General features: G+C 43.6%; 2 protein-coding genes across 6 annotated transcripts; one reads left to right on the top strand and one right to left on the bottom strand.

Moving 5' to 3' along the window:
- The first annotated feature begins 45,447 nt into the window (after window positions 1-45,447).
- On the top strand, window positions 45,448-48,158 carry LOC147638680 (RGG repeats nuclear RNA binding protein A-like). Its single transcript, XM_086798637.1, has 7 exons — window positions 45,448-45,922; window positions 46,343-46,715; window positions 46,809-46,877; window positions 47,003-47,129; window positions 47,225-47,380; window positions 47,492-47,548; window positions 47,661-48,158. The coding sequence occupies exons 1-7, from the start codon at window positions 45,742-45,744 to the stop codon at window positions 47,865-47,867; spliced, it is 1,170 nt and encodes a 389-aa protein (XP_086654763.1). The 5' UTR covers window positions 45,448-45,741; the 3' UTR covers window positions 47,868-48,158.
- A 26,299-nt stretch (window positions 48,159-74,457) lies between these two features.
- LOC147638679 (uncharacterized) lies at window positions 74,458-128,063 on the bottom strand. 5 transcript variants are annotated; one of them, XM_086798631.1, is made up of 4 exons: window positions 127,760-128,063; window positions 127,574-127,630; window positions 75,362-75,382; window positions 74,458-75,120 (listed from the first exon to the last, which is right to left on the bottom strand). In XM_086798631.1, the coding sequence occupies exons 1-4, from the start codon at window positions 127,941-127,943 to the stop codon at window positions 74,810-74,812; spliced, it is 573 nt and encodes a 190-aa protein (XP_086654757.1). In that variant the 5' UTR covers window positions 127,944-128,063; the 3' UTR covers window positions 74,458-74,809. The 5 variants fall into 5 exon arrangements, with proteins under 5 accessions (XP_086654757.1, XP_086654758.1, XP_086654759.1 ...); XM_086798632.1 differs by having other exon boundaries at window positions 74,458-75,111; window positions 127,760-128,061; XM_086798633.1 differs by lacking the exon at window positions 127,574-127,630 and having other exon boundaries at window positions 127,760-128,060.
- Window positions 128,064-144,179: the final 16,116 nt, after the last annotated feature.

The raw sequence follows: 144,179 nt of genomic DNA, 5'->3' as shown, positions 1-144,179 counted from the left end.
TGATTGCAATCTTGCTATTTGCTTTCAGACAATCTGTAAAGTCCTGTTACATTGAGCATACACTAGATCTTTCTCCTTCAGGCTTGATTGCAGTCTTGTTAATTCTTTTGGCCCTTCATTCAAGTATATTTACAAATAATTTAGGGCTCCCTATGCCCATTCCATGTCAAAATATTATGGGAAGGCAAAAGTGGAGAGCTCTCATAGTAGCTATAATTGTTTTCCTGGGGCTACTTTATCCCATTTGTTTCTAGCTCGTTTCCTATTTGTGAGCTACTGGCCACTTCTTTCTATATCCTCGTTTTTGCTTTGGACGTCTTGCTCCTTTTTGTGACCTTTTTTCATTTGCCGAATGAGAAGTCTCTCTTCTTTCCTTGCGGCTCGAGGATGTATCTTCTTTCCTTGCATGCTCGAGGATGTATCTTCACGAATTGCGGAGGTAGGAGTAGTGAACCCCCCTCTAGAGTCTACTCATCCAATCCTCTTTTCTCCTCCAATGCTACCCCTTTAGCTCCTTAGTGCCTTCAAATAACCATTGATTTTTGTCTTATGTTCAACTGTGCCTTGAGGTTATTGTAAAGAACTTCAGCCAAGGCCACTCTTGTCCCAGCCTCTGCAATCTTTAATAGTCCATAGCTCCTCCTAGACATGTTTTACAGCTTGAGTTTAAGGGATATCATTTCTATAATGAATGTCATCCTCTTTTGCATGTTCTTATCTATTGCCAATGATTTTATATTCTTTGGCTCTGCCCTCAAGCGGTCCAAATTGTTCTATGAGATCTTTGTCATTTGTAAACTTCACCTCTACTTTGCCTGAACATCTCTGCTACATACAGCGATGAAAATTTCTTCTTCTCTTCTAAGGACAATGTGATAGTGTTGGTCTTGAGCTCCTCACATTAACCTTGAAGTTTTGTTGTAGCTCATCCCCATGGAAGCCCTCTGAACTTCTTCAAGCCCAGCTTTTCCAGCCAATCTGCATGTCTATCAACCTCTTTGTACAAGGTTAATGTGAGGCTTTTGTACTCCATCACTCTATCGGTACAGCGAAAGGTAGGAGAGATAGAGCAAGGAAGTTTTTTTTTGCAAAGGAGCGTTTTGCAAAACAAATAGTAGAATGGAAAGGAAAAGGGCACTTCACTCAAATTAGCTAACTAGGGGCTGTTGGCTTTATGCACGCTTCCCGGTGATACCATAACTACTGACTCCTTCCATGATTCTTTATGCCATACCAATTAATGGGTGCATTAGTGCCTATTAGACATATTATGAGGGATATCATTATTGAGTAGGAGTGTGACGAGACTAATGTAACCTTCTTCTTTTTGCCTTCTTGCATGCTCCTACTTCTCCTGATTTTTTTTTGACTCCCATGCTACTTCCATAACGACTCGTTCTTAACTCATCTTACATGCTGAAGTCATGCACACTACTACTAAATCTGAACTCTCATCATAATCAATTTCTAACTTTTTTCCTTTTTCTTCTGAGTGATCCAGCTCCCTTTCTACCACTTTTGGAAGCCTACCCACAATAGGGTTTGAATCTATACCCATTCAGGAGTTTAGATAGTTGTACACCATCTAGACTTATCAATTCAAATGTCTTAGTTCCAAGTTTCCTTGAGATTTGGTATGGGCCTATCCACCTCATCTTGAGCTTGCTTATATGTGGTCCCATTGTGGAGGAGAAAAGCAACAACGACGTCCCCTTCCTCAAATATCTTGAACTTTGTGCTCCTATCCACTTACATATTTCTCCTCTTCTAGATAACCTTTGTTGTCCATGCATGTTGAACATCCTCTTTTCATCAAGCTTTAAGAGTTTCTCTATTCTTTATACTTCTAATTCTTCCAAGGTCAGGCTTAGCACACTAGAAACTCCATGGGTAACACAACTTCCAACCCATACACCATGCTAAATGGTGTGAATCCTATGTTATTCTTGTAAGCTATCCTAAATAGCTATAGCGCTGAGATGAATGCAGCTTTGTGTCCCAATTTGTCATGTTTTCATTAACTATCTTAATCAAGATTCCTTTTAGGATCCAACTAGTGGACTTTGCCTGACCATTTTCTTGTGGGTAGTGACTTCTTTGTGAATTACCATGCGCTATTCTATGATCCTTTTAATCACTTCATTTAGGACATGCATTCCTTGGTTACTCACACCAGATTGATTAAGAATCCAAACAAAATTATCATTATTGTTTCATATAAGAGCTTAGCTATGGATGACTTTTGCAATCTCTCATTGCCTTTGTTTCTACCCATTGTTGGTGCAATAATTGGTGGCTCTATGAGAATGTATTTGTTGTTTGTTTTCCACATTGCTAGTTTGAACGGACCCACAAAGTCCAGCCCCTAATTCAAGAATGTCTCCAAGGGTAGTATTTGGTCATGTGGCATTCTATGTGGAAGCATTTGGCTGCCCTCAACCTTTGACATGTGTCGCATTCCCTTGCAAGTAAGTATGCATCCTTGAGTGTTGTTGACCACCATAGTCCTACCTGGAACACTTTTCTTCTTGTGATTTCTCCAAAAGTGTCCCCACCACTGATGCCCTTGGTGTGCTTCTCCTAGTATAGCATGCTACTCATGCTCCTGAACACATCTCCTTAGGATCTAGTCAATGCCCATCTTGTACAGCTGCTCTGTTGTCATCATGAATGACTTACTCTTGAGCATCAATTTCTTCCTCTGAGATTTTGACATCTCATCATGCTGGCTTCTAAACTCCTTAATCCTATGGTGTGCCTTTCATAGACAAATAACGAGCACACATACAAAATATATAATACATAGCTTTTAGGTGAACTTTGGCCATAGCCACACCCAAAGGAGCTAAAAATGATATGATGGTCGGCATCGATACCATAGAGGGTTATCTTTTTATTTTAATCTTTCAATTAATGAAGGTGATTAAGTGTTTATACATGTAGATCTCGAGGTATAAATTGAAATGAGTTTCTTTCAAGTTTGGAAATGGGAGAGGTAATCATATTCAATGTTCTATTAAAGTATTTCTCTATACCCATAGTTCTAAAAAGGATGCAAAAATAAGCCAAAAGGCTTCTAAGTTTTGTGACAAGGGAGGTAATCATATTCAATGCACTATTGAAGCAATTCTCTAAACCTAGAATTATAAAAATAATCCAAAAGGCTTCTGCATTTCATATTCAATGTACTATTGAAGCAATTCTCTAAACCTAAAATTGCTTCAATGCATTATTGAAGAAATCCTCTAAACCTAGAGTTATAAAAAGGATGCAAAAATAAGCCAAAAGGCTTCTTGACTTATCCAGCTAGATGACTACTTCTTAGTGGATGTCACTTTATGGTTGAATGTCATAAAATAAGGCAAAGCATAAGCATAAGGCTAAGACTTGGAAAGAATTCTAAAAGTTCATCCAAAAAAATTTCTCACCTTCTCATTTCAATGCTAAAGTAGGGCAACAAAGGGATACCTTGTGTTGAGTATAAACTCCTTAAGGAGAGTCATGAGCTCATTTTCTTCAACCAAAGTCAAGTCCTTAGCGATATAAACTGGTTTGGATTCCTCCCCCCTGGTCCCACAATATCAAATTCCTTAACTTCAAATGGGCCATCGTATGATGTGGACAGCCCATCTTCCTTAACCCTTTTTGCCGTCAATCGGACCACCTTTCTTTCGTCAACGATGTAGGTTTTGAAATGGTCTAGCACTGAAAGCAAGTCTAGTTTATCCTCATCCTCACTTTTTATTTTAGCCATAACTTTCTTGGCCTCTCGCTCAGCTTCTGCCAAAGCTTTCTTTCATTTTCGACGCCCAGCTTTCGTAAGCTTAAGTGTTTTTGGTTCTTGAAGGAGGATGACTTCTTTCTTATGTTTCCCTTCAAGTGATATCTAATTCAATTCCTCACCCTAATCCTTATAAAACTTTTTGTGTACCTTAGTGGATTTGAGGTATCTCAGCCACCACTGGGCATCCATGGGTTTTCTTCGTAGTAGGGCATTTCGTCGATCAATATATCATTTTTGCTTTCGCCATCTTCTAAGGCATTGGGTGCTCATCAAGTCCCTTCTATGCTAGAGACCGCCTCTTTTGGTTTCTCATCAATGGTTTGCCAATTGACCATATAGACAGAGGCAGTGGGAACAGTTCTAGATTCTACATATTTGGTTCCTCATAGGGTTGCATCGCATCTATGGTAGCTAACACATGCGTCCAATTTTCACTGAAATCTGGAGGAGGAAGTGGTGCATACATTTCCGTTTCCTCTTCCTCTTTGGAATTTTCCATCGTGGGTTGGCATATTTGTATGGATGTCATCCGCTCGGTTGTGACCAAATCATTACCAAACAGTTACCCTTCCATGAGGTGTGCTCTCCATGTTCTCATATCTATCTTTAAAATTTGTGAATCCCTACGCACATACACATGATCTAATTTCCAATCGTGCATCAATTTAGATTCCCTTATGAAGGGTTGCCCCAATATAACTCAAGGCACACTCAAAGGCTCCTTATTTTTACGATTTTGTAAGTTTTTTAAAAAGAAAGAAAAACAAAATACCACCCTGCTCGTTCACGTTTAACGATTCCAGTGTTGCAAACATCAAAATTAACTAGAAAAAATAGTGGAGCCCTCTTCCAAGACCACTCTACCACACAAATACACAACAAATATAACCAATTTCTCACGATGTTTCACTTCCACTCAAATTTTATCCATTCATTTCCTACACAATGCACTACCAGAATGCAAAGGCAATGATGAATCCTATGTAATGGGAGCTAAAACTCAAAGAGGATATGGAAGAAACAAAGGTGTTTCCTCGACAATGGCGCCAAAAATGTTATGGGCTACCACATCTCCAAGAGGGAACTCAATGCATTCACCTAAAGGAAGACAATAGAACACAACTGTCATAGGGCACTTACCAATGCTTCAAACTTGTGTCCATTGAGGCCTCCAAGCTCACTTGAGAAGCTCTAATCCTCCAAGCTCCACCTCCACGCTGTCACCGTAGAGTCGCTCGCACCATCACATAAGGCAATCACTCTCTCTCACTCTTCAACACAAGCATGCAACATACACGTCTAGAAGAGGCACAAGTGCTAGAATTCTCTCTCTCAAGACACAAATAAGAGCTCTCAATAGCACAAAGGGATGTTGCCATATATATAGGCAGTGATGTGTGTGAACACACTTAGGACGCCGGGGCACTTTTTCCCTCTTTAGGAGGTTTTTTTTCCCCTGGCTAGTATATACGCCCATCATTCTAGGGCTAACTTATCTTTTGTATATTGACACAATCTAATACATTTTGTGTTGTGTGCATTCTTGCTTCTTCTTCTCCAAGCTTTGTGTGCTTTCCTGCAACCCTAATTCCAACAATTGGTATCAGAGCAAGCATCGGCTCCTAGGGCTACGCTGTCGGCACCCTTCGACTCACGTTCTTCGATTGAGGTGAGCTTTCACGAGCACTTGCAGGTCCCTAAACTCTGCAAACTAGCCCGTTGGGCGTGCGTTCTCAGAAATCGCATCTAAGGTCGTTTCGGGCTCTGTTTTTGCATTTCAAGTTCTGCACAGGTGTTTTCGTCATTTTCTGCAAAAATTTTGACAGTGCAGTTTTCTGCAAAACAGGCATACGTGTTCTATTGTGGACCGTGCTACATAGCACGAGTTGTTTTCTGTTCAGTCTTTGCTTCATTACAGGTAGCTTTTGCATCAGTTTCAGTCAGTGGCCATGGCTGATAACAGCAATGATGTATTTCACATGTTGTCTGCTGATGACAAACTGGATAGAGACAGCAACTACCCACTTTGGGCATACATGATGCAGCATGTTTTGGTTGTAAAAGGAGTGTGGAACATTGTGCAGGGTATGGATGTACATCATGTTCTGTGGATGTAGGATCTATTGAGGATGTTGCAGGTTCTAGCAGCTCTACTGTTGCTATTTTACCCACTACTGAACAAGCTCGTTGGGATGGTAAAGATGCACAGTCTCATGCCTTGATTGCACTTTCTGTCAAACGTAACATCACCCCACATATTCGTTCAGCTAAAACAGCAAAACAGGCTTGGGATATTCTAGCTGGTTTGTATGCAGATCATAACGAGGCAAAAATCTCTTACCTGCGTAAAGAGCTAGAATCGAAGATTATGCAGGAAGATGATGACATGAATGTTTTTCTTGCTGAGATTAAAGATCTCAAGGAACAGTTGATTTCTGCAGGTGAGATTATTCCTGATCATTCTCTTGTGCAGAGACTGTTCTTGATGCTTTACCTGAGTCATATCAAACTTTTGCTTCCACACGTGGAGACTTGTTACTGAGGACAAACCTGATGTTGTCAAGTATGATAATTTAGTCAACAAGCTCTTGCAAGAAGTGCACTCCAGGCAAAACAAGGCTAGGCAGCGTGCAGTTGATCATGCATTTATTGCTACCCAGCAGAGAAGAAGTGGTAAGGCAGCCCCTTCCACTGTTTCTTCTCCTATTAATAGGTCTACAACTTCTTCTCCTTCCACAGGTAGCAACAATAAGTCTGAGAAGGCTCTTGATAAAGGCAAGAAAAAGATCAGGTGCAACTATTGTAAAAAGGCAAATGATCATGTCATTAATAATTGCCCTAAGCTAAAGGCTAAAGAGGCAAAGAAGAAAGAGTCAAATGTAGCCACAATAGCGGATGCTTCTACAAATGCAGATTCTGCAAATGTTGTGCAGAATACAGAATGGGCGTTTAGCTTGTATTGCCAGTATGACCCATCTGTACATGATGCATGTTTGGCAGTTTCTGTTGACTCTCATGTATGGTATTTTGACAGTGGTGCTACAAAGCACATTACCTCGCATCATGATATGTTCACTTGTCTTGAGGCTGTCCCTAATGGGAATACTGTCACATGTGCCAATAATGCTTCTTACCCAGTGAAGGGCATTGGTAAAATTATGCTTACTACTGCAAATGGCAGCGCTTTCACACTTTCAGATGCTTTGTATGTGCCAGGGATAAAGAAGAATCTATTGTCTATCTCTGCGCTTGCTAGACTTGGACTTGTAGTCAAATTTATGGATGACAGATGTACTGTTCATGATTTGACTTCTGGTGATACGATTATTGTATCTGGCACCTTGTTTTGTGGGTTGTATAGGCTCAATTCTTATGACAAGTGTATGGAAGATTCAGCAAATGCAGTTTCTGATGAAAAGGTAGTTTCAGATGCAAAACTATGGCATGCTCGTTTTGGTCATCTAAACTTTGCCAGTTTGCTGCGTTTGCATAAATTTGATATGGTTGCTTCATTGCCCCCTCTTGAGGCACCATTGAAACATGTTTGTGAAGGCTGTATTTTGGGCAAAATGCAGCGTTCTGCGTTTCCAAAGGATGGTTCTGTGCGGGCCACTCGCAAATTGCAACTTGTACATAGTGATGTATGTGGGCCTATGCAAACTCCTAAACACTTGTACTTCGTGACTTTCATTGATGATTACTCAAGGCATGCATGGGTATATCCACTGAAGGCAAAGTCCGAAGTGTTTTTGTGCTTCAAACAGTTTATGCTTATGGTTGAAAATGTATCCAATTGTACTGTGGGCACCCTCCGTTCTGATCGAGGGGGGGGGAGTACATGTCTAAAGAGTTTGATGCATTTTTGGCTAGTCGTGGGATAAAACACCAATGTACAGTGCCGTATACCCCTCAGCAAAATGGTGTTGCTGAGAGAAAAAACAGGTCAATTATGGAGATGGCACGATGTATGGTCAAGAGCCAAGCTTTGCCACATGCGTTTTGGCTTGAGGCTGTCATGTGTGCTGATGAACAGGTGTCCCACTAAGGCCTTGCAGTCTATTACTCCATACAAAGCTTGGCATGCTAGGAAGCCTTCTATTGGTCACTTGCATGTCTTTGGTTGCTTGGCCTATGCTTTAGTGCCTGTGCAACAACGCAGAAAATTGGATGATAAAGCTTGGCATGGCAGGAAGCCTTCTATTGGTCACTTGCATGTCTTTGGTTGCATGTCTTTGGTTGCTTGGCCTATGCTTTAGTGCCTGTGCAACAATGCAGAAAATTGGATGATAAGGCTGTCAAATACATTTTTGTTGGTTACAGTGCTGAGAGCTGTGTCTAGTATGTGTGAAGAGGAAGAACCTCTTTCATTTGATGAGGCACAAAAATCAGAAAATTGGTTAGCTGCAATGTAAAGTGAATATGATGCTATAATGAAGAATGGTACATGGTCTTTGTGTGATTTGCCTATTGGTAAAAAGGCCATTAGATGTAAGTGGGTTTTTAAGTTGAAACGAAAGCCAGATGGCATTGTTGGTCGCTATAAGGCTAGGCTTGTTGCAAAGGGTTATGCTGAAGAAAAGGGCATTGATTTTGATGAGACCTTTGCTCCCACTTGTCGTATGACTACCATTCATAGCATTTGTGCATTGGCAGCTCATAATGGTTGGAATGTACATCAATTGTACATAAAGACTGCGTTCTTGAATGGAGATTTGCATGAGGAGGTGTATGTATCGCAGTCTCGTGGTTTTGTTCAAAGAGGGCAGGAAAACAAAGTGTGCAGGTTGAAAAAGGCTTTATATGGTTTAAAGCAGGCTCCACGAGCTTGGTATGAAAAGATACATGCATATTTGACTGCACATGGTTTTCAGAATAGTCCAACAGAAAGCACTTTGTATGTTAAACGTGTGGATGATGTACATCTAATCATTGCTCTATATGTTGATGACATGCTTCTCACAGGACCAAATGAGAGTCATATTGCTAATTTTAAGGCTGATTTGAATGCCTCTTTTGAGATGTTAGATTTGGGGCATTTGCATCATTATTTGGGGATACAGTTTAAGCAGTGTGATGGAGGTATTGCTTTGTGTCAGACAAAGTATATTGAGACATTGTTGCGGAGATTTGGCCTTGAAGACTGCAAGCCTATTGCTACTCCAATGGAGACAGGTTTGAAGTTGATTCTTCATGATAATGGAGATCACTTTGATGCCACACTCTATTAGACAGCTCTTGGTTGCCTCATTTATGTATGCATTACGAGGCCGGACATTCAGTTTGCAGTCTCACAGGTGAGCAGGTTTATGCATAGCCCAGGGTCTCAGCATTGGAAGGCAGTTAAACGTATCTTTCACTACTTGAGTGGCACCATACATCTTGGGTTGTTTTATCCCAAGGGGGGATCATTGCCGCCAGATTTGCATGCTTTTTTGGACTCAGATTGGGCTGGTTGCTATGACACAAGAGTGTCCACAAGTGGTTTTTGTTTCATGCTCGGTAGCTCATACATATCTTGGTTGAGCAAGAAGCAACCTACTGTGGCCACTTCTAGTTGTGAAGTTGAGTACATGGCAGCTTTCACAGCTACGGTTGAGTGTGTGTGGCTCAGACGGCTTATGGCTGACTTGGGTGTTGGACAGGAGTCTGCCATCTCTATCTTCACTGACAGTCAGAGCGCATTGGCAGTTGCGAGAAACCCAGTTTTTCATGCTCGCACAAAGCACATTGAGGTGCATTATCACTATGTCAGGGAGAGACTCTCAGTAGTAGGAGAGATAAGCTTGGCCTATAAGCCAACACAGGACAACCTCGCCGATCTTTTCACTAAGGCACTTCCTCGTGAGAAGTTCGAAGCTTTCCGCAAAGCTTTGGGCTTGCTCCTCTTTGTGGATTGATCTATTTCGGGCATGGCACTCCCCTATACATGAGTGCCAGCTCTCGTTCACATCATCACTCCCAAGGGGATTTGTTGCCATATATATAGGCAGTGATGTGTGTGAACACACTTAGGACCACTGGGGCACTTTTTCCCTCTTTAGGAGGTTTTTTCCCCTGGCTTGTATATACGCCCAGGCTAACTTATCTTTTGTACATTGACACAATCTAATACATTTTGTGTTGTGTGCATTCTTGCTTCTTCTTCTCCAAGCTTTGTGTGCTTTCCTGTAACCCTAATTCCAACAAGGGATTGTGTCCATTTATGAGAAAATGCCTTATATACAATTGGCCCTTATTCACACTTTGCCTTGGGTGGTGGTCAATATCTCATAATGTACAATGCCTTTGCATGACACTTATTAATGTCTTCAAATGGAGGAGCATATTTATTAATCCAAAATGGGATTAACATATTCATCACCCACCAACAGCTTGAAGCCCACTTTTTTAATAGAAGGCTAGCCATATAAGGCTTGTATATACATGAGAGCCTATTTTGGGCACCCCATAAGTGTTAGGAAGTCGAGAAAATCCCTTTGTATACAAGTGACTTATCATAATGTGAAGGAGATAACATCTTCTATTGAACAAGTTTATCCCTTCTTCTCTAAATCTTTTCTCTTCTTGCTTGTGCTTGCTTGTATGCATGTGGTGATGGGAATTTGTTGTGTGATATTTACTAGTTGTGCATGCTGGCTTTCATCTAAGTAACTTGTAGATGCATGGATTAGGAGTAGGGATTGGCTCCAAGCTTACTAACTTAGCCATGGTCTATGGAAGGGCTATCGTGAAGGATTGAAGGAGGATTGAAGGCTCAAACTAGAGGGATTGACACATCTCGAGGATTTTCTCACTACTCTTCCTATAAAAACAAGGTACTTTTGTGCTTCAAGAAAGAGTTCAACAAAATAATGATTCCTAGCTTTAGAAGGCTCTATTGGAGGTGATCAAACCTCCCTCACAAGCACATGCTTTAAGCCTTATATTCTGACGTACAATTTAATAAGGGTTATTCACACCCGTTGAGGGTATTCACACCAACTAAGTCCAAAGTACCTAATAATGCATACATATTGAGGTTGAGAGACTTGCAAAAACAACTTGTAAGCAATGGGAGAAACAATGGAATTAAGAGAACTTGTGTCAATAGTCTTGAATGGATTAAAGGAAGGGGTTATGAGACAACCAAGCTCACTTAGAGGTGGTCAAAAATCCCTCTCCCAAGTATATGTGTAAGCCTTAAATTTTGACCTAGAATTTAATAAGGGTGTTCACACTAACTAACTCCAAAATACCCAATAATGCATACATATTGAGGTTGGAGAGACTTGTAAAATCAACTTGTAGAAATAGGAGAATAATGGATTTAAGAGAACTTGTGTTAATAGTCTTGAATGGATTAGAGGAAGGGATTATAACAACCATGTTCAAAGCATAGCAGTCTAACTAGAGAAACTAAATATTTATGAGATTCAAACCATCTTATCAACCAAAAACCAATGCATACAATTGATGAGAAGAAGGTCAAGTGAGCAAACCAATGCATACAATCAATGAGAGGAAGAGGTAGAGCTAAAGGAAGAGGTATATGGATTTCTTCTTATACCTTAAATCAACCCTAAAAGTTCACAACAATATCTCATCTTCACCTTATGGGAGCAATGGTGGAGGACAATTATGGAGAAATGACCCCGCTCATTCATTAAGGCTACAACCAAAGAGGAGGAGGTGGCTCACATGAAAGAGGCTACAAAAAAAGAGGAAGTGGTGGCTCACATGAAAGAGGCTACATAAAAAGAGGAGGTTTAAAAGTGTTATTCCTATTAAATTTGATTTTATGCATAAATAGATGCATAAAAGGATTTTCTTTTATATAAAAGTGTTATTCCCATTGACGTTGATTTTTATGCATAAATAGATGCATAAAGAATTTTTATATCAAAATTAGAATTCTCTTTAATTCTATGTTTAATAAATGAATAAGTAAATACTCTGAGAGAGAAATTTTTATCGTTTTATATTCACTCGGATTGTAGAGAGAAAATTCACAAAATCTATCAAAGTCAAAATATTCAAATAAATGATTAATTTATTTCTCATCAAAATTCGTGATTAATTTAGAAATCAGTTAAGTGAATATTCAATGAATGAAATTCAGTAAAATAGTAACTGAAATATCACCCCCCTTTTTGAGAAAGTTAGTTCAAAAAAAATCTTATCAGACTCGAACCCTGAATCAAACTATGACCAAGGCTAAACTCTTTTGTCAGTTTTGAGGAAAGAAGATGTGACCAGTTCAGGAAAATACTCTCAAATCTCCCACCAAATCTGAAACTAAGTTGAGACCCTTCGAATTGATCTGTGGATCAAGGTTACAGAATTTGAGGAATTCTATTATGAAATTCTGAAATTCGATCAAGAAGTTTTGGGATACTGATTTAAGATATACTCATTGTATTCAAAAGAAAATCAAACTGAAAACTTGCATAGAAACCCTGTTTTCTTAAAGGACTATCTTACGCCAGAATGCTGGAGGGAGCATTTGGTATGTGTTTTTCTAAGGGAAGTTCGGTTGCAACAGCTAGCGGCGGGGAGTGTTCAAAGGACAGCTCATGCGGCAAAGCCTGCCCAAAACCAGCCTCGATACGGTTAAAATGGTGCGCTTCCGGTACGATGGATGAGGGCCAACGAAGCGGTCCCTGAGTGAAGTGCCAGGACACCTAAGGAGGATCCTAGAGGGTTCTGACTAGGTGATGCATGGGCTCACGGTGCCTAGGACACCCATGCGTATGTCGTGGAAGATTGTATGATGGATAAATGATTATTGTAATCTGTTACTGGATCTCGTTGTTGACCAACTGGTCTCAACGGAGAGTCCAGAGTGATACTGTTTTTTTTTTAGAAACAAGGATTGGATGGAATTTTTGAGTTATGATATCTATAAACCATAATTGTTTGTCAATGGATTGTTTTATAAGTTAAAGTTTTAAAGAGGAGTGTGTGCGTATTTGTATTCGAAAGCAAAAGTTAAGAAAGGTATTCAATTATGGGTGGGTGAGTAATTGTCTGGTTCTACCGATTCCAGTGGTTGCTAACCCATGGCTGGAATCAGTGGAGTTTTAATAATAAATTTGAAAAATAGGAATACGCTTAGAACACGAGTAATTAAATAAAAATCTGAAGACTTCTCAAATGAATAGATCAACGATGTGCCTGATTTCAGTTAGGAAAAAAGCGTTGATTTCTTCAAAGGTGAAATCGTCCTCGTTTTTCGGGCAAGGGAAATTTTCCCGGTTTCGGTTTTGGAATGACCACCAGATTAGTTTCGTGTTCGGACATTCAAGGGCGAGGCCCCGAGTGGGAAACCCTGCCCCGTGCAAGAGGAAGTTACTTCCGTTGCTATCAATCGAGAATCCGGTGCACAGAGGGGTAGTGGGATCTCACATAGACCATTACTCATCTTAGCCAAGCACAACTCTCTAATAAGGACACTCAACCAATCAATGTAACCAATGCAATATAATGCCAACCACCGCTAATACATATACATGCACAAATCCTATCTCAATGCAGTGTTAACACCACTTGTACATTCACTTTCTCAATGCAAAATTATTTTAGAAATCATTCTCAAACCATGTACTCGTCCACATTGCACCCCATATGCTCATTTTCTCTATACATACACATATAGTTGCATCACACATTAGGCATCCATGCCTAAAATTGTTCTACCAATTTTCTATAAGGTCCAAATCAATCCCCTCTTGCAACAACTTGTAAATCAACTTCTCAAGAGCTTTCCAATACCATGTAGTAATAGTAGATGCTTTTACCAATCACAATGTATACATTCCAATTTGTTAAGTTTCGCCTACAACATAAGATTTAACTAAGCTTGTGTACATCACATACATCAACACTTCAACTAAATATTGTAGCAGGCATCCCAAATCTACACCCTTATCTTGTTCCATTCATAACTTAAGCTACAAAACTCCAAATCGGATGTTTTAGTAGTCTAAACACCTCTACATAAAATAAGATTTCTGTCTGTTATGGTATAGTCTGTTTCTACCTAGCATGGCAAAAGTTATTGTTGTTCAAGAAAACTATAACATCTTTCCTCATATGTTTGTAAATCAGTACATTTCATTTGCATACATTTTCATTGTTGCAAGCTTCAAAATGGAGAGCTTTAACTTTGCTTGATTTAGCTTCCAAATACCTGTAATCCACAAGGGAAGGGTTTTTTTAAATCACCTACTAGCCAAGATCTATGATTTGCTTCTAATTTCCACTCCTCCAACAGTGCTATACAGCTTCAATGGGTGACCTTCATAGCTTCAATCAACCACTTCGAGTTTAGGTTTTTCACTCAATGTGAGAGAAATCTATGCTCTGATGTGGTGTAGCATCGACACTTCTTACATCTGGATTTTCTATTTCCTTCACCGCTATACTAACTACTCATCTCGTCACCGCTATACCAAAGACAACATCTCTACTTACTTACATCTCACGAGCGGTATGGTTATAACATCTATAACTTTTTTGCTCCATAACATAACCAATAAAGATGCATTTCTCTACCTTTGGATCCAACTTCATTCTTACTTCATAAGGAACATGCACATATGCAATACACCCAAACACTTCCAAGTGAGACACATCTGGTCTTATGCCTGTAAGCTTTTGTTTAGGTGTCATACCATGAATAGTTTAGGCGGGTGTCATGTTCATAATATACATAGCAGTTGGTATTGCTTCTGCCCAAAAATAATGTGGCATATTCTTTTCATCCCATCAAGGCACGGGCCACTTCTGCAATGTGACTATTTTTTCTTTCAACAACACCATTCTATTGCAGAGTGTACCTCCATGTAAACTATCTCTTGATTCCATGCTTTCTCAGGAAATCCCTAAACTCATTGGAGAAATATCCCCCCCCCATCATCTGATCTCAGGCATTTTATTTACATGCCTTTTTCCTTCTCGACCAAGGGTTTAAATCTTTGAAAGTGAACAAACACCTCACTTTTTTTCTTCACGAACCAAACCCGCATTTTCCTAATGTGATCATCAATGAATGTAACATAATACCTGTAATCTACAATTGTTGCCATCTTGGCTGGTCCCCATACATCTAAATGTATAACATCTAATAGCCTGCACTGACATGCTTTTCATGTGGGAAAGCATGTTTGGCCTGCTTACCAAGCTGGCATGCTTCACATACTTTATGCACACCATCCACCTTAAACTTTGGCAAACCTACAACACTATTTTGGGCCTACATAGACTTCAGTCACTGTATATTCACATGACCAATGCGCTTGTGCCATATATCAATATCTATAATGACACTTTTTCCATGCACAAACATGGATGCCTTTGCCTCAAGCATGTTCACATACAAAATAAACATCCTACCATTTCTGCTACCATTTACAACCAAGTAACATTTATTTTTGAAGTTTTCCACAAAGCATCCTCGAGGATTAAATCTCACTTGCAGACCCTGCTTAATCTATCCAACAAAAACCAGGTTCTTTGTAATATTTGGAACATGAAGTACATCTACCAAGCGCTTCATTTTGCCATCCTTCATAGACAATGGCACTTTACCAACATGCACAATGGGATGCACAATATCATCACATGTTTCTACATAACCTAGTTTTTCCATTTCATGCATGTTTCTAAACCACTCACCACCATGACTGGTCATGTGGTTATTAGAGGGGCGCCAGAATCCACATACCATTTATCTTGAGATCTTGACACATGTTCTATTGTGGAACTGAGTATGTGATGCATCACAAACAACTGCTCACTTCTGTCATCATCACCACCCTATTTACTAGATGATACATAGTTGCCTTACTGTAACTTTACACTTTTAATCTCATTCTACTTTTTATAGCAGTCCTTTGCCATGTGCCATGGTTTGCCACAATAATATCACTCTATACTATTCACACTCTGATTTCTTTTCCAACCACCTCGGCCTTTCTATACTATAGCAGTCCTTTGCCATGTGCCATGGTTTGCCACAATAATATCACTCTATACTATTCACACTCTGATTTCTTTTCCAACCACCTCGGCCTTTCTATACTATAGCAGTCCTTTGCCATGTGCCATGGTTTGCCACAATAATATCACTCTATACTATTCACACTCTGATTTCTTTTCCAACCACCTCGGCCTCTTTGGCTCCCCCTGCCTCTAGACTAGCCTCTTCCACCTGTGTATGATTGCTTCTGCGAGTCATTGGACTATTATTGTCCAAAATTTGGGTTTCCTTGTCAGCCACCACCTTTGCCTTGATCACGACCTCTACCTCTTCCTCTACCTAAATTAGAGTAGAAGGCATGTTTTGATGTGTTCTTGTTTTGTGAAGAAGAGTCCTCACCTAGAGACTTTTCTTCTATGATCCAACATAGAGACCAAGTCTTGAAAGTTAGGAATTTTCTCTTTAACTACAATGGAGGTCTTGAATGGCTTGACCTCTTTGCCAAGCCCATTCAAACAAACACTCACCAAATCACCAATATCAATAATATATGTGCAAACACTGTCTGTACTCCCAAAGTGCACTATTGCACTACAATAACCAAATTTTGACTAGAGAAAAGTCTATCATCACCATAACTTCTCGAAACTACCAAAAATACCTTGCAGGGAATGAAACGGAGATCACAATGCACCCAAAACATGATTCTAGCCACAAAACTTCAGTATAAAGTTCTTTGTATCACACAGGCACCTCCAAGCCAACAAAGAAAACTCCTCAATCGGAGATGTGTAGCTCCCGGAGCTACTTTGGGGGTGTTGTACCTAAACCAAGAAGGGGAAGAGATGATGATGCTCTTACTCGTGTATAACTTCCTTACTTGCTTGCTTGTTCTTGCCTCTTGCTTACCCCCGTTTCTCTCACACAAACCGGGGCTCTGATACCATAAAGAGAATGTGGGGAAGAGAGAGAGAGAGAGAGAGAGAGAGAGAGAGAGAGAGAATGTGGGGAAGAGAGAGAGAGAGAGGGAGAGAGAGAGAGAGAGCTTGAGATCCTTGCAAGCAAACACACACACGAGAGTGCAAGACATAAGAGAGAGATGGATGGGGCTTAATTTTATTCTATCTTCTTCTCTTCTCTACAACCATATAACTAAAAGATAAGAGTACATACATAAAGAGTGCAAGATACAAGAGAGAGATGAATGGCTAAATTATATTCTATCTTCTTCTCTTCTCTATAACCATATAACTAAAAGATAAGAGTACATACATAAAGGGAAAGTAATCTCCTACAATAACATACAAATGGTTGGTCTATAACCCGACTATATGAGCTAGCAAAATAACTATGCCATAACTCTAGTACTCCAAAGTGACTGCCACACAACCTATCATCCACACTGGTAGCATATCAACCAAAATCTCACCAACCATGCCAGTGGCATAAGTGCGGAAGCTATCACCCAGGTGGGTCATCAATGTCCACCGTAACACAAGTTGAGCTCAATATCTCAATAGAAAGCAGGCACATTTTTTAGCCCAAGGGAAATTTTATTTTCTCCAAATTATACCATCAAGGCTCTTGATGTGGGCATTAGTGATTTTCCCTTGATACTTAATACCTAAATAATGTTACTAATACAAGAATTCAAGACAAGGGAATGAAGATCATGGAATTTTCCCTCCCATTAGTGAAAATTTAAAAAATTACTAGAGCACTAGTGTTGCACCCAGTGGCTCAACAGCAACAGTGCACAATCGGACCACTTCCCACATCGTGAGCACCACCTCGATACTGCATGTGTGAAGGTGGAGGGCTACAACCACTAGAATAGCCATTTCCAAGATCAAGAAGACAAAGCTTAAAAGGGTGGCTGATCACTACTACAAGGAGGTTGCACGCTGCTGCTAATAGCTCACAGTTAATAGTTGACAAACCAGTAGTGAGAAGTCAAACATGGTCATAGTCCTTAGGAAGTTATAGTTTATGTGTCAAGCAGTTGCTCTGTAATGATCCTATAGTGATACTGGAAGCAATCCAGTAAACAAAGAGAAATGTTGTCATTCATTATGTCTCTGTGTTACTCTTTGTGATGTGTGGAATAAGAGTGATGTGTCTCTATTTTAAGTGCTTCAGTTCCTTGCTTAGTCCTTCAATGCCTACCATCAAGATTTTAGCCTTGAATCTTGGACATAATTCCAACACTTGTCTTAGCAGAACCTGTCTACCAATAGCATTGATACTACATTGGTTTGCAACAACCAATCAACATTCTTCTTGCTTTCTTCCAAGTAGATTTCATTATTGTGCTCTGCATGTATCTTGTGCATATGTCCAGCTACTTTCAAGCGATTTGCAATGACTTCGCATGAGCCACCCTCCTTCTTCTTGCCTTGCCTTCTTTCTATTTCCTTAGTGGTTTGGATCCTCACCTTCTCCTGCTATTCCCAATCCACATCTGCCTTCTTGTGGGATTTGGGTGAGTCCTGATTATCCGTGAAGTGATTGCTACACCAAATTCATTTGATTTTTCCCTTATGAGACTGCCAAGATGTCTTGAACCTCCATCTGTATGTCATTCGCCTGCATCATATTGGCACTTGGTAAATTTTCTTTGAGTTCCATTAATTTTTCTTGTTTTTCTTCATCATGTTTTTTCTTCATGGCACATTCCGCCTTGGTGTGCCCAAGCTATTGAGAAGAGTAGCATTCCTTGGCTTCTTCTTCCTAAGTCATTTCCACGGCCTCTACTCCCATACCTTCCCATCCCTGGGTGTTTTCTTTTCGCTCCTTCCATACTGTTCACCATGGGAGCTCTATTTTTCAAGTTGTACATGCACTTCCATATACTATGAATGCACATGTTACAAATGGTACATGTTAGTGGCACTATGTTAGTGGCATTGTGCATTCCTCCTTGAGGTGCCCTTCCTGTTTGCTTTAAGAGCAGAACACATTTTTGTGGAATTCTCAGCTTTTACTCTTTTTCATCTCTTGCATCAGTTGCTTCACCTATAGAAGCACAAGTTCTTCGAGGCTCATTTGTGCCCTTACAGTTTTCTTCTTTTTGTGCTTCGTTTTCTTTACTACCATTGGAGTGTCCTGTGAGGTGTCGATTGAATCATCATCCTCAATTGACACTTTTCCTGGGCTTTCTCTTTTGTCTTCTTTTTTGACTTCTTTTTTCTACCATTTTGGCTAGCTCGACCAATTCCTTGAACTCCTCTTCAGTTTTTGCCTACTTTATGATGATTGTTGTTGCATGGATGTCCAGCTTAAGCTCTTGGACAAACCAATCTGCAATGATTTGCATTGAGGGTTGGGTTTGTTCCACCACTCTCTATCTCAATCTTAGCATTTTTGTTGCATATGCCTCTACATCCATGTCACCTATTCACAAGTCTAGAAATGGTTGTCTTGGTATCTTGACACCCACTCCATGGCTCTGTCTTTGAAGGTGTTCATGAAAGAATCTCTGCAGATTTCACTCAGCTCTGGTACTTCCACATCCCAAGGTCTGCCCACTTTACAGTATTGCTCAAACCTCCTTACATGCAGATCTGCATCTCCCCCTTTCTCTCCTGAGAACACCGAGAAATTTTTGGCTAATGATGCCATGGCTCCCTTGAACCTTTTCTAGGGGTTTTGTTATTGTGGTTGTTCTTCCTGGTTTTGTTGCTCCACCCTTCTTAGGCTTTCTAGACATGGACTGTGCACAGCTTTTAGCTCTTGGCACTCCTTTTCTTGGTCCAAATTATGCTTAAAGTCTAATGATGCCTCTTGCTCGTGTGGGGTTGTAGAATTTTTTGCACTATCTTCCTAATTAGAACGATGCGAGACACTCCCAGTTTTGCGAGCTTCCTAGAGGGTTTCTTGGAAGGCATTACTTTTCTCCATCCTCAAGTTCACAATCATGCAGAAGGCATGCTTGACTTCATTTTTGCTGGTTGGGTTGTGTGGTGGAAGGTTCTCCGCACTCACCTTCCCAGAAAAGCCCCTCCATGATATGGTTTCTCCGCATACTTATTTTAGGGATCTAATTCTAGGAAGATCTGTTATAGCAAAACCAAAACTTTCTCTTTCAGAGTTTCCTTTGCGTGAAGGTGTAGAATGCTACTCAGCACAACAAAGAAGCTAGTGACCAAGTGTATGCCAGCCAGATCCATGTTAGCAATGCGAATTCCCATGATGTTGGCATAAGTAACCGCATGAAGGAAAACTGTCACAACATTAAAATCCACATGCAACAGCAAGACAAGGAGGCAGCAAGCAAACTTTAATGCCTTTATGCCAGGATGACAAGGATGATACGAATCAGGAGTTAAATCACATTGAGAAGTGGGAGGTCAAAAATGACAATGCCCCAAAGAAAGGAAGGGAAAAGGAAAGAGCATCACAAAAAAGAGCACAAGGAACTAAAACACACATACTCACAACTTGCTTTCTTGCACATAGCTCTCTCACCAACTCACAACACTCTCTCAGAAGACAAAGCCATGTCGAAGGTCAGCAAGAGTCTAAGGCCACACAAGAGGCCAGAGAAAAGCCTTTGCATACCAATGATGATTCTCGACATAAGGAAAAAAGAACACCAGGAGTGGGCGAGGAAGTGCAGCTTTGAAAAGCTACTCGATCGCCACTGGGACGATCTAGAGGGGGGGAACTCATCAACTAGTTTCTTGAAACGAACACTGTACATGTGGAAGGGAAGGAACCTATCAAGATCTTGGAGCTCGGAGTGCACCATGCAAGTTAAGGATGTGGCAGATGAGACTAGGCAAGAGCAGTTTGTTTTCTTTTTATAGAATGTAATGTTTATGGGGAAACCAGAAGACATATCAAACAAGAACTACAAAGTGAAGGAGGAGATTCCCAAAACAAGCAACATGCATCAAGTTAAGGATGTGACAGATGAGACTAGGCAAGAGCAGTTTGTTTTCTTTTTATAGAATGTAATGTTTATGGGGAAACCAGAAGACATATCAAACAAGAACTACAAGCTATTGAAGGCAACAGAAGCAGGAGAAGAAATCAACTGGGCCACCATCTACAAGGAGAACTTGGCAAAAAGAGTGGCCACATGGTCCAAGGAAAAAACAGCACACCGTGGTGCATGTACACCTAAGGGCCATCGCAAACGCCGCCAGGTCTATGGATCTCAGGTCTACAGAATCCCACGCAGAATGACCACACTGTGAAGCTGGAGGATCCTCAAAACCCACCAGAGTGACCTTTAACTCTTTCGAAGATGACATGGATGATGAAGAAGAGTGGTAGAAAATTGCCCAAGGCCAGCAAGAAAGAAAGCTCAGAGTAGATGAAGAGCTATTGCCTGACCCAAACGAAGTAAAGAAGTAGAGAGAAGAAGAAGAAAGAAAAAGACAACTAGAAGAGAGATAGAAACAGGAAGCCACCCAATGGGCAGAAGTAGAAAAGAAGAAAAAGCTAGAAGAAGAGAAAAGGAAAAAGAAGGAAAAGAAAAGAGAAGAAAGGAGGAGGAAGAGAGAAAGAGGAAAAAAGAGAAATGACAGAAAAAGAAGAAGAAGCTCAAAAGGGGAAGCTATCCGTCGCCGCAGGGGCTAATTTGTCCATATCATTAGAACTATAGCTTTGGGTGGCAACCTTAGCACAGAAGATGCAAGAAGAACCAAGCCACAGCCCCAGACTACCCGGAGAACTGGAGGCACAACTTCCTACTTAGCAAATACACATGAATAAAGGGTTGATGATTGTGGCCTAGAGCATTCTCTCTCATGTCCTTGCTTCCGTTGAAGAATATGAGTGAAAGGCCCAGAACACCATTATTCAAATGTGCACTCGGAATCAGCAGCAACATGTACTGCTCAAGAATGTTGTGGCAAAAGCCAAGGACCTAGAGAGCAAAGCACATATAATGGCTTAGAATAACATGGAAATGCAGAACAAGCTCACTCTGGCGAAGAAGGCCTTGGTCCAGTAGAAAATAGCTGAGTGAAGGGAAAATCAAAGTCCTCACCAGCGAGAAAAATATGCTTAAAGCTCAAGTGGACATGCTTAGAGCAGAGCTAGCTAAAGCACAAAAGCCAGCCAAGGTCTGGGGGGGGCGACGCCATCCAAGGGCTAAAAGAACAAGTGTTAGAGAACACAACAGCATTAGCAATTGCCCAGACAGAGGTCCAAGCCCTAAAGACCCAAGAAGAAGAGGAGATCATGTGCCCTCCGCTTGATGCTAAAGCGGCAATCATAAAAACACTGAAGGCTAGACTGAGCAAGGTCTGGGACCAAGCCCTGGAAGCCCTACTAGAAATTCAGTAACAAATGGCTTGCAAGGCTCAAAAGGTTATCCATGACCTAGACAAAGATGATGACACAGACAAAGAGCAGTAGCAGCAACAAAAAGCAACAACAACAGCAACAATAGCCAGCAGAGCAGTCTGTAGGCTAGGGGTCCCCCAAACCAAGCACATCCTAAAAGGACAAGCAAGCGGAAGGTAAGGACTAGAATCTAGTGCTAGCCCTGAAGGGCACCGCTTGGAAGGAAACTCACTGGAAGAAGGAGACTAAAAAGCTGGCATAAAGAAATCATGAATTGCAGGATGCCAAACCCTCCCAGGAGTATGCAGCAGAGATCTTGAGAGAATCCATGGAGGACAGAGACAAGGCCAGGACACAAGCAGAGGAATACAAAGCAAAGCTTGAGAGGAGCACCAAGTTTGAAATTGACACAATCAATGAACTGAATGCGCTAGAATTAGAGATGCAATGCTATCTAGAGAATGAGGCTCAACTCGGAAGAGAAAGGCCTGGAGATTGGACAGAGTACAAGATGGCACTCCAAAAGAAAATAGAGGAGGCATGTCCAATGGCAAAAATGGTACAGCAGACCCAAAAGACCAAATTGCAGTGGCTTCTAGAGCTGCATGAAGCAAAAGAAGAGGCCACTAGGCTACAAGCAAAACTCACAATGGGGTGAAGGTTGATGTGGAATTAGCCACAGATAACCCGAAGATATTGTCGGCTGGTGTGCCAAGGAAAGAGTGTGAAGAGCTGCTGGGTGAGGTTTGGAAGCTACAGGATGTCAACCAAGCTCTAAACAAAGAAAATGTGCACCTAAAAGATAGGCTAGTAAATAGTTCAGCAGGCCCGTGGGCCAACACAGATAACCCCTTCTTTGAGGCCTCCCATGTCATGTTCTCAGAACTGTTAAAGCCTAATAAAGAACTACCAAAACATACTTTCAGAAACGGAGATAGAATAAGATTTATACTGACTAGGAAACCCCATCCTCTGTAGCATCCATGCTCTTAATACTTGTTCTCTCAGACTCTGGAGGGAAGGAAGATGCTGCCACACCAAGGATGCAACCACCAACCAGCGCACTGATGTCTGGAAGTGGGGCACCGGAGATCCAAATGCAGAAAAGACACAAAGCCCATTTCCATAACATCCAACAGAATATGAAGAAGCCGCACCAGTTGAGTGGAGGCCTATCCCCATGGCAGAATAGGAAATTCTATGGCAGACGCCACTCCAACTGGTGGTGAGAGTTTTGACCTGTAGACTCCACAAACCGACAACAGAGGTCTTGGGTGATTAGAAGAGCAGGCAACAAGGCTGAAGAGGATGCAGAAGCATGCTACTTACTTAGATAATGTATACATTCCAGAATGTACTCCTTCAAAAATGTTCATAAGGTTTAAAGATAAATTTGTCAAGGGAACAGGTTCCAGAGTAGATGCTCCAATACCGGGCATGACAAGCGTTGCGCCTAGTGGCTCAGTGGCAACAGAGTGCAGAGTCGAACCACTTTCCATGTCGATGAGCACCACCTCGGTACTACACATGTGTAGCATTATATGGTAGTGATGTGTGTGAACACACTTAGGACCGTCGGGGCACTTTTTCCCTCACTAGGAGGTTTTTTTCCCCATGTGTATGTACACCCTCTTATCTACTCATTTTGGGGTGTGTACTTATCTTTTGTATCTGGCACACATTTGTTCATTCTATTTTAGTGAGTTTTTGTGCTATCAAGCTTCTCTATCTTGTGTGTGTGCATTGTTACAACCCTAACCCTAATTCCAACAATTGGTATCAGAGCTAGCTTCCTTGATACTTGATCTAGTAGTCTGCCTCCCTCCACGACCCTTTTTTTTTGTCTCCGATTGAGATGCCCTCTTAGGAGAAGAAGGTATATAATGTAGTGTGTTGTATACAAAGTATATAGGTGTATATGAAGTATACAAAGTTTTCGGGGTCTGCGGTGCGATTCGAGCACATTTCGGGTGCATTTTGGACACCACAAGGTTTATGCAAACGTTCTAGAGAGGCGTCATTTTGGATTGGTTTTGCTCAATTTTGGGTGTTTGGGCTGTGTAGCGACAAAGATTTGGTGTGCAGCAGCATCTACAGTATCTTCAACAACATCGACCATCATACTTTTGCTAGTAACACTCTATTCTCTATTCTGTGTTCTTTCCATACACTTTGCAAGGTGATTCAGTTAGTTGGCAGCCATCCAGGGTTACATTCAGTGAATATTGAAAGTGTGTTGAAAGATTTTGCATTTGGTAGTAGAAAGTCATGGCTGGTAGTAGTGATGTATTCAACATGTTGTCTGCTGAGGACAAACTTGATGGGACTAACTACCCATTGTGGTCCTATATGATGAGGCATGTATTGGTTGCTAAAGGCCTTTGGAATGTGGTCAGTGGTAGTGAAACTTGTCCTGTTTTACAAGTACCAGTGCAACCAAGTGCTATAGGTACATTTGAAGTAGAATCTAATACAGATGTGGCTCCTGCACATGCACCACCAGTACCTCCCACTGCTGCTGCTCAAACGAGATGGGATGGAAGAGATGCACATGTACATGCATTGCTTGCACTTTCTATGAAGCGAAGCATTATTCCTCATATTCGGTCATGTAAGACTTTAAAACAGGCATGGGATGCACTTGTTGCATTATACCAGGTGTGCAATGAAGCATATGTTGCATATCTGCACAAACAGTTGGAGTCTGAGCACATGAATGAGGGAGACTCAATGGACAGCTTCTTGACCAAGATCAAAGATTTTAAGGAGCAGCTTGCTAGTGTGGATGAGATATATCCTGATAGTACATTGGTGTGCACAGTTCTCAATGCATTGCTGGATTCTTATTAGAGTTTTGCCTCTACCCTTAGACTCATGTGATGAAGGGAATCCAAATGTCCTTACATTTGATGAGCTAGCTTCAGTACTCTTGCAAGAAGAGCAGTCTAGGCAAAACAAATCTGTTATGCAAGTTGGTGATGACCAAGCTTTTATTGCCAATCAGAAAGGAAAAGGTAAAGCTTCTTCGCATGATGGCTATAAGCCAAAATCAAAATCCTCAAGAGGATGCAGAGAAAGAAGGTGATAAGCCTAAAAAGAAGGGCAAGTGTCACTATTGTAAGAAACCAAGGCACTACATAAATGAGTGCAAGAAAAGGCTAGAGAAGGAGAAAAAGAAAGAATCAGGCATGGTTGTGGCTGATGCATCTACACCAAGTGCACAGAAGAAGGAGTCTGCAAGTTTTGCTCAAGATGATTGGGCGCACCGAGTGTACATTGCTTGTATGGCCCTTCTATTTATGATGTATACATGTCAATGGCAGAATCAGATGCTTTGGTACTTTGACAATGGTGCTAGTAAGCACATTACTTCACAAAAAAATTATTCTCATCTCTGGAATCTATCCCAAGTGCAGGAACCGTCACATGTGCAAATGGTTCCTCATATCCTGTCAAAGGAGTTGGTAGAGTTGTGCTCACTGCTGCAAATGGGGGCGCATTTACTCTTTCTACAGTTTTATATGTGCCAGGCATTAAGAAGAACTTGCTGTCAGTTTCAGCCTTAGCCTTGTCAAGCTTGACGGTGAAATTTGTGGATGATGGCTATTCTATCATTGCCTCAAGTACCTTGTTTCATGGCCTATACAAGATGGATGTATTTGAGAAGTTGCAGCATGATGCTTGCTCAGTCTCTACGACTCGTGCTATGAGTGATGCATAATTATGGCATGCACGATTTGGCCATCTGAATTATGGCACTTTGTTACACCTTCAAAGGCATGATATGGTGTCTAAGTTGCCAAATCTTAAGAACCCTACTAGACATGTATGTGAGGGGTGTATTCTTGGTAAAATGCATCGGGAATCATTTCCAAAGGATGGATCTGTGAGAGCTATTAAGAAATTACAGCTTATACATAGTGTTGTATGTGGTCCTATGAGGACACCATATATTGGGAGATATCTCTATTTCGTCACTTTTTATTGATGATTACTCCAGATATAGCTAGGTGTATCCATTAAAGCAAAAGTCAGAGGTTTTTATGTGCTTTAGGCACTTCGTATCCATGGCTGAAAATGCATGTGAATGTAAAGTTGGCACCCTTTGTTCAAATTGAGGGGGGGAGGGGGGGAGTATATGTCCAAGGAGTTATGGTGTGGCTGAGAGGAAGAACAGGTGTCTCATGGGAGATGGCACGATGTATTGTGAAAGCCCAAGTCTTATCTCATGGTTTTTGGTTAGAGGCAACTATGTGCGCAAACTATGTGTAGAACAAATGCCCTACCAAGGCCTTGCAGTTTAAAACTCCTTATGAAGCTTGGCATGGCAAGAAGCCTTCTATGTTTTATTTGTGTGTTTTTGGTTATCTTGCTTATGCTCTTGTGCCTGAGCAACAACATAGTAAGCTTGACGATAAGGCAGTTAAATGCATATTTGTGGGATACAGTTCAAAAAGCAGGGATATAGACTCTACCATCTGGTCTCAAAGCAGATTTTGGTAAGTAGAGATGTTGTTTTTGTTGAAAACTCAGTTCATCCCATGCTTTCATGCAAAAAAATAGCAGAATGTATGCTCACAAGACATGTTTGATTCGCTCTTACCTTTGTTTAATGGAGAGAAGCCATATTTAGAGCAATTAAATGCTCAACCAAGTGCTGAAATTCAACCTTTGCAAGTGCAAAATCATCCTTTTGATGAGGCAATTATTGAGGATGTAGTGGATAAGAAGACAATAGCCATAGAAGAATCTAGGCGTATGCCAAAATGGCTTGTGCAGACATTGAGGGATAGCAAGTTGGCATCTCGTTTACCTAGCAAAACTCATGCAAGTTCTCATCATGCAGATTATTCTCATGTGGATCATGTTCTCATTTCTACTTTATGTAATGAGAGAAGGAACTTGTTTCCTTTGAGGAAGCACATGATGATAATCATTGGATGCATGTTATGCAGGATGAGTATAACTCTATACTCAAGAATGACACCTGGTATTTGACAGATCTACCTCATGGCAAGAAGGCCATTAGTACTAAGTGGGTTTATAAGTTAAAATGTAAAGCAAATGGTAGAATCGATCACTACAAGGCCAGATTTGTTGCAAAGGGGTATGCCCAGCAAAAGGGCATTGATTACGATAAGACCTTTGAACCCACATCTCGTATGACTACGATTAGGTGTCTCATTGCTTTGGCAGCACATCATGGGTGGAATGTACATCAGTTGGACATTAAGACTGCATTCTTAAATGGTGATTTACATGAGGAAGTGTATGTATCACAGCCTCCTGGTTTTGTTATGAAAGGAGAAGAGTCTAAAGTATGCAGATTGAAAAAGGCTCTTTATGGCCTTAAGCAAGCTCCTAGAGCATGGTATGAGAAGATTCATATATACTTGGTTGCAAATGATTTTTGCAACAATCCAACAAAGAGTACCCTCTGTGTGAAGTGTGTGAAGAGGAGTAAGGACATATTTTTGGTCATCATTCTATACGTTGATGACATGCTACTCATCACACAGGACCCGATATAGATCAGATTTTAGACTTTAAGGCTGATTTGTAGTCATCGTTTGAGATGTCAGATTTGGGGCCGTTGTATTACTATTTGGGGATTCGATTTATGCAGCACAATGATGGCATTGTTATGCTGTAGTCTAAATATATATCGAGGAATTAGTCATCTGTCCGGATATCCATGGGCAAGGCCCCGAGTGTGGGACCCTGCCCCGCGCAAGTCCACAAAGGGGAGCAAGCCCAAAGCTTTGCGGAAAGCTTCGAACTTCTCACGAGGAAGCGCCTTTGTGAAAAGATCGACGAGGTTGTCCTGTGTTGGCACATAGACCAAGCTAATCTCTCCTCTGCTGAGAGTCTCTCCCTAACATAGTGATAATGCACCTCAATGTGCTTTGTGCGAGCATGAAAAACTGGGTTTCTCGTAACTGCCAATGCGCTCTGACTGTCAGTGTAGATAGAGGTGGCAGACTCCTGTCCAACACCAAAGTCAGCCATAAGCTGTCTGAGCCACACACACTCAACCATAGCTGTGAAAGCTGCCCTGTACTCAGCTTCACAACTAGAAGTGGCCATAGTAGGTTGCTTCTTGCTCAACCAAGATATGCATGAGCTACCGAGCATGAAACAAAAACCACTTGTGGACACTCTTGTGTCATAGCAAACTAGCCCAATCTGAGTCCGAAAAAGCATGTAAATCTTGTGGCAACGATCCCCCCTTGGGATAAAACAACCCAAGATGTATGGTGCCACCCAAGTAGCGAAAGATACGTTTAACTGCCTTCCAATGCTGAGACCCTGGGCTATGCATAAACCTACTCACCTGTGAGACTGCAAACTAAACGTCTGGCCTCATAATGCATACATAAATGAGGCAACCAACAGCTGTCTGATAGAGTGTGACATCAAAGTGATCTCCAGCATCATGAAGACTCAACTTCAAACCTGTCTCCATTGGAGTACTAATAGGCTTGCAGTCTTCAAGGCCAAATCTCCGTAACAATGTCTCAATATACTTTGTCTGACACAAAGAAATACCTCCATCACACTGCTTAAATTGTAATTTTTCCCAAAATATAGCCTTCACAAACATGTTTCAATGGTGCCTCAAGAGGGGGCAATGAAGCAACCATATCAAATTTCTGCAAACGCAGCAAACTAGCAAAGTTCAAATGACCAAAACAAGCATGCCATAGTTTTGCATCTGAAACTGCCTTTTCATTAGAAACTGCATTTGCTGAATCTTCCACACACTTGTCATAAGAATTGAGCTTATACAGCCCACCCAACAAGGTGCCAGATACAATAATCATATCACCAGAAGTCAAATCATGAACAGTACATCTGTCATCCACAAATTTGACTACATGTCCAAGTCTGGCAAGCGCAGAGATAGACAATAGATTCTTCTTTATCCCTGGCACATACAAAGCATCTGAAAGTGTGAAAGCGCTACCATTTACAGCAGTAAGCATAATTTTACCAATGCCCATCTCACTGGGTAAGAAGCATTATTGGCACATGTGACAGTATTCCCATTAAGGACAGCCTCAAGACAAGTGAACATATCACGATGCGAGGTAATGTGCTTTGTAGCACCACTGTCAAAATACCATACATGAGAGTCAACAGAAACTGCCAAACATGCATCATGTACAGATGGGTCATACTGGCAATACATGCTAAACGCCCATTCTGTATCCTGCACAACATTTGCAGAATCTGCATTTGTAGAAGCATCCGCTATTGTGGCTGCATTTGACTCTTTCTTCTTTGCCTCTTTAGCCTTTAGCTTAGGGCCCTGTTTTGCCTGGACTGCGCTTCTTGCAAGAGCTTGTTGACTAAAGTATCGTACTTGACAACATCAGGTCTGTCCTCAGTAACAAGTCTCCACGTGGAAGCAAAAGTCTGATATGACTCAGGTAAAGCATCAAGAATAGTCTGCACAAGAGAATGATCGGAAATAATCTCACCTGCAGAAAATCAACTATTCCTTGAGATCTTTAATCTCAACAAGAAAAACATTCATGTCATCATCTTCCTGCATAATCTTCGATTCTAGCTCTTTACGCAGGTAAGAGATTTTTGCCTCGTTACGACCTGCATACAAACCTGTTATATGTACATTATGTGTGCTATGCTATATACACATTATGTGTGCATATACTAGGAGGCTAACCCACATTAGGCTTGTGAGCATGGGAGCATGGGAACAAGCTCTAGTGGAGCATGGGTTAGGACTAACCTTAAGGGTTAAGGTTAGGGTCAGGCATCCAAGGGTCACACATGAGGAATGGAAAGTCAAGAGTCACTTGAGGGCCCTCCTATATAATAGGGGCATGGGGCACACTCAAGGGGGCTTGGAGGTTTGGGCTCCATGAGGCCAAGGCTATGTTATGCTCTCTTGTGTAAAGGTTCATATCTACTCTTCTACCATTTCACACTATAGCTATATGCTATTGGATTGTGTTATACCTCTTGATGGTATGGGACATCAAGGTAGAGGTATGATGTATTTCATTCATTATTCATGTGTGCATCCCTTGGGCTCGGGGGTGGTTGGGTGGTTGAGTTTATGCCTGATTTATGCATGTTTATGCATAACAATTATCTAGAGAGATCTTAGGGTTTTAACAGTGGTATCAGAGCAATCTCTATTTAATTGTTGATTTTTTTTTAGTAAATTTTAATATTTACTAATAAAATGTTATCTTTTGTTGATTTGTGTTTATGAATTGCACGTGGATCATCGATATGGTGATTGGAACGTGTGTAACTACAATTCAATGGACGAATCGACGTTGCGGGGGAATACCGTGAGTTAATGCTATTTTTTTCTATTTTTTATGGTTAAAATCGAGCATTAATGGAATTTTTTACAAAAATACCAAAAAGTTTATGGTGTATATTTTTGTAGGATGGATTCCCTGAATTTCTAGATTTTTTAGAAATTTTTTCCTAATTTTTTAAGAATTTTTGAGCATTTTTATGATTAAAAATATATTTTTATACATTTTTACGAGTTTTTTCCGCGGGAATGCGATCAAATTTCTGTCAATTTGCTACTGAAATTCAGTAGGGGACAGCGTGTTGATGCATAAATTGCTCTCCCGTGTGCGTGGGGTCCTCTTCGCCTCTCAAATCTGATTTTTCTTTCTCTTTTCCGGGTGAAAAATCTCTTTAAAATGATTTTCAAGCATAAATCATAATTAATTATAATTATGATTAAAAGAAAGTTTAATTAAAAATTTTAATCAAAGATTAAGCTAATCTCTCTCTCATTAAGAGAGAGAGAGAGAGAAGAGATTGAGGAGAGATGGAAATGGAGAGGGGAGAAGAGAGATCTCATCTCTCTCTCACTCTCATTCACGCAGGCGACGGGAGGGGGGGGGGCTGCGCAGCAGCCGCCGGCGGAAAAACACCCCCCCCCCTAAAAAAATCAAAACCAAAGCTTAATAAAGCTTTTCTTTATTTTTTTTATTTTTTTTTTAAAAATAAGTTTTTTATTCCAAAAAAAAACTTTTTGAATTTATTTCAAAAAAAGCTTGGAAAAAGCCTAGAAATTTCTGAAAATTACTGGATTTGAGTAAAAAAACTCTGAAAATTCTCTGGAAATTTCTTATTGAAATTTTTTGGCTTTTCATCTTCCGGAAAACCTTTGGCTTTCCGTTTTTCCGAAACCTTTTGGCTTTCTGAATTCCGGAAAAACTTTTGACCTTCCGTATTCCGGAAACTTTTGACCTTTCACATTCCGATTTTTTTTGTCTTTTCATTTTCCCAAAACTTTTGGCTTTCCGTATTCCGGGAAAACCGTTGGAATTCCGAAATTTTTTGACCGTTCGTATTCTAAATGCGTTCGGGGTTGATTAAAAATTTCAAAAAATTCTTGAAAATTAGTGGAAAATTAGACAAAGGTTATTTTAAATTTCGGAAAAATGTGAGGTTGGTGTTTGGCATGTGGTGTGTCCATTCGGACGCCCGTGACCATTCAAATTCCTTTAAAATTATATTTTTTGATCCAAAAAATTAGAAAAATCCATTAAAATTGAAAATTTTCATTGGATTTGAGAATTGTCGAGCGGAATTGGAAATTTCGTGAACGATGGGATTCTCAGGGAAAATTAGGAATATTCTAGATATTATATTTGGAAATCCTAAAAATTGGTATTTTTAAAATATCAATGGTATTTTGGCAAATTAAATTGCTTAAAATTTTCTAGAAAAATATAGGTTTGGAATGCCATGAGATAGGTTTGGTGGAATTCAAAATTATTATATTTTGAGGCCCTATAAATTAGGGAAAATTTGGAAAAATTTATGATAATTCTTTTTCTCGAGAATTTAATATTTTCGAGGGTTATTTAATGTTGAAGTACGTTTTCTCGTGCTGACATTAGGTAGATGCGTGTTATTCGCATATTATTAATACGATTATACCTCGTATTAATGGATATTTATGTTTGGATTAATTCTAAACAATATATTCATGATTTTTTACCATTGTTTAGCCATTCTTTTTGGACATGTTCCTTAATTTCTTTTGATGGCTATAATTTTCGTTCAAAGTGTGTTTCACCTTTGACACTTTTCCATGATAATTTATTTTGCACTTATTTAAGTGTGACTTGTGCTTAATTTCTTAAGCCTCTATCATGGGTTAGTTGATCGGTTTATTTTGGTGGACTTCTATTGGATATTTTCCAAGTTTTATATGGACTCATCAGGTTCTGCCTAGATCACTTGTGTCTAGGGATTTTTTATTGAGTGTTACACACATGTGTTTCACTTTCTTAATTTGGAGTTTTATTTGAACAACACAATGTTCATATACTCCGGATTGATGAGTTGGCCACCAATTTTAATGCTTCTTTTGGCATGATTTATGTCCATTAGATGGTATGCATTGTTTTTTATGATCAACTATGGTTTTTTATGGATTAGAGGAGCTTCTATGCTTTTATCCATGGTTTTATAAGGATCTTTTGATCTTTTGAATAATTATATATGCTTTGAAGGTAGCATTTGCCTTCGTTTTTTGCACATAATTTTGGAGTATATTTCTTATACTCTTGTATATATTCCAACTCGGATACCTAGTTGCTTATATATCTAGGTGAGTTATTTTTCTACCCTAACTTTATTGTGTTTTGGGTAGTTATCATTAGAAAGGCACCAATAATTCAATTTCTTTTCTGATGATGTACTCAGAAGGAGTTATTCCTTGATGTAGTCTCAAGTATATAGAGACAGGTTTAGTATGTGAAAGTCTGGATAAGGCCATCTTATTCCTTTTATACAGGATTTTATTCATATTTCCTAGACGGCATACTAGGGAGTTTCAAATTGTTAAGGTATGTATGCGTGGTATCATGGTGGTATGGGACGCTAGTGATCCCTCACATATATTATCTTATGGGATAATTTGGGCTCAAGATTGTTGCTTTGCTTACATCACTTAGCATGTTGATCTCAACATTCAAAGACAATCTTATTTTCTAAATTCACTAGAAGTTATAGTGTGGGCATTCTCTAGATAAACTTCTTTTATCTATAACCTGCATGTTTTGATGAGGAAAATCTCATTGGCATTCACTTGTTGAAATCTCTTTCTTTAGAGTTCAAACAAGTTTATCTTGTTGTGTTCGGATAAGGAAATTTGGATTCTTCCTTTGTTGGCATTTCTTTCTCTAGTTCCGTACTTTAGGTGATTTACACAATCAACCTGATAGGTTTACGGATGGACATATGTGACTCATCGAGACGTTGATGACTCTCTATGTTGATATGGGTAACTCGAGACGTCGATTATTCCATATGCAGATGTGGGTATGTCGGGGCGCCGATGAATCCCTGGTTTCTGCTGTTATAATGCCATGCTTTCCTACTTTATTCCGAAAGGTTTACAACGAAAAAGTTACTTTGAATGTGAATTGTTCTGATCATCCGCAGTAGTCTGATGGGCAAACAGAGTGTATGAATCAGATTATAGTGTATATGCTTTGTGCATATGTCTCTAGAAAATCATCATATTGGGAAATATCTTCCAATGATGGAATTTGCCTATAACAGTTCTAAATTTACGGCTATTATTTTTTAGTCCGTACATACTTATGTATGGGTATTAACCCAGGGCACCTATTGATGTCAGTCTTAAGGACATCGAGCTTGATGCATCGAGGGATTTCTTGCGAGATATGTAGGAAATCCTGACAGAAGCTCGGGATTCTATCAGGAGTGCTCATGATAGGGCACGGTTTTATGCTGATAGGAGACGCTCATCTCGGTCTTTTGAACCAGGAGCGTTGGTTTATTTTAATGTTCTTAAAGATTTTCAGACTTTGTCAATGGAAAAATGCTCGAATTTATCTCCTAGATATTGTGGTCCATTTCGAGTTATATATCGGATTGGCACGGTTGCGTATGAACTAAGACTACCTCCAATTGTTAGGGTTCATCCAGTCTTTCATATCGATAGATTGAAAGGGAAACTGGGAGGTGAGGATGACGCAGTCACTCCTTAAGAACTCGTTGAAGTCGATAAATTATCCGTTCCACATGAACCTGATAAGGTACTTGAATTCAAGGAAAGGAAACTTTGTAGTTGACTAATCCCTGAGGTTAAAATTAGGTGGAAAGATAGGGAAATTGAGAATTCGACTTGGGAGTCGGTTGAGATTGTTCAACGCAGTTCTCCTTCTTTTCATTGCAAGAGTGCAATGTTTTGAGAGAGGGGAAGTATGTTATATGTACATTATGTGTGCTATGCTATATACACATTATGTGTGCATATACTAGGAGGCTAACCCACATTAGGCTTGTGAGCATGGGAGCATGGGAACAAGCTCTAGTGGAGCATGGGTTAGGACTAACCTTAAGGGTTAAGGTTAGGGTCAGGCATCCAAGGGTCACACATGAGGAATGGAAAGTCAAGAGTCACTTGAGGGCCCTCCTATATAATAGGGGCATGGGGCACACTCAAGGGGGCTTGGAGGTTTGGGCTCCATGAGGCCAAGGCTATGTTATGCTCTCTTGTGTAGAGGTTCATATCTACTCTTCTACCATTTCACACTATAGCTATATGCTATTGGATTGTGTTATACCTCTTGATGGTATGGGACATCAAGGCAGAGGTATGATGTATTTCATTCATTATTCATGTGTGCATCCCTTGGGCTCGGGGGTGGTTGGGTGGTTGAGTTTATGCCTGGTTTATGCAGGTTTATGCATAACAGTTATCTAGAGAGATCTTAGGGTTTTAACAAAACCAGCTAGAATATCCCAAGCATGTTTTACTATTTTAGCTGAACGAATATGTGGGGTGATGTTACGTTTGACAGAAAGTGCAATCAAGGCATGAGCCTACGCATCTTTACCATCCCAACAACGAGCTTGTTCAAGCAGTGGGTAAAACAGCAGCAAAAAACAGTAGAGCTGCTAGAACCTGCAACATCCTCAACAGATCCTACATCCATCGAACCTGGACATACATCCATACCGTGCACAATGTTCCACACTCCTTTTGCAACCAAAACATGCTACATCATATATGCCCAAAGTGGGTAGTTGGTGTCTCCATCCAATTTGTCATCAGCAGACAACATGCGAAATACATCATTGCTGTTATCAGCCATGGCCACTGACTGAAACTGATGCAAAAGCTACCTGTAATGAAGCAAATACTGAACAGAGAACAACTCGTGCTATGTAGCATGGTCCACAATAGAATACGTATGCCTGTTTTGTAGAAAACTGAACTGTCGAAATTTCTGCAAAAATGGATGAAAACACCTGTGCAGAACTTGCAATGCAAAGACGGAGCCCGAAACGACCTCAGATGCGATTTCTGAGAACGCGATGCCCAACGGGCTCATTTGCAGAGTATAGGGACCTGCAAGCGCTCGTGAAAGCTTACCTCAATCGGAGAACGTGAGTCGGAGGGTGTCGACGGTGTAGCCCTGGGAGCTGATGCCTGCTCTGATACCAATTATTGGAATTAGGGTTGCAAGAAAGCACACAAAGCTTGGAGAAGAAGAAGCAAGAATGCACACAATACATAATGTATTAGATTGTGTCAATGTACAAAAGATAAGTTAGCCCTAGAATGATGGGCGTATATACAAGCCGGGGGAAAAAACCTCCTAAAGAGGGAAAAAGTGCCCCGGCGGTCCTAAGTGTGTTCACACACGTCACTGCCTATATATATGGCAACAACCCATTCGCAAAGCTCCTTTATGGTGATAACAAAGGAGGCAAGGTTGAGGACCCTAGCTCTCCACAAGAGAGGGTTACTCCACCAAGAGTGGGTAGAGGTGCAATCCGGTAAGACCCTTGCATCCTCCTCTCCTTTTCCCTACCTTGCAAGGCTCAAGTGTTCTCAAATTGGTGAACATCTTCAGCGCCACACCGGGGAAGCACCTTTGCTTAGGACTCCCTTGCTATACTTTGTATTTGGAGTATTGCCATAGCCCAGTTGGAGTGCAAATCCACCGATTTAACTCTTGTTTGTCATTGCTTTTTGGTTTATTTTGTTACCATGGTGCAATGGATAATGGAGAAACCCTTGGGACTTGAGTTGCTTAGGACTCCCTTACTATACTTTGTATTTGGAGTATTGCCATAGCCCAGTTGGAGTGCAAATCCACCGATTTAACTCTTGTTTGTCATTGCTTTTTGGTTTATTTTGTTACCATGGTGCAATGGATAATGGAGCAACCCTTGGGACTTGAGTTATATGATTACAAGTAAGTATTCTACTATATTTCCTTTTATTTAGTCTATCTTTTTGTATTTGTAAACTTTTAAGTTTTTGTGCATTTTAGGAGTTAATCTCACCATTAATCTCTATTTAAAAAAATATCAAGTTGTATTGTGTATATCATTAGATCGGTAGGGAAAGCTAAAGCATTTCATCAAATCAAAAATCCAAAAACATGAAACATTAAGGAGAAATTAGATAGTAAAATTTGGATTTTTGACTAAAACATAGAAAACAGCTCTTTGGTTTACCTACGTTATGCTCGAATGGGCTTGCATATACATGTTCATTGTTGGATGAGGTTGCACACTCACACACACACACACACACGCACACACACACACACACACACACACACACAGTCACACACGAGCTCAGAGAGCAAGAGAGACAAAGCTAAAGCATTTCATCAAATCAAAAATCCAAAAACATGAAACATTAAGGAGAAATTAGATAGTAAAATTTGGATTTTTGACTAAAACATAGAAAATAGCTCTTTGGTTTACCTACGTTATGCTCGAATGGGCTTGCATATACATGTTCATTGTTGGATGAGGTTGCACACTCACACACACACACACGCACGCGCACACACACACACACACACACAGAGTCACACACGAGCTCAGAGAGCGAGAGAGACAAAGCTACGATAGCTGGAAGTACTCAAAAATCACATGATTGTGTGGAGTACAAAGTTCTAATAGCCCTAGCCCTAGGGCTGATGTGGCTAACACACAAGAGTGTGTTTGCACGAGAAAAAAACCTTGCCAACATAGGGTAAAAAGTGTCCATGTGTATGGCTATTCACACGAAGGACTTCTAAGGCTAACAAACCCCCCTAAAGTGAATGGTGTGAACGTGTACAAGTGTAGCAGACTACCCTGGTAGAGGTAATAAGTTCAAAGCCTTGCAAAAAGCCTCAAATGTTTCCCTAGAAAGGAACTTGATAAACCCATCTGCCACATTAGCCTATGTAGAAACATAAGTCAAGGTAATCTCTCCTGCATGGAGCCTTTCCCTGAAATAATGATAATGCATATCAATGTGCTTTGTCTGCACATGAAATACCAGATTCCACACGACTACTAATGTGCACTGACTATCAATGAAAATGGTGGTAGAAGATGGTTGTCTAGCACCAAGATCTGCTAATAGACGGTGGAGCCATACACACTCCATAATAGCTGTGAATGCTACCCTGTACTCAACTTCACAACTTGAAGTGGCCATTGTTGGTTCTTGCTGAGCCATGAAATACATGAACTGCCAAGAAGGAAACAGTTACCCCACTGGTTGACACCCTGGTGTCATAACATCCTACCCAATCAATTTCAATGTAGGCGGACAAGCATAAAGAAGACGCATTGTTAAAACAATGCAAATTCCTAAGTGCCTTGAAGATAACAAAAGACACGTTTCACTGCTTACCAATGCCGAGTGCTAGGGCAATGCATAAATCTACTTAACTATGACACTGCATATTGAATATGAAGACAGGTAGTGCATAAATGATAAGGCATCCGATAGTTTAAGGGGCAACATTAAAAGCTTCTTTGAGATAGCAGGATGCCTGCCTTAATTTGTATAAACTAGATACCCAAAAAGTAATGTAAAAAGCTCCATGTCTGTAACATTAAATACATGCTATACGTCACAAGCAAATCAATGTCTATTGAATATGTTAATTGTCAACAGAGCAGCACAATAGAAGAAGGTTGAACAAGGGCTGTATCAGCTAAAAGAGATGTAAGTCCAGAGGCAATGTGTGGCCCACTATACTGACAGCAACAGGTAATCACAAATTGTTGCAATATCTTCAATTAATGCATCACCCATGGCATCTTGATCCAAGCATGGTTGATCTAGAGCAATATGGGAAATTTGGGGTGCTGAATTTGCGAAAGCAGTGGAAGACTTATTTGGAGCCAAGGAGGCTCAACGGATTCAACACCCGGATTCAACACCGATACCAAATAATGGTATGAAGATGTAAGCAATTTCCAATCACAAGACATAGGCTATCAAGGATTACTGAATGTCAATACATCAATAAAGGAACCTTAGTTAATGGTCAAGCCGACAAGATGGAATCAGCAAATGAAAATGGGCTGATATAACAAACTGTCAAGTGGGGGTAGCAAGGCATACAACCAGCCACACCACCATGAGAGTATAAGGCAACCTCTCAGTATGGCAAAATAAAAGAGATGTGTAATCCCACACAAATTAATGTAAAGAAACGCTGAATTATGCATAGTGACAAGGCAACCAAGCTGAAGACAATGTAATAGTTTGACTCCATTAGCATCCATGTAAATGAGCTGCAAAGAGGAGGTGGGAAAGAAAGTAATACATCTCAACAAAAGTAAACATCACTGCATAGAGGTATGTCTCTAAGACATAGCACAACTGAGAGGTCAAATGCATAAGTGACCATAGACATCACTAACAGCAATACACAACATGTGTCCGCCCTCAAATGCAACAATCATAAAGACAACTCGGGTGAAAAGTGCTATAAAGCATAATCAGCTGAGGATGGATCATTACTAGGATCAATGTCAAGCATAGTACTAACTGCTATTAATCCTGATTTAGAGTATCAATCAGCATCTGATAATGTCAGACAAGAAGCAAGAAAATCACTGCATGTGACTATTAAAGCATAGCCATCATGTGCAAAATCGGCTTCCTTTGCATTATCAATTGTGGTGGCAGCAAGAGCTTGCTGCTTCTTCTTCTTCTGCTGCTCATCACTATTTCCACTTTAGGCATTCCTCAAGGACATTATTAGGTTTCCAACAATAGCTGCATCTCTTCTTCTCATATTTGTTATCTTTGGGCTCATAAGAATCTGAATGGGCAAGTGCTTTACCCTTAGGTTTAGCACGAGAAGGAGCCCCAGATTTTCCTTTGCCATAATGGGAGGTAGCAAAAGCCTAATCGAAAGAAGCATGTTGTTCCGATTGGAACGAGACTACTCTTCTTGTATAACAAGAGAGCTACCAACTCATCAAATGTGTACAAATCTATATTCCACTTCATCAGAAGGCGGAGTGGTAGCAAATCCCTAATAGGATTCAGGCAAGCCATTGAAAACTACAGAGACAAGCAAATTGTCAGGTATGACCTCATCAATATTGATCAACTGCTCTCTTAAAATCCTTAACACGGGTCATAAATGCATCCATAGATTCACCCTCAGTCAGATCCTCCAAGTCAAGCTTTTTTTGTATATAGGAAACTCGAACTTCATTATAGATTTGATACAGAGGCAAGTATATCCCATGCACCTTTAGAGGAAGTAAATGAATGAATATGAGGTATGACGCCATTTGCAGGAGAGAGCAATCAAGGCATGTTCCTGCACATCTTTAGTTGTTCATCTCAGTTGTTCAGCTATAAAAGGAATAGGTTCAAGTTGTACACTTCCACTAGAACCAGACTCACTAGTTCTAATAGTGGATCCACCTGACATACTAACAACAACAGATGTAGGTCTAGTAGGCCGTAAGTGAGCACCAGATACATACACCCACAATTTCTTTGCCACACCAGTACATGCCTCATCATATATGCCCGCATGGGATAGTTGGTGCCATCCAACTTATCATCAATGGGTGGACAACATGCCAAACAAATTACTAGTGTTTTTGGACATTTTACAGCACAAAGGAATGTGAAAATTGAAGATATCTAACACAAGCAATAGCTGTAAGTGACTCACAGTACCTCAATGTCTGCTCAATGCGTATGCAAACTCACCAAATACGAACTTTGCAGGTCGGAAGCTATAGGCAAAATCGATGGACACAGAATATGCATGTGGGAATTTGCCGACATGGAATCATTAGGTCAAAACTTGATGTGGCATTACAGGTCAACAAGTTAAAAGTTGACGTGGCATCAATAAGTCAGCAGGTTGGAAGCTCACGTGGCATCAGCAGGTCAACAGGTCGAAAGCTGGTCAGTAGGTCAAAAGTTAACATGGCATCAACAAGTCAAATGTTGACATGGAATCATCATGTCGAAAGCTAAAGGCGGAGTCATCAGGTTAGAATCAATTGATAGATGAACGGATGTGAAACCAGCTAAAGGATAGGCGTTGAACTAGCTATGGATGAATGCTGAACCAATTGTTGATGGATGGGTGTGGAATTAACTGTTAACGAGAGAGAAATCTAAATCTGACTTAATCAGCTGGACGGAAGCTAAAACCAAATGCCGAATCCCGAAGGCCATATGCGAAATGCCGAATACTGAATGGGTAAACTCGGCTAAGAAAGTAAACTCGGCCAAGGAAGTCACTTGCGTGTCTTTGGTTGCTTGGCCTATGCTTTAGTGTCTGTGCAACAGCGTAGAAAATTGGATGATAAGGCTGTCAAACGCATTTTTGTTGGTTACAGTGCTGAGAGCAAGGGTTACAGATTGTATTATCCACAGTCAGAGCGTATCTTGATTAGTCGAGATGTTGTTTTTGTGGAAGATGCTGTGCAGCCTTTGTTATCATGTACCAAAGAGACAGGTGTGAGCTCACGGGATGTATTTGATACGCTGTTGCCTCTATTTACAAGTGGGAATTCAAATGTAAGTCCTAATGAGGCAAATATTTAGCCTATGCAAATTTCAAACGACATCATAGATCAGCCTATTTTTGATGCAAATTTACAGGATGTAATTCATGAGGATAGGGCTGAAAATGAGAAGGCTAGAGGTATGCCTAAATGGCTAGTGCAAACCTTGCGTGATACTAAAATAGATGCACCTATGTCTAGTCATACTCGTTCAGGTTTTCAGCATGCCTCTTATGCATCAGATTGTTATGCTTTGGATGTGTCTAGTATGTGTGAAGAGGAAGAACCTCTTTCATTTGATGAGGCACAAAAATCAGGAAATTGATTGGCTGCAATGCAAAGTGAATATGATGCTATAATGAAGAATGGTACATGGTCTTTGTGTGATTTGCCTATTGGTAAGAAGGCCATTGGATTTAAGTGGATTTTTAAGTTGAAACGAAAGCTAGATGGCAGTGTTGATCACTATAAGGCTAGACTTGTTGCAAAGGGTTATGCTCAAGAAAAGGACATTGATTTTGATGAGACCTTTGCTCCCACTTGTCGTATGACTACTATTCGTAGTATTTGTGCATTGGCAGCTCATAATGGTTGGAATGTACATCAGTTGGACATAAAGACTGCGTTCTTGAATGGAGATTTGCATGAGGAGGTGTATGTATCGCAACCTCGTGGTTTTGTTCAAAGAGGGCAAGAAAACAAAGTGTGCATGTTGAAAAAGGCTTTGTATGGTTTAAAGCAAGCTCCACGAGCTTGGTATGAAAAGATACATGCATATTTGACTGCACATGGTTTTCAGAATAGTCCAATAGAAAGCACTTTGTATGTTAAATGTGTGGATGATGTACATCTAATCATTGCTCTCTATGTCGATGACATGCTGCTCACAGGACCAAATGAAAGTCATATTGCTGATTTTAAGGCTGATTTGAATGCCTCTTTTGAGATGTCAGATTTGGGACATTTTCATCATTATTTGGGGATATAATTTAACCAGTGTGATGGAGGTATTGCTTTGTGTCAGACAAAGTATATTGAGACATTGTTGCGGAGATTTGGCCTTGAAGACTGCAAGCCTATTGCTACTCCAATGGAGACAGGTTTGAAGTTGAGTCTTCATGATGCTGGAGATCACTTTGATGTCACACTCTATCAGACAGCTATTGGTTGCCTCATTTATGTATGCATTACGAGGCCGGACATTCAGTTTGCAGTCTCACAGGTGAGCAGGTTTATGCATAGCCCAGGGTCTCAGCATTGGAAGACAGTTAAACGCATCTTTCGCTACTTGAGTGGCACCAACATCTTGGGTTGTTTTATCCCAAGGGGGGATCGTTGCCGCCAGATTTACATGCTTTTTCGGACTCAGATTGGGCTGGTTGCTATGACACAAGAGTGTCCACAAGTGGTTTTTGTTTCATGCTCGGTAGCTCATGCATATCTTGGTTGAGCAAGAAGCAACTTATTGTGGCCACTTCTAGTTGTAAAGCTGAGTACAGGGCAGCTTTCACAGCTACGGTTGAGTGTGTGTGGCTCAGACTACTTATGGGGCTGACTTGGGTGTTGGCTGCCACCTCTATCTACACTGACAGGCAGAGCACATTGGCAGTTGCGAAAAACCCAGTTTTTCATGCTCGCACAAAGCACATTGAGGTGCATTATCACTATGTCAGGGAGAGACTCTCAGCAAGAGAGATCAGCTTGGCCTATGTGCCAACACAGGACAACCTCGCCGATCTTTTCACAAAGGCACTTCCTCATGAGAAGTTCGAAGCTTTCCGCAAAGCTTTGGGCTTGCTCCCCTTTGTGGACTGATCTATTTCGGGCATGGCACTTCCCTATACATGAGTGCCAGCTCTAGTTCACACCATCACTGCCAGGGGGGATTTGTTGCCATATATATAGGCAGTGATGTGTGTGAACACACTTAGGACTGCCGGGGCACTTTTTCCCTCTTTAGGAGGTTTTTTCCCCGGCTTGTATATACGCCCATCATTCTAGGGCTAACTTATCTTTTGTACATTGACACAATCTAATACATTGTGTGTTGTGTGCATTCTTGCTTCTTCTTCTCCAAGCTTGGTGTGCTTTCTTGCAACCCTAATTCCAACATTCAGCATGGTAGGTGAAAACCTAGTCCAATGGCATGGCCCATCACCTAGATTGCTAATGATTAGAATACCACTAATTAAGGCACTCCATTAGTCTCCAAAAAAAAAACATGTACAAGAGATGCACACATGCGTTTCATCTATGCATACACGTTCTCATCTGCGTATGCATGTTCTCATATATGCATGCACGTTTCATCTACGCATGCATGTTCTCATATATGTATGCATGTTCTCATATATGCATACACGTTTCATCTACGCATGCATGTTCTCATCTACACATGCACGTTCTAATCTATGCATGCATGCATGTTCTCATCTACGCAAGCACGTTTCCACGCCTCTTTTGCATGACCCCATATATATCATTCCGTAGGGCCAAGGAAGTACCGAGAAGTACGAGGTGCACAGTTCTCACCGCAATTGAAAGATTCTCCCAAGCCATCTTAAACTCTCAAGGCCGCCTCTCGAACTTTCAAGCCACCTTTTCCTCTATGATCCAAAACCTTGCTGGGCACATTCACTTCATGGTGTGACAAAAGGAGCAAGTGGATGTGGCCTCTAGCAAGCACTCCTCCTGGTTCATGACAACATTACCCAGCTGGAAATTCAAAAGAACACTGCATCGCACTCAATGATAGGCACTCCTCTTGGCACACGCCAACATTGCCCGGTTGGAAACTCTTAAGAACACCACCATCGCACTCAATGATATGCACTCCTCCTAGCACATGCCAACATTGCACGGCTGGAAACTCATAAGAACACCACCATCGCACTCAATGATAGGTTGCAAGTGTAGGCCCTTGAAGCCGAATCCAGGATCAGTCATTTGCAAGAGCTAGAGGTACTATACATAGAAGTCGAGGGAGCCATGATCGCTAGAGTGCAAACATAGGAGGAACTCACCCAGGCTACCGCTGCACTCCTAAAGACTCTCCAGAAGACCAAGACCACGGCACACCAAAGGCAACAGCTCGTGGACTAGGTCCACCACCAGATGTTCGGGCAGATGTCATTGTAATACAAAGATTTCTGGAGGGCCATCAAAGCAAAGGACCAAACCATTGCTCAACTAGAACAACACATTACAGAGATGAAATCTAGGCCCCCACAAGAGCAAGGGTCGCCTCTGAAATAGAGAGGAAGGTCGAGAGCCTGCTGGATGTGGCTACTACTAATCCAGCTTAACCTCCTCCAACACAACATCTTTATCTCAACGAGGAGATTCCCACCTCCACCTTTTGCACAATCTTCTCCAAAGTCCTATACGCTTCCCACACCACCCTCAACCATCATGCTCAGCATCATGGATGAGCAATTGATGTGGCGACAACCCTACCTTCTCTAGGCCAAGTATTGATGAGCAATTGATGTGGCGACAACCCTACCTTCTCTAGGCCAAGTATTGGAAGGAGTACTGCTATGCTCCTATAGGTACCTCAGGATCAACCCTATTTATTTTCCAATCAAACGCAGATGGGCATGGGACCTATTTGACCAAGAGCTAGACAAAAACCCAAAGTTGCAGTTCAATTTCCCATGGATACCTCCACCTCAACCACCCCTCCTTCTGTATGAAGAGTGGATACTTCGCACAATGTACAAGTTCATCCAAGATTATGATGCAATGCTTGACCATGACATGGTCATTACCATTCACTTTTTTTTGGCTCATTATGCTTTTAATGGAGTTTCCAAAATGGCATACATTTGACAACGGTTAACAAGGCATGGCCTTTGACATCAACAAGGGTCCAACTCTTTGCCATATCCTTAGCTATTATAAGCGAGTAATGGATGTAGGACTAGCGCATGCTCACATTAGAAGATATGTTCGAAACTCACCTCAGCTAAAAGTAATGATGCCACACATTGAATACATTCACTTCAACTAAAAGTTGGATTAATTTTTGAAAATCCTTAATAAGGGCTCTGTCCTCATGATGGACTGCCCACTTTCCTTCTTTACGATCTGCTTAAACTTTGGCTAATTATGCAAGCTTCTGCTCTGCTTGAGTTGTTGCATTAGGGTCAATTCTCCATATCGTGGTGTCATTGAGTGCTTTTAACTATTTGAGAATCTAAATCTTCTCCTGTATGGTACGGTAAGTGAGTATTGCATGATGGCCTTACTGTGAAACTTTAGCGATTCCACTTCATCATTGGAAATCTTTAATAAGTGCTCTGTCCTCATGGTAGACAACCCACTTTCCTTCTTTATGAGTTGATCAAACTTTGGCTAATTCTGTAGGCTTCTATTCTGCTTGAGTTACATTGGGATTAGTTCTTGTGCGATCCATATCTTGGTGTTATTGAGTGCTTTTAACTATTTGAGAATTCCTCTATTGCATGGTAAGTGAGTATTTTGTTGTGAAAATTTGGTGTGATTCCACTTTTATCATTGGCAGAACTTTGGTAATTCATATATATATATATAGAGAGAGAGAGAGTGTGTCTATATATATAGAGAGAGAGAACCCATCACACCCAAGCCAATGCAAGAACAAGGGGGGAGAGAGTATGGATCCACCGTCTTTTGCAAGCGAAGTAAGGGTTTCAGCAGAGACGCTTCTCTGGCTATAGGCCATTATTTTCTTCCTCCGTTTCGCTGAAGACGAAGCCAGACTTCCATAGCGTTTTGGACCTACTTCGCTGCAGTACACTTACCTTCGTGGCCATGGCCACACTGTGCCCTTGGTGACCTCTGCCCCTGTGTGCAAGCCATCTTCTGTAATCCCCACATGGCGACTCAGAACTTTTTCGCTTTGCTCGGGGACGACGAGAACGATGACCCTACCGACCTAATTGCCCGGGTTGGAGCTGCGGCCCCTGTCCTTGCTGCTGTTAAGGATTCAAAGAAGCAGCAGCAGCAGGCGCCGCCCGCCAAGCTTCCCACCAAACCTCCCCCGCCCGCCCAAGCTGGTAAGCCGAAAACTTTGACATCTCGATCTGCGTCGGATTCTGATCTGCAAACGTTATGTGAGGTTTTGATCATGATTCTTCCGTTAGGGTTTTCCTTTTTTTTCAGGTCTTGCTGAAAGTGTTACACAGGGGTTTCTGCAGACCGCTCTGATTAGGGTTTTGATTAGTCTGCCGGAAGCCCTTGGAAAGTCTTTTATTGTTAGCTGAAAGTTGCCCCTGGTCTTTTAGCTATGTTGGTATTCCTGTGTACTGTCGGTGATTAAATGTGTGCTGCTTTCCAGTCATTGTGAGAGTGCATTTGCAGGAGTCAATTTTTTCTTTTACTCAGCTTTCGCTTATCGTTAAAGCCTACTCTTTTGTTGATTTGCTATGGTGGATGTTATGTCCTTGCCCACCTGCGGCTTCTGGATCCTGATGTAGTGAGGGAAGCGCATGCTGATGGTGGGAGAGGCCGTGGAGGCCGTGGTCGAGGTAGGGGAAACTATGGAAATCGTGACAGGGGTGTTGAAGGGGGCTACAACCAGCCAGGTCGGGAGGGAGGGCTTCCAGGGGATCGTGGGGGCTATAATGATCGGAATTATAGAAACGGTGGTGACTACAGAGGAGGCAGAGGAGGCTACATGGGTGGTGGTCCCGCCATGAACGGAGATGTCTCTGCTCCAAGAGATGATGGGGAGGGCAGGTATGATGGCGGTCGTGGGCGTGGACGTGGGAGAGGGCGTGGTTACCTTGCAGATGGGGAAGAGCATCCTGGATGGCGTTTTTATGATCGCAAAAGTGGCTCGGGACGCGGGTATGTATTTGAACCTATTGTTTTGTTGTGGTTTCTGCGTTCAGATCGTGCACTGTTTGAGGTTGAGACTCTGTGGCCTTTTGCAATGCCTAGGAATGAGGTCAAGCGTGATGGTGCTGGTCGAGGGAACTGGGGTGTTGTGCTGGACCAGAGTGCCGTGCCGTATGTGACATAATGCCAACTGTTTTCTCTTTGGTAGATTAAGCTGGAACTGATGGTGCTGAATGTGAATGGCTTTAATGGCTTGCATCTTGTATGATATTGGGACATGCAATGTCAAATGGCAGAGAGGTTGTGGAAGCAAGTGCGGCTGAGGAGGAAAAGCCTGCCGTCTCTGATTTTACTGAGAAGAAGCCTGAAGAGGAGGCACAAGCAATTTCTGAAGACAAGAAAGAGGCTGAGGAAGAGGATAAGGCTAGCAAACACAATCCATACTTGCTAGTAAATGTAATTGTCTGTCTGTCTTTATCTTGGAATCAGTAGTTTGACCTCTGGTTTCCTTTGTACAGGAGATGACCCTTGAGGAATATGAGAAAGTTCTGGTAGAGAGAAGAAAAGTGTTGCAAGGTTTGAAAGCTGAAGAGAGGAAGGTTGTAGTGGACAAGGACTTCAAGTCCATGCAATTGGTGGAGAAAAAGACGGATGAGGAGGTGTTTTTGAAACTGGTTTGTTACCCTCATGTTGCATGGATTGAAATTCTTAAAACACCTCGTCATCAGTTTTGGTCATTGCTTTTTTTTTTCTTTTTTTTTTTTTTTGGGTCGGGGGTTTTGTAGGGGTCTGATAAAGGCAAGAAAAAAGAGCTTCTGGATAAAGAGGAGAAAGCTAGAAAGGTATTGTGTGGTACTCCCTGCTTCTCAATTTGTTTAATGTCTTTTAGCACCTATCTGTGCTGTGAATTATGAGCAGAATGCTAATTAGCGAGCCTTATTCTGGCTTTTGAAGTCTGTGAGCATCAATGAATTCCTGAAACCTGCTGAAGGAGAGGGGGCTTATGGCCAATCTGGTAGACGGGGGCATGGTGCACGAGGTCGTGGTGATCGTGGAGGTTTCAGGGTCGGCTTTGGAGGTGGGTATAACAACTCCCGGGAAGCACTTTCGGCTCCCCGCATTGAGGATCCTGGTCAATTCCCCACACTGGGTGGGAAGTAGGGTTCCTTGCAATGGTGGAGACAAACCTTCTAATTGTTGTTTTAAGAATGAGTAGTCCTTGTCAGTCTCAATTGTAAGGGATGCTGTCACGGACGCCGTCACGTGGTTTTTGGTAGCTAGCTAACAGAGTTGAAACTGCTTTATAGTTTGTATTAACTTGCATTATTGTTCTCATACATGGTTTGTATCAGATAGACAGTGAGATTGGTGTTGGGATTCTTTTCTGATAAAAGAGGCTACAATCTTGCTGCAGTTTGATAAATGAGTTTAGAAATTCATTTCTTGGTTCTATATCTCTATGTGAATTTTACTTTTCTTGTATGAGTCATGGCCACCGTACTGAAGGGTGGCTACAGGAAGAGAGCAGTTTCATCATATGCAGTTTGTCTCTTTTTGCTGTTTAGAATACAGAAGGATCATTTTGGCTTTGCAAATGTTTCCAGTGTTGTGGGGGAGTCTCTGGTGTAGCCATCGTTTCTTTTTGTGGTAGTCTTTGCAACCTTTAAGTAGAGATTTGGTAGACAGTCCAGTATGTGCCCTTCGTGCCTCCATGGTGTCTAGTACTGTAGCATCATGTTGAAATGTTTCCAGTCTCAGAATCATGTCTTAAGAATTTGAGAGGAAGAGATGAATTTTCCTGGAGAGACCTTCATCTAGGCTGCCTTTTCACTCTGTCAAAGAAATAGGATCACAAAGCTGGCCAGGGATATCAATTTTAGAGGGCCTAGATGGTGAATTATGTGAGGTCCCAATTCTGAGGACCGGATCTTACCTTGAGGTTGAGCACAGTTGATTGGCTAGGGCTTCAGCTTCTAGAAAGTGGGTGTGGGAAGCAAACCCATGAGTGGAATTGGTAGGGGTTGGTCACCTCTCAACTATTGGAACTGCCCATTGGTTCAGTTCGAGCAGCAGAGGAATAAAATAATGCATCTAAAATCAACATGTGAGACTATCAATCTGGCATGTCCCATAGCACATCAAAATGCTTTGATAAAGGACTTAGCTCACATCTGTGATACTTGTAAACTGGTCATGACTCCTAATCCTAAAAATAAGAGCCGTTGAGACTGACTGTCATGTGCTTTCTTTACACAAGTCTTCCTTGTTTTTGTTTTCTAGGATTTTTAACTCTATTTTGGTTTGCTCTCGTCCCTTTATGTAAACTTATGTACACCCAGCACTGGCCTTCTCATGTACCGTACCACCAACAGTCGGAGAGGCAGTGATGATATGGTCAGGTTTCTCCCCTTCCTGCAGATAAAAGTAAAGAGGCTCTAATTATTGATCAAAGTGCCTGCTCTTTATTCAACTCAAGAATAAATAGCGATGGAACAAGAGTGCTCCCCTCTATAATATGTCCTCCCCGAATGAATCAGACGAACCACACTTGGAACAACTGACCAAAGACATTTGCCCTTCTTTCTTGATCTCTAAAAGATGTAAGTTATCTACGCTAGAATATCACGACTTACCTCTATACATGTGAGAAGGAACTCAACAGAAGTTTGCCGTACTTTGTCGAGTCGGCATTAATTGGCTACCAAAGTACATCTAGTATTTAAAGTCATGGAGTTTCCTGAGACACCTGCAGCTACTTGCAAAGAATCTATCCAATCAAAGTTACACATGAACTTGTAGGAGGATTCTCTTCCTCTAAGAAGGATATTCTATTACAACTTTAGACTCATGAGGCCAAAGGAAGTTTTAGAAGCAGAATAGCTGAAGCCTTTATATTATCATAGTAGATACAAAACATGCCACTTTCAATCCAGTGGAGAGGTAGCTACCAAAATAAACACAAAGTAATATAAATGATCCTCTTAAGGACACCTTTGCATCTCAACCACAATTGCATGCTTGGGTCCCAATACAAAGACCAACATCTTTGCAAGTAAACATGTGAGTTTCTTACGCCTATTAATGAAGTCCCTTAAAATCTACATTGATTATGTGCAAGTTAGGGTGGTTTTGGTCCTTGTAAGCGTGAATGATTCGTCCACAATCTTGAGGATTTGTTAGCTCAAAATGGAGTTGATTGGCTTTGAGAGAGTTAAATAGGGAAGAGGACTCAAGATTAGTTGAATTAAAATGGAACATATTTAGGGTAGTGTGAACATTAAGTAATTAGCGCCCTTACGGGTTCTAATTAATTAACGTGGCTCTAAGGTTTTAACCTTAGGGTTGTCTGCAAGAGCAGAGCAAACGCAACGAAAAACAAAAGGGATTTTTGTTGTCTCCTTACGGTTGGAGAGCAGGGCGTAGGATTTAAAAAAAAGACATGATGCTCTCTCTCTCTCTCTCTCTCTCTCTCTCTCTCTCTCTCTCTCTCTTTGTGCCCTGAGTGTAAATCGTGAGACGAAGCCCTTTTTATACGCTTCATTGAGGCGGTTATGGGAAGTTTTTGGAGCACGTTTTTTTTCCCTATTCGCTAAGGTTTTCGGCACCCTTTCCTCCTAAGGTTTCCGATTCGCTCGATCCTTCACCAACTAATTAATTGCCAAACAAATTTGGGGCCCATATTTACACCCAATTACTCTTTCCTTCCCCAGATTACTTGGTTTTTGAAAATTGATGTAGAGTGGGCACTAAAATTACATGCCAGATTCAAATCCAACAGGTGTGGGCGCTATGGTAGGGCTTTAGGTAGATTTCGGGGTGCCTCAATATGTGGCACCCCGTTGCTTGGTAGCCGGTCATCCTACTTTGGGACTTTTCTAAGTCCCAGTGCCATGTCCAAACACTGGTCCGTGCAAAATGGTGCGAACATATGTACAGACACGTCTAGACGTCACGTGTATAGACATGTGGGAGGTGGGATTCGAACCCAATACCTCCCTCATCCCAAGCACGTGCCTTACCAACTCCACTATGGCACAATCGTGACAAACCCATGTTTGCACATGTATACGACCCGATGTCTATACATAGGCGCCTACACCTATGGGCGGGTCGGCTACTGGTTGTGGACCTGGTCAAATGGGGTTCCACGTATTGAGGCACCCCAAAATCTACCTAAAATCCTATGGGAGCGACTAGCCGCCCTCGTTGCTTTGGCTGGTCTCAGCGTCAATTGCAGTAACTCCAGTAGATGAAGCTAAAAAAACAGCCCTACAATCTTTAACAAAACTGCCTACAATCATTACAATGCACATTGATTCCAGTCCCATTACTACTTAGTCTCCCATCGTAAACAAATACGTATAGCCACCACCAGTGTTTGCCTGCGTGTGCATAGGTTGTATGGCGTGCCTTGTACGTCTTACTTATGGGCCTCCGTTTATGCCAAAAAGTGCATTCATTGTTAAGAAAAACAAGTTGACCATTTCCAAATGGTCTCTTGTGGTTCACTAAAGCTTATAATTGGCTATCTATCTATCTATTACATATTAACCATGGACAACCAAGGCACAAGGAGAGGAGAGAAAAAATAAATCTTGGATTTCTAAAAAATAAGAGGAAAAAATCCTTTCGATTTGACTCTTCGTATTCCGGCTTCCATTCTTGATTTGACCTTTTGTATTCCGGTTTGCTTCTTAATGTCTTTTACATACCGCATCAACACGCGGGTTGAGTACCAATTACATATTAACCATGGATAACCAAGGCACAAGGAAAGGAGAGAAAAAAGAAATCCCGGATTTCTAAAAATAAGAGGAAAAAATCCCATCGATTTGACCCTTTGCATTCCGGCTTCCATTCCTGATTTGACCCTTTGTATTCTGGCTTCCATTCCTGTGTTTTGCTTCTTAATGTCTTTTACATACCACAACAATGCGCGGGTTGAGTACTAGTAAAAATGAAAGGAGAAAATCTACAAGAAGGTCTTTTAGTTATAGTGTAGCTCGAAAAACTTTACAAAAGCTAAGCAAACACACACTAAAAAATATGAAGATGCACGTTTAACCACTCGTTCAGAACATAATTGAGAGGATTCATTCTACAAGTAGAGCATAATCATAATTAACTGCCACTACGAGATTATAATTACCCTTGTGAGATTATAAGCTAACATTTACAAATCAATGAGAACTTTATTTGTTAATGATGATAGTTGTGAGATTAAGATGTAGTCATAAGAGTACTCGAAGGTTTAATTGACTCACAAAGGGTTAAGAAAATAAGCACCGGGATTGAGCTACTTATTCATGAGGTCGAACATTTTTGTTGGCTAAACCGATTGTATCTTTGATCTTTAAAGAGAGGAAGATAATTTGGAGCAACTAGAATGATCAATTGCTACATAGATGCTTATTAAAAAATTAGATCCTAAACTAGGCCCTAATCATTCATCATGCTTAGGGTCTTGAAATTTGTGGTGCCATTGAGGACAAGGTACGAGTAGAGGACCAAGATCAAGAGCATGCAACCACATCACACTTGGACATTATCCCACATGAGCATATTTGAGGTGTACCCTCCTCATATAAAAAGGGTCATTTTCAAGCAATGAAGATAAGAAAGCTCTCAAGTCTCTTTATGAGTATACAAGTCTCAATCTTGTAACTTGATTGTGCTCCAGTCTTAAGCTTAGTTAGCATAATATTTTCATCATCATGATGTTGTTAATTAGGCTACACCCACCATAGGATTAGTGTTTCTTAATCATAGTAATTAGGCTTAACCACATGTCTATTCTTAAGCTTAGTTAGCATAATATTTTCATCATCATGATGTTGTTAATTAGGCTACACCCACCATAGGATTAGTGTTTCTTAATCATAGTAATTAGGCTTAACCACACGATAGACATGTATGCTTGAGGGTCCATTTTTTTGACATGGTATTAGAGCCACCCCTCTCCTCATGAGCTTTTCCATTATCTTAGCCTCAGCCCAAATTAATCCCTTCTCACCACCACGAATCTCATGCTTATTAATCCTAATCTCAATTTTCAGCATCTTATCCAGAGCTTCCACTTGTGGTCAAAATTTTCTTAGCTTGATTCTCCATGCTCTCTTCACCATTGTCAAATTCCTCTTGGAGACATCTTGCTAACCTCATTTCTAGGCCACAACATCAAGCTTTTTATCCAATTTTGTGGAAAACGCTTGATTTTTGCTTTTTTCTGTTGATTGTTCTTTTGCTCCATTTGTCGCTTGTGGTCCTAATTGACTCAATCCCTTCTAGAGCTTGTTAGTACCTAGTACAAGGCCTACACAACCCAAATCTCAAGGCATTTATTACAGCACACGATTCGGGAGATGCAAAAGCCAATTGCTGCAAAAACGACACTAACTCGCGTGGTTTTTGGAGTTTTTGTGCTGGTTCTTCTACTTAGGACATTGGTACTTATCAAGGACAATAAACTTGTGTAAAATCCCCCTTCAATACTTTCTCACACATGCTCAATTTGATCCACCAAGTTTTACGGCTGCTAATTACTATTTTCAGCCTTTAGCACCATCATTAAAGGGTTAGTAGCAGAAATTGGCTTAAATGAAGGTTAAAATTAGATTCTTTGGTTCATATTAACCTTCCATGAGCATCAAAATTTATCATTTGGAATTTGAATTATAGGCTGAAAGGAGTTGATCATACTTTATCGCATTTTGACTACCAAATTGTATGCAGCTAGACATTGCCATAATGAAGCTCAAAAGCTCGATTGGTAATACCCTTGCAAATGGCATCTACTAACATTTCATCACTTGAGAAGTTCATTGGGGAAGGGTTTCCACACAAATGAAGTATCTTCTCATGCACTAGAAACTATGAAAATTAATTAAGAAAAATGCACTCACTAATCCAACTAAGGATTAGACTAAAAAAGATGAACATGCACTATCATTAATTGAATTGCACTTGGGCACTAGCCTTATTCATCACATTGATTTCAAAACCACGACAAAACAAGCATGGAATGAGTTAAATTTAATATTTGGTTCCAAGGCCAAAAATAAAAAAATTCATTTAAAAATCAAATTTTATGGCTTAAAGATGGAATTTCATGAGTCATTAGCACAATTTATAAGTAAAATGAAAAGTATCATGAATTAGTTGGATGGAATTGCAAAGATAGGTGAAAAGGATGCACTTGCCATACTTATAAAAAACATGTGAGAGGAATATAGTGCACTAGTGAAAAGGATGCACTTGCCATACTTATAAAAAACATGTGAGAGGAATATAGTGCACTAGTGAGACCACTCTAAAGAATTTACCTAAACCAAAATTTGAGGCTTGTATTTCATCACTACTTGAAGAAGGAAATCGGCTAAAGAATGGAATAAAAAGTACAACAAGGGAACAAACATTCTATACAAACAAAGGCATAAAACAATGCTACCACTGCAGAACAAAAGGGCACTTCAAAAGCGAATGCAGGCTCAAACACAAGCCCTGCAACAAACTCATGCACAAGGAAGAAGAATGCATACTAAAGAACCAGGAGACCAACTACGTGGAGGCTAGCAAAGAGAAGATCCTTAATGAGCATCTCTTCTAAACCAAAGCTACATCAATAAGCCTCACTACCTTAGCCCTTGATTGTAAAAGGTCACTGATGAGTAGACCTAGCCCTGCAGCAAACTCAGGCACAAGGAAGAAGAATGCATACTGAAGATCCACGAGGTCAACTACGTGGACACTAGAAAAGAGAAGATCCTTAAAGAGAATCTCTTCTAAACCAAAGCTACATCGAAAGCCTCACCACCTTAGCCCATGATTGTAAAAGTCACTGATGAGTAGACCTAGTTCTTTGTATTGTGTTTCCTTATCACACTTGGGCACTTGAGAGTAGCAATTTACGCACCTAGGAGGGGTGATGATATCTTGTAATACCACACTTGACCACCTTGAGTAGCATGTTGCACTAAGGGGAAGTGATGGATCTTTTGTAATTCATATCCAACCACCTTGCAATAGCCTATACCTCATGGCACCAAGGGGGGGTGTTGAAATTTGTGGTGAAATTGAGGGCAAGATATGAGTAGAGGACTAGGGTCAGCAGCATGCAGCCACATCACACTTGGACATTATCCCACATGAGTACATTTGTAAGAGGTGTACCCTCCTCATTAACAAGGATCATTTTCAAGCAATGAAGATAAGCAAGCTCTCAAGCCTCTTTATGAGTACAAGTCTCAATCTTGTAACCTAATTGTGCTTGAGTCTTAAGCTTAGTTAGCATAATCTTGTCATCATCATTATGTTGTTAATTAGGCTATACCCACCATAGAATTAGTGTTCCTTAATTATAATAATTAGGCTTAAGCACACCATAGCTATACATGCTTGAGGGTCCATTTTTATGACATAGAGACCAATCTAGAAAATAAAGATAGATGAATATTAATGAATTTTTAGGGACTAGTCTAAAAAATAAAGATAGATGAATATTAATGAATGAATGATTATTAATAAAAATATATAAATATTAGGTAGAAAATCATAAGATGCATGACCAGAGGCAACGCGTGTGACTATCTTAGCGGGGATCATAGTGGGGCTGCATCCTCTTCAAGTAACGCATCACCCATGGCATTAGAGCAACATGGGAAAGTTATGCTGCTGAATCTGACTGAATGGTAGCATAGAGAACTGATTCAGAGCCAAAACAGGCTCAATTGAGTCAACAAGAAACAGATAATGTGAGCACTGTGCACAATAACAAGAGATAAACTATCAAGGTCCACTAAATGCCAATATATCTTAAAAAAATAACCTTTATCAATGGACAAGCTGACAAGGTGGAATCAACAATGGAGTGGGGTGATATAACAAATCTGACAAGTGGGGGCAGCAAGGCATGCATCCAGCCAGACCAGAAGAGTAGGGTATATTTTTTTGGTGAGCATTTTTGAGCGAGTGCTTTTTGGTGTTTAGGCGAGCGGTTTCTCTCTCTACACTTGTAAGTGTCTATCAGCTCTCTATGGTCTCGAACATTACAACTCATGGTGACAGTAGAGGAGAGGAATGGATTAATACAAGAGCACTATACACATTGCAACTCATTTACAACTATCAATGCATATCAAGTTATAACTACCATTGCAACTCGTACAAAGTCACCATATTATGATCTTAAACTTCCATTTTATATTTCGTAGAAAACTTACAAGGCCACAACATTACATGGAAAACACCTACGACATGACACGATCATTTGTATTTCTTTACAAAGATACCATGACAGCATTTTGGGCCTCAACTATTATCTTCGTCTTTTCCGTCTACCCTGGCTTGCGAATGAAGGTGGAAACTTCAGCTCTTAGAGGATCCTCCTTTGCCTCTTTAATAATGCCGAAAGCTCTCCACATCCCAATGGCTGAAGCTGCTTTCACCTCTACCATGTTCTTGTTTGCAAGTTCTACCGCTTTTTTAGCTTCTTGTAGAGCTCATTTACTTCAGACGTTGTTGTCCATGCCTCCAAAACAGCATCCGATCTGGGTTCCTTTTCTTTGAGTTGCATGAAAGATTAAAGAGCTTTACTTAAGATGGTTGCAAACATTGTAGTATTGGAGGCATTACTAGATGAAGCAATAACCATAGAGTTCACAAGGACTCAATATGAAGATACAAGGGGAGAGTGGTATGGAATGTGTCTAGAAGAACATGGCAATCTATACTGTTTTTATAACTTCAAAAGGAATAAAAATTTGCTTTTTCGAGCACTAGAACTCTTATTTTTTTAAGCGTAACAAAAAATACTTTAATCACAATTTTTATTGTTTTAATGTCTCCATCATACGCTCTCTCTCTCTCTCTCTCTCTCTCTCTCTCTCTCTCTCTCTCTCTCTCTCTCTCTCTCTCTCGTGTTTTTGAGATCTCACTCCAATCCCATCATCTCTATCAAAAATCTAAGCCATGAAAGAAGCAAAAAACATGGCCATTGTCATAATATGAGTGAACAACAATAATTTCTAACCAATATATTTCAAACATTATAAGCTAATGAAATACATCAGTACAGACATCGGACTCCCTAGTGGAAGAAGGGAGGTGGTATGGGGTAGGGACCTCTACCAAATGGTGCAAGTGTGGGTGGAAAACGTGGCCTTGCAAAATTAGGCCGTGGTGCCCATGAGGGAACTACAAATGAAGCTACAGGGGATGTATGTGGCAAGACATGTCTATATTGGGGCTCCATTGGAACACGAGGCGGCCATGACGAAGCACTAGACTGTGTTGGGCTCATGGTGGGTACTAGGAGGACTGGATGATATGGTGCCCCCACGTCCACCTACTGTTCTCGTCGAACAATCTCACTAACCTAACCCTTGAAAAATCTGTTACCCAAATCATCGTGCACAACGGCAAGTGGTCCTAGACATGACCTAAGGCACACCTCATCTCTCTCCATGACGCTGATGCAATGTCATTGCAGTGTCCTGCATGCTCTAGCCATGGACCCTATACTAGCAAAGCAATCTAGGACAGCGTCCCCCCCGCGATCAGTGAACATCCCGCGTAACCACCTGCCATAGTAGAAGCCCACAATTATCATACGTACAAATGGACGACAATGTCTAAGACATTGATTATATAATGATTTCACTACTTGAATCGTGCACATGATTACCTTGTGAAAGGCTCGCTATGCTCAACAGTATATCGGATGGGATCCCCATTTGCATCCAGTTGGTATGGGGAGGTTTCCTCCTGTGCTTTCGGCTCCAAGAAGATATCATCGCCAACCTCAAAACCTCCGCAATCTGCAACTACCTCGTCTCCCCGCCTATCATACTTTGGACGTACTCTCACTGGGGTGCATGAAGATAGCAATGACCAAAGCAAAGACCTACTTGCACACACTAGTAAGTACTTTAGGGAGGAAAACCATTGAGCTTGACTTTCACAAAAACCAAAGAATCCTGCACTTACCTCTTCTTGGCCATCTTCGGACATGACATAGAGATATTGTGGGACGCGCAAGAACAAAGTCCTTCGCAATGTGAAGTTCCAAGCTCTTGCCTCCCGCACAACAATCCCCAAGTGCTCCGCATGTAGAGTGCACACTATAGTGCCATTGGCATGTAGGAACTCTGCAACAAGCACAAAAGCCGACTCCACAAGTATCTCCCGAAAAACATTCCACCAAGGAACCCTTGTGGAGACATGTATCTGTAGGAAAATCAGCCCACACCAAGCGCACACCTCCAAGGCTATCGAAGGCGTCCATGCCTCCCCACCTCGTCAAAGATCCCATGAATCGTTTTGTAATACTGCAAGATTTTTGGAACAACAAAGCATGTAAGAGGAGTGCAAACACTATAATGAACGATGAATGGAGAGAGTCACTCACTTTTGAGAGATTGTACCTGTGTTTTGGCTTTCCCATAAGCGCGAGACCAAGGTGATCAATGTTCGAGCTCAAAACTAAGTGCAGGGGGTTCACCACAATGGGACGGTAGTCTACATTTACACAACACCAAATACATGTTATGAGCATTGATGAATAAATAATCTAATGAATGCTTTAACATGTTAAGTTTACTTACTAGATCCACATGAAGAAGGCTCTGTCGGATGATGAAATCTGTGCATCCCTCATAGCAAACTCGCCCCAACGAGCCAATATGTCAAACAACCTACATTTCTTGCATTGTAAACAAGCATTAGGTTTCTAATAGCTTTTAAAAAAATGTAATGCATTAAGAGACCCAAAGATCTTACTCTTCATTTGAAACATGTGCTCGAGCAATCTTGGCTAGCTTCGGCGTAATGAATTTGCTAGCCTTTTCACCCCACACTTGGTATACGAGATCAATTTTTTAAAGAACTCTTTCCCAGAGTCGGGGTTGGCAATTTGTGCTAGCTCATGTCCCCTTTTGGTAAAGAGTGCCTCTGTCCCCTTTAGGGCATCCCTATAGTTTGTGTCGAACAATTCTGCATCCATCATGTATTCTATATTCCCTCGCTCAAGCAAGCTACTGATCTTGGCCTAGAACGTGGCATCAAATTTCGACTGCAATGCGTTTATATTTATTTCAGAAACATACTTCGAATTGAAAACATTAAGAAATATATTTCGAAATCAAAACATACTGCAATGTGCACACACCTTAAAAACTAATTGTGACAAGAGTGCCATGGGAAAATCACTTGGATCTGTTGGGTCCTCGATGCGTAAGCGCTTTCTAGGCCCATGCACAATCAACATCACTAAACTTTGACAACCATGATTGTGGATCGGCAAGACCCACGCGTTGCATCATAAATATATCATTTGTCATTGTGTTTGGCACATGAATGGTAGTGACCCTGGAAAATTTGCATGCATTATAAAAAAGGTAAAAGATGACATACACAATGTTTCTTCATTTCATATACACATTGTACAATGCACTTACTTGTTGATCATGCGCAGCACACCAACAAGAACTTCGCCTCCTCTTCCTCAAGGAACTGGACCACTCTACAATTCACCTTGGGAATCCTCTTTTTTTAACTCAATTGATATTCACCCGTTCTTACTAATCTTTGAGTTGATGGTTGCCATCCAAAACAACGAACATCTTGCCAACCATGTGTTTCTATCCTTCAGTCTCCTCCAATATCCTGTCAAATTCACTTGACAATGATAGATCGTGGCCGGCTGCACTTCAACGGTCGAATGGAATGGGGGATTTGCCTGGGAATCCCTTTGAGACAATGAATGGCGTTGTCGATTGGTACTTGCTCTCCTTGATGCTTTTGATCAGCTCCTCGATAGAATCCTTGCTCGTGCGGATTGCTAGGTTTGCAACAAAGAGGTGACAAAACGGCACTCTAGGAAGGCGGTTTTGGTTGTCGACCAAGTGGTCCTCCACCCTATTTGTCAAGATGTGTCGATCAACCACTTGGCCAAAAATCTCTTTCATAGACTCCTCTTCTTCTACAAACGTGGCACTACTAGTGGCCACACGATTGTCGGTGGGGCCGTTGAAGAACCAACTTCCATAGTCTCAACAATTGTGAGGTGTTTGTCACCTCGCTTGATGTGGCCACTTGTGATATGCCATCTTGTGAGAGAATGATCTAATCTTGTGATCCGATAAACCCTTTCGATTGCAAACGAGTCCATGGAGGCATTTTGTCTTGAATATGCATCCATATTACCATCAATACTTCTTAAATTAGTCTTTTATCATTCAACATGTGATGCAATTATCTTAAATTAGTATTTAAATATGTTTTTATTCCAATTACATGTGATGTTATTGGAATTGTTATGCTATCCATATGAAGTCTACCTAGAGAACTTTGATGATTGAGAACTCTTCCTTTGACGTTGAGGGCAAGTGAGGACCGTTATTTCTTGAGGGCATTCCAACCATTGAGGTCGCTTCCAACCATTGGGGTGCGCTTGTTGAGAGAGAAAAGACGTCTTTTTATGGTGGGAGAGAGAGATCTTGACTCTGTGGGAGGATTTGAGAGAGAGAGAGAGAGAGAGACGACGGCTATTGAGGGGTTAAGAGAGAGAGGGGTGTGAGGGAAAGAGGAAGGCAGGCGAGAGAAGATGATGCACACATGGGAAAATATGATGTGCATGTGAAAGACAAACCGTCTTGTACATGTCTAGATTTTACAAATAGAGATGCCAAGAAGAAGCCGTACCATGTATGCAAGCACTTGTACTTCATTTATTTACATGTGCTAAGCTTAAGCCAGAGTGAGAATATGTTCATCCACCAACCTATCCTATCTGACCTTGAGCTTTACAATGCCTTGTCTTGTAGAACAACATACCCTAATTTAGAAATTTGAATGCAAGGATAATAAGTTGAGCTTGACCTTTGTGGATGTCACCTCATTGTAGAGGGTTCTATTGTGCAATGTCTATATCCTTCAAATACATGCTCGCTCTTTCCCAAACAATTTCAAAATATGCATTTTTTATTGTGGTGCTGAAATTCAAGGAAAGAAACCTTTATAAATAACATTTTAAAAAATATAGTTTTTTATTTTGAGTGTTGAACCTCTCCCACTACTATAAATATAGTTTTTTATTTTGAGTGTTGAATCTCTCCCACTACTATAAATATAGAGGAAAGCTCCAAAGTAATTTGTTATACAGTATTGCCACCACCAAGCCTTGTTAGAAGAGTAAAACAACCTAAGCCCTCCATCTTTTTGTTTGTGATGGCCTCATCAAATGTTAGCATTAAAGTTATTGCTGCGCATATCGAGAGGGAGGCCACCAATGTGGAGATCAAGCAGAAGACCATAGATGGTGCACAAGCATGGAAAGGTCTCACATCCTTTCCACTTCTTGAAAATGATAAAAAATTTCTCAAGTTAAGGACAAAGTGGTGAGCTTAATTGCAATTTGGCAAGCCCATGGTTTTATTGATGAATCGTCTAAGCATGTCTTGCTAGAGGAAGTACAGAAGGGTACGAACACCGTTCGCTTACTTTGTGCCTACACCCTAGAGAACAAGCGAGGCCCATAGTAGTAAAAATGTTGGTTTTTGCATTTCTGTATTTGGAAGGTGTATGTGAATGAACTTGGTTTTATTTTCAGTTTGAACCAATAGCCCCAATGTAGAGGATGTGATGTTGGTTTTCGCATTTATGTATTTGGAAGGTGTACGTGAATGAACTTGGTTTTATTTTCAGTTTGAACCAATAACCCCAATGTAGAGGATGTGATGTTGACATGTGTTCACTCCTGTCGAAGTAATTATGTCATGTTTCTCTCTCTAACTTGCTTCGCTCCTCTCTCTTCATGGAGGGGGCTTGGAATTTCTGTAATTGGCAGATGTACATTAAAAAACAAGGTTTTATTCTCAGTTCAAACCAATAAGCTCAATTATAGGCCCTCTCTGTCTTGGGGGAGGGAGTAATCTTTTGGAATCCGCTCGCCCGATTCCCAAAAAGCACTCACTCGAAAATGCTCCAAAAAAATGTCCCACAAGAGTATAAGGCAACCTCTCAGCATGGTAATGTAAAAAAGGATGCATAATCCCACATAGATTGATGTAAAGAAACCCTAAATTATGCATAGTGATAAGGCAACCAAGCTGAATAATGTATCATTCTAACTCCATTAGCATCCATGTCAATGAGCTACAAGGGTGAGGCACCTCAAACAACGAGTTGGTTCAACATAAGTAATATATCTTAATAAGTAAACATCACTGCAAATAGGTATGTCTCCAAGACAGAGCACAACTCAGAGGTCAAGTGTATGAGTGACCATAGATATCACCATCAACAATACACATCATGTGTCCCCCTCAAATGAAAAAGCCATAAAGATCATTCTGCTGAGACAACTGCTATAAAGCATAATCAACTAAGGACAAATCAACACAAGGATCAATGTCAGGCATAGAACCAACTGACAATCCCAATTCAGAGTATGGATCATCTCCCCAGGATCAATGTAAGGCATAATAGCATCATGCAATTATGCATCAGATGAACCAACACAACTAACAATCCTGCATGTGACACGTATTCCCCTCTTTCATTGGTTCACAATCTCAGGAGCTTGTGTGGGAGCTACATAGGTGGGAACTCCTAAACCATAAGCTGACACTATAACTACATAAGAGAGGTGAAGTTAGGGTGACCAAGATGAGCGACACATAACCAAATCAGCAATTTACAGGTTGGGAGCTGCAGGCGAAATTGGTAGTCACAAAATCTTCAAGTTAAAATCTACTAACGTGGAGTCAGCAGGTTGCAAGTTGGCGTGGCATCGGCAGGTCACAAGATCTGATGCTGATATTGCAACAATAGATCGGAGTCGATAAATGTGCAATTTGACTCTATTGAAAGTAAACCCGATCAAAAAAATAAACCTGGTCAACTACTCAATGTGGACAAATGAAGACTAAAAGCTGAGATGCTGAAGCAGAGGCCACAATCAAATACTGAACGTTGATGGGGCTGAAAGAGCTGAATGCCAACTGCCAAGAGCTAAAAGCTCATTGTTGAATGCTCAAGCCGAATGGCTGAAATGCTAAAAGCCGAATGGCTGAAATGCTAAAAGCCTGAAGCTGAATGATTGAATGGCTGAGTGCGCTAAAGCTGAATAACGGAATGCCAAAGCCAGAGAGCCGCCAAACACTGAATGTCATAAGCCAAGCGCCACGAATACTCAAAGCTAAAGCCAAAATGGTTGAATAGCTAAATGCTGAAGTCAAACGCTTTAATGCAGAATGGTGAAGTCGAATGCTTTAATGCAGAATGCGTGAAGCTAAATGGCTGAATGAGGAAAGTCAAACACTAAACTACAGACCGGGCAAAACCATCTGATATAGCTAATGGATGAGGAAGTCCGATGCCGTGTGAGCTGAAAGTCAAAGATTCACCTGCCTCTGCTGATTGGAAAAAACCAACGGAAGCAACTGAATGGCTAATCCATGATCAAGTAAAATTGAAGATAAAGCTAACTGAATGTTTAAGTGCTGAGACTAAGAAAAGTCAAAGGCTGATCTACTAACCAACCCAAGCTAATAGACAATTTAATGGCTGACCAAGCAGAATCGACGGACATACAAGTCCAATGCATAATTGATGAACACAAAAGTCTAATGCCGAAAGGAGTGTTGAATGACTGACCAGACATAATCGACAAAATCAGGAGTCCAATGCCAAAAGATAAATGCTAAAACAACAAAACTCAATGGGTATAGAAATCCAATCCTGAAAGTTTCTGAATGCTTGAGCCCAGTGTAGTACTAGTGTGTGGGGTTGGCCAAAATGTATGGCATCATAAAGAAAAGAGTTGACCAGTGTACAGAGGAGGCATAAACTCTAGATCTTTGGAAAGTGAAGTGACGGTGAAGAAAAGTTAACCAATGTACAGAGGAGCCAAAAGAGCTTACCCAAGCTTGTGGTCGGTGAAGATGAATGGATGCCACAACGATGTAGATGTAAAACACCAACAATGTACACCAAGCGTCATCGCTTTAGAGACTAATGGCGAGGAGCTAATGGCTCCAAGTTCTAAAACCAACTTTGAAAAGCCAATAGGTGGCCATGCCAACAAGGAGAGTGTTAAGGCTAATGGCAGGAAGTCGAGGTGGGAAGAGGTGCGAATGTCGATGGCAGGTGCCGACAGTCAAATGCACGAATGTCGATGGTGACAAGTGCCTACGGTCAAATGCACATAGGCTCCAAAACCAAGACACTGAAACCAAGGCCATAAACCTTAGCTCTAATACCAATGTTGGATGAGAGAGAAGATTCTCTGCACAATAAAACAAACACACATGCACACACAGTGAGATAGACAGGCTCAGAGAGCGAGAGAGACAAATCTCGATGCTAGAAAGTACTCGATGATAATGATGATAAATGAGTGGAATACAAGAGCACTAATAGAAGCCCTAGCCCTAGGGATGATGTGGCTAACACACAAGAGTGGAATACAAGAGTACTAATAGAAGCCCTAGCCCTAGGGATGATGTGGCTAACACACGAGTGTGTTCACATGGGGAAAAAACTCTGCGAAGCACAAGGTAAAAAGTGCCTGTGTGTAGGGCTATTCACACCAGGGACTTCCAAGCTAACCAAGGTCACAGTGTGTTTGATTTTTTTTTCTTCATAAAATGGAGTACAATGGAAAAATTAGAGCATGAGGAGCTTTGGAGGCTACACCAAAAGTGGGAGCTACAAGTAAGTGGCCTAATCTTGCTCTTGATTCCATCATTTTTTATTTTTTCTTCAACTAGTTAAAAACTACATATTAGTTTAATCCCATAATTAATCTTAGGATTAATTAGGCATTCTATGTATGCATCATTGGGTAGCTTGGGACTAGCCTAAGCCATCCATAAAAAGAAAACCCAAAAAAAATCATATGGGGTGGGGGAATCAAGGAAAGACCAGAGAAAAATTGTGCACAGTTCAGTCTCAGCTTGCATCTCTAAGAAGTAAATGGTTGTTCACTTCACATAGGTAAGACTATACCTTCTTAAGGCATGCCCGTGTTGACTTCCTATGGTGGCAGAATCTTTCCAAATCTGGCATAAATGTGAGTAATGTGCATTAAAAAGGCTATAAATGTGCATTAAAATGGCATAAAAGTGGTATAGCTAAATTGTTAGGGGAATATTTACAGGCAACTGTTAGAAGATACACCATTTTTGCGTAGTTAAGATACCTGCCCAATGTCTGTGAGTGTACATTTGTACCATCACATACATACGTATGTTCCTTTTAATATTATTTTAAGAGTGGTTACGGTTCATGTAATCCATTTTTACTCAAAACCACGCTAAGCGCTTCATGTAAAATATATATGGGATGATTGAGCTTACAACATGTGTAGCGTCGGCCATGAGCAATAAGCCTAGGTGTACATAGAGCTAGAGAACCAATTTTGGGCCCCCAATTGTTAAATGGGCGGCCAATCATTGTAAAAAGAGAGCTAATGTATAAGTGACTTATGAAATATGAAAAGGATATACAATCCCATTATCACAATTGACTTTTGTGCTCCATTCCTCTTACTCTCTTGTGGCTATGGTGGTGAGCTTGTGTGTAAGCATGCTTGCTTACTTGGTTGTATCTTTGTGCATGTACGTGATGCCCCTTGAGCTTACCTCTTCTTCTTCTTCTTCTTCATGCTCTCTCTCTCTCTCTCTCTCTCTCTCTCTCTCTCTCTCTCTCTCTCTCTTGCACACATAAAGACATTGAGTAGGAGTTAAGATCTCCATAGCTCCTTCTCTCATTGCTCCCTACCTATCTCAAGGAAAGCTCCGCTTAGGTGACACAAGTGGTGGTGGAGTGAGCCCCTAGTGGCTTCACATATCGAGGAGTTGACCAAACCAACCCTTGCATTGTCTCTTTTCTCTTCTCTTCTCTTGTTCCTCTCTCATGCAAGAAAGTATGCTCATCTTGGTGAACAATTTTCTCCTGTAAACAATCGATTGTAGCTACATGGAAAACATCATCTAGTGTTGTCCTCTTTTTTGAATTCCCTATTATGCCCAGCACTTTGGGATGCCTCTTTATCTCCTCTTCTTAGTTGGAGCATCAACACATTCATCAATGAACTGAGCATCCATATCATTGGAATTCTCTTCAACAAGGACCGTTGAACCATCCTTAAATGTAAGTCTTTTAATAGGCCACCTAATGAGATTAACACCATTATCTAAAAAAGGTACTGATGCCTGAAATTGTTGGATGGCTTGATCAACCATGTCCACCCCCACATCATCTCCACCTAGAACTTCAAAACAACCAATAGTATCATATGGAAAGACCAACAATATGACTTCTTTCCCAACACATTCTTCTTTTCCATCTGACCACAACAAATGTAGATATATATATATATATATATATATGTATGTATGTATGTATGTATGTATGTATGTGTGTATGTATGCAAACATAAATACATACATACATATATATGTGTGTATATATGTATCCACACACACACACATATACACATATGTGTGTGTGTGTGTGTGTGTGTGTGTGTACAAACATACATATATGCATACATACAAATTAAATAATATATATCTATATGTGATTGTATGTGTTTATATATATATATATATATATATATATGTGTGTGTGTGTGTGTGTGTGTGTGTGTATGTATGTATGTATGTATGTATACGTACATACATACACACACACACCTATATATATACATACATACATATAAAGTGAGTGTATGTGTTTGTGTGTGTGTGTGTGTGTGTGTGTTTTTGTATCTATATGTGTATATATGTTCACGTGTTTATACACACACACACACACACACACACACACATGCATGTATATATATATGTAGGTGTGGGCTTTCCATCAAGCTCTTGAACATCTCCAACATATGTGCCCAAACAAGAAGTTATGGGCCCAAGAAAAGGGATGTTTTCTCATACTTTTATCCTTGTCGATAATTGGCTTGCCTTTGGGGATGGTGGGGGCACACAATTTGTTGGGAATTATCGAGAGCAGGGAGTTCGGAGGGCCACTAGGCCCCCCGATGGTGGCGGGGGGTCAGGGAGCCTATGGTGTGGGGTACGGGGGGTTTCCCGCATCGATAGGCCCCCAGCCTGACGGTATGACCTATGTAATAATTTTCGTGGCATGACATCATTAAATCATGAGATTAAAATAAAATTTAAAATACTATACAATATAACAAAATCCAAAATGTAGGTAGTTATTATAATTATGCTTATGGCTATGTGTGTGTGTGTGTGGGGACGTGGCCCAACAAAAAAAAAATGTGTGGTTGACTTTGATGATTTAACATTAATGATCACTATCTCACAAGATTTGGCCTATATTGTTTTTTTTAAATGTTTCATTCTCTACCTCTACAGCGTGGAGAAGCAAAATGCGAGGAGAAGAAAAAAGTAGGGAGAAGAAAAACACAAGGAGAAGCAAGGGTGCAGAGCAAGATAGGCACATGTAAATCATCTTCTCTCTCTCTCTCTCTCTCTCTCTCTCTCTCTCTCTCTCTCTCTCTCTCTCTCTCTCTCTCTCTCTCTCTCTCTCTCTCTCTCTCTCCCCTAGAAAATCATCTCACCCTGGTAGAGCCTTACGAAAACGAATTACATGATGGTGATTCCCTAAATAGAATCAATCTTTCTCTCCCCTTTCTCCACCAAACATAATTTGAAAAATAACTTATTGTGCAAAGATTTAGTAAAAGGAGAGTTTATCTCCTCTCTCTCTCTCTCTCTCTCTCTCTCACACACACACACACACACACACACACACACACATCTAGCATTGGCCATGACTCTCTCTCTCTCCCATCTACACACACAGATAGTAGGGAAGCTACACGCTACTAATGAATCTCGATTAACTAATATTTATTTATAGTTAACATTATCACTAATTAGACTAATTAATTAATATTTATTGACTATTCTTGATTAATATATTTAATCAATCATCAATAATTAAACTGATTATACTAATTATCACTATCTATTAATTTATTTAATTAAACTATCTCTAATCTATAATTTATTGTAAGTCATTTAATCTAAGATCAGGGTTATATTAACATCCTTTCTTTGTTTTGATGATTTAGTCATTTAAATAAGAAAAATGCATTGCATACTTGTGTGTGGATTCCCTTTGGCTCTTTTTCTCTTTGAATGGATTTCCTTTAGCTCTTTTTCTCTTCAAATAGATATCTTTGGCTCTATAGTTACACTACAAGTAAACTCCTCCACAAAAATGAAAGACTGCCTCTTTCAATCTAGAGCCATTCACACATAACATGAAGATTTAGATAGTGGACTATAACCTTGGTCACCCACTTAGCCAAATCCTTGGGCATCCACTGAACTAAACCCTTAGATAGAATCATGGCTTGACATGAGAGTTGGACAAAGATATGGATGACTTTTAAATTTATCCAAATCTCTTCCTCATAGATGCCCAATGTAGTCTTCAACCTAAATCATTGTCCCTAGACTATAACCTTTCTTGCCCACTTAGTTGGATCCTTATGTATCCACTTAACCTAGACTGTAACCTTTCTCACCCACTTAGCTGGATCCTTAGGTGTCCACTTAACCAAACCCTTGGAAAATGTTCTAGCTTGACATGGGCATTGGACAAAGATATGGACATTTTTTCAATTTGTCTAAATCCCACCAACACATTTGGCCAACTATCAAAATCTACATCAATCAGAAATGAATATTGACCATCACATGTGACCTAGCCCTTTTGGGGAATTGCCTGGTAACCCCAATTGGGGACTTACCTAATGATCATCTCACTATATTTGGCTAACCATTCAATATAGATTTGGATAATTATCCAAACCTAACTATAATTTGTAGCTCAAACCTATTGGAGACTTCCATAATACTCCTCCCATAATTTGTAGCTCAATTCTATTGGAGACTTCCATAATACTCCTACCACTAGAACTCACCCCTATTAGAGACTTGCCTAAAGCTAACCCTTATTGGGGATTTTTCTAATTCTTGTATCTTTAGGTTTAGCCAACCATTTAATATAGATTTGGACAGTTGTCTAAATTTTGCTATAATTCATAGCTCAATCCTATTGGGAACTTCCATAATGCTCCTCTCACTAGAAATCACCCTATTGGAGACCCGCCTCCTAAGGCTAACCCTTATCGGGGAATATCACTAGGTATGTCCAACCATTCAATATAGATTTGGACAATTGTCTAAATCTGACTACAATTTATAGCTTGTTTCTATTGGGGACTTTCATAATTCTCCTCTTACTAGATCTAAATCCTATTGAAGACCTTGCCTAAGACTAACCCTTATATGGGATTTGTCTAATGCTCTTCTCACATTAGATTTAGCCAACCATTCATTTATATATATTTGGACAATTTTCCAAATCTATAAACATGCATACATCTCTCCTATCGGGGATTCACCTAGAACCATTTAATCTAGATTTGGATAGTTGTCCAAATATATTTACAATTCAAAGCTCACTCATATTAATAGCTCATGCTCTTCTCACAAGATTTGGCTAATCATTCAATATACAGATATGGAAAATTGACCAAATTTGTCTATAGTTCATGGCTCACTTCTAATGGGGATTGGCCTAATGATCCTCCTCACCCCTATTGGAGACTTTCCTAATGCTAACCCTAACCATGGACTTGACTAATGCTCCTCTCATTAGATTTGGCCAACTCCTCAATGAAGATTTGAAAAATTATCCAAATCTATATTTAATTCATAGTTCACTACTATTAGGAACTTGCTTATCTAATGCTCTTCTCACCACATTTGACTAACCATTAAATGAAGATTTTGAAAATTATCTAAATCTACCTACAATCCATACCTCAACCCTACTGAGGACTTGCCTATTACTCCTATCACTACATTTGGCCAACCATTCAATACAAATTTGGCCAACCATTCAATACAAATTTGGACAGTCCAAATCTATCTATAATTTATTGTAAGGCTCCCCCCTTCCAAAAATAGGAGAAACACTTAAGATAGTCCACTGTCTTATCTTGGAGAAAATTTCCTACTCATCGACACCTTAACCATGTAGAGATTCAAGGATACGATTCATAGGTAAGACCTAGTTCTATCCCACAGGGGGAGCGTGGTCTTCTAAAAATCAAATCACCCATAGGGTAATTGATCATAATTTGGGCAACTACTAGTCTTGATTCCTAGAGACAACGCTTTTTTTCTCATCCATGCAAGGCACAGCCCTGGCCTAGTCTTCTAGAATAGAATTGCTCAAGAACCTATTTATCTAACGTAGGGCTTTCACTTAATATGTTGAAAAGCTACCCGACTAATCGAGTCCACTCGTCCGTAGGATGGTGCCGTTGGGGCATTCCATCCAATAGCTGTATTCTTCCAGGTCTTCAGCTAGGCAAGGTTCAAGAGGAGGGCTTGTTATGCCACATCCATTTGTTCCTTCTACAGAGCCATATAGGATGTCAAGTTATCTCTACCAGGTTTCGGAGAAGTGGGAGAAGGTAGCTGGGAAGTATGGAAGGTGGCCTTGTGTGGGTGGAAAAGGGATTATGAAAAGCTTTTATTGGTTGAGGATGGGTTGCCTTCCTAGACCAGCAATGTGCCTCCGTGATGTTATGTGCCTCATGGTATGTGAAAAAGGGCTTGTGGGTTTCAAAGTGGACTTCTCTCTTGGCACTTTCAAGGATGCTATAGGATTGGCCACTAAATGGGGCAGGTCGTGTGACTGGCACTGGGGCCTAGAGCTGTCGACCTAGTGGGGTTATCCATGAGGTTGATCTCTAAACCATTCACAAAAGTCTTGCTCACATAGTGAGGGTATTCATGAGGTTGGTCTTAGACCATGTCAATGGTGAGGGCCAATGTTAGGTTGACACCAACGCTTTTGTTTCCATCTCTCCCCCAACTATCGCCATGCCCCACTAATTGCCATCACTATGAGACCCAAACACGGCGTCCAAGTCATCCTCAGATCCTTATCAACAAATTAGTTCTTTACGTAATTTACATAACTAGTGCTATGAACATTGATGACCCACCTGGGTAATAGCTTCCACACTTATGCCACTAGTGCACGGTTGATGAGATTATGGTTAATATGCTACCAGTGGTGGATCACAAGCTATGTGACAACCACATTTAGATTCCTAGAGTATGGCATAGTTATAACACCAGCTCATATAGTCAAGTTCACACTATAGACCGACCATTATATGTAGGAGAACACTTTTCCTTATAGTACTTGTATCTCTTTAGTTTATGGTTGTAGAGAAAATAAGAAGATATAAGAAAATTCAGCCTATGGACGCGCACTTGTAAGGAACTCAAGCTCTCTCTCTCTCTCCCCCGCATTCTCCTTAATGTCAAGGCATGATGCCAAGTATCCCTAAGAGCTATCACCTTTACACATCATTGCTTGTGTGTGTGTGTGTGTGTGTGTGTGTGTGTGTGTGTGTGTGTGTGCACTCTTGTAAGGAACTCAAGCTCTCTCTCTCCCTCGCATTCTCCTTAATGTCAAGGTATGATGCCAAGTGTCCCTAAGAGCTGTCACCTTTATACATCATTGCTTATATAATATCCTACTAAGGGGTTGTTCCCACACATATATGAACCTACTACACACTAGCGGTTGTTCACACACACTAGAGCCTCTTTATTTAAACCTAATCTTACACACACTAGATTGATAGTTTACACAACCACCTAGAATTGGTTTATTCCTACATTAATCCATATTACTATTTTATATGTTAGGTCCCATGTTCAAGAGAATCACCAAAATAGCTAATACATAGGATATGCATTTACTTAGTGGTGTAGTTGTTGTGGATGGGGAGAGGGAATTTTTCCTTTGTGTGTGTGTGTGTGTTGTTGGGGAGGGGAGTGGGGAGGCATGCTAGCTATGAATGTAATCTATGAGAAAAAGTCAAAGATACATTGGAACCATGCAAAGGAAGAACTAGCACTACATTCTTAAAATTTGTATTAACTAGAAACTATGTTTGTCTTTTTTTTATAGAGTTTTTTTGAGGTACCCATGTAGGCCCTTCCCTCACCACCTTGTGAGGTCATTCCCAGCTCTAGCTAGCATGAATCAAACCTAGGAAGAAACTTTGACTTGCTTACTATGTGCTACATGGCTAGAGATTGAACTTATGTTTTATCTCTTGCCTAGTCTTTTTATGCTTTTGTTTCATGAATAGATACATAAAAAGTAGTTGCCTTTATTTTGACCCTCCTAGACCTCCCTAGTTTGTAATGTTTCATTATTTGTTTACATCTTTTTTCTTCTACATTACTTCAAATCTCAAGGCACTAGAAGGGTTGTGGTGGGTTTTGGTTAAGGGAAAACGCCGAGAATGGAAAGGTTATGCCTTCAATCCATGCCTACTACACTTGCAAGCATGCAAAGCCAATATGGCATTCCCTTCAGTACTCTCTATTGCAATGCAACACTTGCAAGCTAAACACATTTTTAAAAAATGACAAGACACACTTTGATTGTGTTTTGCATTAGCCATGTGAGAGTTTTGCATTCCATGAGGGACAGGCAAAGATCTCAGGATAAATATGAGGAATGGTGCCTATATTAAAAGGAATGGATACAATGCAAGGGCCAAGTCATAAAAAACACCATGAAAGCAATAATGCTTTACAAAAGAGATCATGATAACATCAAATAGAAGATAAAATTTGCAACCCTACCTTGGACTTCAAAATTGAAGGCCTAAAGGGTACGTTGGCCTTCAATTGAGAACCTTTAGACCTAAATTTGAACTTTGTACTAGACAAAAGTGGTTGGAGTTTAGACACCTTTAGACCCAAATTTAGACCCTACCTTGACCTTGAATTAAGAACCTTTAGACCCAAATTTGAACTTTGTACTTAGCCAAAAGTGGTGGGAATTTAGAGTTGCCCACAAAGGTACCAACTTGCATTCATGAGTCATGACTCACGAGTGAAAGTAGGGTTTGTTTTTACAAGTTGACGCACTTTTAAGGAGAATTTGAGATTTGAAGGAAAATTTTGAACCCTCAATAGAAGGTTAAATAGCCCTCTCAAAGAAAGAAAAAAGACTAGTCTTTCTATGAAAGATAATTTTTTTGAAAATAATTAATATTGATAAATATAAAACCATGTTGCTTATTATTAACGTTTCTTTTTTTTGGGCCTTGCAATTTTCTAAGTCTATCAAAGCTAGTTGAAATTGAAGTTCCATAGTACATTTGACTTGATCTTGCAACTTGCAAGTTTTGCAACTCCATTCAAACGACATAGAGACCATTCACATGATGTAAGTGCAATGCCTCTAGTGGGCAACTCGTGGCCCATAAATTTGTTAACATGTCTTTTTGAAAGCCACGGGTGGCAACTCATTATCAACTAGAGTACTTTTATCTATTGCTATCATCTATGGTGCTCTCTGAGCATGCGCGTGCGTTGCTTTCGGAATGGCCTTCTTATAAGCTCAAGATTCACTATTGTTGGGCTCCGAGAATGAACTCTTTGGTCCACACATTGTTGAGAGCAAAGCAAGCTTCCAAGTGTCAAGCGAGCATGCCCAAGAATGAGTATTCATGTAACATGGCAATTTTGTAGTCACAATGAGGAGTGGAATCAAACCTATGGTGAAATGAAGAAGCTTTGGTGTCATTGTTGCAAGCACAATGGAAACGATGGATTGTGAGAGGACTCTATCTTACCTTCATAAGAATCTCAAACATATACTTTGGAGATAAAGCTATGTATATCCAAGTGTTGATCGTGCCAATAAGTTTGAAATCATGTCTATTGTTAGATACTAATTGAAACTTCTTTATCCATCGTAGTTTTGAGAAATACATATTTTATTTTTTTGTCTACTTTTCATGAAATACATATTGATGGCAAGACTTTTTGAAATTTCGGTTTATGTAGGTGAACGTGTAAACTTCGAAGGTTGGAAAAAAATCTTGAGAACAGTATGAACTTTGAAGGTTTGAAGGTGAACAGTGTAAACTTTGAAGGTATAATCTTGGGCTTTTGTGCAGAGGGTAACCATAGATGGCATAGTTTGAGTATTGGCAGCATGGGTCCTTGGACAGGTATCAGTATCCCACTTGTTCAAGAACAGGTTGAAAGAAAGCTGGCAGATTTGCAAGGCCTGCAAGAGGAGAAGGACGGATCTGTTGCCGATGGAAGAGGAGAAGAATGGTAATGGTTTGATGGCAGACACGATTGAAATTTCTTTTAGTCTAGGCAAAGGTGTGTGCAAAAGCAAAAACTAAATGCACTCGAGGTTTCCTTCATCTTTATTCCTCACCTGTTCAATCATACAAAAGACTCATTACTCTACTTGAGAGGGGCTATGCTTTCAATGCGACTAAGCAATCAACTATTTGCATATAAAAAAAGGTAGCCTCCCTTGAAACAAACTTTTGACAGCTTACCAGTAGTTTGACAGCATTTTGTCACCCTCAACCTTGATAATGCAATCTTGCTGTTTATCCAAAAGAGTATCCAAGTCAATTATTGCAATGCAGACTTTGACCTGCTTAAATACAGAGTCCTGTGGGGCGTTCTTTGATTCCCGTACGTCATTTGCTCAGTTCACTGAAAATTCTTCTGTAACTCTCATTGTAATCACCACAACCATGGTCGACTCTTTACAATGGTCAAAAATGCATTGATTGTTCAACTGCACCATAACACCGATAAACCTACCATTGCAAACGCAAGCATCAAAGCGACTTTATCTTTCTCATACCATAACCAAATAGAAGCCTGCAGCTCATCTTGATCACAAGATGGAAAAGCCAGGTACAGAAAATGAATTCCAAAAAAAAAAAATATGCCTTCGAAGAATTTCAGACCTCTTTTTACAATAAATTTCAGAGCTGAGAATCTATCTTGAAAAAAATGACAATCTTTTGTATAATTGACATGGTTCAAAATCAATATGGATATTGACTTTTGGTCCACCCAAACATTGGTTCAAGGTGACAGCCTTCTGAGAGGACATTGCCATCACATGCAGGAGTAATCAGTTCCCCATACTGTCCATCCTTAAATGAGTTGATTTTTGCCCACCACCTATCCACTTTTCCATCCCAAATTCCTCGCTCTCTGCTCCCACATTATGGAAACCACCTTCTGTGCTGTCAAAGCTGCTTCTGCTTTCTCTCTGGCTTCTTCGCAAGTTTTCATCCCACTATTGCATTTCTCCGCCTCCTTTTGATACTGAGAGCTCAGCTTCTTGGCCTCCAACAGTGCAGAGTCAGCCCTTTGTTGGCTTTCATCAGCTACAGTACCCTGTATTTTGAGCTCCTCAGTTAGCAGATCAACTGAATTCTTGTCCAACTCTTCTTGCATGCTCGAATCAACTCCAGTACAGTCTGAAAGCTCTAGTAATAAGTTCAGTTTCAAGTCGTTAACTTGGTCAACACATGCACATAAAACTAAATTAAAACAATCGAACACGATTTTAGAGCATAATGCAGAAAATCCCATGAAAGACCATTGTTTGGGCACAATGATGAAGATAAGCATTTTCAATGTTTCAATCTTGCAAAACTTTACATCAGAGCTTCAAGACAATGGATCCCAGTGATATGAGATGAACCCACGAGTTTCGAGGATACCAACCTGCAGTGTTGTTTCCAAAACCTGTAAGAAAAAGACAACACGCAAGCTAATCAGTTACCACTGCAGGACAAAGGTAGCCTCTAAAACAGACCAACCTCCATTTACTTCAAAAATAGCATCATCCAGGTCCAAATTTTTTAACGAGGCAAATGCAAATCAATCATAGCACTATGGCCAGCAACACTGATAAAAACTGATATATCCTGTAAATACAGGAAACCTTCATACTCAAGCACAAGCCTAGAGAGTAAGGTCAGTGGGTACATGGGCCATGGAGGTGTCAGAATGCACAGCAGAAATGAAGACAACTGCTGTAGAGAGCAAAACGCAGATGAGAGAGAAGAGAAGCTGTGTAACTCTGCTATATACACACCAGAAAATCCCACGATGTACAATGTCAAGTGTGGGGGGCAAGGGGCCATTTTATATGGCCCCAGGCTGCTGGTCGTCCAGTCCAGAACAGGCCGACTGGTGTAATGTACAGACAACAGGAGATGACTGCTAACACCCCCTCTCAGCTCCTGGATGTGGAACCAACCCCAGTGAGCTAGAGTGTCGACGGAGCATAGCCTTTGGTAGAGACTTCGTGAAGAGGTCCGCCGCAAGATGTCACCGGCCAAAATCTTCTCACGAACAAAGTGATATTGTATCTATATGTGCTTGGTCCAGGCATGGAAGACTAGGTTCCAAGCAATAGCGATACAGCTCTAATTATCGCACTGGATGACCGTGGGCTCCTTCTATGGAAACCCAATCTCACCAAGCAACCTCCACAACCACACAACCTCGCAAGCAGCACCACAATTAACCCAGTACTTTGCCTCTGTAGGACGATAAGGTAATAGTTGGCTGCCTCTTGCTGCTCCATGAAACACCTCCTGAGCTGAGGGTAAAACTATAGCCTGATGTAGATCTCCTCGTGTCTGGATCTCCTCCCCAATCTGAGTCGCTCCACCATTGGAGTCGGACTCGATCCTTCGTTTCCCATCCAGTGTTGTAGAAGAGTCCAAGATCCTTCGTACCCTGCAGATACCGCAAGATCCGCAATCATGCGTCCCAATAAGACTTCAAAGGCATCTGCATGAACGAGCTCAACAACCCCACAGGAAAGCTAAGTCCAATCTGGTGTTCGGCAACCAGATCGATGAACCAACCAGCTTCCCATATAGAGAGGCATCAACCGGCTCACAAGGATCATTCACTGTAAGCTTCGTGTTCGGGTCCATCGGTGACGTGATAGGTTTGCAGTTCTCCATCCCAAAGTCCTCAAGCAACTCATGAACATACTGCTGCTGAGAGACAAAGAACCCCCTCTGGGTCTGCAAGATCTCCAATCCCAAGAAGAAGTGGAGTAAGCCTAAGTCAGTCATCTCAAACTCCTTTAACAAGGCAGTCTTCATCACTGCAGTGCTCCACATGACCCCCAGTGAGAATCAAGTCATCCACATAAAGGATGATCAACGTGACCAAGCCGCGTTCCCGAAAGAGATACAAGTTAGGATCTCCAACTGATCTCTGAAATCCAGTCCGTAGAAAGAAGGAATCAATCTTCTGATTCCAAGCCCTGGGAGCTTGCTTAAGACCATACAAGGCCTTTGTAAACCATCCCCTTTGATCCTGGAACCTCAAAGCTTGGAGGCTACTCAACATACGCCTCCTGCAGCAAGTCACCATTAAGGAACGTGGATTTCACATCCATCTGATATACGGGCAACCGCTAAGAAGAGGCAAGGGCAAGAACGGTCTGAATCGTGGTCATCGTCGCTGTCAGTGCAAAGGTATCCTCATAGTCAATGCCAAGCCGCTGAGCATAACCCTTAGCCACAAGTCTAGCTTTGTGTTTGCCCACCGATCCATCTGACGTATACTTGATCTTAAAGACCCACTTGACACCAATGACTGACCGTTTTGACAGCCTCGGAAACAACTCCCAAGTTTTATTCTTCTCTATGGCATCCAGTTCCACTTGCATGGCTTTCCTCCAAGTATCCTGTGAAAGGGCTTCCTTTACGAACGTGGGCTCTTTGTCCCCATGATACGAGACATCAAAGCATAGTTTACCTATAAGAGCTTTGCTGAATGACCTTTGTCCTCACGAACTCCATGCGATCTTCGAGGTCTGTCCTCTGTGGTCCACTCGGAGGGAAGCTCCGTACCACCCGACTCCCGAAGGATGTCTAACAACCACCTCAGTACTCGAACAGAACGCGGAACCTCCTGCTACTGCGGAGGCTCAACCTCCTCAAATGACTGAGGCTGTCCAGCTGGAACAATCGATTGGGAATCATCATCAGACTCATCTAGGTGTCCAAGAAGTGGTAGCTCATCAACAGTAGATACTGGAACATGCTCATCAAAAACAAGATCTCTGCTGCAACAACCTCGTTCCGCTCCGGGTCATACAACCTGTATCCTTTGGAAAGAGAGTTATATTCCACAAAGACAAGCTTCTGGGACTTCGAGTCAGGCTTCCCTCCCTGCTTCTTTGGAATGTGAACATAGGCATCACTCCCAAACACATGGAAATGGGAGACATCTAGTTTCCTACCAAAATAAGCCTCAAAGGGAGTCATCTTTTGGTACTAAAGTTATCGGAAATCGGTTCAGGATATGGACAGCCGTAGCCACAGCCTCTCCCCAAAGTGGACGAGGAAAATCACGATGCTCCGACATTGTCCTCGCCATCTCCACCACAATCTGATTCTTACGCTCAACTACTCCATTCTCTAAAGGCGAACCTGTATTGGCCAGCTCCCGCTTGATTCCATGCTCCGCACAAAACCACACAAACACATTGGAAGAAAACTCTCATCCTTTGTTAGTCCAAAGAGTCTTTATCTATAAGCCAAACTCTTTCTCCACCATCACATGCCACTCCTTGAACAGAGCAAAAGCTTGATCCTTCTGGGAAAGGAAATAAACCCATGTGAATCTGCTATAATCATCAACAAGCAGCATAAAATACAAAGAACCTCCCAAGGATGGGGTCTGCATAGGTCCACACAAGTCAGTGTGTACCAACTCCAAAGGTTTCGAAGCCCGCCTGGAAGCCTGCTTCAAAAAGATTCCATGTGCTCCTTACCACGAATGCAAGAACTACAGTGTCCCTGCCTGCTACCAACATCTGCAAAGCCAACCACCATCTGGTCCCGAAAAGCCCGCCGTAACGCATCCACATTCAAGTGGCCAAACCGAAAGTGCCACAAATCACCGATCTGAGTGCCTGTCAGAGAGGAGCGTGGTGAGAGTTTGTAGATACTGTTCTCCACTCCGCCTTCCCAAACAACCTGCCATGTTTCTCTGTCCCGAAGAGCAACATAATGCTTCTCAAACTCCACCCGGAAGCCAACCTTGCAAACATCATGCACTAACAATAGATGAAAACCAAGTGCGGGGACGTAAAGAACACGAGAGGAATGCTTCCCCCCTCTGTCATCGAGAATGATCTCCATCCTACCCTCACTATGAATCGGTATAGTGGAATTGTCGCCAATGAAAATGAGACCTGACTGCCATTTAAGATCCTGTAAGAACTCACAAGAAGAGTGATGTGCCTGGAAGCACCACTACCAAGAATCCACTCCCGAGTATCCCTGATGGTGAAGCCAACTGCCTCCTCGCTCGAAGAAGATGAAGCATCTGTGTCCAAAATCTCCAAGTGCACAAACTCTGGAGTCTTTGCAACTGAAGCTGAAGAATCAGCACTCTTCTCAGTATTCCGCTTGGGACACTTCCTCCAATAGTGGCCTTTCTCGTTGAAACCGGTCTCTGGTAGAAACCAAAGTGCGGCAGACTAGCAATCACCCAAACACAATTGTAATCCAGCAAATAAGACAGATAGAATGGGAGCTAGAGTGCTCCTACACAAAAAGAACAAGGACACTTGTTGGCCCCAAAGCTTAGCGTTCCTTTCAGTATTTCTTTATTCACATTCAATGGAAGAGTTTAACTAAACACATCATGGCCACTCATGGCTTATACATATGCATGTCCAATCTGCCAATCCTCTGGACCTCTTAGCATAGAGGTTACACACAGCCTTGTGCCCCAAAACCCCACACTGTTATTCACCTCTAATCAGCCAAGATAGTACATCCATGAGGCCTTGAATTATGCATCTAATTGGCCCATGCACATAGCCAAAAACCAGCCATACATCAGCCTGTAAACTCTTCCAAAAATATGTCAGATTTGCTCCTGTTTCTGCCCTCTTAGGCTGCAAATCCCTCCTCTCACAAGGGACCAAGAGTAGCACTCCTGAACAACCAACGAGCCGAAGAAAGAAGAGCTTTAACCGACGTGCGTCTGACACCACCCACAAGCCTGTAAAAAGAGAGAGTATCAATGGCCGGCTGTCTCTGTCCAGCAACACGTCTCTGCTGCTCCTGCAATCTGCCACCTTCCACGAGACAAAGAGGAGGCGTGAGAAAGGCCCAGCGCTGTCCTGCAGTTCTGTGCCTCAGTAGTCCAGCCTGCTAACCTTCCTAAATCGAAAGAAAAAGAGACCGTGTGCGCTGCCCGACCAGTACACCAGCCTGTTGCAAAGAGGGAAAAACCTGTGTGTGTGCTGTGTGCTGTAGCACAGCCCGCCAGTCTTCCCACGAGAGCAAGAGAGAGCAAGAGAAATCCAGCCTTGCGCTTTCCTGCAGCCCGCCAGTCCCCTTCCAAAGGAGAGAGAGAGAGGGAAGCGTATTCAGCCCTGTGCGCCCTGCTCACTCCTGCAATCCAGCACGCCACTTTTTTTCCAAGAGCGAAAAAGCACTTCCCCGTATGTTGCAGCCGACTACTCCAAAACCAAAAGTTTTCCAAAAATAAAGTGCCCTCCCCAAAAAGGGCCACGACCACCACAAAGGGTTCTTTTCTTCTTCTTTTTTTAAGGTTTTAAACCTTTGTTCCCTCCAAACTATTGTCCCCCATGGGTTATAAACCTTTGTCCCCTTGGGTTATGAAAAGGACCCTTCAAAATTTGACCCCAAGTGTGAACATATAAAAAAATATCCTGCACACTGACCACAATGCCCAATGTTCGGATACGCTTGTACAAATACACAGGGTCGTGACACTCGCCACAATCGTTTACAGGTCCGCTCGGCCTTCAGTTTCTCACGGTCTGAATCGGGCTTCTTCTCAAAAGACTTCCCTTAGTTGTTGTTACGGCCTTTCGACTGCTGGCCAGTCAAGGCCTCAGAACCTCCGCCCTATGGGGGGTTCGTAAAACGCTCTTCCTGGTCCAAGACCATTGGCACAAGCTCCTCCCGAGTGATGGTGCAGAGCCTACCACTAGTGATCAAAGAGGAGTAAAATGCTGCGTGCTGAGAGAGCAAATGAGACAACAACGTGATGGCCATATCCTCTGAAGATATTGTCATAACCTGCATCTGAACTTCCAAGGAGATATGCTTCACGGGTGATACCCTGTTATACAGAGAAGCCAAATGCTGCCAAATCCCTCTGGCCAGTATCATATGCTTTATATGGTTGATCACCTGTGGTGTGCAATTTAGAAAGACGAAAGAACGAACGCGGGCATTGACGCGATCCCATAACTGTGCCTGAGCCTCTCAGTTCTTCCGTATAGAGGGTAACTCTCCATCTTCCAACTCCGACTGTGAAACACCAACTACAATGAAATCAGCCAAGTCATAAGACTCCAAAACGGACTCCATCATTACCTTCCATATGCCGTAGTTGTTCCCATCCAACTGTCAGTCCACCGGGAACGTGGGGAGTGTAGGGATCTTCACGTGCTTCTCAGCCATCTCAAGCAAGTTTGCCATCTCAAGGGTTCACAAGGTCTTGTGAAGGGAGGGAGGGTGGGTGGGAAAAAAGAAGAAGAAGAGGCCGCAAATAATATGCAAGGTGGCTGTCCAACGGTGATGGCCACCTTCTACCCGATCTACAAGTCCCGAACAGCCCAAGCAATTTCCAATTAGCACCTCAGATCAGCAAACCCTCGAGGTCCCACTGTCTCCAAGCTTCAAGCCACCTAGGGCTCTGATACCATGTCAGAATGCACAGTGGAAATGAAGACAACTGCTGTAGAGAGCAAAACGCAAATGAGAGAGAGAGAGAGAGAGAGAGAGAGAGAAGCTGTGTAACTCTGCTATATACACACCAGAAAATCCCACAATGTACAATGTCAAGTGTGGGAGGCAAGGGGCCATTTTATATGGCCCCAGGCTGCTGGTCGGCCAATCCAGAACAAGCCGATAGCAGCCAAATGCTCACAACCAGCACTAAAAGTTCTCACGACCAAATATATGCCAGTCGGCCAGGTAACCAACAATCGGTTAGGTTACCAGCAATCGGCTAGGTTACCAGGACAAGTCGGGTAGCAAACTAGCAATCGGCTAGCAAAAGGAGATAGCCGACAACTCTCCCACACCCAGAAAAATGCGAAAACATACATGTAAGTGAGGAAAAAGCTGAAGGAGGGCAGGTCGCCATGTGGTCATCGTCGAAGTCATCATGTGGTCGTGGTGTGTGGTACAGGCGGGCAGGCAGGCTGCGTAGGGCTGAGGGCGCCAGGTGGACGCGCTGCTGCGCGTATGGACTACAGCCAGGCAGGCGACCAGGTGACTGCGGCGGGCAGCCAGTTGGGCAGCCAGCAACGGGCAGCCAGGCAGGCGTAGTTGCAGCCAGTCGGGCAGATTGCAGGCGAAACAAGGGGGAGGCGCTCCTGGACAGAGACAGCCGACCACTGTATAACCTCTCTCTTTCATCATAACGGCCCGGTGTGTTTTCTCTTTTGCGCACCATGGAATTACAAGAGACTTTGAACAGGAGAACAAGCTATAGATGCACGAGACAATGTTCATGGGAGAGATGGTGTGATTTCTCTTTGTGTCAAACTTATATGTGCTCAGGGATTTGCTTACAGGTTCTCTATTTTTCTCTCACTTGGTGCTATGGAAAACAACCCTGGGTTTTTGGCACCATGATTGGATGGTACATATGTGGATTTTTCTCATGGAAACAGGACATTGGTTTTTCGAGAGGAAAAAGACTTTGGTATCGAGGAAACAGTGTTATGGGATACAGGTCTATGGTTTATCGGATACAGGTCTTTGGTTTCATATGGAAAGCATGTCTCTGGATTCATGTGAACAGGTTCTAGTTTTCTCGAGGTTACATGCAAGCTGTGACTATAGGGAAGGACATATGGTTTGGTATAGCCCTACTGTTGTTTGGGAAAGGGTTTGAGAGATCTATGGTACAAATGGAGAAGACCTTTACAAGCAGGGAGGTGTTGTACAGGTGTGCCTTCTCTATGGAATGCTTTGCTGTAATAACGAGAGTTTTTATTTGGAAGTCCTGGGTGAAAGCTTCGAGGGATCCTATTCGTAGAGGATTCTACAAGTTGTACTTTGTACTCAAATTTTGGTCAAGTAAAGAAATACCGCGAGGGGCGCCATTGCGTTTTGGGGCCAATCGGTGTCCTTATACTTTTTGTTTGCAGGAGCAGTCTAGCTCCCCTTGTTTGTTAACTTTTCCAGGTTCCCATGGGTGATGAAGTGTTTTGTGTGCAAGTGTTTGTTTCACCGCCCGTCAGATTTCTGAAGGCCGGTTTCATGGTTCCATCGCCGGGATATCGTGGACTTTCTCAAGGAGGCGAGCCCATAGTTGTCACATCAAAAGCTTCAACATGTGGAAAGTGAAAAGGAAGTACAGGAGACAGTGCAGGATTGTGTGTCTTTACCTATATGAGGTGAAGAGCAAAAGCTGAAGATGGAGCTCTGGTGAAAAGACACCAAGGATAGGAAATAGTGGCCAGGAACAAGAGGCAGTTTAAGTGTTATGGTGCAAGAGATGGGTTGAAGGCTATGGCTTTCAACACTTTGTCATCAGTGGTATCTTCGCGGAGGCTTCATGGGTTCGAAAGGAAGCTTCTTTCTATGTTTAGCAGTGGTGATCTACTATGCTTCATTGGGGACTTGTGCTTACCACTTGGGTGGAGTGCAAGCAGGTTTTGGTGCCTGTGGATGTATCAGATGAGGCTCAGTTGGAAGCAGAGGAACTTGATGAGGTTCTTATTCCCGAGCAGATACTGGCACACAAGGAAAGAAAGGTATGAGGTAAAGTTTCCTGTCGCTATCTTGTGAAGTTCAAGAACTATTCACTGATGGATGCGAAGTGGATGGAGGAGGGTGACTTAGTAGATTCACCTCAGGTATTGCAACTTTATCTTGATGCCTTTGAGTTGGAGCCGACTCTTGCAACGGCTCATTCAGGTTCAACAGAACTGGGGTCTAGAGCATTGCTTGATGCTCAAGAGGGGGGTAGCACCTCCACTCCGCTTGTTACAGACAGGCTCAGTTTTCATCTAGGAGTCGCTTGGTGACATCTTTGTATTCACCTGAAGGTACTGAGGCTGACTGTCACGATTGTGACGTATTTATGTATCAGATTCTCTCTTCATTGCTGATTCCTGTTGCAGATGCAAAGAGTAACCAGCCAAAGGGAACCCCTACCCTCGACTGGTTGCGACTCTTCGCCAAAGGATGTACCTCTTCATCGAATAGCCACATCCCTTCGACGAATGGTTGTATCCCTTGATGAATGGTTGTGCCTCTACATCGAATAGACACATCCCTTAGCCTAAAGTTGTATCCTTTCGTCTAAGGTCATGTCCTTTCGTCAAAGGACATGCCTCTTCAAATGTGTCTCTTCATCTCTTATATAAGAGACCTATTGTACTCAGTTTAATACAACAAGTCAATTCAATCTTCTCTCAAGTGTTCTCCTGAAGGTTCTTGTTCTAAGTTAAGTACTTAAGTAGTAATTAGTACACAATATGAGGGATTAACAACATAATCCTCACAGTGGTATTAGAGCAAAATTTTTTTTCCTACCCGTGGGTTGTGAAGCCCTCACCCTCTCCACGGCACTCCCTCATCCACCTCTCCTCTCGGTGTTGTATGGAAGAAGCAAAGCGATGGTGGACTTGGCGTAAATCCTTGCTCAAAGTGATGTAAACAAACACAAAAGGTCTCACACCCATACACACGCATTGTGTGAATAGCAGAGAGGGAACCCTTGCTGCATATCTGGACTACTCTCCCTCCCTGCTAACTGGTGGTGTTAAGCGTTCGCAACATGGCGGGAATTGCCCCTTTTGCTGCTAAATATGGAGCCCCCCCCCTCTTCACCTCGTTCGCTGCCAGCTGTCGGCCCGGAGCCCTCACCACCGATGAGCGCCTTCTCTTCGCTTAGTCGCTGCCGGTGCCCTTCAAAGCGGCGCAATCCAGTCGGCGGGGCGGCGCATCGTTTCACTCGGCGACGTGCTCCAAGCCGTCACCTTTACACCACCAAGAAAACAACAAACAAAACAATTCATACGCACTATTGCCACGTGGGTCTTTCAAAAAACAAAAAACCCAACGGGCGTGCGCTGGTGTGAACCGCCACCCTGGGCGATTTCGGCAACCACCACCCGCCCCCCCCCCCCCCCCCCCCCCCCCCGGCTGTCAGGATGCCGCCTTGTTCTTATTCGCCTCCCTCTTCCCAACGATTAGGCGACCTTCCTCCTGGCTGTTCGTGGGTTCTCCTGGCTTTGCCCACACCACATACTCTGTGTACTCTCGCCCTCTACGTGCATGCTTCATGGACAACTTTCCGGAGGAGCCCGACATGCACATCTCTTACCTGAGTTATATCGACGAGATCCCCGAGGCTCTTCTTCCCGAACACAGCCCTCCTCATGTCCCCACTCCAGACTCAGTGCCACTTCCCGCCGATGCTAGGTGGATTCCAAGTCTTCCGGTCTCTCCTATCCCAGCATCCCCGGCCTCACAGGTGTACCGCATACATGTCAGCAGCCCGCATGTAACCGAACGCGACACTTGGGCGATTTGGACTATTTTCCTCACCTACGAGCCGCTGCATCTAACTCATTTCGAGTATTTTCTGTCACGGTACCCGCAATTGGCACACTTTCTTCCAGAGTGCAGTGTGGATGGCCTCCGCAATATCTCCTCCACGCGCCCTCCTGTGACATTTTACTGCGAGATCTTCGTCCCCAACTATACTCCATTATCTCCGGTACCCAGTTCTTTGGCGGAAGCCGACGCAGTAACCTCCGAGGACGATCCCGAGGAAGTGGAAGACCCCGACTTCGAGTACGAGGATCCTGTTTACTGCCTCTACAGCAGCTGTTTCTTCCATCCTACATTTCGGGTGGACCTTTCCTGCTTCACCACAATACTCTCTCTGAGTTCTCCAGATGTCGACTTCGCACGACAACGTGCCACCCACCGATCCTCAGATGGAGGCCTTGCAGATGACTACTCTTTAACAACAGATGGAGGACTTGCAAAAGGCCTTTTTCGATGGTATGGCCTCAATGAGATCACAAATGGAAGACACGCAACAACGGCACCAACATCAGCGCGAGGGATCTAGGAAGTCACAGCGAGCGCGTCGTTCGCGTTCTCCAACATCATCATCATCATCCTCGATGGGCCAGCAGGACGATCCCTTAATTCCTCCCGATCCGACTGCCGAGGTAGACAATGTTGAACTTTTATATAAATTAATGACCACAGCACAAACACGAAAGATGGACATCAAGTTACCTGAGCCCTACAATGGCCGCCGCGATAAGCGGTTAATCGATCACTGGCTCTACAAGATGGAGGATTATTTCTCAAATACCGAATTGCCCGAAAATAAAAAGGTGTCATTGGCCAGTACCCTCTTGAAAGATACCGCCTTCCTTTGGTGGCGACGTAGGATTTCAGATGGCAAGTCTACTCCAATGTGGGATAAATTCCGGCGTGCTCTTCGCAAGGCTTTTGATCCTGCAAATGCGAATTTTCATGCCAGGTCTTCTCTCCGCCGCCTGAGTCAAACTGGCTCCGTGGCCGCGTACATCTCAGAGTTTCAAAAATTGACTCTGGAGATAGAGACACTCAGCCCCTCTGACCAGCTTCACAGCTTCATTGACGGGCTTGAACCCACGATCCAAGACGAAGTCCATAAGTACAATCCTGCCACCCTGGATGAAGCAATCTTGTATGTCGAGCGCATTAGTGATTACAGGCGTCCTCCCAGGAACTTTTCCTCCGGCGCCCGTTCCTACCAGCGGAATCGATCCAATGGGACTAGCCAACCCTAGCGTCCCAATTCTCGACAACCAAACTCTCGGTGACCATATTCTGGACAACAGTCCTTCCGGCCCGCTTTTCCGAGCAAGCTTCCACGTCAAATGCAGGATCCTCTCAGACCGAATCCTCTGGCAGCAGAAACCGAGATCGGTCTCGACAAGACCGTCGCAGCAATGATCAGCGCAACTTCAAGCGAGAAACCTCTTCAGGACAGCAAACCTCTTCATCAACTGCCACTTCATCCCAACCTAGTCGCCCAGGCCTCTGCACAATTTGTTCTGGCGATCACCGGTGGTATGAATGTCCTCAGCGTCCTAAACCCTCCAACACTCGGCGCAATTCTCAGGTGGACAGTTGCCACCATGCTGATCATGACCAGCCTCCTGTGAAAGACAAGAACAAACAGATGGCTTGTTCTGTTCGCGTGACCAGCCTCATATGAAAGACAAGAACAAACAGATGGCTTGTTCTGTTCGCGTTTCTGAGTTTGTCAGTACCCTGATGATTAATGGCCAAAGTACCAACCCTGTTCCGGTGAATCTTTCCAAGCAGGTCCTTAGTCTTCTGGGTTTCATTGGCGACCATCCCATCAATGTGCTGGTGGACAGTGGCTGTTCCACTAATTTTGTGGGCACTTCTTTGGTTCACAAGCTTCGCCTACAGACCCGACATTTTGAGGATGCTTTTCAAGTCGAGCTTGCTGATGGTTCCTTCCTTAATTGTAACCAAAAGGTGCAACAGCTCCAGTTCCACATTCAAGATTACCAAGGTCACCTTAATTTTTCAGTGATGCCGTTGTCACATTATGACATGATATTGGGACAATCTTGGCTGTATCGATATGATCCGGTGATCAGCTTTCGTTCTCATTCAATCCAGTTATATCATGATGGTCGAGAGTTGGAACTTCATGGCCTTTTCAGTGCCAAACCTATCACTGTTGTTTCTGCCCTGCAAGTCAAACGCCTCGTCCGCAAACGTGACTGTACAACATCCCTGGTCATGTTACGGGAGATTGAAGCGGAAACCAGTGAGCAATCTCAAGCCTCATCATCAACTACTGCTTATTTGGAGCAACCCTTCTTCAGGCCTTTTCAGGATTTGTTTCCGAATGATCTCCAACGACATTGCCTCCTCGTCGTCCTGTGGATCACCCGATTGATCTTATCCCAGGTCAACCTCCTCCAACCCGAGCTCCATACCGTGTTTCTTACTCTGAATCTCAGGAGATACGAAAGCAATTACAGGAGTTGCTGGACAAAGGTCACATCCGTCCCAGCAAAAGTCCCTTCGGAGCCCCGGTTTTGCTTGTCAAAAAGAAGGATGGATCAATGCGGCTTTGCATTGATTACCGTGCTCTCAACAAGCTGACAATCAAGAACAAATTCCCTTTGCCTCGCATCGATGAGTTGTTCAACCAACTGCTTGGTGCCAAGGTGTTTTCCAAGATTGATTTGAAGTCCGGCTATCATCAAATTCGTATCCGTAATGGTAATGAATACAAGACAGCCTTTCGGACAAAATGGCCATTATGAATTTTTGGTCATACCTTTTGGGTTAACCAATGCCCCGGCCACTTTCATGACCCTGATGAATGAAATTTTTGGGCCGTACTTGGACAAGTTTGTGATCGTTTATCTCGATGATATTCTAGTTTTTAGCCGATCTATGGTCGATCACAAAGAGCATTTACAGATGTTGGGGTAAAGGCATAATGCCCACCCTTATAGTGTGTACAAGCCCATAAGTTATAGTACATAGTACACTTAGTACTTTTAATGTACTAAGTGCACTATGTGTACTAGTTCAATATACATGTGTGATAGGGGAGTCACACACTCATGCTATTGATGAGTTGACTTATCCCCACAACTCTCTCTCTCTCTCTCTCCCTTGTTCTCTCTGTGTATGTCTCCCACATGAATCAACCTAACCCTAATTCTTCTTCTCCCACACAACTGGTATCAGAGCTATGGTTTTAGGGTTTTGTTCTCAAGGGTGCAGAGCTGGAAATTGACCGTAGAAGAGCTGCAAAACGAGCTGAGTGTGTGCGCTTACAGAAGCTGGTGGACATCATACCCCTGGAGAAGAAGCGCAAGGAGAGTAGCCACGGGCAGCTGAAACGCGAGGAGAGTAGCCAGCATGAAGAGAGGGTAACGCCTCTCTCAATCCCCTCGCTTTAGCGACTGGATATCAGGCGGTACGGTACGACCCCTTCGCAAGGGGCGCAGCTGCACCACAACAGCCGCAAAACTGCAGGAGCCCTTCCAGGGAGCCCTTTCGCTCGCTTGGGAACCACCCCTTACTATCGCGAGTCAGTGCTGTGGTGGCTGACGCAGTCGACGCCTTCGAATCCATCGAACCCAACTCCAACTGGCGCTATGTCCAGGATGGCGCGTAACAGCATAGTCGTGCTTTACCTCACGGCTTACAATGTTGCGCAAGCATTTGGCTGCAGGCCTCGCGCAAGCAGTCCATCGACGGAGCCTTTAATGCTGTGGGGGACATCGTTCGCCTTCTGCAACTAGCAACATTCCTGGAGGTTGTGCATGCCGTCTTAGGCATCGTTCCCAGCACGATCCTTCGCCTGCCCAAACACAGCCACGTCTGTGACCAGCCCAAGCCCCACTACAGAATCAGCATCAACATCAACAAGTTTCGCCCCCCTCACCTGCACAGAACAGAAGCAGCACCTAATTCATCAACCCGCCTGCAAATCAGAGAAAAATCAAAAAATTACAAGGTATTTTCCTCAATTTTTTTTTGGGATTTGCAATTGAGCAAGTACAATCAACAATTGAGCAGATACAGGTGTCGAATTGCTCAATTTTGAGCAAAATTGGCAAAATTGGGTGACATTGGTCACAATCAGGATCAATTTGCAGGAAATTGGATGTCGAAATTTGGGGTTTTTGATGTAATTGTGCAATTAAGCACTCATACATGCTGTATGATGTGAAAAATCGCACATTTGGGTAAAATTGCAGTGCAAATCAAGGGGCTTTTGTGCCGATTGAGTTGATTTGCATGCAGGCACTCGCAGTTGATGCTTTGGGCATTGTGTTGATGCCTGACAAGCACTCAATGTGCCTGTAAATCAAAGGGCTTTCATTATTTTGATGTATATGTGGTCAAGGGGAAGCATCGTGAACACTCTGGATGCCTTCATGTGCGTCAATGTACCATGTATGATCAGAAATTGATCGTAAATCAAGGGGCTTTTCAAGTTCGTATGCTTGTTGAGCTTGGCAAAGCAGCAGGCAAGACATTTATGCCTTGAATCCTCAAAAATCAGCTCTCATTTGGACAGCCAGGAGAGCATTTATTGCTACTGTACCTGCTGGTACAGATTTGGCACAGCTTTGTGCATGTTTTGGCATGGCTGTACACTGTTTTGAGTGACCAAAAGGTTCAATTTCAGTTGCTGTACTTGCCGGTACAGGTTTGGTACATCATTGGTGAGCACTTGGTACTGCTGTACAGTACTTTGGAAGGGCAACAGAGCACATTTAAGGTGCTGTCCAAAATCTGCAGCAACCAGATTTTGGTGATTTCATCACATAAAGTGGGAGAAAAGTTGCATTCTTGCTTCCGCAGTGGGAGATAAAGCTTGGGAGAACAACTGTGAGCACTTTGTGTGCTTTTGGTGCAGTGTTTGCACATTTTGCAGGGAGTCAGGCATTGACAGGTTGCATTTTGCTATGGCAACCACAGGTGAGAGCTCTTCATTGCTTCACATCAAGAAGCTTGAAGGCTCGCATAATTATGATATTTGGCAAACCCAGTGCTACAATGTGTTGCTCCAGAAAAAGCAGCACAAGCCTATCAAAGAAAGGGGTGTAATGCCCACTTCTCTTACTGCTGAAGAGTGGGAAGATATGGATGAGCTGGCAAGATCTACTATCATGTTGTCTGTGTCAGACTCATTACTTTTCAGCATTCGTGAAGAGAAGACAGCTTGGGGAATGTGGCAGAGATTGCAGGACTTGTATGCCCAACAAAGTGCCTCAAGCAAAGTGTATTGGTTGAAGAAACTCATAGGTCTTCAGATGAAGGAAGGGGCGTCTATGACAGCCCATCTAAATGAGTTTAATGGTATTGTCAGCCAGGTCATTAATCAAAAGTTGGCAATGGACGATGAGTTCAAAGCTACTTTTCTGTTATGCACTTTGCCAGAGAGTTGGGACACATTCAGGACAGCCACTAGCAATTCGCATGCTATGTTGTCATATGCAGATGTTGAGGGTGCTCTTCTTCAAGAAGAGATGAACAGGAAAAACAACTCTGTTGGAAAGTCCAATGCAATGAATGCACGTGGGAGATCCCAACAAAGGGGGGAAAGCCAAGAAAGGGGAAGGAGCAAGTCTCGCTCCAAAAAGGATTTGGAATGCCATTTTTGTGGCAAGAAGGGACACATTAAAAAGCAATGCTACAAATGGAAAAATGATCAAAAAGAAAAGGGAAAAGGCAAAGACAAAGAGAAAGATGAAGCCAAAGATGTAAAGCCAAAGGACAAAAGTGGAGTCAAGATTGAAGAAATCAATGTGTCACATGCAGGTGGCAGTGAGGATGAGGTCCTATTTACTTCTTCGCTTGATGCCCATTCACTTCTTACACGTGGTCATGGTATGCACTCATGGATCATTGATTCAGGTGCCTCCTTTCATGTCACAGGTTGCAGAGACTTGTTTGTCAGGTACACTGCTGGCAATGAAGGAGTGGTTTATTTGGGTGATAACCATGCATGCAAGATTCTTGGCAGAGGTGATGTGAGGCTTGTATTTTCAGATGGCTCACAGCTTATGCTCAATGATGTCAGGCATGTGCCTGAGATCAAGAAGAATCTGCTTTCTACTGGACAGCTTGATGATGCTGATTATGTTACCACATTTGGTAGTGGAAAGTGGAAAATTAGTAAGGGCTCACTGGTTGTTGCCAGAGGTTCTAAGGTGGACACTCTTTACTTTATGCATGCAGGTGTTTGTCACCATGCTAATGTAAATGCAACCGAGCTGCCGTAAATTTCTATGTGGCATAGCCGGTTGGGACACATGAGTGTCAAAGGAATGGAGCAATTGTCTCATTTGGGTTACTTGCCTTCTCTAAAGTTTTCAAGTTTTCAGTTTTGTGAGCATTGTATATATGGCAGGCAACTGCAGTGCCCCCACAAGAAAGCTCTTGGACAGAAAGATGCTCAGTTAGAGCTTGTGCATACAGATGTATGTGAGATGCCTCAGCTTTCTTTGGGAGGGGCAAAATACTTTGTGTCTTTTATTGATGATGCCATACGTAAGGTGTGGGTTTTTAGAGTGATACATTCTCAGTGTTTCAGAAGTTTGTTGCTCTTGTTGAGAATCAAACTGGCAAAACACTGAAGGCTTTGCGTTCCGACAATGGTGGAGAGTATATGTCCAAACAGTTTCAGGACTTTTGTGATGCTAAAGGCATCAAGAGGGAGCTCTCTACTCCTTATGATCCTCCACAAAACGGGACAGCAGAGAGGATGAACAAGACCATACAGGAGAAGGTCCGTTCTATGTTGTCACATGCTGCATTACCTCATGGTTTTTGGGCTGAAGCTGTTATGACAGCCGTTCACCTTATAAACAAGTCACCTAACACGAGGCTTGGTGGGAAAGTGCCAGAAGAAGTATGGACAGGGAAGCCTCCGTCATACAAGCACTTGAGAGTGTTTGGTTGCGTTGCGTACATGCACATACGCACGGAAATGCGCACCAAACTTGATCCTAAGTCTCACAAATGCATATTCCTAGGATATGGTGACAGAGGTGAAATGGGGTATAGACTTTGGGATCCCATAAATAGAAAGATTATACGCAGCAATGATGTCATTTTTGATGAAACATGCATGTATAAGGAGCCTGCAAGGCAACAGGAGCCTGGCAGAGTCATCTTTGATGATGATGGACATCATGGACAACAACCAAGGGTTGTAAATCAGCCATTACAGCAGGAAAACCAGCCCTTAAATGGTGCTGAAAATGGTCCAAATGGACAGCCAGAGATGGCAGAAGATATCCCTATGGATATACCACAGTTAGAGGAGATACCGGGCATGATTTTTCAGCCTTATGGCATGGAACAGGAGCCACCAATGGGTGATATGCAGGCTGGACAGCAACCTGCAAATGATGGTCATTGGGTACGGAGGTCCACAAGACCCTCCAGAGCCCCTGACAGGTTTGTTCCAGGGGTTGACTACTTGATGCTTACTGACTGTGGGGAGCCCTCATGTTATAAGGAGGCTTTACAAAGGGCAGACAAGGCTCTATGCCATATGGGAGCGTGCCATGAAGTCAGAGATGGATTCTCTGCATAAAAATGGAACATGGAAGTTGGTGCATTTCCCTGCAGGCAAGAAGGTTTTGCCATGCAAGTGGGTATACAGGCTCAAAGTTGCACCAGATGCAAAGCCAAGATACAAAGCCAGGTTAGTGGCTAAGGGCTTCAAGCAGGAATATGGTGTGGACTTTGATGAGATCTTCTCTCCAGTGGTCAAAATGACCACACTTAGAGCTGTGTTGGCTTTGGTTGCGCATGATGATCTGGACTTGATTCAGATGGATGTGAAGACTGCTTTTCTTCACGGTGATCTCCATGAGGAGATATATATGCAGCAGCCAGAGGGTTATGCAGTGAGTGGAAAGGAGAAGCTTGTATGCAAGCTGAAAAAGAGTCTTTATGGGCTCAAACAGGCACCAAGAGAATGGTATCATAAATTTGATACATTCATGAAATCTCAGAAATTCAGGAGAAGTGACATAGATCACTGCTTGTACACCAAGAAAGCTTTGGATGGCAGTCTATTGATCCTCATCTTGTATGTTGATGATATGTTGATTGCCGGGAAATCTCGTAAGGAGATGGATACCTTGAAGCAGAGGCTGCATCAAACCTTTGATATGAAGGATTTGGGTGATGCAAATCACATCTTGAGTATGCGGATACTTCGGGACAGAAATCAGCATGTGTTGTATTTGTCTCAGAAGGAATACATTGGCAAAGTCTTGCAGAGGTTCAATATGGACGGGGGGAAGAAGACTAGTACTCCTTTGCCTCCATATGTGAAACTCAGTGCTATGGACAGCCCACAGTCGGATAGAGACAGGGCTGATATGGCCAAGGTTCCGTATGCTTCAGCTTGTGGCAGTCTCATGTATGCCATGGTTGCTACTAGGCCGGACATTGCATTTGCAGTGGGAGTGGTTTCTAGATACATGGCCAACCCTGGCAAGAAGCATTGGGAAGCAGTGAAAGGTGTCATGAGATACCTGAAGGGCACACAGGATATGTGCATTTGCTTTGGCAAACAGGATGCATTAGTGCATGGTTACACGGATTCGGATTATGCCGGTCATCCAGATAACCGGAAGTCTACTACCGGTTATGTGTTTACATTCACAGGAGGTGCTGTGTCATGGATATCCAGGATGCAGAAGTGCACAGCCTTATCTACTACAGAGGCCGAGTATATTGCAGCCACAGAGGCTTGCAAGGAGGCATTATGGCTATCTCGGTTAGTGGTTGATTTGGGCTATACAGGGGATATTCCATTGTTGCATTGTGATAGTCAGAGTGCCATCCAGTTGGCAAAGAATCCTGTCTTTCATGCAAAGACGAAGCATGTGGATGTGAAGTATCACTTCATCAGAGAGGTGATAGAGAACAAGCAAATTCAGCTTGTTAAGATTCATACGGATGACAACCCGGCTGATCTGTTGACAAAGAGTTTGCCTCCGGAGCGGTTTGCTCATTGCAGACACTTGATGGGCATTGGATGAGGCCAGTTTCAGCCTTGATATGGCCTTGTATATTATCATGTACATGCTGATTTTTCTTTTCCTTCATTTAAGGGCACTTTGCCTTTAAGTGGGAGGTTGTTGGGGTAAAGGCATAATGCCCACCCTTATAGTGTGTACAAGCCCATAAGTTATAGTACATAGTACACTTAGTACTTTTAATGTACTAAGTGCACTATGTGTACTAGTTCAATATACATGTGTGATAGGGGAGTCACACACTCATGCTATTGATGAGTTGACTTATCCCCACAACTCTCTCTCTCTCTCTCTCCCTTGTTCTCTCTGTGTATGTCTCCCACATGAATCAACCTAACCCTAATTCTTCTTCTCCCACACAACAGATTGTCTTTGAAGTACTACGCACCAATGTGCTGTACATCAACAAAAAGAAGAGCGAATTTTTCAAGAACCATGTGGAATATCTTGGTCACATCATTTCTGCTAATGGGATTGCAGTAGATCCTAAGAAGATTCAGGCGATTGTGGATTGGCCTTTGCCTCTCACCATTTCAAATGTTCGATCTTTCTTGGGACTTGCTAACTTTTATCACAACAAGGTGCATAGATTTTCAGAAATTGCTACCCTTTTGACAAAATTGACAAAGTTGGACAAACTTCAGTGATCTTCGGAAGCTGAGCAATCCTTCAATGATCTCAAGCATGCCTTGACGACAACCCCGGTCTTGGCCATTGCAGATCCCACTCAGCCCTTTGATGTAATGACAGATGCCTCAAATCGTGCTTCTGGTGGAGTTTTGATGCAGAATGATCGTGTCATTGCTTTTGACAGCAGGAAGTTTTCAGCCATTCAAAGCAGGTATCCTGTATATGATAAGGAGTTTTTGGCAATCGTGCATGCTTATCGAACTTGGAGACATTATCTTCTTGGAGCAGATTCAGTTGTACGTACAGATCATCAATCTCTGACGTACATTTTCACTCAGCCTCTTATGAACTCTCGACAATGCAGATGGGTTGAATTCTTGGCTAATTTTCACATGATTATTCAGTATGTTCCTGGTCTTCAGAATGTGGTTGCAGATGCTTTAAGCTGCATGCCTCGAGCCATTAATTTTGCCATCACAGATGCGCAAATGGAAATCCCTGCTTGTTTCAAAAATGAGTATTTGACTGATAGAGATTTTGGAGATGCGTTCCGTGCTCTCAAATCTTCTCATCCCAGTCCTGCAGAAATGAATATGTTTGCAGCCTACATTATCATGGATGAGTTGCTGTTCTTTTCTGATCGCATTTGTGTGCCTCACAATACTTCATTGCTGAAGATTCTTATTCAAGAGCATCATGAAGTTCCTTATGCTGCTCACCTTGGTATCAACAAGACATATCGGCTTTTGTCTGCTACATACTTCTGGCCTCAGATGCAGCAAGATGTTATCAAATTTGTCAAAGCTTGTCATTCATGTTAGATAATGAAAGCCTCTCGACAACTTCCTCAAGGGTTACTTCAACCGTTGCCAATTCCCAATGAGAGATGGGAAAGTATCAGTATGGATTTTATCACCACCTTGCCTCGTTCATCCAAAGGCAATGCTCAGATTCTTCTGGTGGTTGATCGATTTTCCAAAATGGCGCATTTCATTCCTTGCAAGAAAGCTGCTTCAACCCCAGATGTGGCGTCATTATTCGTGCAACATGTCTTCAAATTGCATGGTTTGCCAAAGACCATCATCTCTGACAGAGATCCAAAGTTCATTGGACATTTTTGGACGTCTTTGTTCAAATCTCTTGACACAAATTTGCTGTGCAGTTCAGCCTATCATCCTCAAACAGATGGACAGACTGAAAGAGTCAATCAAATTTTGGAAGAAATGATTCGACATTACATTCAATTCCGTCTGGCATCATGGGAAGATTATTTACCACTCGTGGAATTCGCTTATAATAATTCCCATCATTCAGCAATTGGACTAACTCCATTTCAAGCAGCATATGGGCATACTCCTCTTGTGCCTACAAACTTTGTTTTGCAACACAAAGTGGCGTTGGCAGATCAGTTGGTTCAGGAGATGCAAGATGTGCTTGTGCAAGTTCGAGATAAATTGATCCATGTGCAACAAAAATATCAAAAACAGGCCAACAAGCATCGTCGACATGCAGATTTCCAAGAAGGAGATTTGGTCTTGTTATATGTGGCACCTCACCGCTACAAAACAGTGAAGTCAATTTTTCCAAAGTTGCGACCTCGCTTCTATGGGCCTTTCAAGATTCTTAAGAAAAATTCAGTTGTCAGTTACAAGTTGGAACTTCCACCTTCATGGGGAAAGATTCATCCGACTTTTCACATTTCTTGGCTCAAACAGTATGTTCAAGGAGATTCGCCTATTCCAGACGTATCTTCATATGTACCAGAAATTGAAGATGACCATATTATCCTTGTTCCAGAAGTAATACTTGACGTACGACAGAAGTAAACAAGAAGAAAGTTGACTACAGCATTTCTTGTGAAGTGGATGGACTTGGATGAGTCTGATTCCACTTGGCAAACAGATGAAGAAATGCAGCAGTACCCTAACCTTCTTCAGGAGTTCTTTGACAAAAGGATGTCTATTATTTGACACATGGGTGTGACATATTTATGTATCAGATTCTCTCTTCATTGCTGATTCCTGTTGCAGATGCAAAGAGTAACCAGCCAAAGGAAACCCCTACCCTCGACTGGTTGCGACTCTTCGCCAAAGGATGTACCTCTTCATCGAATAGCCACATCCCTTCGACGAATGGTTGTATCCCTTGATGAATGGTTGTGCCTCTACATCGAATAGACACATCCCTTAGCCTAAAGTTGTATCCTTTCGTCTAAGGTCATGTCCTTTCGTCAAAGGACATGCCTCTTCAAATGTGTCTCTTCATCTCTTATATAAGAGACCTATTGTACTCAGTTTAATACAACAAGTCAATTCAATCTTCTCTCAAGTGTTCTCCTGAAGGTTCTTGTTCTAAGTTAAGTACTTAAGTAGTACTTAGTACACAATATGAGGGATTAACAACATAATCCTCACACTGACAGTACATCTGCTTATGGGACTTCTATGATATTGTGTACTAGTCACATGAGATGGTAAAGTTGGGTATGGTTCACAGTCGGCCGCACCATGAACTATAACTGCAACTATGGATAACTCTATGGAATGGCATGGTTTGGTTGAGCTCAAAGTCTACAGCAACCTGAGCTAACACTTCAAGACTCTATGGAGGGCATAAGTCTTGCGACCAGTCCTAGAGTTGGTTTGGTTCATATATGGATTGAACTCTAGTTGTGCATGTATTTATACACTTTCTGAGGTATTATTGTATTCTGGTGCCATTGGATCCTGGTACCCTTGGGAATACATGGGTAATACTCTAGATGTGTCAAGATGAGATGCATGTATGTTGGTATGATACATCAGGTACTTTACTATGTTCATGGTGTATCACTGAGTATGGCTCCTGCGGGATGGCCATGTGCAGAGTGGGTAAAGCATCAAGAGGGACATATGTGGGAAGTACTTAGTGGATGTATAGTTTGATGAATTGAGTGCTTTCATATGCTCATGTTGTACCTCCAGTCGTGTAAGGCTTGCGAGCAACCCTGAGACTGTTATTTTGGAGTAGGTAGAGCATCTTGAGGAGCATATTGTTTGCGAATGCATATACATGTGTCATGCATATGTGTGTCATATGTAGAATGATGCATGATTTTGTTTTTGGCTAACACAGGTTACGTGTTTCCACTTGGTTTTAGACTTTTGCTGCAAGTTCTGAAGGAACAAGCAAGAGTTGTTTGTCACTTTGATGTGACAGTGTGGCTATATTGTCCAGGATGATTGTTTCATCATCCAGATGCACTGGAGAGACATTGCTTTTGTCATATGAGAACTCTTTCTTCATTGGATGCCTACTGTGTTATTGAGTGCAATCAAGGACACTTGCTATTTTTCAAGAGGGGGGTATGTTACGACCCCATGTTTTTCCCTCTGGACAACAAACAAGTGGGCACGGGCACGGGATGGACAGTGTGAACAGGTTCTAGTTTTCTCGAGGTAAAATGCAAGCTCTGACTATAGGGAAGGACATATGGTTTGGTATAGCCCTACTGCTGTTTGGGAAAGGGTTTGAGAGATCTATGGTACAGATGGAGAAGACCTTTACAAGCAGGGAGGTGTTGTACAGGTGTGCCTTCTCTATGGAATGCTTTGTTGTAATAACGAGAGTTTTTATTTGGAAGTCCTGGGTGAAAGCTTCGAGGGATCCTATTGGTAGAGGATTCTACAAGTTGTACTTTGTACTCAAATTTTGATCAAGTAAAGAAATACCGCAAGGGGCGCCATTGCGTTTTGGGGCCAATCGGTGTCCTTGTACTTTTTGCAGGAGCACTCTAGCTCCCCTTGTTTGTTCCCTTTTCCAGGTTCCCATGGGTGATGAAGTGTTTTGTGTGCGAGTGTTTGTTTCACCGCCCGTCAGATTTCTGAAGGCCGGTTTCAGCAGGGAAGGAGCGAAGGCAAGGCTAAGTACTGGTCCTTCAAGGATTCTACAGGCGGACTGTCATGTGCATGCACATGGACATGCTAATCCCAAGGCTAATCTCTGAAAGGCAGCAGATTAAACAGTAGATTTAGGCTCTAAATAGCCTCAGATTGGTCGAGAAGAAACCTTTAGGGACAAGATGTCTGTCGGCCAGGTGGACAGCAGTCCACAGACCGCATCGGCAGCATATATGATTTTTTGGTGTTCTTGAACTGGCCGACAGCCAGTCGGCTGGTTCATGGGCAGAAATAGGGCCTATAACAAGGTGTTTCCAGCCTTTAGGTCATCATCTAGTTCCCCTTTGGGATAGGTCAGAGGATAGGGTTTTTGCTACCTTTTGGGCATGCCTAGGGCTGCCAGAAACATGTACCCTTTTTGTACTATATGAATATTGTAGGCATATGCTCACTTATGGTAGTGCTATGCGTGAACAGGGCTTAACCAAGGGCACTTTTTCCCATGTGGTTTTTCCCCTTGGACATCAAGTGTGAAAGGACACTCTAACATATAATATTTTGTACTTCTATAATATATGGATGTGGCACACATGCAAGGGTTGACTTGCATTTTGTGGATACCACACTTTTGGCTCTCTCTCTCTCTCTCTCTCTCTCTCTCTCTCTCTCTCTCTCTCATTTCTATGTGAGCTTCTCCACCCTGCACCTAACCCTAACGTGCAGGTTTGTGTGTGTGAGTGTGTGAGTCCAACACCCAACAATTGGTATCAGAGCTGGGAGCTGGCCCTGTGGAGAAATTGCAGCAAACCTGGCGAAATTCCGTCCATTTCTGAGCTCTGGGGCGTTCTCTGGTTTTCGCCGCCGCCGCCGGTCCTCTGCTCGCCATCGCCGCCCAGCCCGGCTGGCTGCGACAGTGGGCAGGTCTCCGCCTCCGCCAGGTCCTCGCCGCGCCTCCGCTTGGCCCGCCCGTCCTGTGTTCCGCCGCTGTCGGGCCCCTGGCGCCGCCCCGCCTCCGCCTCCCTCATCAGCTGTGTGCGCCCACATCAACGCCTGCAGCTCCTCGACACTCTGCACGCCTCCATCTGGCTGCCCGGTACACGCACCCGCCTGCAACTCCGTGTCCTTCTCATCGTTGAGTCTCCAGCTCTGCCGGCTCCCACCAATGGCTGCGCCTCCCTGCTGCCCCGTCAAACATACTCGCCTGTGTGCTCCCCGCATAACACCTGCTTTACACGTGCTGCCCCCAAAGGTATTCTTCCTACACATTTTCTTCCAAATACAAATACAAATTTTGCAGCCATTCTAGTGCAGGTCATATGCAGATTCTGCAGACACTTCTGTGCAAAGCAGATTCAAAGGAAAGTTGCAGGTGCAATTTGGGGGATTTTTCAATTTGAGGCAAAATTGAAAATTGCAATTTGGGGGTTTTTAAAATTGAGGTCAAAATCTGCAAATTGAACCTCTTTCATCTACAAAAATTTGGGGCTTTTGTGAAAATTGGCCAATTAGATGCACATTGAAGCGATTGGAGTGCATAAAAATTGGGGATTTTCAGATTGGAGCATGTAATTGGGCATTACAGCTGCGATTTGTCGCGTATGTATACACATTGTGTGTAATTGGACAATTTGGTGCAGGTTTACACTTGCTTTGATTTGCAGGCATACATTTGCACAGGACACTTGGTTGCCTGGCAGTGCACATTGGTGCTTGGTTTGCTTGCAGGTATATTTTGTTGACATGGCACAGAATGCTACAGATGTATTTGGTGTGCTCACCTAGGAGGACAAGCTAGATGGATCTAGCTACTCCCTCTGGAGTTTCATGATCCGTAATTTGCTGGTAGCCAAAGGGCTTTGGGGCATCGTGTGTGGTGATGACACACGCCCACTTACCATACAGCCAGCCACGCCTCAAAGGGGAGGTGCTCAAAGAGCTCCTTATGTAGAACCTGCTCCCACACAAGAGCAGAAGAGATGGGACTCTAGAGATGCACAGGCCATGTCATTGATAGCCCTTTCAGTGAAAAGGACTATTATTCCGCACATTCGTTCTTGCAAGACATCGAAGCTTACATGGGACACATTGGAAGCAATGTATCAAGTACGCAACGAGGCAAGAGTTGCCTACTTGAAGAGGCAATTGGATCTTCTTTCTATGGATGAGGGTGACTCCATGGCAGATCATCTCACCAAAGTGAAAGATTTGCAGGAACAATTGCTCAACATTGATGAGGTTATCCCAGACAGACAAATGGTCACCAACACTCTTCATTCTTTACCGCCTTCCTACTTGGGCTTTCACACCTCTCTCAACCTCTCAATGAGAGGAGGTGGTGATCCCGTCACTTTTGAAGAGCTCGTGGGTTTACTCTTGCAAGAAGAGCAAACAAGAGCAAACTTATCGAGCAACCGTGGTGGAGACAAGGCATTTACAGCCAAGGATAAGCGTAAAGCAAAGAGCTTTAGGCATGGGGGACAACAGTCTAGCAAGGCTGGTCATGGACAGCCCTCTTCTGGTGGTGAAAAGTCTGACAAAAGGGTTGCAAACAAGCCCAAAAAGTAGGGCAAATGTCACTACTGCCATAAGCCTGGACACTACATCAGTGAATGTAGGAAGCGGATTGCAAAAGAGAAAAGGAAAGAAGCAGGCAATGCAGTAGCAGACTCTTCTGATGACAAAGCACAGCAATCAGCTAATGTAATCCAGGAAGAGTACACTTTTTTGGTCACATGCACTAGTGACACACCAAGTACTTCAGACACTGATATGTCTTGCATTGCATTTGACAGACAGAATGCATCATGGTATTTTGATAGTGGTGCTTCGAGCCACATCACTTCATGCAAAGATGTATTTCAGCACTTGGTTTATGCTTCAAATGGCCGCACTGTATCATGTGCAAATCATACCACATATCCAGTAAAGGGAATTGGTAATGTCATACTTATTGCAGCCAATGGTGCCAATATATGTATGAAAAATGTATTGTATGTTCCAGCGATAAAGAAAATTCTGCTCTCCGTCTCAGCCATAAACGACCAAGGTTTAAAGGTTGAATTTGAAGACGGGAAGTGTTTGGTAAAAGACCCATCAAAGGGTTATGAAATAGTCACTTCTGGAACACGATACAAAGGCTTGTATAAGCTGGACAGCTATGACAAGCGCACTTATGCTGCAAATACAGTGGCTGCCCACACTCCTGCTATGCATGATGCAAAGCTATGGCATGCTCATTTTGGGCATGTAATTTTCAAAGTTTGATGCTTTTGCAGAAGCATCATATGGTTGATAATATGCCGCCTCTTGAGTCTCCACCAAGACATGTATGTGAGGGGTGTATTTTGGAAAAGATGCAACGAAAACCATTCCCCAAAGATGTAGCTATTAGAGCTGAAAGTAAATTACAGCTCATACAGTGATGTATGTGGTCCAATGCGGACACCATCCATAGGGGGGCATCTTTACTTCGTCACATTCATTGATGACTACTCCAGGTTTGCTTGGGCTTACCCCTTGAAAGCAAAAGCAGATGTGTTTACATGCTTTCGACACTTTGTAGCAATGGCTGAAAATATGGGTGGATGTAAAGTCCAAACACTCCGCTCAGATAGAGGTGTAGCAATGGCTGAAAATATGTGTGGATGTAAAGTCCAAACACTCCGCTCAGATAGAGGTGGAGAATACATGTCAAATGCATTCATGGATTATATGCTTCAAAAGGGCATCAAACACCAATGTACTGTGCCTTATACACCGCAGCAGAATGGTGTAGCTGAAAGGAAAAATAGATCTCTCATGGAGATGGCAAGATGCATGGTGAAAGCACAAAAGTTGCCTCACAAATTTTGGATGGAAGCTATAATGTGTGCAACTCATGTGTTGAACAGGTGTCCAACAAAAGCTTTGAAAACCATAACACCATTTGAGGCTTGGTATAGCCGAAATCCAACAGTGGATTATATGCGTACATTTGGGTGTTTGGCATATGCACATGTGCCAGAACAACTCCAAACAAAGCTAGATGACAAAGCAATTAAATGCATTTTTGTGGGCTACAACAATGAGAGCAAAGGATACCGTCTTTATAATCCAACTACACGAAGGATTTTTGTCAGTAGAGATGTGGTATTTGCTGAAAATTCAGAACAGCCTATGTACAGCTTGTATAAAAGCAATGATACAGGCATACAGGACATGTTTGATGGACTTTTACCCATTGCAATTAGGGGGGATTCAGATCAGCCAGCCCCAACACAAGAAAATCCTCATGTAGAACAGGTGCAACAGCCAGCCATTCAGCCCCCTCTAGGGAAGAAGTGGAAGATCTTGTTAGGGAAGAGCAAACAGCCATAGACACAGCCAAGTCAATGCCAAGATGGTTGCTGAAAACTTTGCAAGAAAGCAAACTTGCAGCTCCACTCACAGGTAGAACAAGGGCTAGTTCCAGCCATGCTTTAAATATACATCGTGGGGAGTCTGCATTAGCAATGGGTGGTCTCTTTGATTCAGAAGAGCCTTCTTCTTACGAAGAAGCACATGAGAATGAGCATTGGTTGCAAGCTATGCAAGCTGAAATTTCTTCTATCATGAAGAACAATACATGGGACCTTGTGGAATTGCCTAAAGGCAAGCATGTAATTGGAACAAAGTGGGTGTACAAAGTCAAAAGAAAGTCTGATGGTACTATTGACAGGTACAAAGCAAGACTTGTGGCTAAAGGCTACTCCCAGAAAAAGGGAATAGATTATGAAGAGACTTTTGCTCCTACTTCGAGAATAACCACAATAAGATCAGTGATTGCATTGGCTGCACATAAAGGATGGAAAGTGCATCAATTGGACATCAAAACTGCATTCTTAAATGGGGATTTACAGGAGGAAGTATATGTAAATCAACCCATTGGTTTTGTGGTTCCTAGCGAGGAACATAAAGTATGCAGGTTACACAAAGCATTGTATGGGTTAAAGCAAGCTCCAAGAGCTTGGTATGATAAGATACATGCTCATCTAACCAGCCAAGGTTATGAGAATAGTCCAGCTGAAAGCACATTGTATGTGAAGAAAACCGATGCCCATATTCTCATAGTCATCTTGTTTGTAGATGACATGCTCATTACAGGTACTAGCAAAGCACAAGTTGTGCAAGTTTGTGTGTGTGAGTGTGTGAGTCCAACACGCAACAAATATACTGAAAATCAGCTCTCTCTCTCTCTCTCTCTTCTATGTGTTTTGCATCAATATGTTCCTATGAAAAGTGCTTAGGGCTAAAAGAAGACAGACATGTGGCATTGGTATCAAAGCTTCAAGTTCAACAATGCTAAGCACTGATGGTGTCCCAAATGAAGGTGCACATTCTAAGGCATGGTTGTTTCTCGTACAGGTACAAACCAATTTGCACCGTACGGTTCGTACAATACGATCCCCCCCCCCCCCCCGCGCGCCCGCGGCGGCCCCCGGCGAGAAATATATCCTTCTATTAGTTAATGAAAAAACAGCCACAATGGACTAAATACAGCCACGAAGGGCAAGATACATCCTCGCCTCATGTACAAGGTGGGGATCAAAAAAAAACAAAAGGGGTGGAGAAAGATGCACTTCCCCTCCGACTGATATGACCATTTTTCTTACTGTTTTTTGACCGGTTTTTTTTTTTGGCTTGCCTTGGCTATAGGCTTGAGCTCTTGAGCAACTCCTTTAAAGTGCCCTCACCCCCCCGCCCCCCCCCCCCCCCCCCCCCAAACCTTCCTTCACATTCAAGCTTGAAGCTCCATAGTTTGTACGTGTTTAAAAAAACCATATTTTATCATACGATATCCCAAAATTTCATATCATACCAAAAATTCCCGTACGGTATCGTACCGTACATTATCATATTTTTGTACTATGACGACTTAGGTCCAAGGAGAGTAACACAAGACATGGAAGACGTTCCCAGGAGGTTGATAACTTGGTTGGTGGTGTTCCACAAGACCCAAGGGGAATGGCAGCCTTGTGAGTCGGATGCCACTTGGGACATACCAAGAGTGGGCTTTCAAGAAAATGGTTCCAAGGGGTGCCCGGTGGAGTGAGGATGCCAAACTCAATACTCTGGAAAAGAAGACCAAAGAAAGAGTTCACATATGCAGCATGAAGGGCCAGGGGACAAGTGGAACATTTGCACAAATCTACACCAGTCTTTGGAGTGGAATCAAAGACCTAAGGCAAGGTTTTCAATGAAAAGGTTGCCAAGAAGGGAAGAATGATAGAAATGCTATGTTATGCACCTAGAAAATGTAGACTTGTTATTAGGGATTGAGTGGTTTAAGACTCTTCAAGTCCAGATAGATTGGTTTAGTCATATTTTTTCTTTTCAGCATAGAGACATCCAGTATAGTATTTTAGGTGATTGTATTCATCCCTCTCAGGGACCTCTTGTAAATACAGTTGATTTTGGAAATATAATGGATTCTTCTTTGTATACCGTTTTCCATTGTGTATTGGTTCCACTTTCTTCCTTTCTCATCCCTTCCATGGATGTAAATAAATTAAGTGTGTTTGAAAGCAAAGAATTACAGAAGATACTTGATTCATTTCAAGATGTATTTCCTAAGGAACTGCCATCGGGTTTACCACCTGAAAGGACAATAGATCATCGTATTGACTTGATCCCTGGTGCCCATCCTGTCAGTATTCCACCTTACAGGATGAGCCAAGCTGAGGAAGATGAGTTGGCTAAACAACTCGAAGATTATTTGAGGATGGACCAGATCCGTCTAAGTAAATCACCTTGGGATGCACCTGTGTTGCTTAGGAGAAAGGACAACACCTGGAGAATGTGTATAGATTACAAAAGATTGAACAAGCTGACAATTAAGAACCGTTATCCTCTCCTTAGATCAGATGACCTAATTGGTTAACAGGAGCGAAATATTTCACGAAGATAGATTTACGTACTAGCTATCACCAGATACGTATTCATGAAAGGCATGTCGAAAGAACCGCCTTTCGGACTAGGTATGGCCATTACGAGTTTCTCGTATTACCTTTTGGGTTAACCAATGCTCCAACCACTTTCCAGCAAATGATGAACGATCTTTTTCGTGAACATTTGGGGAAATTTGTAGTGGTGTTTCTAGATGATATTTTGATATATAGTCGTACTCTTGAGGATCATGTTAGACACCTCACGATTGTCTTATCTATTTTAAGACAAAATCGACTATATGCTAAGTTAAGTAAATGTGAGTTTTTTATGAGGACAGACATCATTTACTTGGGACACAAGATCACTAGAGATGGATTGAGCATTGACTATGACCGAGTTCAGAAGGTTCTGGACTGGCCTATACCGTGAACAGTGAAACAACTTCGTTCTTTTCTCGGTTTTGTTGTTTTTCTTCGGAAATCTGTGCGGGAGTACTCCCAGCTCACACTACCGATGACCGACTTATTGAAAGGTTGTGGACGTAAGTCAAATCAGCCTATCACTTGGAATAACAATTTGAATATGGCCTTCAGACTTTTGAAAAATAAAGTCGAGGAAGCACCTATCTTAGCATTACCCGATCCTAGTCGGCCTTATGTTCTTGAAACTGATGCCAGTGACTATGCCATCGGGGCTGCTCTATTTCAAGATGGTAGACCGGTTGCTTTTGAAAGTAAAAAGCTAGACGACACTCAATCTCATTGGCCAACCCTTGAAAAGGAGCTTTATGCTGTGATTCATGCTCTCAAGGTTTGGAGACATTATTTATATGGCTCCAAGTTTGTGGTATTAACTGATCATCAGTCAATCAAGTATGTGTGTGATGCGGATGATTTGAGAGGAAGGAAAGCTCGTTGGGCTGAATCAATGCAAGATTTTGATTTTGAGATCCGTTATCGGAAAGGGTCCATGAATAGTGTTGCAGATACGCTTAGTTGAATTAGAGAGGTGAATACTTTGTCGTTCACCGAGATTTCTACTGACTTATTTCAGTCATTGAGAGGGCTTTGTAGGACTGATAGTTATTTTGGTCCATTTTGGCAGAAGATCCAGGACGGGAGCTCATTGATTGACCAAGACTCAATGACTGAGCAGTCTACCATTCAGGCTGCAGGAGGCCAGTGGATGATTCGGAATGGTTTACTATTCCGTAATGACAAAATTTGTGTACCACAGATCCCGGACATTAGGTCCAAGATTCTTAAGGAGTGTCACGACGCCCCTTCTGCTGGACACCCTGGGGTACGCAGGACACTATCGTTAGTGAAACACACTTTTTATTGGCCAAAGATGAAAGGGTATGTAGAAGATTATATTCTCAAGTGTCAAATTTGTCAGGCAAATAAAGCTGAACGCTTTAGACAGGCTGGGTTGTTGCATCCTTTTCAAATCCCAGGTAATAAATGGGAAAGCATTTCCATGGATTTTATTACCAGATTGCCAAGAACACATCAAGGCCACGATTCTATTTGGGTTGTGGTAGATCGCTTGACAAAAATGGCTACATTTTTACCGACCCGGAAGACTATTACAGCTACGCAATTAGCACGGCAGTTTATCGAGCAATTGTTTAGACTGTACGGGTTACCGCAGGACATAGTCAGTGATAGGGACTCTAAGTTTACGAGTGATTTTTGGAAACTTGTTTTTGAGAAGTTGAAAACAACTTTGAATTTGAGTTCCTCCGATCATCCTCAATCTGGCCAGACTGAAAGAGTGAATCAGATTTTGGAGAATATGCTTCGAGCATATGTATCCAAAAGACAGAGTTCATGGGAGGATTATCTTCCTATGTTAGAATTTGCATATAACAATACTAAGCATACGAGTACAGGTTTTAGTCCTTTCATGCTTATGTATGGTTTTCAACCTAGATCACCTGTTACAGTAGGATTCTCAGGACTTCAGCATGATGCAGCACGTAATTTTTTGCAAGATATGCAGAAAATGTTACAAGTTGCGAAGGAATCTATTAGAAGTGCTCAAGACCGAGACAGATTTTATTCTAATAGACATCGTTCACCCAGAGAGTTCTCTAAAGGAACGATGGTGTATTTGCGAGTTCCGAAAGATTCCGAGACTTTACGGACAAGTCGATCTCCGAAATTATCCCCTAGATACTGTGGACCATTTCGTATTACACGAAGGATTGGTTCAGTTGCATATGAGTTGGATTTGCCTTCTCATGTGAAAGTTCATCCTGTATTTCATGTCAGTAGACTTAAGGAAGTACTGGGTGGAACAGACCAGTTAGTTACTCCTCAAGGAATCATAGATGTTGAGGACATGACATTTGTTCTGCACGAACCTGAAAAGATTCTTGGATTTCGTGAAAGACGATTGCGTAATACGCTTATCACGGAATACAAGATCAAGTGGAAGGATCGTGTTGAGGAGGACGCTACATGGGAGACATTGACTACTCTTCAGAGAGATTACCCTGGCTTTTTAGTGAGCTTAGGAGTGAGCTCTTAGAGAAAGGGGAGTATGTCATGTGCACAGTGTGTATCTACCGTGTGCTACACGCACACAAGACTAGCTTCGAGGTTTGGGGAAGCTTGGAGCTAGGCAGGCTGTTTGGCGAGCTGAGTTAGGGAGGATAGACTAACGGGCAGGCACCCAAGTATGGACGGGCGGGCGCCCAAGTGTGCACGCCCGATGACCAGCGGTCATATAGAGTCTCGCGAGATTTGTGAGAGCTCTATGGTCTTGGAGCCTGGATCTAGTGCAGACGTGCACCTGCTTTACGCAGCCGAGGCCGGCAACAATCTCGAGGCCCGCGAGGGTAGCTTCGTGGCGGTATGGGACGTCCCGAGGAGGAGATTGGTCGGTACGTCAACCTAGTTAGCTCAGCTCGTGGCTCGGTGGGGACAGCCAAGACTGTGGGCTTGCCCACGGCTATCATGGTTGGGAGGTGAGTCAGGCCTGCACCCCCTTGTTGTTTGTTTGTTTGTTTGCAGGATTCGAGTCTCGTACCAGGAGCGTTCCACGAGGAGATTTATGGGGATTTGACACTAGGGTACCTCAAGAGAGTCGGGGGGAGTAGCAGTTCTATTCAAACGGGAGCTACAGGGGAGACTGAGAGTGGTAGCACAGTATCCAGAGGCCAGATACATGTGGATCAGCTTACAGCTCTCACAGGACAGGGTTATATACATAGCCCTATGTTACTTTCCTCCATCAGGATCCTCCTATGTCATTACAAAGGACATGCCACAGGAGGAGGAGACAGGAGCCTCGCCATACACTTGTCTGTCAGAGGAGATTATGCATTATTCTACACTAGGGGAGGTATTTCTTACGGGTGACTTCAATGCCCACACACAAAGCAGACAGTGTGAGGTGTATGACTATGATGACATGGAGATCCTCCACCCTGTGGATCCAGAGGAGATAGGGGCTAGTCGGGCATCAGAGGACACTGGACCAGACAGAGGACATTATGGGGACCACTTACTAGAGTTGGGAGCCAGGCATCGTCTCGTTATTTATAACGGGATGCTACAGTGGCCGGGATCAGGAGGGCTGACATGCTTCCCACATGGGGGTCATACACGGACCAAAGGCACGGTGGTAGACTACATTATGGGGTCTTTGGAGGCATCACAGCTTGTCACCTCATTCTCCATCCCACCTCGTCCTATTGGGGCAGATCATACATACTTGGCATTTTCACTAGCCGGATCACCAGTATCATCAGCCCCCCACATACCGACGCCACACATTCATGACATGGCAGACATATACACTGGCAAAGTAGAGGATGGGCTCCTACTCATGAATCCCCTGGCACCTATGGATACCATTACAACCCAGCTGGCATCACTCCTACACACAGCTGCATTACAAAGCTTCCCACATCATGTCCACTCAGGAGAGCCTGCGAGATCTGGGACTATGCCGCCCCAGAACAGATGGTATGATGACAGGTGCAGAGCCCTATACTCACGGCTCCGCATACAGAGAGCCTTGGGAGCCATCACAAAGCAAGAGTCAAGGAGAGAGATGAGGAGACTTACTCGCCGCAAAAGGCGGGCCTTCGTAGAGATACAGGAGCTAGAGATCTTCCATTTCTTCATGAGTAGAGATAGCCCTATCTCATGGTGGCACTTCAGAGAGCCCCGGGCACCAACACCCATTGCAGACCCACAAACATGGCACACATATGCAGAGGGCCTATACGACGCCCCACAACAGCCACCTATACCTCAGCCACAGGAGGCTCGACCTACCACAGCTAGCTTCTTTACCCACTCGATGGTAAAGGAAGCTATCCGCCGCCTATAGCATGGACGGGCCGCCGACCATATGGGCCTACAGGGTGAGCATCTCATATATGCAGTAGATTCTTTGGCTCCTTTTCTTGCACACTTGTTTAACAAGTCACTAGCAGAGGATTTGCCTGCGGAGTGGACGATGCACACCATTGTGCCGATCCACAAAACAGGGGATATGCTCGATCCGAGAGCAACTATAGGACGGTTATGGTTGGCCACGTGTTGGCCAAACTCTATGGTGCAATGTTGGAGCAAGAGCTTAGCTTATATGCTGAGCGAGCAGGTTTACGCTCATCAGGGCAGGCAGGCAAGCTTCAGGAGAGCTTTCTCTACCACTGACCATGTATTCACTTTGAGATGTATGATTGATCAGGCCAGAGTGAGGAAGAGAAAGCTCTATTGCTGCTTTGTGGATTTCCGCAAGGCATTTGGCATACCAGCAGATATGACATGGGGCATCTATGCATTATATGAGCGGGTTTTTGGGCGAGTCAGATGCCCAGGAGGTATGTCCGAGACTATTGCTAGAACCATTGGTGTGAAGCAAGGATGCCCACTTTCCCCCACACTATTTGGGTTATACATTGATGAGGTGGCTGACTTCATTACACGGGGAGGCGGAGATGGATTTGATCTAGCAGGTACCTCAATACATATTATGCTTTATGCTGATGATATTGTATTAGTGTTTGAGTCTCCAGGAGGTCTACAGTAGCATCTACATGCACTCGATGATTTCTGCACATAGAGGGGTCTTATTGTGAACCTTGGGAAAACCAAGGTTATGGTCTTTCATACATCGAGACACGGCGGGAGTCAGCTGACATTCACTCTCACAAGACGCCAGGTGGAGGTGGTGACATCATACGTGTACCTAGGGGTTACCTTCTCTGCAGCAGCCACGCGCTTCACCATGGGTTCAGCAACCAGAGCTAGATTGACACGGGGATATGCAGCATTGGCTATACTAGAGAGACAGTGCCACCAGGCGCATTTTCAGGAGCCCCAGACGAAGGGGTGGCTATTTGACACATTAATCACACCGGCACTGATGTATGGAGCAACGGTATGGGCGCCAGGCCTTGCTACCCATTGGTGGACACAGATAGAGAGACCACAGGCCCTCATGATGGCACGCATGATACGCAGCAAACCGTCAGTACCTCATGACATTATCCGAGCAGAGTTTGCTGCGCCTCCTATGATGGTAGAGGCCATATTCCAGACTATATGCCTGCTAGACAGATTCAGAGAGATGCCACAAGACAGATTTTCATACAGAGCTTTTGAGGCATCTAGACAGCTGGCTGAGGCAGGAGACAGAGGATCATGGTATGCACAGGTCACACATTGGTTCTCACAGCATGGCCTAGACATGGATCATCTACCACCATTCCAGTATGACAGGGATGCACCACATATCCGTCTCTCTCATAGTGAGAGGAACAGAGTATCGCGACAGGACCTATGGAGCTCTTTACACGAGAGACATGGATATCGCCTACACAACCTCTTCCACCGAAGATGATGTACTACATAGATCACTTCATGAGTATCACTGATGATGGATTTATAGAGAGGCCTAGATACATGGAGGGATTTTTACCACACGGCTCCCGAGTAGCTATTGGTTAGCTTAGAGTCTCATCACATTAATTGGAGATTGAGACTGGCAGAGCAGCACGGATCCCCCGAGAGGAGAGGGTATGCAGATTGTGCAGAGAGGAGGTCGAGAGTGAGGAGCATTATGTATGCAGATGCAGAGCATATACAGCCATCAGAGAGAGATATCCCATTTTATTCAGAGAGCCACATTCCCTACGCCAGCTCTTTGAGGCAGCAGACCAGCACATACTGGGGAGATTCATTCTAGACATACAGCGTCACAGAGAGAGACATCATTACAGGCTCAGACAGCTCCAGAGGGGGGACGACAGACACAGATTACTACATTTTTTCAGAGATCCACTCCACTCCCAGCCCCTACACAGCACGGAATTACTCTCCAGAGAGCAGAGACACTCAAAGCAATCAGGAGACAGAGGACACCTGGCTTTCGGACACCACGCCTATACCAAAGAGAGATGACAGAGATCAGAGCTCAATTTCACAGAGAGGGTGCGGAGCGACTGGCTTGCTTCAAAGCAGACCCAGGCATGTTCTTCAGGGAGCTGTGGACACCCCCTCCATTGATGTATACCATTTTATGCCCCCCAGTATGGTACAAGATGGAGCTAGCTAGGTTGCATATCATGATTGTATACTCCATGCATATAGCTTTGCATTCTCCTAGTAGTAGTAGTAGTAGAGCTCCATCCCCTCCCCCACTCATTGTACTTATTGCACACCCAGATTCAGCTTTTTAGTTCAGTACTTTTTCATTTTGTTGGGATGACAGAGGATACCCCACACAGGCACACTGATTTGTCTCATAGGCCGAGTTCGGTCTTTTGGAAGACGTTAAACACTTAAAAATAACAGTCCCCTAAACCATCCACTTAATCCACATGCATAAACTTGGAAACTTGAGGCCACACTGGGGGATCGGAATGGGCCACCTCTACCCCCCCACCCCTCACCTCCCTTTCCAATTCATGTCAAATAACCAAGAAGTTACTCTTGCAAGCTTTGGGAGCCTCTTTTGATCCCACACATGAGATAGGGTGTTTCCACACCTAGGATAGGCTAGATTATCAAAATTGCAATGTCCAAAATGATATCAAAGTGCCTGTAAACCCATGAAGTCCATAAAGCATGGATGCATGTCTTCCATCTAAATCACAAGATGACGGTAGTTCACACAGTGAATAAGCACAACTTTGAAAGAGTCGGAGATGACCATAAACTCCAGCACAGCACCCAATCTTTCCAAAATAATCCCGTCTTCCAACATAGGGCAATAGGTACATGACGTACAATAGAAGTATGGACATCACCATGGTTGACATCAGCAACCGTGTGACCTAGTTGACCTAGTGCAGGAGGGAGCTCGGCCTTTATAATAACCTTGTCCACCTTCATTAATGATGTGCAGTTTAAACACACATAAAAAATCATGTTTTCAGCCTGTTTTCCACACATTGGTCCTTCTAGTCCATCCAATGACCTATAGGATGTCGGGCACATGTCCCACGTAATCCATGAAGCCAAAGGGAAAGAGGAGATGAGCTCTGATACCAATTGGGTGAAAGAGTGCACAGAGCGGAAGCAATAGAGCACTAGAGAGTGCTGAATAGAGAGTGCAAGAGAGAGAGAGATATGGAGCAACTATGCTGAATATACTGAAGCAATACAGTCCCAAGCAAGAGACACAAGCAGTCTCGTAAGTGAGGGAGCAAAAGATATACAAGGCAAGATGAAAAAGTGTGAGGCCAGCCCACCTATTTATAGGTGGGGAGAGCTGGCCGACTGGAGCTACATATGCTAGCCGATTGGACACCAGTAGCTGGCCGACTGGACATCAGTAGGCTGGCCGACTGGGAAAAAACCATAGAGGCTAGGAAAAATCCCAGAAAATATGTAAAATAGGGGTGGCCAGCCCACAATCAAGGGCCATGTAAAAGGGACCAAAAGGACACCAGAAATGGGCAAAAACTGGTGATGAATGTGCTAACACCCCCTCTCAGCAACAGATGCTGAACAAACTCCAAGAAGCCGAAGATGAGGAGCCAAGGAAGCCTGAGAAACCGGCTTGGTGAACAAATCTGCAGCATTCTCCGCTGAAGGACAATACTCCAAACGCAAATCTCCAGCAAGAACCCGTTCACAAACATAGTGATACTATATCTCAACGTGTTTCATACAAGCATGAAACACAGGGTTCTTGGCGATCCGGTAGGAGGACAGCCAAGCTCCTCCAATAATCTCTGCAACCAAATCGCCTCACATGCAGCATAACAAACCGCACGATATTCCGCCTCTGTAGAGGAAAGCGCCACAGTAGGCTGCTTTTTACCACTCCATGAAATGGCTCCAGACCCGAGTGTAAAAACACAACCAGTGGTCGAACGCCGAGTATCTGGATCTCCAACCAATTTGAATCAGACCATCCAACAAGAGTGCATCCTTGGCCATAGAAGATGCCAAAGTCAAGAGTACCACACAAGTACCGAAGAACTCTGAGAGCACACCGCCAATGCTGCTGACAGGGTTTGGATGAGAAAGAACTCAATAAACTAACTGCGAAACATATGTCCAATCGGGAGTAGGTCAACCAAACCAAACAACCGACGAGAACCCGATAGTCCCTGATCAATCCCTGGAGAAGCATCAAGTAGAGAGAGCTTCTCACTAGTATCCATAGGAGAAGATACTGATCTGCATCCAATCATCTGAAATCTATCAAGAATCTCCCGTGTGTACTTCTGCTGAGAGAAGAAAATGCCCTTCGAGGTAGAACTCATCGATCCGCTGGTACCAAGCCCGCGGAGCTTGCTTCAAACCATATAAAGCCTTCTCCAACCAATACACCTGATCCTGTTTTGCCTGGAACAACAAATCCCGGCCGGCTGATCAACATAAACCTCCTGTGTAAGCTCTCCTTTCAGGAAAGGCGACTTGACGTCCATATGGAAAACGGGCCATCTATGATGACCTGCAAGAGCAAGAACCGTGCGAATGGTAGTCATCCGGACCGTCGGAGCGAAGGTCTCATCGAAGTCGACTCCAGGGCGCTGAGCATAACCCTTGGCAACCAACCTCGCCTTGTGCTTGTCCAAGCTGCCATCAGCTTGGAACCTCGATTGAAGATCCACCAACGCACACCAATCACCTTACGCTGCAATGGCCTAGGCACCAAAATCCAAGTGCCATTCCGTTCAATAGCATCCAGCTCTGCCTGCATAGCACGACACCAAGGCTCATGTGAAAGAGCCTCGTCCATAGAAGTGGGATCAGAAGGACCATGAATGATAGAGGACATAAGAGCATAGTTAACAAACATGTTGCCCTCGTGAATTTGTTTCCCTGTAACTCTGGAAGATCGCCGGAGAGAACCAGCAGAGGAGTAGAAGGACGCTCACGTAAACCAGAATCACGAACTGCCTGATAGTACCATCCAGGCACAGATCTGCTCGAACTCGTTGGAGGAGGAGCAGAGTCATCATCATCTGACTGAGAATCCACAGCTGGAGGTGTAACAGAAGTAGAGGGAGGAGGAGGAGGAGGTGGAGGAAGAAGAAGCTCACCACCCCCCTCTGAAGATGTAGGAGTCTCGTCGAATACCACATCACGGCTCACAACAACTTTGCCAGCCTAAGGATCATCAAGACGATATGCCTTGGACACAGTGCTATATCCGAGAAAAGTCATACGCTGAGACTTCGAGTCCAACTTGGAGCGATGCTCCTTAGGCACATGAACATATGCCGAGCAACCAAATATCCGGAAATAAACAACGGAGGGCTTCTCACCATGGAAAGCCTCATATGGAGTTTTATCTGGAAGATCAGCAGTAGGAGGCCTGTTCTGAATGTAGACAGCAGTGGAAGCCGCCTCAGCCCAGAAATGTCGAGGTAATGAAAAATGCTCAAGCATAGCACGGGCCATCTCCATAATGGTCCTATTCTTCCTCTTTGCAACTCCATTCTGTGATGGAGTATATGCTATAGTAAGCTGTCTCCAAATGCCATGGGTCTTGCAATATTGCTGAAACTCCTAGGATGTAAACTCACCCCCTCCGTCGGTCCTAAGAGCCTTGACCGAGCGACCGGTCTCTTTTTCTACCTCAACTCTCCAATCACAAAAGTGCTAAAAAGCCTCATCCTTGGTCTTCAGAAAGAAAACCCAAGTATATCTGGAAAAGTCATCCACCATTCACGAGCATGTACAACACCTTACTCAAAGACGCAGTACTCATAGGACCACATAAGTCTGCATGAATAAGAGCAAGTGATGTCGAAGATCTGTGTGTCGCCTCCTTCGGAAAGGCGGCTCGATGTTGCTTCCCTTGTACACAAGAGGAACAAGTAGAAGACGGAGCCTTGATGGTGAATAGATCACCTCCGCACCCTGAGCTGTAAGAGCACTCACTGACAAAAGGTTAAAAGCCAAATCTGGAATATACAGAACGTCAGAGAAGTACCTCTTGTCCTCGGAAGAGCGGAAGATGGGGATGGTGCCATGACCATGTACTGGCACGGAAGAAGAATCACCTAAAGTGATCTCGCCTGACCTGGCAGTGAAGTCCTCGAACCAATCAAATGGGGTGTCATGTGAGCAATAGCACCGCTATCCACAATCCACGACCGTGACTGAGAAGTCACAAGAGCAAGTATACGACGACCTCCTAATAGAAGAATGCCATCGACTCCAACACAACGGCTGTAGATTACAACCACAACAAAGCTTGCTCGCTGAAGCTTCCGCTCCCCCCCCCCCCCCCCCCCCGGCTCGCGCTGCAGCCTGTTCACTCACCCCTTCCCCGCCTCCTATCGCCTATCCCCCGCCTCTGCTCTTTAGCGCCCCCCCGCCTCTACTTTTTTTGCCGCCTGTGCCCCCCGCCAGTACTCATTCGTGCTAGCCTCCCCCCCCCCCCCCCCCCCCCCCCCCCCCCGCCTGTGTTCTTTCGCGCCCTCCCCCCCTCGCCTGTGCTCACTCGCACCACCCCCCCCAGCCTGTGCTCTATCGCGCCCCCCCCCTCCGCCTCTGCTCGTTCGCCCCAGCCCCCCCCCCCCACTGTTCTCTTTATTCGCGCCAGCCCCCCCCCCTTTTTTTTTGCTCTCTCTCTCTCTCTCTCTCTCTCTCTCTCTCTCTCTCTCTCTCTCTCTCTCTCTCTCTCTCTCTCTCTCTCTCTCTCTCTCTCTCTCTCTCTCTCTCTCTCTCTCCCCCCCCCCCCCCACTGTTCTCTTTATTCGCGCCACCCCCCCCCCTCTTTTTTTTTTTGCTCTCCCCCTCCCCCTCCCCCTCCCCCTCTCCCTCTCCCTCTCCCTCCCTCCCTCCCTCCCTCCCCCCCCCCCCCCCCCCCCCCCCGGGCGCCCTTGCCGCCTGTATTTGAAATCTCCTCCCCTCTTTTTCTTTTTTCCCCTCTTTTGTTTTCTCCCCCTCCTCCGCCGTTCCTCGATCCCCCGTTTGTGCAGCTCGGTGCCTGTAGGTTTTTCCGTTTACGCTTCGCCTTCGACAAAGCTTCAGACACTGATGGAGGCTCCTCCCGCCCCACCTCAAAGGGACTCTTCTGCAGCCCCCTCACCCGCCCCTGAGGATACCCACATCAGGCTCTCTCTTTCGCCGGAAGAGAAAGTGAGCCTCGCCCGCAGAGGTGGAACGCCTCCAGGCACATTCCACCATCTGCCATATAGTCGGCACTCGCCCCAGCAGAGGGGAGATCCGGGGTCTTCTCCAGGCCCGCCTTCTCGCAAATGTGGGCAAGATCCTGGACGTTCACCTACTGGGCCGCGGACACTACCAGATCGAGTTCGAGACAGCCCAAAGCGCGGCCCAGGTCCTAGCCATGAGTCCCCTGGACATCAGGGGTGCTCGGGCCTTCTTCAGACCTTGGCAGCATGGCTTCAACCCAGTAGCGGCCGGGCAGGGAGAGCGCCTTTTTCATGTCACAGTTTGCTTCCCTGGACTCCGCCGCGAGTACCTTCCGCTCCTTTCTAGGATAGGGGCATTGGTGGGCTCGGTGCTTGAGACTGGCCCCACAGCAGCTTCAGTGGTGGCTAGAGCAGCTGGCCTGCCTTCAATCAGGGTTTTGGTTCCCGACATCTCCTCCCTTCCGAAGGTCATTCAGCTACCTAGGATAGGGGGGGGATGGATTGATCAGAGAGTGGAGTTCTCGGGGCTCCCGAACCAGTGCTTTATATGCAGGCAGGTCGGCCACCTGGCCAAGGCCTGCCCTCGCAGGAGACCCCGACCTTCACCACAGCAGCAGGCCCGCGATGGCCCGCCCACAGATGCGGCTCGGCAGGCAGCCTCCAGGACACCTGCTGAGCCCACGGAGACCTCAGATTGGCAGCCTGGACAGGGGCGCCGTAGAGGGAGACAGCCACAGCAGCAGGCCCAGAGGCCAATGCAGCAGCAGTCACAGTCTCAGCATTACTGGGTTCCAGTGAGGAACAGTTTTGCTCCCCTCCAGGAGGAGACCCCAGCGCAGCCTGAGGATCTGGAGATGCCAGCACCCCCTCCTTCGCCTCCACCCCCCCTCCCTCGCCCCCCCCTCCCGCCTCGCTTCCGCCTTCGCCTCCTCCCGTTCCCACTCCGGTTTTGTTAGCGGCTCCTTCCCCACCCCCTTCTCCCCCCCCCCCTTCCCCCTCCGCTCGCCTCAGCTCCCCGGGAGGCCCTGGCAGTACCCTGGCGCTCACCTACTGTCCGGCGGGCACTGAGCACCAACCTTGCTCGAGCTCCGCAGAGGAGACCTACCATGCCGATTCGGGCTTCACGGATATCTTCTATCTGCAGTCGGCTGAGTAGGCTCGATGCTCGACAACGCTCAAAGGCTTTTGACTACTACTTCACACAGCTTTTTGGAGCGGAGGGCCCCCATGAGCCAGCACCCATCAGAGTGCATGTGGTGATACCTCCGGCCCGAGGGGAGGAGGCACTTGATTCAGCGGTGGCCTTCTCCTTCCCTCTTTGCGGCACTAGTGACCGGGAGTGGACTCTGGATCTCGCTCTTAGCATTCTGAAGACTCACGCAGTTGAGTTTTCTCACCATGTGAGCGATCTGGAGGTGACAGACGTGATAGGCCGACTCTGGGAGCTGGCTCACTTCTTTGATTCCAGGAGTGCGGATGCCTCCGGGGTTTGCCACTTAGTGGTCCGCATAGTGGCAGACCTAGCACGCGACCCTGGATATGTATGTATACACGAGGTTGCGCTCTCTGAGCGGGAGGCAGTCGCCATGGGACACAGCCCACTGGCGCCTGATCCGAGATTCTTGCAGCACACCGGGTGGGCAGATTCGTAGCCGCTCGGATGGGGACTATTCTCCATCCAAGCCGCTTGCGAAGGCCCGCCGTATGGCTGAGACAGCCTCCACCTCAGCAGGTCATCCATGAGGATCATCTCATGGAATGTACAAGGCCTTGGCGGCGCACACTATGTACGCTATCGTGGATGCTTGAGGCAAGAGCTTCAGAGATGCCTGGTTGGGGGCAGTATTGATATTCTGATGATGTAGGAGCACCATTTGAGTGAGAGCAGGATTCGGAGATATGGTTCCGTGATGCCTGGCAGATGGGACACATTTTGGTCTGCAGGGTTTGGCCCCTTGGGTGGGCAGGGAGAAGTATGTTTGCAGATGCATGGCGGCAGGCCATTCAAGATCGCGGGGTCATTGTGCCGGGTAGAGCACAGTATGTTATTCTGAGGATGCATGATGAGCTCTTTAGCGTGCTCAATGTCTATGCGCCTAACCATGCTAGTGCCAGAGCAGAGTTCTGGACCCTTGTTACAGATGCATTGCCCGAGGCCGCACATTGGTGTGTCGGAGGAGACTTCAACATGCTTGAGGACCCGGCAGATAGGATGGGAGGCAGTCATGTTACTGTGCACGGCACGGAGCTTGCAGCTTGGGAGCGATTTTGCATGACACTGCGGATTACTGATGCATGGCAGCATGAGGCTCTCTCTCGCTCTCAGGACAGTCTTAGTTTCTCTCGGTCAGATCGCAGGCAGGGAGGGACTAATCTATCACGGATTGATCGCTTCTATGTGGGCGACAGGTTCGGGGAGCGTGGGGGCTCCGTTGGCATTCTCGCTGGCACTTCCTTTTCCGACCATGCGCCAGTTATTTTGACACTTGAGGAGGGGACTAGGGAGACCAGCTTGCAGTTGAGGATCCCAGAGAGGATACTCACGGATTCCAGTCTTTCTGATGACATTGAGAGGATATGGCATGATAGCCAGAGCTCTGACCTGGATGCAGCAAGCCAGTGTGCCCAGGGACTCACTGAGCTCAGCTCTTTTTTGCACGCTGTAGCCTTGACACGACTGGGAGAGACACGAAAGCGGGAGCGTCGCTTGAGGCGTAGCCTTGCTTCGCTCCAGCGCCTTCAGGAGCAGCAGCCTACATGTGAGTGGGTGGCGTCCCAGCTGAGCCAGACACGCCAAGAGGTTAGAGAGGCAGAGGAGCAGAGACATGAGTTCTACTATCATCGCCAGGCCTCACAGTGGACGCAGCTTGGTGATAGAGTGACTGGGGAGTTCTTTGAGATTACCGAACCCCGCCATGCTCGAGCAGGTGTACGCCAGCTCAAGAGACAGGACGGCTCGTTAGCCACTGAGCCCGGGGAGATTAGAGCCATTGCCACTGAGTTCTATAGAGACTTGCTCTCAGCGGAGCTAGCCACGGAGGCACGTGATGCTTGCAGATAGACTGTGTGGGCCCATGTACAGAGGAGGGTCACAGATCGTATGCGCACAGTTCTGGGTGAGCCTCTTTCAGAGGATGAGCTGGTTGAGGCTTTGAGGGTCCTTCCGTGCCATAGTTGCCCTGGGGAGGACGGTTTGACGCCAGCCTTTTTTATGCGTTATTGGGACATTTTGGGGCCAGGCCTCCACAGGGTCTTTCAGTATGTTTTGGACACTGGGGTGATGCCACAGAGCTTTTCAGAGGGCTTGATCTTTCTTATCCCCAAGGGGGAGGGAGTGTCTGATGATATTCGGCAGTGGAGACCTATTACAATCCTCAATACTGTCTACAAGGTCCTGGCCAAGGCCTTGAGTTTGAGGATCCAGCCCTTCCTTGGGGAGTTGATTCATGCTACCCAAACAGGATTCGTCAAGGAGCGCAGTATCCTTGACAACATTTTCACCTTCTGGGAGGCGACGGCCCGAGCTCGATTTCTCGACGAGGACCTCGTCGTTATGCTTCTCGACTTTGAGAAGGCATACGATAGAGTCGATTGGGGTTTCCTAGAGGGCATTATGCTTCGCCTAGGTTTTGAGCCAGTCTGGATTCGAGGGGTGGCGGCTCTATATTCCACAGCCCGTAGCCAGGTGCTGATGGCAAGAGGACGGGGGCCGAGTTTTGAGTTGACCAGATCAGTCCGTCAGGGATGCCCTCTCGTCCCGTTTCTTTTTCTCTTCTTTGTTGAGGCCATGAGTATGTATCTGACAGCAAAGGAGGTTGGTTTGAGAGGACTCCAACTCCCAGTCCGGAGAGAGGACCTGCTCGATTCTGAGTTTGCTGATGACACGGGATTATTTTTGCATGGCCAGGAGGCCAATCTTCAGAGGGCAGAGCAGTCGCTACAAGTTTTTGGGACAGCTTCGGGAGCATTGATCAATTGGCGCAAGACAGTGGCCTTTTGGATCAGTAGCGCTCCCACTCCGGCATGGAGCCCACACCCGGGTTTTAGATGGATTCCTCCTGGCACAGCAGTGCGGTATTTGGGATGCCAGATTGGACTTGATTTGTCACCTGAGCAACAGATCGCCCTGCTTCTTCTGAGTATTCGGAAGAAGCTTTTGTATTGGAGTACAGCTCGGCTATCCTTGGCTGGGAGGGTGGTGGTGACAAATCAGGTGCTTCTAGCGACCATGTGGTACATCACGTCTTGCTGGATCTTCTCGAGCTCTTGCATCAGCCAGGTACAGAGGCTGATCAAGAACTTTCTTTGGTCTGGGCGGGACGGTCAGCCAGCCCGGGCTAAGGTTGCTTGGGCAGTTATTACTCTTCCACTGGCCCAGGGAGGCTTGGGCATTATAGATCCAGTTGATCAGAGTAGAGCCTTATTGGGGAAGCTTATTGTTCGGGGGCTGCTTCCAGGCGCTAAGCCTTGGAAGGAGCTTCTTTTTCAGCGACTGCAGGCTAGGGCTCCTCCAGCAGGGGGCACTTGGGCACCAGAGATACGATGGATCTTTATAGAGATGAGGAGGACAGGCCTCAGTAGAGGATGGGAGGACAGATTTGCCTTGAGCATCCTGCGAGCTTGGGAGCTGCTGAGACCGGGGCTTTCTCAGAGACCTACTTGTGATGAGGAGCGGGCCAGACAGCCGCTCATATGGAGCCCCGCGGTACGCACTGAGCAGGGTCATATGCTGGGCTCTCGGCCTCGTCTAGCCTGGGGACCATTGGCGACAGGCCCAGCACGCAGTTTTGGAGACTGGCAGGCCTTTTGCAGTCTCCCAGAGGAGGTCCAGGTGGAGAGGCTGAGTCACTTCAGAGGGGGGCTGATTATGCGGGATGACATTCAGGAGGCACTCACTGAGGAGTGGTTCACGCCTTTCGAGCCAACGGTCCCACGATGGATGGGAGCCTTTACACAGTTGGAGATCCTGATTGCTGTCAGAGCTTGCACTGAGGATGGTAGATGCCTCTACTATGAGATCCAAGATGAGGGCAGACTTCAGAGAGTGGAGGCGGAGTCGCCTTTGGTTGCAGAGTGCATCTTTCAGAGGATACGGGTAGTGGCCGCCGCTTCCCGAAAGTGGCATATTGATCCAGACCCTACAGATGTGGACTCTGATTGGCGCATTTGGGCATATGATGCGTGCCCTTTGGCCCGGCTCCAGTGGGACCCTGGCGAGTACGAGTGGCATGATCGTTATGCGTCCCCCGGGGCCACAGAGATTACCTTTTTCCAATACACTGTTCGGTTAGGGAGGCATATTCTGACTGCGAGGAGGATGGTCTCTCCAGCCGCAACGGAGCATTGGCGGCTGCAGGGACTCTTACAGGAGTTCCTGGAGGATTTTTGGACCAGGCTCTGGGCTAGTCGACAGGCACACAGGATCTCGACTTTTCAGTGGGTGGTTGCCCACAGGGGCTCTGCGGTTGGCACCTGGCTTGTCTACAGTGGTCTTCCGGCGGCCTGTGGCCGATGCGGCCACCCTTTGGAGACACAGAGACACTGCCTATGGGACTGTCCACAGGCGCAGCAGATTTGGCTGAGGATGCTGTGGTGCTGAATAGAGAGTGCAAGAGAGAGAGCAACTATGCTGAATATACTGAAGCAATACAGTCCCAAGCAAGAGACACAAGCAGTCTCATAAGTGAGGGAGTAAAAGATATAGAAGGCAAGATGAAAAAGTGAGAGGCCAGCCCACCTATTTATAGGTGGGGAGAGCTGGCCGACTGGAGCTACATATGCAGGCCGACTGGACAACAGTAGTAGCTGGCCAACTGGGAAAAAACCATAGAGGCTGGGAAAAATCCCAAAAGAATATGTAAAATAGCGGTGGCCAACCCACAATCAAGGGCCATGCAAAAGGGACCAAAAGGGCACCAGATATGGGCAGAAACTGGGGATGAATGTGCTAACACTAGGGAGGATGAAAGTGCTCCATGGTATGCGCATGCACACAGAGAGGGATACTAGGGAGGACCATGGTATGCACCTGGAGAGAGAGAGAGAGAGAGAGAGAGAGAGAGAGAGGTGAAGCCACCACTCGAACCTATTGGGAACCATTCACTACATCCCACCATGTACTTAATGACCTTGTTGTCCAGCCATGTTGCCCTTTCCTTCTGGCGCTTGGCTACCGGCTGGTTGGGCCCTTCTACTGTTGATAGCCAGCAGACTGATGGCAGCCAACAGGGTCCCACCTCCCTTGATGATGATGATGGTGATTTTGATGATGATGATGGTGATTCTGATGATGAGGATGATGCTGTTGATGCTAATGATGATGATGACGCTGATGATGTCACATGCACACCCGTGCCATGGCTAATCTTCGGCATGAACATTCTTAATCCCTAATTAGTGCAACAGTTAGGACAACATATAGGGTCAGCATCAAAACCATCATCATCAGTATTAGCTTCAGCATGACCATCATCATCATAAACATCATAATAAGAAGGTACAAGAAGCCTGTCAGCTGGCAACAGCAACATGTCAGCTGGTAGCAAACCTCTGAACAGTGAGTGGCTAAGGGGCTAGAAGGTGGGCGGCAGGTGTGGCAGGGACAGCAGACAAAAGCTCATATTTTATCAAGTATTTCATTCAGGTTCTTGTCCATAGCAAGCCGACAGCAAGGCAGCTGGCCGACTACTTCCCAAAGCATATATGTAAGCATCAATCATAATTCAGCAATCAACAAGTCATTTTCTAAGTTCATTCATTCAGTGGTAAGCATAAGTCATGTAGAAAGGGGCCAGGGTCACCCCTATGGGGCTGACCAAAGGCCTAAGTCACATACAAGCATTAAGCAACCTTTTGTACCATATAAATAAAAGAAAACCCTGACACCCAGTCTCTCTCTTCTTCTCTCTCCTTTGTCTTAAATCATGTTTAATCAACATCAATGTTAAACATGCTTAGGGTTGTGGATGACGTTCATGCCGAAGATTAGCCATGGCACGGGCGTGCACATGACATAAAATCTAGGAGGGTTACTATTTTTGGGCCCCCAAATGGAAATTATGTTCACCTCATTACGATCGTAAGCTAAGCAAATGAGGAGATAATTGAAGCACCTTTGACAAAATGTCTACGAGTTGAGAGTTGAGATATTTTTAGACATGAAGTTTATGGGTGGAAACCATCTCTTAAATTGGGACATGTGGCACGACAGTGGATCAAAGTGAGACAGGTAGCCTCACACTTGTTACCTTAGCTCTCCACTTGTCATTAAAGCTTGTACTTGCTATTCTAGCTAATGACCCCAGTTTCCAGAAACGCCGTTTCTGGCCCACCGAAACGTTCGGAAACGTTTCCGTTTCCAGAAACGGCGTTTCCAAGGCCCTATTTTTCCAGGGTTTAGAAACCCGCGTGCTATTTTTCGCCGCCATTTTGCGCGCTTATTTCCGCCGCCTGTTTGGAGCTGCTCTACCCATCTACCTTGCCCTCTACCCCTCTACCTCCACATCAACCCTCTACCACGCCCTCTACCTCTACTTAGGGCCTCCACCTTTGCCATCTAAGCTCTACCAAGCAAGAAGGAGTCGCACCTTGCTCACAGCCTGCAGGACCAGAAAAACAACCTCCACTTCTCGAATCTCTCCGAGTCTCCCGACCTCGAACCGCACAAGTAAGTAGTAACATGGCTCGGACTCCGGATCCTTTTTGGCAGCATGTGGAGCAAGTGGGGGGTTATGCAGGATCTGGTGGCTCCAGGAAATGGAGATGTAGATATTGTGGGTTGGTCAAAACGGGGAGTGTCACCCGTGTGAAGGACCATCTTGCTCATGTTCCAAACAAAGATGTAGGGCCATGCCCCTCTGTTCCTCTAGATGTTCGGAAAAGCCTTGAAATGTGGAGGCGAAAGCCTTTGGCCATTCCCGAAGAGGAAGTATCTACAGCAATGGGTGGTCAAGAGCATGAAGCTGGTTCAAGTCAAGCAGCAGCAGAGCAAAGAGGGCCAGAGGCAGAGACACAGGATCAGATTTCTCCTCTACCTCAGTGTCGGGTGTGCATGCAAGGAGGACTCCTTTGCCAGGTGATGTATCACATTCACAAGACACCCCTCCAATAAATACTGTACAAAGGGCTAGCATCCAAGCAGGATTTCAAAAGCAAGCAATTGCAGAGGCAACTAGGGAGCTCACCCGGATGTTCATACGGTGTGCCATTCCCTTTCATGTGGCCAAGACAAATCAATGGAGGAAGACCATGAGGGCCATCAGCCGCATTGGATGCGAGTGGAATGGCCCTACATCTGAGGCTCTGCGACCATGAGGATCTTGATGAGTGATTTTTGGAGCACTTAGCTCTAGGATTTTGTCATGCCAACAGCTGCTGCCAACCACATGGATATTTTTTGATCATGTTTTGTATTTACTATAGTCTATATATATGGATTATGGATGATGGATGATGGATGATGGATCTTGTTTTGTATTGACTCTTTTGAGGCTTGAGGCTTGAGCCTTGAGCCTACAGTTGTCATTTCTGAATTTTGATCTATCATTTGAGTCTTTGACATTGAACTTGAGCAAAGATGTATTTTTCAAGCTTTTGTAATGTGTATATTAATTATATATGTATGTATTAAACCCTAAAACCGAAACTCCGTTTCCCCGTTTCTTCCCGAAGGCCGAAACTCCGAAACTCCGTTTCCCGCCGTGCTCCGCACCCCTGTTTCCGAAACTCGTGGAAACTATGCTAATGACAACCCCAAATCTCTAAATTGAAACCCTCTCTCTTCATTTTGGCAAGCTCTATTGCTGTAAACTAGCCTCTACCAAGTTGGCAACTGTAACTATTTGGTCCTCCTAGCTCTATTTCACATGATGAAACCCATGCCCGGAAATCAAATAGGTGGAAGAAGACATGGGCATAGGGTCCATGAGGTTTGATTAAGAAAAAGCACCATTCTTGGTCAAAAAGCAAGAAAAAGTAAAAAGTCAAACAGGGTTGACCGCAAGCCAAGGGCACCATTGAAAAGAGGAGACTGAGTCACACCAAAAAGCTAAAAGGCGCTTTCTCAAAAAGCAGCTCTAAGGCCAAAAAGCAAGGCCTTAAAGCCAAAAAAGTAAAGCACCAAAAGTTGAGTAATATTTTATTAATAAAAGTAAAAAGAGCAAAAGAAAAAGCAAAAAAGAAAAAGCAAAGCATAAAAAGGCAAAGCAAAAGCATGGATAAGCTTTTGGCAAAAAGCAAATCCCTTTTCAAGTATAAAAAGTCTTTAACCTCTCTTGTAGCATCATGAAGGAGATCGTGGAATGTGTGTGGGCATCATTATGATCATGGAGAGCTTCTTCTTCGCCATTAACAACTTCTCCAACTTGCTTTTCAAATGTACAGTCAACCCTAGACTTGTATGGGCATATGCATGGGTGATATGGACACGTGTACGGAGCTGTACGGACATAATTTTCAAAAACCCTAAAAACTATTTTTTTGATGTTTTTATCGCCCAAAAACCATTAAAACAAATTTTATATCAATTTTCTTGGGTATTTGAACAGCTTTATGGACTTATGATTCAACCATATGGATTTATGGACAGCTTTATTGACTTCTGCTTCGGTCATATGGGTTTATGGACAGCTATGTGGACTATAGGATAAGCTATGTTGGTCGGTATCCACACGGAATATACATATTCTTGGCATTTTCATGGGGCTTTTAATGACAGTCCATGTATATGAATTATTCATGGTTGTATGTGGATAAATCTGGAGCATGTGCAGCATCAGCAAGAACCACAGTGGAGTCGTCACGGGTTGAGACTCAGCCCGAGGATGTTGTCTCCTGAGTGGAAGAGATTCCAAGTCCGGATAAACTTTTAAAGGATGGTATCTCGAAGGGTGAAGATAAGACAGAGGTGCAGTTGCTAGAGTTTACGCCTGAGCCTGAACTAGTTTCCAAAGGCTAGCATTCATCCAAAGAGGTTCAAGTGTGTTGCTCCAGAGTCCAAATTCAGTATGGAGAAGGAATACCAGGGTAAGCAACTTAGAAGTTACGACATAGATGAGTCTGATCGCATGCGTCTGGACAAAACCTGCAGCAAATCACACAATAGCTTGTTGCGACCTGGCTGTTGAAAGTTTCAGGGAAGACCATAAGGAGGTCTTCTTCCTCAAAAAGTAAGTTAATGCGTACTTTCATGTGACCAAAACCATCGTGCCCCCAACCTTATATTAACATGTGTGTAAAACTCAAATGGATACCACTCAAACCATCTGCCAGAGACTGGCACAACATGTATGGAAGCTCTGCATTACCTGTAGTTTCCTCTCGATGCAATTCATCAAAGGCACCAAGGGTAAGGATGTGACCATCTGTGCCATACATGGCATGGACATGTGTAACATATATGAGGATGTGGCCATGCGTAGCATAACGTATTGGGGATGCTTCAAAGGGGAAGAGAAAGCATGTCATTAAAAAGAATGCAGATGAATATATACCTGTGGGCAGCAGCACGGAAGACGCTTCGAGAGGGCAGTCGCAGGCACAAGGTGGACAAGTGGTAGAACCTGCACCTTCCACGAAGCGCCAAAAGAGGGGGGGTCCCAGGATGTAGACTGCAAGCACCAGGACCAGCAGCAGCACGCAGGCCTTCAGCGCCGGAGGTCCACACGCAGAGGGCATCTTCAAAAGCTGCTAATGTTTCCCAGTTAAGAGATCCTCGATCATGGAAACTCGCAAAACCGCAGAAGCTACTGTTTCCCGATTCAAAGATGTGACGCCAGTTAACGTATACAAGTCATGAAGGTTTTTCTCGTATGCACATATGCATACATGTGTATGCGTACGTGCATATGTATTTATGTGCAAGCATATGTGAGTGAGTGTGTGTGCGTGTGTTTTTATGTTTGGTGTGGGTTAGTATACACGTGTGCATGTGTATATGTGTACATGTGTGTGCATGTGTCTATGTGTGACTCTCATATAGATGCATATATGTGTGTCTCTTTCACATACATATACATAACCCTCACTCACACACATACACTTACACATACATTCTCTCTTCTCACACCCATCTCACATACACACTCTTACACACATAGAAACTCTCTCTCTCTCTCTCTCTCTCTCTCTCACACACACTCACACACCCTCCACACATACATGTGTGGCTATGTGTATGCGTACATATGTGTGGTGTGAATGTGTTTATATATAATACTATTATATATTTACTATATGTATATATTGATTTATATATCATTGTTATAATATATTATTATATATTTATTGTGTGTGTGTGTCTTTAACTTTCTTATTTAAATTTATGTATTGTATATATATATAACATTATAGATTTAATATATTCATTTATTTAATAGCATTACTTATTATATGTTTGCACATTGTTAACATTTTTTGTACATTTTTATTATATATATTTGTAATACATCTCTCGCATGCACTCAGGATCTCTCTTGGATAGCTTAGAGTTTCATCCCACAGATTGGAGATTGAGGCAGGCATTGAGGCAGGCAGGATGAGACAGATGAGGAGAAGCAGGAGAGTCAGCAGACAAGACCGGACATGCTCCATATGTGACATGGGCGAGGTTGAGACAGAGGAGCACTTCTTATGCAGATGCCCAGCGTACTATGAGATCCGGGGGAGGTTTCACTGTCTCTTTAGAGATGGCTCTGGCCCTATTTCCAGGGTCATTGACTATGAGGATCAGAGATGCCTAGCTCTATTCGTTAGAGAGGCTTTCACTTTCAGAGACATGAGACTTAGACAGATGCAGGGCCACCAGACTCACGATGCACAAGAGACCCAGGAGCCAGAAAGCCCACCAAACCACACTGAGACTCACAGGGAGGATCCACAGATTCAAGACCTGACATGGCTGCAGAGACCACTGTTGTACCCACGAGGATGCACATATGAGATGATTGAGTAGAGACGCATAGAGCACCTACATAGAGGCCACTACAGGAGACTGGTCTCACGACGCTAGAGGACATTACGGGCATTCAGACAGAGACACCTCGGGGGGGACCCTCCATTGTCGCCTACGGATCGCGGGCTCTCAAGGGACCAAATTATCCACTTGATCTAGGGAGGAGAGGTGGAGGGGCACGACTTCTTCTACTATTATGGTGGACCTGACGAGGGGGGCCAGCCCTCATGAGTACCTATATGGCATGACATGCTTCTCATGATGTACACTTATAGTATGCTGCATAGCTTTTTGATTTTCATTTCAGTTTCAGTTCTAGTTTCACACATTTCAGTTTCATTATGATTTTCAATGAGGCTCCCGAGCACATCGACTTATGTATTCATGTATGTTCGACATGTGTCTCATGGACCCGTTATGGTCCTTCGAAGACAATAATAAAATTTCATTTCATTTCATTTCTCTCTCTCTCAAGCATGCCCCCATCTCACTCTCTCTTTGTCTCACTCTCTCTCAAACACACACTTTTTTGTGAAACCACTATATATTAATGAAAAAAAAGTACATTCATAGCCACCCGATGTGGGTGGTGCTATGAATAAGGAGCTAAAAACAGTGTGAAAACACCTCAAACTACTGAAGGGAGAGCTATCCAAGATTGAAGCAATCACGGAGAGACCTAAGAAGAGTAGTACAGAAATGGGGAAAAGGTGGACAGGGTCACCACAAAAGTGGAGCTGATTATGGGTGAAGTAGATGGTCGTCCACAATGCATAGAATTGCGTCCAGTCTAAGAAAAGCACAAACTCTGAAAGGTCTGAAGGTAATCTACCAAATATCCAAAAAAAGGCACCCAAATCGATGGCGAGGGAAACGAAGCTGTAAGGAGCTGGAGAGGCGGTGAATAAAGTCACGAGAATGCTGACATGTCCATAACATATGAGGCACAGTCTCAGCAGTGCCTCGTGTCTCTCTCTCTCTCTCTCTCTCTCTCTCTCTCTCTCTCTCTCTCTCTCTCTCTCTCTCTCTCTCTCTCTTAACACAAAGAAACGGTTTTGTCATTAGCTTCATCACCCCCATTTTTGAGGTTGGTTTCGCTACCCACCTTAAGGCATTGCCATGGAGAACTTGTTAGGTCTTCGCTACCCACCTTAAGGCATTGTGTTAGGTAGATAGGAAATCTCAAAAGAACTTTGATTTTGCTACATATTCTTGTTTTCATTGCATTCTTTTGTTATCATAGGAATTTTGTGTTCAATTTTTCATGTTGTTTTGCAATTGTGTTCTTTGATTCTTGTGATTCAAGTTTTTGGGTTAATTTTTACACTTTTTATTTTCTGTTATTTTTCAAATTTACACCTAAAAAAAGCAAAATTGGGCTTTAAATTTAATGATTAGGTGAAATAGACCTTAAAATTGGTTTTGGGATGTAGGGTTTACCCCAATTTGGACTCCTTACAGGGACTAATTGGGTTAGAAACAACGATTTGGGGTAGGAGTTGCAAACCAGATTAATTTCTGTGTTTTACAACTTTTTTTAATGTTTTTGCATTAGTGTTAACTATGTTGATAGGAGTTTTTATGGCTAAGAGGACATACTCATTGAAGATACTCACTCCAACCCCAAGAGAAGAAAAAAATAAATTAGAGATGGTTAGGGACCTTAGAAAATATAGGATTCTTGCCTGGATAGCTATGCACTTGTAACTAGATGTAATAAGCTGCTATTAAGACTGTTGCATGTGGTGAATAGCCGACAGGATTGGGTAGAGGTGAAGGCATGCATGGAGATAGAGTGTAGTTACACAAGAAGGAAGGGTGTAATTGAGGGAGTTTTTGTGAGAGCATTATGGGAGCTTTTGTGTGTGTTGAAAAAGAGATTGCCAAGAGAGCTAGTTTTGGGTTGTGAGGTTACTGTGAAGCTGGTTATCTATGGGTTTGTTTTGTGTGAAAGGTGACGTGGGGTTTGTGAGAAAAGAATAAGATCTGTCTAGAGCAGGGGATTGTAGGAGTGGGAGAAGGTTTTGTGTGGGAGACTGTGTCCAGAACCTCTCATAGTGTCATATTGTTGGAACTTGGCCCAGATTAGAGGATTGCTCAAGCATCTCCCTGTTGTATTAGCCAGTATAAGACTAGAAGTTGCTTCTTACAAACAATATAGTTGTTGATGATCTTGTTGGAGTAGAGAACATATATTTGGTTTCTTTTGTGGTTATTTGTGTGAGAGTTCTCTTACTCTATTGTTGTTTTCATTCATCTGCTAAATCTCGATTCCTAGGGTTTGTCAACAGCAGGTGTTGCACAGTCTTCTAAAATACAAAGAGAACCAAGTTGTGTGAATTAAAGAGTTCTTCTGTGGTTTTGGTTCAATTCTGTGTTGCCTGGATGGAGTTCTTTTGTTTTGCAGACAAGGCTGTAAGTGAAGGACTGTTTATGGTTGAGTTTGTGTTGGGCCAGTTAGCATGAGTAAGGGTTGATTCTGAGTTGACTAGACATCAAAAAGGTCAGCAGGTTGTGTTGTGACCTTTTCCTGACCTATATGAGTTGATAGGAAGTGGATCTAAGGCACAGCTGGTGGTTTAGGTCTATCTGGGAGGTGCCAGGAAGCTTGGGTGTCTTATAGGGTCTCATACTAGTGGTCAGCTGATTGATTCTAAGGCTGGGTTCTGGGTTTGTTTAGGGGTTTTGAGGCTCTTGTGGTGTTAGTTGACTCAAAGGAGTGAGAATCTATGTCAGCTAGACTAGTTTGGTTAGTTGGGTGAAAATAGTCCATTCGGAAGCAACTATGAGTTTGCACAGCAGTAGTCTGCAGAGAGCTTGTAGGGTGATATCTTGCAAAGCTTAGAAAGTCTGAGGGTTTGTGGGTGTAGGAGGAAATTTTGGGAAGTTTCAAATTCTAGACTTTGGAGACATACAATTCTGTGCTGGACTTCTGAGGCAGAACTCTTCAGGAGAGGAGGATCAAGAAAGGGTCGGAAGAGGGTCGGCATGACATCTGGGAAGGTCGAGGTATCGTGTTTATCAGGTCTGTGGACATTGGAGGATCATGGAGGACACTAGAGAATCAACCTTGGATTGGGGAAAGCCATCCGAATTTGAAGGTAGGTAACAGTGAGAATATGACTTGTCTGGACAGTCAGGAGAGTATTCTATCAGCCAGAGGTCAGCTAAGGACAATTGCTTAGTTCTGAGAGGTTTTAGGACAAGGATTTGAAGCTAGCTGACTATGGAGGACATTTTGGGACTCTGGGGAGGAGATTTCAGGACTTTGGAGGAAGATGAGAAATTCTACGTCAGTTGGAGATGAGTTTAGTCAGCTAGATGTTGCCTATGGTTAGGAGCGGTTCTTAGGTGATAGATCAAAGACATTGGTGGTCGATGTTGGCCCTAAAGGACATTTTGAATAGACTGCCAGATTTAATAGGGATACTGGGAGGGTATTGACTAGGGGATGTTAGCTGGTTGTGTTGGTGCCTTCTTCTAGTGTTGTGTTTATTGGGTTGTGGTGCTTGCAATACTTTCCTCCCAGAGTGGTGTGCTTTGAACGGAGATATAAAGGCAAGATTTCTCAAAGCCATCATGGTTTTAGTGCCCCCAGTGAGGGAGGCTTTCAAGACACCCTTCATACTGTTGGTAGAAGCTGAGAAGTGTGAGCTGTTGTGCTACAATATTCCGTGTTCCATAGACATGCTAATGAGGATCTAGAGGACTTTCTAGCTGGGATGGAGCTGGCAACTTTTACATTTGGAAAGGAAAGAGATGAGGAAAAATTGACACTGTTGTCCATGCTATTGAAAGGGGATGCAAAAAGGTGGTTCCAAACTTAGAGGGGTCAGCCACATTAGGGGTACGCCTCTATGAGGATGTAAAAGGAGCTCTAGTGCAGCATTACAAAAAAGGTGAATATACAAAAACTGAAGCATAGTTTGTCGGATGTATTTGATAGATTTGTAGATTATTTTGGGGATCTGTGGGGTAGATGGGATGCTTCATTGGGAGAAGAGCACCCACTTGTACGCCTTAAGAAGGATACGTTCATTCAAATCCTTCATGTTGATCTGAAGGAGAAGGTAGAATTAAAAAGACCAGGTACCTTTGATGAGGCCTTGAGGATTGCAAGGGAGAAGGAATGAAACCTCAAAGGCTGGCCTAGAAACAAAAGGAGGTTCTAGTTGAGAACATACCTGCTATGGCTGGAGAGAGAAGGACAGAAGAAGGGAGGACTGCTCCAGTTTGAGTGGCTCTTCTGACCAATTGATGAGAGGTATTAATTGGTTGACTCAACAAATGGAGAATTTGAATTTGAGTTTGTTGCAACAAGGAGTCAGAAATTCCCCTAGGGCAAGAGAAAGAGAAGGAATGAGAGGTAGAGGTAGAGGAGGCCCTAACCTGAATGTTCAATGCTTCAATTGCATGGAAAGGGGTCATATCTCCCCTTAGTGTCCTTACCCCACGAGAATGGGAGGAGATGTATATCCTCTGGCACACCTAGAAGGGAGGAAAGGGGTCATATCTCCCCTTAGTGTCCTTACCCCAGGAGATGTTCAATTGCATGGAAAGGCTAGATGTCAGAAGGGAAGAGGAGATTCCAAACCCACCGGGACCTCAGGTTCAACCAAAGCTAGCAAATGGGCCTAGGCTAGGTGAGGTTAATCTGATTGGTATGGATGAGGAAGTTGATATGTTACTAACAAAAGAACTAGGGGTGCTGAAGGTGAAGATGAGGCAAGACCAGCTATAAAGAAGAAGGAAAAGCAAGTAGAGGACCAATTCAAAGAGGGTAAGAGGAAGAGAAGACCCAGGAGGCATATTAGAATGCAAGATTTTACTTTAGGGGCTCAAGAGGAAGAGTATGATATGAAGAGGGATCTCCAGTAGAAGGGACCCACTGTTTCTTGTCCCCAGTTGTTGCAAGTGTGCACCAAACTTAGAAGAACATGGAGTAAACTGGTTAGCACAAGGGTTTCCAAGAAGGATAAGAAAGAAGGACACTTGAATATAGTATTCATTGAAGGAGACAAGGATTATCTGCCTATCATGGATGCTTGGATAAACAAGGTTAAACTTCCCAAAGTGTACATTGATGGAGGTGCCCAAGTTTGTGTAATGACTCCACAGACTATGGAGGCCTTAAGACTTAAGGTGAGTTCCCCTTCTAAGTTTAAAGTTAGAATGGCAAATAATGAAAAGTTTAGATGTCTAGGAGTGGTGAAGAGGCTGCAGGTGACTATTCTTGGACATGAGGCTCAGCTAGATGTTCATGTCATGCCATGAAGGATAGAAGCTTATCCATTGATTTGGGGGAGACCATGGTTGATAGCAATGAGAGAAGGACAAGATTGGTGGAGAGGGCACCTTATCTTGGGTTTGGATCAGCCTGCCAGGAAGCAAGTTAGGTATGACATGGCCAAGGGGAGAGAATTGATCCCAGAGAGTACTTTAGAAGATGAAGATGAGGATGAAGAAACTAGCTCCACTGAGGACTCTGAAACATAAGAGGATAGCTCAGAGGATGATGAGGGGAAAGTTCAATTGCTACAGACATATACTGATCTCATGTGCACGTGTTTACAACTATGTACAGAGGAAGGGCAGAAGATGGAGGCTGAGATTGAAAAGCAGTCAGAGAAGGAGGAAGTTTTATAGAAAATGCCAAGGATTTAGTAGTGGTTGAGAAGAAAGAGTACCCGATAATGTTGCAACACTTTCCAAATCTATTTATTTCTTCTTATTCTCAAGCAAGGGGGTGTTATGTGTGCAACATGAGATACAATTGAAGCCTTAAGCTAAACTAGTTGTGCAAAGAATGAGAAGAATTGGAGTTATGCAGTAGCAGCAGGTATTGAGAGAAGAGGTGAATAAGCTGTTGAAAGTAGGATTCATTTTTCTAGTTGACAATTCTGAGTGGGATTCTCCAATTGTGATTACTCCCAAGAAGAATGGAAAGTGGAGAGTCTATGTAGACGTTAAGCCTTTGAATGCTATGGCCAAGAGGGACCATTATCCACTCCCTTTCCAAGATGAGATATTAGATAGTGTAGCTGGTGGGCATGAGAGGTATAGTGTCTATGATGGATATTCTGGTTACTTTCAAATTTCAATTGCCCTAGAGGATCAGAAGAAGAAAACTACCTTCATTACACCATGGGAGTGTTTTGCATATAGGGTGATGCCCTTTGGGCTTACAAATGGACTTGCTACATTCCAAAGATTTATGAACTTGGTGTTTGAGCCCTATTTGGGGTCTTTCATCAGAGTGTTCATTGATAATTTATGTATCTATAGTGGTAGATTGGTCCACTGTGAGAAGCTGAGGATGGCATTGAAGAGGCTAGATGAACTGGGTGATTAGTTGAACCCTGACAAGTGTCATTTGGCTCAGACCAAGGTCACCTTGCTTGGAAATGTGGTTTTTGAGAATGGAATTGAGGCAGATCCTGCAAAGGTAGAAGCTTTGCTCTTATTGGAGTCACCTTAGAATGTGAAGGAACTGATGACATTCACACATAAGGTAAGATGCCTCGCTAGATTCATTTATCTTCTATCTCAGGTTTATACCAGTTGCAACAAGCATCCCAAAAAGATCCCTTTGTGTGGCAAGACAAGGAAGCTTTATACCCACTACAACAAGCATCCCAAAGAGATCCCTTTGTGTGGCAAGACAAGGAAGAGGAAGCTTTTCTACAGGTTAAGGAAATTATGAGCACACTGCCAGTTGTTATGCCCCCAGACCAGAGAAAGGAGTTTTTTGTAAATCCTAGTGTGGGAGAAGATGCCATAGGTGCAGTACTGTTACAACAAGGAAGGGAGAATTCCTATATGAGGCCAGTATATTTTGTTAGATAACAAAGGCAGTTGGGGAAAGGAATTATTTTGAGAAGCAGATCTTGTGATGGTGGCTATGGTGTTTGCCTTAAGAAAGTTGTCTTATTTACTTCCAAAACCTTTCACTATACTGACCCACTACTCTTTACTTCCCCATTCTAAACCTCGACGAGTGCTACTATCAAGGTTACACAGGACTCCAAGGATCTACTAACATGGGCTTCACATTCCGAGATCATAGAGAGATACCCACTCAAGGTGTTGTTAGCACAATCCCAGATTCTATCGTATTGGGTAGTACACCACTCATAATGACACCACTTATGACCAACCACACAACTTTTCCCATTAATTTCATGGCCTTGATCACAACTAAGGCAACCACGGTTGCAAAAATCCCTACAACAAAGGCTCCAAGCCTAGTTGATACATCCATATCATCTATTAGCACCATAGAAGAAAGGAACCTTCACCCAACATCCTCGATTCCTTTAACAACTATGGCAACCACGGTTACAACAATCCCTACAATAATGGCTCCAGGTCTAGTTAACACATCCATATCACCTGCTAGGGACACAGAAGGAGGAACCTTCACCCAACATCCTACAATAATGGCTCCAGGTCTAGTTACACCAGTCCCTACAATAATGGCTCCAGGTCTAGTTAACACATCCATATCACCTACTAGGGACACAGAAGGAGGAACCTTCACCCGACATCCTACAATAATGGCTCTAGGTCTAGTTACACCAGTCCCTACAATAATGGCTCCAGGTCTAGTTTACACATCCATATCATCTTCTAGGGACACACTTCTAGGGACACACTTCTAGGGACACAAAAGGAGGAACCTTCACCCAACATCCTTGATTCCTGTCTTCCTCTACTTTGCCAATGCAACCTAGAGCAAGGGGGAAATCCTCCCAAATGACTAGACAAGTGGCACCCTTGGCTCATATATAATTGATACCTATGGGAGTTCTTGTACGATCCCCCACCTATTGGACTCATGTTACTCCTCCAATATTCATGCCATTACATCCACAGGTAGCACGCTTCGTACGACATGTTGCTCCTACTATACCAATACTTCCAGCAGTAGCCCTCCCAATTGATCTAGCATTGGAGAGAGTAGTGGCCAAAAGTATATAACTAGTGTCATGAGAGATAACAGATGGACTAGCTCTGGAAAGGGTATACAAATCATGAAGCTCACACACAAGTTTAATGGAGAGGGCGATCCTAGACATCTTGAGGACTTCAATCAAGTTTGCAAGGCCTTAGGTGATGTTGAGATTCAAGCTCGATGTCAGCCTGTGCCAGCTGCGCTATGTGCTGGCATGTTAGGTAGGAACATGTGTGAGACATAAATGATCGCATCGAGCTGGAAATAGTGTGTGGACATTAGCTAGGGTTAGTTGTGTGTGGACACAACACATAGTGTGTGTTGTGTATTATGGATTATGGCATGTTAGGTAGGAACATGTGTGAGACATAAATGACCGCGTCGAGCTGGAAATAGTGTGTGGACACAACACATAGTGTGTGTTGTGTATTATGGATTATGGCTTTATGCATTGTGTGAGAAGGGAGATGGCTTCCCTCTATGGTTAGGGTTTGCAATATACATTAGGGTTTTCTCCTGTGTGTGTGTCTCATCTCCCTCTACATGTTTTTCATCATGGTATCAGAGCTTGGTGCTCTCTATTAGGGTTTATGAGTGAGTGAGAGAAGAGGGAGAAGAAGCTGTGAAGCTTGCCATTGATGCTGTGAAGCTTGGAGCACATCGATTTCCATCAAATCTAAGAGCTTGGCCTACCGGGTAAGGTCTACTAAACACCCTTGAGCGGATTGCAGGTGATTCAAGCACAAACAAGGCAAATCAGGGTTGCCCAAAGCAAAAGAAAATTTTGGTTTTTTGCAAGCTTTCCATTGGAGCTTGAAAGCAGTGATGTATTGTGAAAATAGATGCAATCTGGCAAACAAACATGTATGTGACAAGGATTAATGTATTGGCAACTCATGTGCAAGTCCTATATTGAATTTGGAGCCAAGTTGATGCATTTATGTGAGAGGAAAATCATTGGTTTGAAGCCTTCACAAAAACAGAGAAATGATGCTCATTGTGGATGCAATTAAAGCTAGGTTTTTGCAAAAATCACTCAATTGATGGATTGAGTACATGCCTAGGAGTGTTGGGCACCCATATCTATCTTCAAATACCTTTATGAACTGAGTAGAGAAGAAGAAGATAGAAGAAAATTCAACTATCCATCTCTCTCTTGTGTCTTGCTCTCTCTTGTGTGTGTGTGTGTTTGCTTGCGAGGGTTTGAAGCTCTCCCTCTCCCCCACATTCTCTTTACTCGGCACTTGGCTAGGCACAACTGCAGGTGCATCAAATGTTGAGATGATTTATGAAAAACACTGAAATCATCAATGAATACCGCATGAAAGTGGTCAAAAAATCAGTGAAAATTTCATGGACCATGCACTGAAATGTTACGGGAGCATTCTTGAGCCCAAAGGTCATGATGTTGGATGCAAAGGCATTCTGTGATAAAAGTAGTTTTCTACCGATCTTCCGGGGCCATTTGAACTTGATTATAACCACTGAACCCATCCAGGAAGGAGTACATTTCATGGCTAGCCACAACATCAAGTAAGGAATCGTAAATGGTAAAGGAAAAGGATCTGAGATGGTTGTGGCATTGAGTTTTTAGTAATCCACACAGACTCACAACTTCTGGTTTTTCTTTGGAGAAATCACTATCGGGGACAACCAGGTTGCCCGATCAATCAGATAGATGAATCCGACTTGAAGCAACTTGTCCAGTTCCTCTTTCACCCTTTTGGCATAGTTGGGATTCATCTGGTACCTCTGTTGCCGGATAGGGATGACATCCTCCTTCATAGTGATCCGATGTTGGTAGAATCTTGGATCAATCCCTTTCATCTCAGTGTAGCTCCATGCAAACACATCCTTGAAGGACATGAGCAACATCCGGACTTTGTCCCGAAACTCAGCATCCAGTCTGGGCACTGACCCCTGGAGCATCTTGGGATCATTATCAATTCCTAGATTCATCTCCATCAACTCATCTTCCTTGACCCTCTTGGAGTGCTTCAGGTCCTTGTCAAAAGCTTTTTCTACTAATGATATGTTGTAGGCTTGGGGTACTGCCATCACGGCCAGAGCCTCATAAAAATCTTCAGCTTCTTCTAGACTTTTCCCTGTGCTTTGCTGATCAGACTGATCCTTGGTGACTTCCTCCTTGAGTGGAGCGATTGTGCGGTATCTGTTATCTGGACTATGTCAACCTCAAACAGGCTGACCATGTTTGCATTTTGTTGGAGATACTCTTCCTCCTCATCGAGGTCTAAATCCTTCTATCATGTTGACTCCGACCGGAATGGTTTCTCCACCTTCTGCCTTACTGGTGGCGATAGAAGTCCAATGAATCCAAATCCATGTTGGTCATGTCCACTCTTGGTGGCTAGTTCGTGTGAACCATTGAGAACTGAAGAGACAAGAGAATTATTAGGAATTTCCTTATCAATATTGATTAGCTAACTTCTCAGATCCTTGACATGGGTCAAAAATGCATCCATAGATTCACCCTTAGTCAGATGCTCCAAGTCAAGCTTTTTCTGGAGATAGGCAACTCGAGCTTCATTGTGGATTTGATACAGAGAGGCAAGGATATCCCATGCACCTTTAGTAAAAGTACATGAATAGATGTGAGGAATGACTTGCCGTCTGCTGTAGGAAAGAGCAATCAGGGCACGTGCCTATGCATTTGTAGCATCCCATCTGAGCTGTTATGTTGTAGAAGGAATGGGTGCAGGTGGAACAATGCCATTGGAATTAGACTTATCGGTTCTGATAGTGGATACATCAGATGTGCTATGATAGTAGGCCTTAAATCATCACCAAATATACATACACCCACCACCACCAGTCTTTGCCACCACAAGTACATGTCTCATCATGTATGCCCACATGGGATAGTAGAAGGAATGGGTGCGGGTGGAACAATGCCATTGGAATTAGACTTATCGGTTCTAATAGTGGATACATCAGATGTGCTATGATAGTAGGCCTTAAATCATCACCAAATATACATACACCCACCACCACCAGTCTTTGCCACCACAAGTACATGTCTCATCATGTATGCCCACATGGGATTGTTGGCGCCATCCAACTTATCATCAATGGACAGCATGCCAAATAGATCATTGGTGTTTCTTGACATTTTACACAGCAGAGGAATGTGTAAACTGAAGATATATGACACAAGTAGCTTCAAGTGATTAAGAGTACCTTAAATGTCCACATAATGCATATGCAAACTCACCAAATCAGTAGTTTGCAGATTGGAAGCTGCAAGTGGATTGGCAAACCCAAAAATGGTAGATCAAAATCTGTTGACATGGAGTCAGCAGGTCAGAAGCTGACATAGCGTTAGAAGGTTGGAAGCTGACGTGGTAGCAGCGTGATGGAGGCTGATATGGAATCAATAGGTCGTAAGCTGAAGGCACAATCGTCAGGTTAGAATCACTTGACTGACGGATGTGGAACTAGCTGACTGATGGATGTGGAATCATTTATCCATCCATCAGAGTTGACTGATGGACGAATGTGGAACCAACTAATGGACATTAAACCAGTAGACATGATCTAAATTGGTTGATGGATAGACGTTGAATAGTTAATAGAAATTGAAGGCCAAACACCAAATGTAGAAGGAAGAAGTTTGAAATCTGAATGCCAAAAGTAGAGTGCTGAAGCGGAAAGGAGATTGCGATGGGTAAACCTGGTCAAAAAAGCAAACCTGGATAAGAAACTAAATCCAACTAAGAAAGCAAACCCAGCCAACCTACTGAATGCAAACAACTAAAGACTGAAAGAGCTGAGTTGTGCCGTAATCAAATGCTAAACGCTGATGGCTAAAAGATAATTGCTGAAAGCTCAAAGCCAAAGGATGAATGGCTAAATGCTTAAGCCGAATGGTTGAAATGTAAAAATGCTCAAGCCAAAGGCTGTAAGCGGAAAGCCTAAAACGAAATGGCTGAATGTGGAGGGCCTGAAGCCAAATGCTTGAAGTCGAATGCTTTAATGCAGAGTGCTTGAAGCCAAATGACTGAATGTGGAAATCAAATGCTGAACAGATGACCGAACAAAGCCGACCGACTCAGCTAATGGAGGAGGAAGTTCGATGTCAAAAGCTGAAAGTCAAAGATTGCTGTGAAGGGTAGAACTAGTAGATGCGACTAAATGGCTGATCGAGTACAACTAAAGCTAAATGTGCAAGTGCTGAATGAGGAAAGGCAAAGGCTGAATTGTTGATTAGACCAAGCTGACTGATGCAACTAAATGGCTAAACAAGCAGAATTGATAGACAAAGAAGTCCAATGCCAAATGGAAAGCTGAATAGCTAACTAAGCTAAATTGATGGATGCAAAATTCCAATGTCAAAAACTGAAAGCCAGTACTCAAACAATAGCAAACAATAGGAGAAAATAGCAGAACTCAGTGGAGACTGAAATCCAAAGCCAAAGGCCTCTGAAAGCTTGAGCTGAGTGTAGTGCTAGTGTGCAGGGTTGTTTAGAATGTACAGCAGTAGGAAATCTAATCAATGTACAGAGGAGGCAGAAACCCTAGATCTGTGGTGGAAAGAGAAAAGTGCAAGAGAATAGCCAGGCTTATGAGACGATGAAAGGATGTACGGCAGCAAAGATGAAGAAGGCCACCAATGAACACCTGATTCACTGCTTCTTTAGAGACTGATTGCAAGGAGCTATTGGTTTTGCAACCAAGCTCTGAAACCAACTCTAAAAATCACAATAGGAGCCAACACATCAAGGCCAATTAAGCAGCAAGTCAGGGCAAGAATAGATGTGAACATTGGTGGGTAGGAGCTGTCAACCAAATGCAAATGTAGGCACTGAAACTAAGATATTGAACACCACTCTGAGCTATTGGCACTAAAACCAAGGCCGCTATAAACACAGGCTCTGATACCAATGTTGGATGAGGGAGAAGATGCTCCACACACACACACACACACACACACACACACAGAGTGACAGAGAAGCTAAGAGAGCAAGAGGCTCGATGCAAGAAGCTAAGAGAGAAAGAGCACAAATGAGTGGAGTATAATATAGCCCTAGCCCTAGGGCTAATGTGGCTAACACACTCTTTACATAAGTGTGTTCACATGGGGAAAAAACCCTTGCCCACATCAGGGTCAAAAGTGCCCATGTGAAGGGCTATTCATACCAAGGACTTCAAGGCTAACAATCGAGTCCTCTTGCCCTCATCCCTAGTGAACCATATAACCTACATTCCCATCACTTGAAGCCATTGGGCCCTTTAACCCTCATCCCAAGTGAACCAAGCAACACCCTTTATGTGACTATACCAAGGGGGTTACCTCCCCATAGTAGACAGTCAATCATGGAAACCACACACAATCCTGAGTCAATAAGACTTCGGCACCTACCTAAGGAATCCCAAACCTATATAGATGGTAATACCTTGTAGACCACATCCATGTACAGCCAGGGGCATGCCTGGCAGGGGTGTTGATACTCATCTTGTTATATGCAAATGATATTGTTCTACTTGGTCAACTGAAGACCCGTCGCCTGCGAGCTCCGCTCTCCCCCCCCCCCGCTGCTTCTCGCCATCGAGCCTCACCTTCCCCCCCCCGCCAGCCCTCCGCGGTCTCCTCCGCCCTCTCCCCCGCCTTCTTCATCGCACCCCTCTACGCTGCCTCCCCACCGCCTTCTGCCTCGCGTTTCTCCCCCGCCTTCACCCCCCCGCCTCCACTCCCCCGCCTCCCTCCTCTTCTTCGCTTTCTTCCCCCCCCGCCTTCTCTTCCTTCGCCTCCCTCCTCGCTGCATTCCCCGCCTCTCCCCCCGCCGTTTACTTCCTTCCCCATTCCTTCTTCCTCCGCCTCTCTATCATCCTTAGCCTCCCCCTCTCTTCTCTCCCTCGCCACCTCTCCCCCCTCCGCCCTCTTTCTCCTCCCTTCCGTCCCGCCCCTCCGCCCACCGTTAACTCCTCCCCGCCTCAGCTCCCCCCCCCCGCGCCCCGCCCCCGCTATCCTGTAACCCGCCGCTTCTCTTTTTTCCTCGCAGGGCTGTGTCCCTCCCGTTGGTGACCCCGGTTTCTGGCTTTTTCCCTCTGGAGGACTCCATGGAAGCCGCTCCGACTAACCCTGCCGATTCCGGTCTCCATCTGGAGTTCACAGCTGAAGATCTTCAGTTGTTTGTTTCCACAGTTTCCGCTCTTGAGGCCTCCTCCTTGGTCTGCAAGATAGTGGGTAGCCGTCCGATGCGGAGAGAGCTTCGCGACCTTCTGCAAGGCAGCCTTGTTGGCGTGCCCGCCAAGATCGTCAGCGTGGATTTTTTGGGACGTGGCTACTATCAGGTGGATTTCGAGTCCCCACAGGCAGCTCAGATGGTGCTGGCTCGGAGCCCCATTGCCCTCCGCTCTTCCTGGGCGTTCCTGGCGCGATGGACTCATGGTTTCGACCCCGCTTCTGACCCGCTAGCAGGCGCGACAGGTTTCCCCGTCACTATCTGTTTTCCTGGACTCCGTAGGGAGTACTTGCCCCTCTTGTCATCCATTGGCAAGGCGTTCGGGCAGGTGGTGGAGACGCCTCAGACAGCGGCTTCAGTGATTGCTCGGGCAGCAGGACTCCCGGCCATTCGGGTTGTGGTTCCGTCACCGGAGTCCCTCCCGAAGACGATCCTTCTCCCTTGTCTTTCTGGAGGACATATGATACAGCGCGTGGAGTATTCGGGCCTCCCCGGCCAGTGTTACATATGTCGGGAGATGGGCCATCTCGCACGCGCCTGTCCCCGCAAGGGGGCTCATCCTTCACGTTATGCCGCCTCCGGACCCCCTGCAGCAGGAGACCCGAGGGGTGGCCATCCACTTCAGAGACCGGACATCCCTGGCTCGTCACAGCAGGCGCCATCATCTGACGAGCAGGCCCCGGCGGAGGATGCCGCGCAGTCCCAGGAGGCTGGCGGATGGCAGGAGGTTCGCCGGCGGAAACGCCCGGCCCGCAGGGACCGTCGTCGCAGACGCCAGCAGGCAGCACAGGCTGGCGGACAGG

Source organism: Cibotium barometz, chromosome 5, assembly GCF_041138505.1.
Source record: "Cibotium barometz isolate CiBa-2024 chromosome 5, ASM4113850v1, whole genome shotgun sequence".
In the NCBI taxonomy this organism is placed as follows: Eukaryota; Viridiplantae; Streptophyta; class Polypodiopsida; order Cyatheales; family Cibotiaceae; genus Cibotium; species Cibotium barometz.
This window is presented reverse-complemented; position numbering and strand designations above follow the sequence as displayed.

Coding starts and splice junctions, on each gene's coding strand:
- LOC147638680 (XM_086798637.1), top strand. CDS start 45,742: ATGGCGACTCAGAACTTTTTCGCTTTGCTCGGGGACGACGAGAACGAT. Junction 46,878..47,002: donor CTGGACCAGAGTGCCGTGCC/GTATGTGACATA, acceptor GTCAAATGGCAG/AGAGGTTGTGGAAGCAAGTG. Junction 47,549..47,660: donor AAGAGGAGAAAGCTAGAAAG/GTATTGTGTGGT, acceptor TGGCTTTTGAAG/TCTGTGAGCATCAATGAATT.
- LOC147638679 (XM_086798631.1), bottom strand. CDS start 127,943: ATGCCCTCTGCGTGTGGACCTCCGGCGCTGAAGGCCTGCGTGCTGCTG. Junction 127,631..127,759: donor TTCCGTGCTGCTGCCCACAG/GTATATATTCAT, acceptor TGTATGGCACAG/ATGGTCACATCCTTACCCTT. Junction 75,383..127,573: donor GCATCGAGAGGAAACTACAG/GTAATGCAGAGC, acceptor TTTTTCTTACAG/GTTTTGGAAACAACACTGCA.